This window comes from Planococcus citri, chromosome 1 (assembly GCF_950023065.1).
Source record: "Planococcus citri chromosome 1, ihPlaCitr1.1, whole genome shotgun sequence".
Classification (NCBI taxonomy): Eukaryota; Metazoa; Arthropoda; class Insecta; order Hemiptera; family Pseudococcidae; genus Planococcus; species Planococcus citri.
This window is the reverse complement of record NC_088677.1, coordinates 83,342,868-83,457,714: the sequence shown is the minus strand read 5'-3', so window position 1 is coordinate 83,457,714 and position 114,847 is coordinate 83,342,868. Positions and strand designations below refer to the sequence as shown.

The following is a 114,847-nucleotide window of genomic DNA, read 5'->3' as shown; positions in this document are numbered from 1 at the left end:
ACCAGAAACTATCTCTCAAATACCATATCATTCTCAAATCACGTGATGCCTACCTCAAACTACGTAAACTTTACCCCTTACCTGGTTGGCAAAACGGCATTTTTTAGACAGTGCATTCTGAATAGGGATATGACCACATATCAATTTTCTGACTGCCAAAACGGCAATAATATCTGACTGTGGTTCTGAGTGTGGATCTGACTCTGTGCCAATCGGGTACTGAATCGTCGTTCCACATTGTCTACATCTTGTAGTCTACTTCTTTACAAAAATTTCGTCCATAGCTCATTCATATGTGCAGCGCCAATATGGATAACAGCTTCAAAAACTAACAAACATGAGCTACAAATTATACAAAACAAAGTTCTGAGAATCATTATAAACGCACCATGGTTCCTCCGAAACAATCAGTTACATAATGAACTGCAAATAGAATCAATTGACGCATTCTCTGAAAGACTTACTGAAAAATACCTTTTCATGCTGGAATCGCTTGATGACTTTGAATTCCTACTTAGCAAAAATCTTATGAATCGTCTTAAAACACATAAAAATCCTCAAGATCTTTTTTGATGCAATAAAACAATAATTCTTTTAAGGACTTTCTGGCAGTTTTGACTGGAATGTATTGGAGAGACTGGGGAGGGGGGGGGGGTTCAAGTAAAACAGCATTATTTTTGATGCGAGAAGTCAATTTGTCTAGTCTTCAACTTTGGTTGGAGAAAGGAAATGGAAAATATTGAAAATTTGTTATTCAAGAAGTAAAAAAACCCATGGTTTGGTGATTCTTTAATCTTCCCTGTTTGCCCAACTTTTTCTGTCTGGAGGAAGGGGTGAGACCCCCACACTCCTCGTTTAGCACGCCTTTGATTTCCTTCCTTCCTTTTTCTAGTGCTACGAGTACTTCAAAAAAAAAAAAAAAAAAAACACTGGTTAAAAAAATGGACATGATAATGTATTTTTAACGGACTCTTTTTTTTCATTCACATTACAAACGAATAATAACAGTTGAAATTTGACTAATTTATCGCTGAGATGATAATCCATAGTATATATATAGGAAATTCTGGAATAAGTTTAGACGCCAACACCATCGGAATACCTATTCATACATTTACCACGGATCTCGATACCTCGAACTCGACTCTTGGCTCTTATACTCATCACCAGGATACACCGCACCTTGATCACAAACAGTCCCACGGACCACTCCATTCACCGGAGCCGATAATATTCTGAAATTAACATCGTTCGGATCTAGTCTATCGTACAAAAACCTATGCAGCCTGTTACTCAGCACCCAAACCGACTGCTCCGGCTCCAAATCGACTCTCAAATCATTAGGAAAAGACATAGTGACGTTATCTTGATACAGTACGTGTTGCGTAGACGGATCATAAGGCAGATCCGAATTCCAGCAAGCGACCGCTGCTTTGGTTAGCAAATTGTAGAACAGGATACCGTTGTTGGACATACCGCTTCCGGTGCTGTGCGATACAGATTCTCCTCGTGGTTTGCCTACGATGCGGAAAAATTTAGTCATGGCGAAACCTAAGGTTTCGTTGCGTAGCACGTGGGTAGGGACGGCGAACTCTCGGTAGCTGGATAAGGGATGGAAGTACAAGAGTCTTTGGGCTCTGGAGTCGAGAGGCGATAAAGCCATACCAAAGAGACCGTCTACCCATTGAAATTCGATACCGTCTAGTACGTAATCGGAGGCCAGCGGATCTGGATAGAAATAAGAATGGGTAACTCTCCACGATCGATTGGTTTTATAACTGTAGACGATTAATCCGTATCGAAAAACGTCGCCTAAATACGCGTAAGCGTCGACGCAGTCGTATCCGTTAACGCGATTCGCATTGTAACGCTGGTGCTGCGACTTGGCGGGGCGAGGAGGAAGGTGATTAAAATTACTAGTACTATCGCTATCACTATTTGTACTATAACTACGAGTATGGCTACGCGTATGGCTATGGCTATGACCATGGCTATGGCTATCGGTGTCGGTGTCGGTGTCGCGGTAATGCCGTCCACCGTCGCCATCATTATTGTTATGGGTATTTGGTAACACTTCCACCACTATATTCGAAAGTAAGGACGAATCCGGCGACTGATCTCGAGGCAACGTGTACCTATGCAGCAGCTTATCGGTCTCTAGATCAAAGATGAAGATTTGCGGCGGACACATTTGTCGAACGGTGTTCTCGGCGTCAACTACGCCCGAATCCAGCACCCACAGCCGATTGCAGACATCCACGTCTATTCGAAACACCGAAGTTAGACCGTCGCAAGATTGCCCATGCCAAGACCAATCCGGATACGGTTTTATGGCCGGCGAACGACCTTGACCTCGACCCACGAAACCCAACGTTACCGGTACACCTTCCTTCCATTTGGGCAAGGTGACGAAAATCTTCGACCTGAACACGTGCAACCCTAAAGGTAAATTGTTCTCGGCTACGAACCGGCCCGACTTGATGGCTGCGTCTCGAGCTTTCTTCGTAGGGTACTCGATATCGATCTGTTTCCAAGATACTACTTCTTCGAAAGTTGAAGGAAAAGAGGATGCGAGCGGTCTGGTACGTTGACGTGTTGGAGAGTCTTCCGAGTCGGCGATCCATCTGTTTGTAGGGCCTGGTTTTGCCATTGTTTGGAATCTTCGAGGCGTCGTGTCAGTATTTTCAGCAGAGTGGATGGTCAGCGATGATGGCGGAGGTGTCGTGCTGGTGGATGCTGTCGCCATTGACCACATCGATAGGAACCACGGATAGAATACACCTGTCGGACAAATACGTGGAATGATTTTAATATCGAGTGCATTGATTAGGTGCTGATTTTTTTGAGTGGCAAAAGAGGTGGATTTCAGGAGGAAACTGCATTTGATGAAAGAAGCTTGCATTTTGGTAGGTACCTATGACAAATTTTAAGGTCTAAATGAAATTTTCAAAACTGGGAGATACTCGAGTGTAGAGTGTGAAAAATTGAACTATATTTTTGCAAATCGGATTTTGAAACCAGTTGTGATAGATTAATTTGCAACCAGGTTGAACCAGTTTCAAAATTCCATCAACGAAAATGGTTCAATTTTTCACTCTAGACAACTTTTTTTTCAAGCTTTTTTCTCTATCTCCAATTTTTAGGTAATTTTAAATAACTGGTTGCAAATTGATGAACCGGTTTCAAAGTTCAATTAGCGAAAATTGTTTAATTTTTCACGCTCTACAATTGTTATTCAAAGCTTTTTGTCCATCTCCAATTTTTAGGTAATTTTTGATAACTGGTTGCAAATTAATGAACCGGTTTCAAAATTCAATTGGTGAAAATGGTTCGGTTTTCCACGCTGTAGATATACAACTTTGGTTTCAAGCTGTTTTCTCTATCTTCAATGTTCAAGAGATTGTCAAAAACTGGTTGCTAAATGCGAATCGATGACCTGGTTTTAAAATATGATTTGACAGAATTCTGTAATTTTTCATGCCCTACAACTTTTGTTTCAAGCTTTTGTTTCTATCTCCAATTTTTAAGTTATTTCCGATAACTGGTTGGAAATTAATGAACCGGTTTCAACATCTGATCAGTGAAAATAGTTCAATTATTCACCCTCTACAACTTTTATTTTGTTTCAAGTTTGTGCACTAATAAACCGGTTTCAAAATCCGATTAGCGAAAATAGTTCAATTTTTCACTCTCTACACTCTACAGCTTTTGTTTCAAGCTTTTTTCTCTATCTCAATTTCTAGATGATTTTCAATAACTAGGTGCAAATTAATGAACCGGTTTCACATTGAAATTTGGACAAATTAATCAACATCTTAGGTTACAGAAGGAACCCCCTCAAGATATTTTTAATTAATACCTTCTATATGTAGATATGCAATTGTACTGTAATCGTGAATAGTGCCACAGGCGCTGAACCGATAAATCCAATAAGCAACAACAACAACAAAATCTGATTAGCAAAAATTGTTCAAATCACGCTCTCAAACTTTTGTTTCAATCTGTTTTCTCTTTCTACAATTTTTGGGTATTTTTTGACAATACCTAGGTTGCAAATTAATGAACCGGTTTTAAAACCCGATCAACAAAAATGGTTCAATTTTTCACGCTCTACAACTTTTGTTTCAAGCTTTTTTCTCTATCTCAATTTTCGGGTAATTTTCAATAACTGGTTGCAAATTAATGAACCAGTTTCAAAATCCGATTCGCAAAACTGGTTTAAGTTTTCACGCTCTGAAACTTTTGTTTTTTAGTTTTCTTCTCTATCTCAATTTTTGGGTAATTTTCAATAACTGGTTGCAAATTAATGAACCGGTTTCAAAATCCGATCAACAGAAATGGTTCAATTTTTCACTCTCTAAAACTTTTGTTTCAATAGGTTTTCTCTTTCTACAATTTTTGGGTATTTTTTGACAACTGGTTGCAAATTAATGAACTGGTTTGAAAATCCGATCAACAAAAATTGTTCAATTTTTCACGCCCTACAACTTTTGTTTCATGCTTTCTTCTCTATCTGAATTTTTGGGTAATTTCAGTTACTGGTTGCAAATTAATGAACTGGTTTGAAAATCCTATCAACAAAAATTGTTCAATTTTTCACGCCCTACAACTTTTGTTTCGTGCTTTCTTCTCTATCTGAATTTTTGTGTAATTTCAGTAACTGGTTGCAAATTAATGAACCGGTTTCAAAATCCGACATACAAAAATGGTTCAATTTTTCACGCTCTTTAACTTTTATTTCAAGCTTTCTTCTCCATCTCAATTTTCAGGTAATTTTCAGTAACTGGTTGCAAATTACCATGAACCGGTTTCAAAATCCGACCAGCAAGAAGTATTCCATTTGTCACGCACTCAAACTTTTGTTTCAATCTGTTTTCTCTTTCTACAATTTTTGGGTATTTTTCGACAACTGGTTGCAAATTAATGAACCAGTTTTAAAATCCGATCAACAAAAGTGGTTCAGTTTTTCAGGCTCTACAACTTTTGTTTCAAGTTTTTTTTCTCCATCTTCAGTTTTTAGGTAATTTTTAATACCCGGTTGCAAATCAATGAACTAGCTGGTTTCAAAATCCGATTAAGCAAAGATATTATGTAATTCAATTTTTCACGCTCTACAACTTTTGTTGCAAGCTATTTTTCTCTAACTTCAATTTTCGAGTAATTTTTGATAAGTGGTTGCAAATTAATGAACCGGTTTCAAAATCCAACTGGCGAAAATAGTTCAATTTTTCACTCTCTGGGTATCTTCAATTTTTGGGTGATTGTCAAAAACCGATTGCTAAATGCGAAGCGATGAACCGGTTTCAAAATTGTGATGGAACAGAATTCTGTAATTTTTAATGCCCTACAACTTTTGTTTCAAGCTTTTGTCTCTATCTTCAATTTTTAAGTCATTTCTGATAATTGGTTGAAAATTAATGAACCGGTTACAAAATCTGATCAGTGAAAATAGTTCAATTATTCACCCTCTACAACTCTTATTTTGTTTCAAGTTTTTTTCTCTATCTCCAACCTCAGGTAATTTTCAATAACTGGTTGCACTAATAAACCGGTTTCAAAATCCGATTAGCGAAAATAGTTCAATTTTTCACGCTCTACAAGTTTTTGTTTCAAGCTTTTTTCTCTATATTCCCAACTTAAGGTATTTTTTGATAACTGGTTGCAAATTAATGAACCGGTTTCAAAATCTGATTGGCAATAACACTTCAATTTTTTACGATCGGCAACTTTTTGTTTCAGGCCTTTTTTCTTTATCTTCAAATTTTGAGTGATTGTCAAAAACCGGTTGCTAAATGCGAGCGGATGAACCAGTTTCAAAATGAGATTTGATAAAATTGTGTAATTTTTCATATTCTACAACTTTTGTTTCAACCTCTTTTCTCTATCTACAATTTTTGGGTATTTTCGATGATTGGTTGCAAATTAATGAACCGGTTTCAAAATCCAATCAGCAAAAATGGTTCAATTTTTCACGCTCTACAACTTTTGTTTCAATCTTTTTTCTCTATATCAATTTTTAAGTAATTTTCAATGACTGGCTGCAAATTAATGAACCGGTTTCGAAATCCGATTAGCAAAAATTGTTCAACTTTTCACGCTCTAAAACTTTTGTTTCGATCAGTTTTCTCTTCCTACAATTTTTGGGTGTTTTTTAACAACTGGTTGCAAAGTCCGATCCACAAAAATGGTTCAATTTTTCACGCTCTACAACTTTTGTTTCAAGCTTTTTTCTCAATCTCCAATTTTTAGGTAATTTTTGGGTACTGGTTGCAAATTAATGAACCGGTTCCAAAATCCGATCAGCAAAAAATTGTTCAATTTTTCACGCTCTAAATTGTTGTTTCAATCGGTTTTCTCTTTCTACAATTTTTGGTTGTTTTTTGACAACTGGTTGCAAATTGATGAACCGGTTTCAAAATCCAATCATCAAAAATGGTTCAATTTTTCACGTTGTACAATTTTTGTTTCAAGCTTTTTTCTCTATCTCCAACTTTTTGGTGATTGTCAAAAACTGGTTGCCAAATGCGAACCAATGAACCGGTTTCAAAATGTGATTAGGCAGAATTGTGTAATTGTTTACACCTCATAACTTTTGTTTAAGCTTTTTTCTCTATCTACAATTTTTGGGTATTTTTTGATTACTGGTTGCAAATTGATGAACCGGTTTCATAAAATTTATATCACGTTTTGGTCGCCTTAGTGTGTAGAATACATCGCGCCAGTAAAAACAGGTTTGAATTTTTTTGGCCAAACCGGTTTTTTAATTTATGGATACCCTGAGCATGGGCCTGAAATTTTAATAGTCGCTTTTGAAAGCCTTGTATCTTCCTTATTTCGCAATGTTGAAATTTTCCACCTCTCATCCATTAAAGCTGTTATCTCGGGTGAGAAAATAATTTCCTATTTTTAGCCAAATTTTTGTAAAAAATGATGGGTATTGTGGTAGGCCCGACTTTGGATAAAAGGGTGGGGGGGGGTCAAAAATTTTGGTTTTTCTCGACGTTTTGAGCTCTTATTTAAACCTAAAAATTCATTCACGCTTCTTTCAGTTTCATCGAATGCAATTTTTTTTCATTTACTACTCCACTAGATAGGGAAATGCTCATTCAATGTACCACAAACCGCACCACCACGCAATACACCAAAACTCTCTTATCAACATACCATTAAATATAATTTCCTCGCCGGTTTTAATCAACGACGACGATTAATCGCCTCGCGTATAATTACGCATTACTAAGTACTCACCGACGACGAGGTATTACTCAATAATACACATTATAAGTATTATAATTGGATTGCTCAAAAAAAAAATATATATAAGTAGGTAATTTACTAATAGATAGCAACTGTATCTTAGAGTTAGTACAATACGCATACGACTCTCGAGAGCCCGAGCGATGCGCTCATTAAAAAAGTGAAAATCTGTGCGCGCGACCACCGAATGTGCTACAGAAGAGGGACAAGCCACCTGTTGCAATAAGATTATAATCGTAGTTTATCTAGATGTAGGTAACAGTAACAACAAACAGCATCACTTACTGACATTGGTGACGTGCTGTCGTGGAAAGTTCGAGATTTCCGTAACTGGATACCAATTGTAATCCGCTGGCCATGCTAAAGAATGTCCCATCAAAGACTTCATCCTCTAATTCCATTCGTACTGGTTGCGTTGAATTGTTACGCGTATCTGTGTAAAAACATGTCGAGATAGTGTAATCGTCGTCGGATGAGCTGAAGATGATTTTTAAATGTTTTTTCATGATTTATGGGGCTTGTACAGCAGATGACCTGCCCGGGGGTGTGAAATTTTGACACGAATTTCGTCATCTAGACTCATTAGGTGAATCTCTCGAGTGGAATTTAAAAAACATGCGTTCAGAAGAGATTTTAGAGATTTTATATAATTTCATTTGAGATAAAAGAACTATCGTTGGCTGACATTTTTATTACCCCCCCCCCTGCACCACTTGAGACACGTATTACATACAATTTGGCAGAAATTCCGTCGAGAGCCAATATGGGCCCGAGGCAAGTATAATTTGACCCATTTCTAAGGACGAAACTAGAGGTTTTTGAGAGGAAGAGGGAGCGGGGAGGGGATTCGACTGAAATTTCATTTTCTGTTTTGGATTTCTGGGGTCCCAAGTTTGACTTTTCCTCCCAAAATTTCCAAGAAATTACGCTTTTTGCCAAATTGTTGCAAAATAGCCTCAGTTTTTTGACAAAAATTGTAAAAATGTATCACTTTTTCGCTTATATTTGTCAAAAAGTCCTGTTTTTTTGTGAAATTGCCAAAATTTCACTTGAGTTTCGTCGTAAGATTTTAATTGGAACGTTTTGTTTCAAAGTTTTTTTCTGTATCAAATTTAATCAAAAAGTTTTTTATTTTTTTGTATGATTTTTTTTCTGCATTAAAATATATACATATTTTTTACGAGTCTCAATGAAGTATACGTTTTTTTGGTTACTTTGGTTGTTACTTCTTGAGACTTTTTTAAATAGATACTAAAGTAGCTCTTTTTGGAAAAAATTTAATATGAGCCTTGCACCTATCCTGTTGAAAATTATATCGAAAAACTCTTTAAAAAAAAAAAAAAAAACGCTCCCTGCAGTCCTTCGAGCCATGTTGGTCTGCTAGTATGGAGCCGCCTTCCCCTCTTTAAGTTGTGAACCACGCCCCACCACCCCAAATGAAATAAATCAAAAGTGATCAATATTTTTGCAAAAGTTCTCAATTCTGCGTCAGACTCGAAATTCTTTCAAATAATTAACCCCTTTTTTAAGAAAAAACTTCCCCAAATCCCCAAACAGTAGTGCAAGTAGTGAAAGTATGTAGTAAAAAAGTAGTGATTTTTAAAATGGGTAGTGAAAGTAGTGAAAAAGTAGTGAAAAAGTAGTGAATTTTGTTAAAAAGGTAGTGAAAAAATGAAAGAAATTCAAATTCGTTCCTTTTTCTCGATCTTTATTCCGTAGAAAAGAACTCATTTGTCAACTTTTTTAGAGCTTGAATTACACATTTTTGAGAGCTTTTGCCTTCGCTTCGCTCGGGCTGCTTACTCTTTTACCCCGTGATTAACTATTGTTCAAATTCAAGAAATGTTCAAAGTTTGGCTCAGAAAAATAAACTCCTCCTTGCATGACATTTTTTTTTCACTTCTCAAAACATGAATTTTTGAAAGCTTCTGCCTTTGCTTCGCTCGGGCTCATTTGCTTCTTTTTCCATTTTGAATTTTTCAACAAAAGAAATCATTTGAACTTCAAAATTTTGAAGCAAAGTAATAAACTTCTTATAATTAACCAAATCACCGCACAAAAAAAGTCATCGTTTTTTACATACATGTACCTCCCTTTCGAAATCAAAAATTTGGTTTGTTAAAAAAAAGCTTTTTATTCGCTCAATTTCATTACATGAGCACGAATCTTTAACGTGAAAAAAAAAATCAAAAATTGAAATGATAAAATTATACGTATTTTCGACATCCGCTTGCTTGAAAAAAATCCTGGGATGTTGAAGACATTGGAAAACTAAAAGCGAAAAATTCTAATGTAAAATTTTGCCTTCCCCCAGCTCCTCTTTTTATAAAATCTCTAGTGTTTAAAAAATGTCCTGCAAAAGTCCTGATTTTTTATTTTGAAATTTTGTTTGACACCTTGTCTTATAACGAATGTAATAAGCTCGTTTATTTGTAGATTGTTTTTTTTTTTCAATAAATTTTCTTCCAGTTTCAATTTTTTTTTAAATTTTTATGTGAAAAATTAGACTTGATAACTTTTTGTGTTGGGGGAGAGGGGTGGTCGAGTGGATGGCATTCTGAAATGTTGCTTGAAAAAAGGTAGTGAAAAAAGTAGTGAAAAAGTAGTGATTTTTTCAAAAAAAAAAAATCCGTTAGATACCCTGGAATCCTTTTAGATTACATCTTTTTCAAAGAAAAATCTCTTAGTTTCCCAAATAATCTCAGTCTTTTTGCAGAGACCCCCAAAGTTGAGAAAAATCAAAAGGATTAAATGAAATGATGAGCCTCAAGTTTTAACCGTTAAAATTTCATTATCAAGGAACTCATGAAGATGGGTCAAATTCAATGATTATTTTTATTTTGAGATGTTTCAAGTGGAGGATCCAATTCCACTTTTCAATCATGGGGGGGGGGGAGTTGAAACTGTCGAATACCTATTACCTACTTTCCTGATGAAAATGAACCTTATTCAAGAATTGGAATGTGAGAACGTAAAAATTTAAACTTTTTTGTTTTCCAAGTTTTTTGAGAAAATGGGAAGAAGGGAACACGACTTAATTCAAAATTAGGGGATAAGTATAGGTTGAAATTTCCATGGAATTCGTAAATTTGCAGGGGTGAGGAGCATGGCACAAAGTTTTTCAATGTCAAAAAACACGAAACCCCCAATTTGATTTCTTGCAAAATTTTCACACCCTTCACCCTTCCTAAAAATTTGAACATCATTTCGAGACAATGTCTTCTCACTCAAGGTTGACGGTGTCACGAATAGGGTGAGTCATTTTTCAATTAAATGTTGGTCAAATGATCTCGATAATTTATAGAAAAAAAAAAAATCAAATTTTCAAGTGCACGTTTAATCATAATCACCTACCTTGCCCCAACAGAAGCACAGAGTTTAGAAAATTTTGAAAGTTTTCACGTGTTTTAATTATTTTAGGATGAAAAATATAATCTTTGGATGTCTTTAATTCTTGCATATCAACGCTCTTAAGCTATTACAAGAGCTCAAAGTTCATTTTTGTCAAAAAATCTCCACCCAACTTATAGAATGCTTGCAAGTGGGAGGGGCGAGGGGGTCAAACATGAACATGGACATTTGCAATTTTTCCTACGTCGTCTTGTTGAAATCATTTTGGCTATAATTTTTTTGCTAGGACCCATCAAATTACAAAAAAATTCATGTTTTTGATCTTCTGAGGGTTTTTGTTGGGGGGGGGGAGAGGGAGGGGAGATTAGTAGAAGAGAGGTCTGAGTTATTCAATATTTTACTCCGAATAAGTTCAAGTGGAAATTTCGAACAAGAAACATTACTTACGAGTAATAAATAATAATAATAAAAATCTTACCATCTTAAATCTAAAGACATTTACCTAATACTGAGAAAAAATTTGATTGAAAATCACACAATTTTATTACTCGATAGACATTTTTATCATCCATAAAGAACCTTGGAGAAAACAATTTTATATCCTTGAAAATTTTACTTTTCAAAGACTCTGCCTTCGTCGCTACGCTTCATTTGAATTACGTGAAAATGCATTTTTCACAGTTTAGCATGCCTAATAGGTACGTTTGCTTAAGGAGATGTGTAATGAAATTAAATTATTGCAAAAACCGTGAAAAGGTCTTACACACGTGTGCACTTCGTTTGGGTTTTCTTCGCTATAATTAAGTAAATGGTCTCTGTGAGTTTTTCATTGCGATTTTATTATGAATTAAATTTTTTCGATTGAGTAATTTATTATGGTCCTCGATGGATCTTTGACAACTGATCAAGTTTTGCGTAATTTTGGTGCAGGAGTTCACTAGCCTACCCTACGCAAGTCGTCGCTTGTTTTATGTTTGATTCAAAAGCTAAGAAAAGATTAGATACTTAGGTTTAGGTATTAACATTTGATTCAAAAATCATTCATGGATCAGTTTCTACGCGAACATATTTTTCTTAACTAAACCAGTGAACGTTCATTCTACTGAGTTTGTTTGTGCCCCCTCCCCACTTTTAAAACCATGCTGAATCGATCACTCTATGTAAGGGTATCATTTTGGGCTAGAAAGTTCACAGAGATTCATTCAAAGGTAGATTCGTATTTGGACCCAGCAGTTGAAAAGTGTGACTTTGGGAAAAATTCGAAAGGTTCTGAATTACCTATGTCGATTTATTCAGATAGTATCTCATGAAGTCTTTCCAGGGGTATCTAACAGGTAGCGAAAGTAGTGATTTTAAAAATGGGTAGTGAACGTAGTGAAAAAGTAGTGAATTTAGTCAAAAAGGTAACGAAAAAATAAAAAAATTCACTAATGCGTTTATTTGTATTTTTTTAAAAATAATTTTGATTGAAATTAAAGAATACTTTATAATATCTATGAGTACAAATTTTCTTCCCATTTCGAGTTTTTTTTTTTTGGAAAATTTCCCTGTAAAAAATTTGACTTCATTAGTTTTGTGTATGTGTGTGAGGAGGGAGGGGGGTCGAGTAGGGCAGTGAAAATAATAGTGATTAAAAAAAAATCCGTCATCAGATACCATGATCAACTTCTGGTAATTTTCAATTATGGAGAGGGGGGGGGTTCAGTTTGACAAATTTTATGACACTTTCTGCAATTTTGAGAATTTTCTATTAATTCTTGGTATTATTCAATAATCTAAGCGTCTGTGCAAAATTTCACCCAAATGAGACATTTTCTCAAATTTTTGTCATTTTCTGATGGTCCATCAATTTTTGATGTTTTTGAGTAATTTTCACAATCAATTTTACAATTTGTATGATACTTTATTTGTGAATATTCATTTCTGGCTCTTTATTAAACGTCGAGATCGTCAGAATTTTTACCTTTGGCCTTCGACCATTATTGTTTCATATACCTGTTGATTGATCAATAATTTTATAACTAACTAATCCACCTTAATTTTTCTTTTTGTTTCAGGTGAGTACAAATTTCCTTCCAAAAATCATAGAATATGAACTTGTGTATAAGAATAAGTAAGTATGTAATTTCATAATCCTTATGAGAAAAGTTACGTAAGCCACTTCTACACCTGCGACCTTTTATTTTCAATGGCAAATCAAAAAGAAAATATAGGTGATTCTAAAATCACGAAATTTGAAAATCAGCTGAAATAATCGTCCATCAGGTTTCAATTGAGGTGATCTGATTTTCCCAATACGAATTTGAAAACAGTGGATCAAATTTTTGAGTTCACAAACGATTTTGATTTTCAATGAATTTTCAAAAAATCAAACTTGGGTCAAAAATGAAAAAAAAAATCAAAATTTTACCAAATGGATCAAAAAAGCTGAAATTTGGTGTGTACCCTATTTTCGACCCTCCAAATCGATTGGAAACGGTTTCGAACCATTTTGAATGGTAGTTCTGGAGCATCCTAGCAGATTTTTGAAAATTGAAATTTCCACAACATTTTACCCAATTGAGTTGTTGAAATGAAATTCACTTAGTACCCCATTTTTAATATGCTGAATCGATTGGAGGTGGTTTTAGGCTGTTCTGGAGCCTTCGAGTATATTTGGGAAATTTCAGATTTTCTAAAAAGTGGTCTAAAAACTGTTCAAATCAACTTTAGCGTCATTTCAAGTGTGGAAAATATGAATCCTATAGTTTACCCCAAATTTCAAATAGATCTTGTCAAAGTACATGATAGTTAATCACTATTGAAGGTATTCAAAATTCGACGTACTTACCTAATGAAATTCTCCAGCCACGAAACATTTTACCAATCCGAACTTCGCCGAATTTCAATCGCACTATTCGCACTCATATTCGAATCACCTATACTCGTAAGATGACGCACCAGTTTCCTCGACCGTACTTCAACGACACAACACCATCACCTCGTAAAATCACCACTCTTATACCGGGATTGCGTTAACTCGTAACAATTATCAACGAAAAAAAAAAAAAAAGAAAAAAAAAATGACGAAAATTAATTTAAATATTAATTTGCGCGCGTTAAACGCGATTTAATAGGATAGAAACGTGCACGAGGCGAGCTAGGCTACTATGTACTTGATGAATTATTATACGTACTGCGAGTACAATTGCGTACGATACGGTCGCAACTGTGGCTGTGTGGCTATGTCTATGACTGCGAAACCACGCTACAAATCACAATTACATAGTTATTTTAGTGTGACTTCTCTCTTACTTACGTATACATACACCATAAATCCATTGAAGGGCTATGACTATGGCACTATGGCTATGTTATTCGCGTTAGAAAGGCCGCCAGGCGTCGCTCTCCCAATATATCTATGAATCTATGAAATATCTAATATTATGGATACGTATGAAAATAAAATAAAAAAATGATTTACTTACAGAGTGAAATGTGGATACACATAATGCGACATCGTTGTTGTTGTTGTTGTAGTCGTCGTCATGATGGATACTCAACTCACTCACACCTCGATTTGTAATCATAAATGCACCTGTGTTGTGTGTGGTGTATCCGTTTCCCGTCTTATGTGTCTGATTTTCTATTGTGGATCGAGAACTGTGGATTGTCGAATGTCGAGGGTGTCGCGACGTTATGTACAATCGCGTCGCGTCGTCTGGTTATCTCGTTGCACTTGGAAATTGCTACGAAGTGCATTGATCTATTTGATAGGTTCATTATCCGAGTATTTGTATGTAGAATGACGTCTTCCTATACGAATTGGAAATTGCAATTTAGAGTGAATATTTGTATGGATTGATGTAATAATAGGTAGGTATGGTATCTGGAGTGGTCACTTTCTAAGTAACTTTGCTATTTTTTCCTATTATTGAGTAAGATTTTTTCCCAGAAATTGCTCCAGGTCATCTTGTTTATGATTTCTGTCTGAAGTACGAGTATGTGCAGAATGGAGAGAATATCGATGCTGTATTGAGAAAAAAATGTAATGAATCTTATTGCTCATGGAATTGGAACATATGTACTTACAAGGTACAGGGTTGCTCAATACTCGTGAGTGAGATTCCATAAAAAGAAGTCTTTATTCAATAAAGCTGAGCTGTTTAATTTCTGCCAAAAGAATCTCAAAAAACAAGACCACCTGGAAAATCACATTTTGGGAAGTGTGTACCTGTACCTATTTGAAGTATTGAGCACCATTTCAACGTAAGTTGATTTTTGTGGAAACCTTGGGATTTAAATCAATTCAAACTAGAATTTTTTGAAGTCAAAATCTTTCCATCTTCAAACAGAACCAGAAGAAATGAAAGAAATCAAACAAAAAATTACAAAAGGTTGATAGAGGAAATGAAAAACACAAAAACTGGCAATTTCAGCAAAAACAAGACGGATTTTTACGTACTTTTGGGCAGAAAACGGGACTTTTTTTGTCAAGAATTGGGACTTATGACAATTTTTTTTAAAAAGTGGAATACCTACCTACACCTACTTTATTTTAACAATTTTAGCAGAAATCAGGAATTTTTTAACAATTTTTTGCTGAAAATGAAAATTTTTGACTTTTTTGGCAAAAATTAGAACATTTTTGGCAAATTTTGTCAAATTTTACGACTTTTTGCAAATTATTGCGAAAAATGCAACCTTTTTGAGAATTTTTGAAAAAAGTGAGTTCTTTTTTGCAATTTTGACAAAAAGTTGGATTATTTGACAATTTTGGAAAAAATCACACCTTTATTCTTACAATTTTGGCAAAAAATTAGAACTTTTCTGACAATCTTGGCAGAAGTTATGACTTTTGATATTTTTGGCAAAAAAGGAACAATTTTTGGAAATTTTTGGGGGAAAATAAGCTTTTTTGACAGAAATGAGAACTTCTGACAACTTTTAGAAAAATGAGGACTTTTTGTCAATTTTTGCAAAAAATTAGGACTTTGATATCTACAATTTAGGCTAAAAATGAATCTTCTTTGACAATTTTGGAGAAAATTAGAATTTTTTGCAAATTATTGCAAAAAATGTAACTTTGAAAGTAATTTTGAAAAAAAAAAGATTTTTTGACAAAAATGTGGGCTTTTTACAATTTTGACAAAAAGTTAGATTATTTGACAATTTTGGAAAAAAATCAGACATTTTTTGTATTCTAGCAAAAATGTGGAAATTTTCTTACACATTTGGCAAAGATTAAAACTTTTGACAAATTTGGGAAAAAAATATGATTTTTTGAAATTTTGGAAAAATGATATTTTTTGACAGAAATGAGGATTTTTGACAACTTTTAGAGAAATGAGGACTTTTTTACCAATTTTTGCTAAACCTCTGGACCTTTTTATTACAATTTAGGCTAAAAATTAATCTTTTTGGAAATTTTGGCTAAAATGAAGTCTTTTTGGCAATAATTTTCTCCATATTAAGGATTTTTAGACAAATTGGGCAAAACTGAGCACTTTTTCTCAATTCAGGCTAAAAATCAAATTTTTGACAATTTTGAGAGAAAATAGAACTTTTTTGCCAATTTTTGCGAAAAATCAACACTTTTATATACTTGATTAGGACTGAAATTGAAACTTTATGACAACTTTGAGAAAAGTTAGGACTTTTGACAATATTTATTTCAGAGAGAAAAAAATTATTGAAAATTTATGACTTTTTGTCAACTTTTCCAAAAAAAAAATGGGACCATTCTTCGTTACTTTTTGGAAAATTCAGATTTTTTGGCGAAAAATTAAAGCTTATTTATCTTGGCAATTTTGGCAAAATGTGAGATTTTTTGACGGTTCAACAAAACTTACAACTTTTTTACAATAATGTAAGCTAAAAGTAAACCTTTTCGACAATTTCGAAAAAAATTTCGATTTCTCGCCATTTTTGGCAGAAATGGAACTTTTTTCGGTAACTTTGGAAACATCAGACTGTTTTTTTGACAAAAATTAAGATATTTTGATAATTTTCGCAAAAGGTATTACTTTTTTAATGTACAATTGAGGCTAAAAGCGATACTTTTTAACAATTTTGAAAAAAATTCAGAACTTTTTTACAATTTTTGCTCTTTTTGATAAAAATTATGACTTTTGACAATTTTGACAATAATTAGGACTATTTTACAATTTTGGTTAAATGTGAAACTTTTGGACAATTCTGAAATAAATGTGGACATTTTGGTAGTTTTGGTAGAAGTTGGGACTTTTTTTACAATTTTGGCTGTAAAATGAAACTTTTTGACAATTCTGAGAAAAATTAGAACTGTTTTGGCAATTTTGGCAAAAGTTAGAACTTTTTGACAATGCTGGCAAAAAATATGACCTTTTTTTTAGTAATTTTGGAAAAATCAGACTTTGAAAAAAAATGGGACTTTTTTCGGTAGTATTCCAAAATTCCTATACCCAAAATCCCAGCAGCTGGATTTTTGACTCATAGTCAGTGCGAAGACTGTGCAGTATAAGCTTGGTGATTTGGCCGTTGACATGGATTTTTATTTTTATATTTTCAGCCTAAGATGGTTTTCTGTCTGTAAGCTGGTGTTGAGGGGCGAGAGGAAACCTCAACGACTTTAAAATAATACCTAAGCACACTGGCAAAATTTCGTTTTGTGATTCCAAGTTGAAAATTACAAGAGCACATAGAATTACATTAGACTGATGTATTTATTTTACTTCTATTCCGAAATTTTGAACAAAAAAGTTGTCTAACTAACCAAAATTTAAGAAATTTCAAGTTTTATCTCCTTTTTTATTTTTATTTTTTTTTTGAGAAAATGAAATTTGATTGTGATCAAAAACCCCGGCGTTATTTTAAGCAACTTTATCCGAATTATATTGCAATGCAAAAAGAAATCTGTGAGCTGTAAAAATGACTGAAAAAACTGATTGAAATTTTGTGTTTTTGTGCATTAAATTTTTCTTTTGCAAGTCTCATAAAAAATTGAGAAAAAAGGGGAAAAAATCTTGGTTTTTTACCCCGGTTCCGTCTGCATCAATCTGTAAATTTGGCTTTGTGTAAATCAACCGATTTGTTTTGGAGGAAATTAAATTTTTAAATTGAGCGATAACTCGTATTCAATTTTTTTTTTAATATCCTCATTTCACTGTTCGGTTCAACTTTTCTTATAAAAATTCGTGAAATTTATTGAAATTCTCTCAGACGCTAAAGGGTTAACCAGTAATTCTTACAAGATCGTTGGGTATAGTTGATCATAAAATTTGTTCACGGCGCTTCTTAGACTATCAATTGAACTTTCGCCGTTATATAAGTTGCATATTTTTTCTACCGAGCTATCTAGCAGCGGTGTTGTATCTTCATCTTGGTCATCGTTCCATTATTCAATTTCAATAAAAGAATAGGAAATATTTGGGATAAATTCTTCTGACAGTAGATAAATTGCAGTTGGAAAAACCTATTACCATTTCTCACCAATTTTACGATAAAAATTCTTTCAAAATTTTTAAATCATTTTTTTCTCTTTTTTTTTGAATGTGTACCTATTTAGGCTTTCGACTGATGATTCAAGAGTTAAATAAAATGAAGCGTGGTTTTCCAAAACGCATTAAGTCCCAAAAGTAAGTTCCGAGAAAAAGCATAAAACATACTCCCATTTCATTAGAGGGCTTATTTTGAGTATGCAACCAACCTAACATTGAAGTTTAGGTATAGCTTGATATGATCCAACACGCGGTGTTGAGTTGAATGTTGCACAAGAGATTCAACAAGTGTTGAAAAACATGGACTTAATGCGTTTTGGAAAACCACTAGACGTTTTATGTTGAAAAATGAGCATTCATTCAGGAAAATTATGAAGTAACTATAAGATAATTATAAAAATGAAAGTACCATCTTGTAGGAAAATCAATTTCCAACAAAATGGTTCCTACTACTTACTGTTTTTTTTCAATCGCGAGTGCACAAATTGAAGAATTAAAAAAAACACCACGCGAAAAGTACATTTTTCTGCCTTTTCTCCTTTCCAGCTTGCATATTACCATTCAATTCAAAACCTCTTATCAAAAATTATGTTTGTATTTCACTTCTGAGGAATTGTGATTTTTTGAAAGTTTTTGCCTTATATTTTCGAATTACGTTGATGATATAGATGTCGTTTTCTTGTGATTCGATACTGCTGAGCGCGAAATTCGTATGAAAAAGATTCCATGTTGTAAAAGCAGCTTAATTTTGAAAATGGTGGAAATTTAGGAGGGGGCTGAGTGAGTATCGAATCATAAGAAAACAACGAAAACGACACCAAATTCATCAAAGTACATAACTTTATTTCAAAAATGAATAGAAATTCAGGAGGGGGCTGAGGGCTTCGGAGGGGCAGTTTCAGTGTAGGAGAAAATTTGACGCCATATTCGTGCTCAGTGGTATCGAATTATAAGACAACGACACCAACGTCATCAAAGTAACTTCATTCCCAAAATAGTGAAAATTGAGGTGGGGGCTGAGGGCTCCGGAGGGGCTGTGGGGGTGTAAAACAAAATCTAACGTCATATTCGTGCTCAGCGATATCGAATCATAAGAAAACGACACCCTGCTCGTTAATAGTCATTTTCCTCAAAATTCCCATTTCACCCCCCCCCCCCCCCCCCACACACACACATTTCCCAGTTTTCTAACATGGCGCACCACCGCAAAAATTTCGAAAAAGGTATGGGGTCAAAAATACGTCCAAAAAAGGTGTTTCTAAAATGTACCTCGCAATCGTCATTGTTAAATACCATAAAATAAGTTAAAAAACTGAAAACGTCATTTTTGAGGGGTAAATATGGAGGGAGGGGGTTGGAAATTTTTGTGGCGATACTTCCTAAGGATGCACATATACAACATACTGTACAATTTTAAAAATCAGTTCGTATGGGAACAAGCGATTCTACAAGCGTTAAAAAACATGGACTTAATGCGTTTTGGAAAATCAAGCGCATTTCAACAATTGCACAAAAAGCTGGAAAGAACATGGATAAAATAGGTATTTTAGGTAGGTATGCGTCTCAGATGATGTGTCCTGATGTCACTAACCAAATGGCGCGAAAAAATCAATTTCGAAAAAAATGGACTTAATGCGTTTTGGAAAACCACGCTTCAAATATTGAAAATTTCATTAGGTCACTTTGATTGTGCCAACTCAACCCCCTCTCTCCGCCCAAATTTTGGAAAAAATTGCAAAACCATTGCCCTAATAACTGGCAGCATTCTGTTGTAATTTACTTAATCATTCGTGGATGTTGGTTTACTTTTTCAATTTCATTGTTTGCTCAATTTTTCGCCCAAAATTTATTCATTCTTCGTTGATAAAATATTTATCATCTACTCGTATTTCATTTTCTTCGTCATTCTTTCGAATGATAGGTAGGTAAGGTATTTCACCCAACTTCCTTGTTGACTGTTGAGGTAGATACTGATTATAGTGAAGGAATTTGTCTATAATAAAACAAAACACCGCTTAATTGGTTACTTTTTTTTTATTTCTTATTATTTATATGACTACTGCGTTGAACAAATAGCGAAGGACCTAAAAATGTACACAACGCGTGTATACCCGAGTAAAATCTGCAGTCGTAGGACCACCATATAGGATTCGGTTGAGGAACAACTTTATAAGATCTGGGAAACTTTGGTAATGTTGGCTCGATATTGTGACGTTGTTGTTTCCAAAAGTAGTCGTGCTTATGAGATACCTTCTTCGGTTCCCATTGTAAAGGTGAGATTTCGTCTTCGAAATTTTTCAAGTCCACGTTCCATTTGGGGTTTGTGTAGTCGATCGTCGATGTCGCGACGTGCTTTCTGCAACATTAAAATACATATTCGTATAGTAAGAAGGATGAGAGCAAAATGTTCGAAGCAAATACAGGGTGTCTACTGGCAAGGAAAACAAGGAAAACAAGGAAATAGCAAGGATTTCACTCGAGGTAGCAAGGAAGCAGGAAAATAGCAGGGATTTTGACAATTTCTGTGTAATAGCAAGGATTTTTCAAAAAATTTCAATTTTATAATGCATTTTCCATTTTTTTGTTTGTAATTTTTTTCGTTAAAAATTGTTGATTTCTCCTTTTTGAATCATAAATTTTCGAAATTTTTCGCCCTCGCTTCGCCCGGGCTGAATCATTTTATTTTTCCAGATATTTTGTTTGACAAATCTTAAATTAAACAAGTCAAAAGTGAAAAGTGAAAAAAGCATTCAAATGGAAAATATTGGTCTTATACTTCTTGAATTATGTATTATCAATTTTCAAAAGCTTCTGCCCTCACTTAGCTTTGAAATCGGAGGTTATAAAATTTCAGGGTTGTACCTCAAAAAACGCAAAATTGTATTATGCAGCACAAAATACGAGTATCTACCTAGCGAAAAGAGGTGGAGAATTTCTTTCAAAAACATCTAAAAGCACGAAAATTTAGCGTTGAAACTTATTTAAGTGATTTTACTGCTCTAAATTGTTAAAATCTTCACCCTTCTCTTCTCGTCTTAGATTCAATTTTCAAAGTTCAAAAGCTGAATAAATCACAAAAACGACGAAAAAAAATACAAATTTGGGATGGATACATTTTTAATTCCCAATCATGCCAATTTTTTTCTTCGTAATGTTTCATCAGAATTAAACTGATTGAAAAAAAGTCTAGAAATTTCCTACAAAACGAGTACCTACACACAAGGGGGCGGGGGTCGTCTTTTTAAACTCAAATTTGAAGCAAGGAAAATGGCCAGGAAAAACAAGGAAATAGCAAGGAATTTGATTCTTCAAATCCTGTAGACACCCTGAAATAATTTGAATTTTACCAATAATTTAATTCGAATTGGCAACGAAATTACAGAGGTCTCTGGATCAACTCAAGATGCGTGCAGTAGAAGCATTTTTACAAATGTACATTTTGTAACTGAGTATTCAAACTACTACATATAGTATCTAAGCAAACTTACCTGTATCATATTTTCATTTCAAGAAACATTTTATGCACATTTTTGGCAGATTTAATGCTATTTCTTTCATGCACAAGTGGAAAATTACCAACTCATATTACGAAGTTGTTGCAACATTTTTACTTGAATTGATTAAATTTGAAAAATAATTTCTGAAATATCATAAATAATGTTAAAAAATAATTTAAATGATATTTTTGGTATTTGAAGAGGTTGCTTGTAGCTTTATTTTAATGATTTTTTCGGAAATTCATTGAATTAGCCAAGTTTAATTCTTTCACGTCGTCTTCTGTAGACGATTTAAGATCAAATCTGAAAAATCTCTTCAATCTGGATTTTTTTAAAAATGAATCGTATTGTTTGAGTTGTGGCAGCCTGAATTTTTTTGATCAAATAAGAAGATGAAAATAGAATGTGTTTTTAAGATCTCACTCAATTGTTGATACATCCCTTTTACAAAATTGAATTGCACGATTATAAAATAAATTAGTTCACGCCTTCACGAATACTTATACCCAAATTATTTTGCTGCATTGAATTGTGTGGTGTGATTTTTTATAATTACGAGTATTGCAACTTTATTTCAAAGGTATGTTTCTTTTTCTTTCAAACTTTGGTTTTTTGAATTAACGGAAGGTCTTATAGTTCATATGGAAATAGTAATAATTGCACCCCCCCCCCTCCCAATCAACTGGAACAACTTTTTCTTCAAGGAGACATCCAAGACTCACACGACATTTTTTGAACTGAACAATGATAGATTGATAGAGCATGCAAAAATTCATCACCAGCTAAAATTTTAAGTGCAGAAGTGCATTTTTCGATTTGTGATGAATTTTTTAAAATCAAATTTGAGCCAAAAATGAGGAAAAAATCAAAATTTCACCTGAATGACCTAGAAAGCTGAAATTTGGGATATGCCCTATTTTTGACCTGCTGAATCGATTGGAAACGGTTTCAAACTGTTTTGAACAATTTTAAATCCTCTAAAAAATGTTTGAATTTCCACAAAATTTCATCAAATGAAGTTGGAAATCCGAAATTCACGCTGCACTTCAACTTCAGCACGTCAATAAATTGACTTCAGATGGGTTCGAGTCATTTTGGAGCCTCCAGCGACTTTTTGAAAATTCTTGGAGCTTCCAGTAGATTTTTGAAACTTGAAATTTCCATAAAATTTCACCAAATTCTTATTGAAAATTAAATTATTCAGACCAAAAATCAAAATTTTACCAAAGTGACCTAGAATTGCTGAAATTTGAGATATACCCTATTTTCGACGTGCGAAATCAATTGGAAACTGTTTCAAACTGGTTTGAGCAGTTCGTGGATTATTCTGTGAACTAATTTCAATACGTAATGATGTCGACTGCAGGTGGATTTCTAGTCGTTTTGAAGCCTCCGGCGACTTTTTGGAAATTACTGGAGTCTCCAGCAGATTTGTCAGTACTCAATTTTGGCTTTCCATTTGCATTAGATGAAATTTTGTGGAAGTTTCAAGTTCCAAAAATCTGCCCAAAACGGTTTGAAACTGTTGTGAGCTGCAGTTCTGGAGCCTCCAGCAGTTTTTTGGAACTTGAAATTGCCACAAAATTTCATCAAATAAAGTTGGAAATCAGAAATTCACGCATCACTCTAATATAAACGCGCTATTAAGTCAACTGCTGGCGAGTTTAAGTCATTTTGGAGCCTCCAGCGATTTTTTGAAAATTCTTGGAACCTCCAGTAGATTTTTGAAATTTCAAATTTCTACAAAATTTCATAAAATTGAGTTGGAAAGCCGAAATTAATTCTGTAAACTAATTTCAATTTGTAATGAAGTCGACTTAAGGAAGATTTCGAGTCGTTTTGGAGCTTCCAGCAACTTTTTGAAAATTACTGGAGCCTCCAGTAGATTTTTCAATGTTCAATTTCGGCTTCCATTTGCATTTTATGAAATTTTGTGGAAATTTCAAGTTCCAAAAATTTTCTAGCAGCGGTTGAGACTGTTGTGAGCAGTTCTGGAGCTTCCAGAAAATTTCCAAAACTTGAAATTTTCACAAAATTTCATAAAATAAAGTTGGAAATCCGAAATTCACGCTGTACTTCAACTTCAACACGTCAATAAATCGACTTCAAGCGAGTTCATGTCATTTTGGAGCCTCTTGCAGCTTTTTGAATGTTCTTGGAGCCTCCAGTAGATTTTTGAAACTAGAAATTTCCTCAAAACTTCATCAAATGCACTCTTATAAAGCCGAAATTCACTCTGCAAACTAATTTCAATACGCTGAGGATGGATTTCAAGTCATTTTGAACCTTCGAGCTACTTTTTGGACTTTCATGGCCGATATGGTACCTGTTATTTTTTTCATAATCGGTTTGAAGTAGAAATATGAAATTCAGTTTACACCGTGTTTTTGATATTATTTCAAAAGTGGATCGTAGACAATTTCAATCCGTTTTGCAGCCTCCAGCGGATTTTTAGAAACTTGTAAAATGCCACAAAATCTGCCTGAATTAACTTCAGCAAGTACTGTGGCAGAGTGAATTTTGGCTTGTTAACTTCTTTTGATGAAATTTTAAGTTTCAAAAATCTACTGGAGACTCCAGTAGTTTCCAAAAAGTCACTGCAAGCTCCAAAACGACTTGAAATCCACCTGTAGTCGATTTAATAGGGTGTTAAAATAGGATTGCTGAGTAAATTTCGGATTTCCAATTCTGTTTGGATGAAATTTTATAGAAATTTCAAGCATTTAAAATCTGCTGAAGGCTCCAGTAATTTTCAAAAAGTCACCGGAGGCTCCAAAACGACAAAATCCACCTGCAGTCGACTTCCTAACGTATTGAAATTAGTTTGCAAAATGAATTTCGGCTATACAACTTCATTTGATTAATTTTTTTTGTGGAAATTTCAACTTTCAAAAATCTTCTGGAAGCTCCAAGAATTTTCTAAAAGGTCGCTGGAGGCCCCAAAATGACTCATACTCACCAGCAGTCGACTTAATGGCGCATTTAAGTTGGATCGCAGCGTGAATTTCGGGTTTCCAATTTCATATGATGAAATATTGTGGACATTTTAAGTTTCAAAAATCTACTGGAGGCTCCATGAGCTGCTCAAAACGGCTTGGGACCGTTTCCAATCAATTTGGCAAGTCAAAAATAGGCTATGTATCTCAAATTTCACCTTTCTAGGTCAATTTGGTAAAATTTTGATTTTTTTATCACTCATTTTTGGCCTAAATGTTATTTTCAAAAATTCACCAAAAATCAAAAAATGCAAAATCTTTGATTTCGACTGACCTGTCGATCAAAATGGCCGCTATTTTATATTTTGTAGAGCCTCTTTTTTTTTTTTTTTTTGCAAGTTAGCTTTAAAATGTTCCTTAGGATGCCCCCTTTAGAAAAAATATTGTCCGGGATGAAGGGGGAGGGGATTATTCCTATTTTGGTATAACGGACTATTACGTAAGTATGTTATTGCATTTAAATTCAATTTACAAATTATTGCTGTAAGCTTTAGGCATAGAAAATTGAATACCTACTTATTGCATACGAAACTGAAAGGAGAAGCAAAGCTATTCATCATAATGTACATAAAAATGGCTAGGTCTTCTAGGTACATTTTTTTATTTCAAAAATTAATACTGTAAGTAATTAAATTTACACATATTTACAGTAAATTTCCTGCTCCTTTCTGTTAATTCGAAGTACCTATAAGTTATTTGCAATTTATTTTAATTCGGGTATATATTTACAAAGCATGCATTATGTACAATGTACATTCAATCTATAGATTATAAATATACTGTTTAAGCACTTATGCGACATTCTCGTGCAAATAAGTACATATTTTCGAGTTTATTTACATTGCATCGAGTAGGTAATTAAATTACATAAACGCAATACAGCTAACCAATATCCTGGCATGAAATTTTCAATTAGCTACGGATCATTGTTCTAAGAGAGACCTGTACACATTTTACTACGATTTTTTTTTTTGTTTTTTTTTTCGCTCGCTATTAATTAAAAATCGCTGTACTAATAGTAACGAAATATCGGCGTCGATAGCCTAAAAATTCTTCTAAAATGGCCAAAATCGTGAGCATTTCGTCGGAAAGTAGGCACAGCGGCGGCCGTTTCGTCACCGTTGTTATCGATAAAAGCGGGGAAATGCGACGACGCTACTGGAGGCGAAATGGGCGAATCAAGCTTGGCAGTGTGATCAAAGCTTTGGTGGAAAGACGAGGGAAAATGGGACGCGTACGGAAAATACTCTTCAGACCTTTGATCGCAACCGGTTCCGCGGACGAGATCGCTGACTGAGCCGACTAGGATACGGTATTTCACATCGTTGGCCCGAGTGGTACCGGCGATGAAGTTTTGAAGTTCGCTGGTCAATATGTAAATGGTGTCGCCGAAGATTTTTATACCGCTGGGGAACTGGAGTGTTTCGTTATCCTGTGCAAATAAATGGAGATTTTAGTCAGTGATGAAGATTTTTCGGGGTTGGGTGGAGGGGGGATGATTTACTTGTTGAGCTATGTGGATATTTTCCGGGGTGAATGGTGTTCGAGAGTTCCAGCAAGCTAGTGCCATTTGCGAAAGTAAACCGAAAAATAAGATGCCTGTGCTGGACATGTCTTCGCTGGCACTTTGAGATGGACGAGCTGACTCGGAGATGATGAAACGATGCCACGATGAGTCCGCATCATCGGTGAATAGACTTTGGTTACGTATCACAGATGCGGGCACTGAGCCTTCTCTTACACTGGCCAAACTGTGGAAGTACAAGCGTCTGTCTCCGTTGTGGACTGGGCCTGTGGCAAAAAGTCGAATGTGAATGATCTGATTTAAATGACGTGGAATTTGTATCGATTGAAGAGCATTTTCATCCATATTTTAGAGCAAAATTTCGAGCAGAAGTTGATTATCTGATTTTTGGTGAATTTTTGAAAATGGCGGAAGTGGAAATGTCGAGTTGAAAATTCGAAAATCGGGTTGTATTCAAAAGTTGAATTCCCTCCAAAGCGATTGTCACAATTTTCTGGTCGATCTGGAGCCTTCAGAAAAAGTTGATTTTTCTTCACAGATTTCGAATTGCTACAGAAAACTTTGTAATTAACTGATCGATGAAATAAATCGAGTTTCAATGTTCGATCAATGGATCTGTAATCATGACCGATTTTTGATCAATTTTTGGCTAAAATTTATTTTTAGTTTCTAAAATGTAAAATCATGATATTGAAAATCGTAAATAAATCGATATGTTGGATTCGATTTTCGATCACGATCGATTTTCGCTCCGGAAATACATTTTTTAGGTTGAAGTTGATTTTTCATTCCGAACATGATTAATTACACGAGATCGAAAATCGCAAATAAATCGATTAGTTGGATTCGATTATCGATTATGATCGATTTTCGCACCGGAAGTATATTTTTTGGATGCAATTGATTTCTTGTTCCAAACATGATTGATCATACCTACGAGATTAAATTTTGCGAATTCATTGATTCTTGAGTTCGATTAATCGATTTTCGATCAGAATCGATTTCTGATCGAGTGGTATGGTCTCCGTATGAGATCGATTTTTATTTTTTTTAAATTTCAAACATGTTTGATCATGAAGAATTGCCATCGAATTGATTTTTGAGGTGTCGATAAATTGATTTTTGATTATAAAGTGTATGAAATTGGTGTAGACGATCAGATATTTCAAATAAATCGATTTTCAATCACGATCAATTCTTCGATACCTATTAGGTGTATTTTTCATTTTTGAGACCAATTTGATTTTTCATTTCAAGCATGTTCGATTATAGCAGGTCAAAAATTGCAAATAAATCGATATTTGGGATTCGATAAATCGACTTTTGATTTGCAAATACGTCTGCAAGGCTAAAGTTAAGTTTTTCATTTTGAAGATGATTAATCATATAATATGAGATCGAATATCGCAAGAAATCGATTTTTGAGTATCGATTATCGATTTTTGAATAGGCGGTGTATTTTTGAGGTGAAATGGATTTTTCATTTCAAATATGATTAATCATAAATCAGATTGAGAGTCACGCTTGAATCGATGTCTAAGATTCGATTAATCGATTTTAGATCATGATCGATGTGCGAGGGTAAAGTTGAGTTTCCCATTTTGAAGATGAATAATCATGCAATATGAGATCGAATATCGCAAAATAATCGATTTTTGAGATTCGATTATCGATTTTTGAATGGATGGTGTATTTTTGAGGCGAAATGGGTGTTTCATTTCAAAGATAATTGATCATATATGAGATCGAATATCGCAAAATAATCGATTTTTGAGATTCGATTATCGATTTTTGAATGGATGGTGTATTTTTGAGGCGAAATGGGTTTTTCATTTCAAATCATATATGAGATCGAAAATATCACGTGAATTGATGTCCAAAATTCGATTAATCGATTTATTGATTTTAGATCATGATCGATTTTTGAGGCTAAAACCGAGTTTTTTATTTTGAGTATGATTGATCATAACTATCATAAGGTATCAAATATCGCTAATCAATCGATTTTTGGGATTCGATTTTTCAATTTTTGATCATGATATAGGTTCAATTGATTGATTTTTGATCATGATTAATTTTTGAGCGTGAAATTTAGTTTTCCATTTCAAAGATGACTAATCATAGCCCGATCATAGGTGGGATTGAATATCGCAAGTGAATCGATTTCTAGAGTTCGATTAATCGATTTTCAATAAATGGTCGATTTTTGATGGGTGGAGGAGGGAGAAGCGGGGTTATTTTTGAGACTACATTTGGTTTTTTGTTTCAAGATTGTTTGATTTTTTATGTAGGGTGGAAAATCGCGGATGAATCGATATTGAAGACTTGATTAATCGATTTTTGATCGCGATCAATTTCTGATTCGTAAGTTCATTTTTGAGGCCAAATTGATTTTTAATTTTCAAGATGATTGATCACATGAGATCGAAAATCACAACTGAATCGATGTTTGAGATTCGATTATATTAATCGATTTCTGATCATGGTCGATTTTTCATTTTCTAGCCCATTTTTGAGGCTAAAACGAAGTTTTTTCTTTTGAAGATGATCGATCATTATGGGGTCGAATATCGCCAATAAATCGAATTTTTGAGGTTTGATTATCGATTTTTGATCATGATTGATTTTTGATTGGGAAGTGTATTTTTCTAGCAAATTATTTTTCAATTCAAACTTATAGGATTGGAAATCGATATTGAATCGATTCTTGTGATTCGATTAATCGATTTTTGTGATTCGATTAATCGATTTTTTGTGATTCGATTAATCGATTTTTGTGATTCGATTACTCGATTTTTGATTAGCAAATCTATTTTTGAGTTGAAAATTGAGTTTTTCATTTCGAAGATGATTGATCATAAACGGAATCAAATATTTCAGATAAATCGAATTTTAGGGTTCGATTATCGATTTTCGACCAAGATCGATTTCAGATCAGAAGGTCTATTTTTGAGGATAGAGTTCATTTTTCATTTCAAACTTGTCCGATCATATAAGATCCAAAATCACACATTGATCGATGTTTGAATTGTTTGAAATTCGATAAATCGATTTTTGGCCGTGATCAATTTTTGATTTCCGATTCTATGTATTTTTGAGGCTAATAATTTCCTTATTTCCATGTTGAATGATCACAATGAGATCGAATATCGCGAATGAATCGATTTTGGGGTTCGATTAATCGATTTTCAAAAATGATTAATTTTTGATTAGAAAGTGTGTTGTTAAAGCAAAAATTGAATATTGTATGTAGATTTTTTTTTGCACACAATTTATTGCTATTGATTTCAATTGATTTTTCAGAAGTTTAACTGATTTAATTTTTCTAGAAATTTGATTTTTTCAATTTTATTTTCAAAAATTTTAGTGTTATTCATTCATTTTGTGAACCCCTTTGAAATCGTAACACCTCTTTCATTAATGAATTTTTCTGCGATTATTTCTCTTTTCGATTCCAAGTGCTCAATTTTGGGAGCTAAAATTTTGATGAATTCCCCCCCCCCCCTCCTCCTCAATAGAAAAAACATGAAAGTAGGTCTATACGAGTACATTATTCAGGTTTTAAATAAAAAATAATCGTTTGGGAATTTGACTGAAAAAGTATGTAATCCCAAAATTTTGGGTTTTCAATTGAGGTAGCTCATTTCAAAGGGATCTTTCTCCCTCCTCTCCTCATCAATACGAGTCAACCATGCCCCCTCTGCACTTACCTAGTGCCAAAGCTAAAATACCATCCATTAAATTGAACGTCGTGCCAGCAACGTTGAAATTCCCATACAAAGGAAACGGGTAAAAGTAATTGCTGCCTATTCTCCAGCTTCGATTTTTCTCCACATCGTAAACGATCAACTTGAACGCAGTTACATCGGCTATATATAAATAAGGATCGGTGCATAATGTGTCTCTGGTATCAATCGCAATGGTAACTAGTAACGAGTCTGGATCTAGAACATCTTGTGGTATTTCGTATCTTCCTGAAATGTCATCCAGAGGTATAAGTATTAACATTTATGCGAAATGTCGTAATTTTGAAATTTACATAAGCCAGCCAAGTCACAGATTGCATTAAATAGATATACCGATTAATTTATCTCCGTTGTTTAAATCGTAAGCTAGTACTTTTGGAGGACACAGCTTCCTGGGGTTTGGACTGAAGTTTTCTACTCTGCCCGAGTCTAAGATCCATAGAACTCCGCATTTGTCTACCTGCGGCAAAATGAACATAAATTACGTGAGAACATATACATAGGAAGTAAAAAGCGATCATTAGAAGGTCCGAGTTACGTCAAGTTCAAATTCGCCAGTCCTTGTTTAAATCACGAATAAATTGGCAAAAGTCGAGACTGCGGAAAGAAACAATCCATTTGCTAATGATCCTATATTCTAATAAATGACAGATTAACTCGAATCGAAACACATCACGATTCTGTGCCAAAATCTGCTTCGTCATTTCGTTAATTTACAAAAAACCAAATCGAACATCAATCAAAATGCAACCAGAAGCTGATTTTTTCACTCTCGAGAATCGTTAACAAGCTCCAGACACCTATTTAGGTACCTTGGACTCGTAATTTGTTATAAATGTACCGTCGATTGATGTATAATAAATTATGGCATATTATTTGAGCGATAGGTACCTTGGTTCTGTACACAGATGTGATTCCAGTCTCGCAGTTGTCTTCTCGTTGCGTCGACCAATTTGGAAAAGGTGCCAATAAAGTGGTATCACCTCTTTTGGTATTCGTCACTGTGGCTACGGTGACCGGTACTCCAGATTTGAATCTTGGTAACGTTACAAAAACCCTTCTTTTAGCCGGACTTTTATATATATTATTACTATTATGGCCATTGTTGTTGTTGTTGTTGTCGACGACGAATATCTTTTCACGAACTTCTGGCGGGTCTGAAAAAAACAGAAATAGAAAATGAAAGTTTTTTTTTCTTTTTTAATTTGACCAATATTGATCGTGTGCCCCTCTTCGTGATTGTATGTATAGCATAATAAGAAGTAATGATAGGTATTTGAGTTAGGTATATAGAGACAAGACCTCCAAGTATGTACTTTCACACGGTTGGATGATATTATAATAGCCGGTAGTGTAGAACTGTAGACGCGTCTTTCCTCGTGAAAACGATTAAAATTTAAATACCAGAGTAGCTAATGGCCACCTTCGAAGCGATGTTAAGTTCACAAAACACAAACTGTAAACGCAGTTCTCACACTGGCCATTTGTTCTATGTACTAATTTTATTTGCTTATCAAATTAGCTTAGTTAATCGGTTCGTAGTGAAATATATTCGCGTTAGTACGACGTAGGTACGAACGACGATTCTCTCCAGTTTACTTGCATGGATGTGAAAGTTTTTGAAAGAGGAAATGCGTGATTTGCGTGTGTTTTGAATTCGGCTGAGATTTACTCGTAGTTTTGTTTACGGATATTTTGATTGGGTTGGTGAGCATTTAGAAATGTAACAATTGACAAAATTCACACTGAGCCAGAATGGTCGTGTAAAAAAAGGTGTTACAAGTTGGTGACAGAGAAAATAGTCCAGCATATGACGATAGGAATGATCGCACCCCACCCCCCCCCCTACACGATCCCATGGGATAACTTTTTTCAGTCAAAATCGCAGATTTTGCTTTCCAATATGGGACTAGTACGAAATTTTTTGAACTGGACAAAGCTAGATTGAAAAAGCATGCAAAAATTCATCACCAGCTGAAATTTCAAGAGCTGAAGTGCATTTTTCGATTTTTGTTAAATTTTTGAAAATAAAAATTTAGGTCAAAAATGAAGAAAAAAATCAAAATCACCCCAAATTGACCTACAGAGCTAAAATTTGGGATATACTCTATTTTCAACCTGCCAAATCGATTGGAAACGGTATCAAACTGTTTTGAGCAGTTTTGGAGCTTTCAGCAGATTTTTGAAACTTGAAATTTCCACAAAATTTCATCGAATAAAGTTTGAAATCCGAAATTCACGCAGGAGTTCAACTTGAACAATTATTGAACACACTATTAAATCGAATTTTGGTGAATTTAAGAGATATTGGAGCCTCCCGCAAATTTTTGAAAACTTTTGGAGCTTTTAGCAGATTTTTGAAACTTGAAATTTCCACAAAAAATGTTATCTGATGCACTTGGAAAGCCTAAATTCATTCTGTAAACTACGAGATGAGAGTGTGAGGAGGGAGGGGGTTGTTGTCTGCAAAAAAACTGAAAAATGGGGAAGAAAAAAATTCGAGTAATCAAATTTTAGATCGAAATGTGATTTAACCCTTAAAGATATGGCCGAAAGTGTGCTCAAAATTATTGAAAAAATTGTTCAAACATTTTCCACTTTTGTAGACACTTCTTTCTCCCCCCCCCCTCCCGACATAGTAAGAAAACAAAAACGTTGTTTATTTTGTAGAAAAATATTTTGGACTTTTTTCTTCAAAGAATAATTATGTAGATGAGGGGGTGCATACAAAATTGAAAAATGGGGATGACAAAAACTCGAGAAATCAAATTTTTAGATCAAAAAGTGGTGTTTAAAGAAGCCCGAAGCTTGCTCAGAAATTGAGGAATTGTCCGAATTTTATTTCAAAAAAAAAAAAAGTTCGTCTTTTTCGAAGGAAAGGGGGAAATGAGGGAGTGTCTAAACTGTCTATAGACAGAATTGAAAAGTAGGAAGAAAAAAGTTGAAAAATCCGAATCAAATGATACTTTACTACGTATAGAAGCCGACAAGTCTACTTAAAAATCGAGAAATTGTCCAAATATCAAAGTGAATGAAATAAGAAATGACATTTGTCTGAGAGATTTAATCACAGGTATGATTTTTACCTCGAGAGAAATGAGATTTGCTTTTCTTGGAGTGGGGGGAGAGAGGAGGTAGCATCTACAAAACTGAAAAATAGGAAGAAAGAAGTTGAGAAGTAAAATTTGAGGACATTTTTCTCTGAAATCTGAATTAGTAATTTGGATGAAGTTTGATTTGATCTAAAATATTTTTCTTAGAAAGAATAAGTTACGAGAAGAATAAAATTCGAATACGAAAAGTCACGAAGAAGTGAAGACTGAAAATTGTCAAAAATCTGGGAATTATTGCAAGATTAAAAATGTGGCGATGGAACGAAATGAAAAATTATATTCGTTGGGATGATTATTGACTTTTAACAAATATTGTGAAGAAATGCCACTTTTTTACCAATAATTGCCAAAATTGCCAGTACATATACCAGTCTTGCTTTTGCAATTTGGGGCCAAATTATGCTTCTTCAAAAAAATGACTTTTCTGTAATTTTCAACTTTGACCCTCCAAACTGCAGGGGTCAATTCTAGCTCCCAAAAAAACCCCATTCCCCAAGTTTGACTTTATTTGATCGATTAGGACCGGTTCCAGGTCATAAAATGTAAAAATCACCATTGTGCTGAAACTTACGATAAATTAAAAACTGCTGGCCTACCGCAAATAGCCCATTTTTTACAAAAATTTGGCTAAAAATCCAGTTTTTTGACTCTGGAAGGAAGTCAAATGGATTTGGAAGGCTTAAACCTGCAAAAGGCACTTAGGGTACATCCTCCCAATGTACTGTGAAAATTTGGACCCTCCAGGGGCATTTGTAGGAGCTACAGGGTGTTCTAAAAGTTGAAAAAAAAAACTTGAAAATAGCTGAAAAATCCACTTTTTCACCCTGGAGAGGGGTCAAATGGGTTTGGGAGGCTGAAACCTGCAAAATGCACTTGTGGTACATCCTCCCAATGGACTGTGAAAATTTAGACCCTGTAGGTCAATTTGGAGGGGCTACAGGCTGTCTGAAAAATTGGAAAACGCGTAAAATAGCAAAAAAAATCCACCTTTTTGATCCTGGAGAGAAGTCAAATAAGGTTGGAAGGTTGAAACCTGCAAAAGGAACTTCGGATATATCCTCCCAATGTACTGTGAAAATTTGGACCCTCTAGGTCAATTTGGAGGCGCTGTAGGTTTGGCTAAACGTCAAAAAACACGCAAAAATCCACTGTTTTGACTCTGGAGAGGATTCAAATGGGATTGGAAGGTTGAACCCTGCAAAAGGCACTCAAGTGGCACCATTCCATTGTATTCTGGACATCGGGGTTCCCTAGGTGAATTTTAATAGTGATTTGGGGGTCAAAATAGGGTCAAAATCAGCTTTTTCCTCCCTTAAATCGGGTGGGAATGACCTAGAAAGCTGAAATTTGAATATGTTGTTCACAATGGAGTTACTCACCAATGGTATGAATTTGAACCATTTTCATCAATTTGAGGCCAAATTATGCTTCTCCAAAAAAATGACCTTTCTGTAATTTTCAACGTTGACCCTCCAAACTGCAGGGGTCAATTTTAGCTCCCAAACTAACCCCATTCCCCAAGTTTGACTTTATTTGATCGATTAGGATCGGTTCCAGGTCATAAAATGTAAAAATCACCATTGTGCTGAAACTTATACTTAAAGTAAAAACTGCTAGCCTACCGCAAATAGCCCATTTTTTACAAAAATTTAGCTAAAAAGTCATGCCTTTTGCTTTTTGCTGAAATTAACAGTCTTATTCTTTACCAAAAATTGAAAAAAAATTCGTTTTTTTTTGCAAAAATTATCCAAGTCTTGTATTTTAGCAACAATTGCTAAAAATGCTAATTTTAAGTATATCTACACAAAAAATAATGAATAAGTAGGTAAAAAAAAATACAAGTACGCTTTTTTGAAAAAAAAAAAATGAAATTCCTCGCTTTTAAGAAATATTAAGTAACATTTTTTCACAATTGCTAAATATTTTCCCAATTTGTAAAAAAATTATCCAAATAGCCTCGTTTTTTGCCCGATAATTTATTGGAAAAAAATGTCACTTCTTTTATCTATAATTCCCAAAGGGTACTATGCTTTTTGCTGAAATTGCTAAGTTGTACTTTTTGCTGAAAATTGTGAAAAATTCTGGCTTTTCAACAAAATTGCTAAGAATTGTACGATAAATCAACAAACGTCGATAAATCTGACTCAATATTGAAATGCATCAACCAATTCGACTGACTAAAAACATAACGACTTAAATAAAATAAATGAAAATATTTATTTTAACAGGTCGTTGACCTAAATCAACAGACCAAACAAATACGCAAAAAGAGCAAACGCTCGATGACTTTCTTATACGATGAACAAATCAATATTAACGCGAACGAACTTATTAACTAACGAAAACGACGAAAAAACAACGATAATTTAACAGCCAACAGTTTACGCGATTTTACGAAAAGAACAAAATTTCATTAAAAACATAACCAGCGATATTTAGAATTCGCGAAACGATTTTTATTTTTTATTTAAAAATAAAAACTAAAAATTACCGAGCATAAACGTTACGGTTACGGTACCAATTTTGCCAACACCCCACCATAAAAATATTTTCACTAACACGCGTACCATTTAAATAAACGTAAAACTTGTTGCTTCTTATCAATACCGGTGTTTTGTAAACACTACGATCAAAATATTTTTACAGCAAAATTTCAGTTAAACTATACTTATAATATATAAAAATCTACTCGAAAACTTAATTTAAGCGATGAATAATGACTCACAGAGTCTGTCGAATACGGTACGTGTCGTGGCTTTGGTTAAAATATCGGCAAGTTGATCCGCCGAAGATATCTTTTGCAAGTAAATGATCTGTTTGGTGACTAAATCACGTATATGATGATAACAGACATCTATATGTCTGGTACGTTTTGATTCGACCGTATTCGCAACGGCAATCGCTGCATTCGAATCGCAATACACCGGTACGGTATCAATACGAACTTCTAATTCGACAAACAGATTTCGCCAAGACAAGACTTCCTTTCCAGCTGTACTTAACGCGACATATTCAGCCTCACACGACGAAAGACTTACACAATTTTGTTTCTTGACTACCCAGTCAATTACGTTACCGTAATGTAACACAAAAATTCCAGACGTTGACTTCCTATCTAAACAATCACCAGCGAAGTCCGAATCTACGTATACTCGTACAGAGTATTTATCGACTACTTCAGGTATTACGTAGGTAAGTTTCACGTCTAACGTACTACGTAAATACCTTAAGATACGCTTACTGTATTCGAATAGCTCCTTATTTGCCAAGTGCTGGTATCTGCTTAGAAAGTTTACAGCAAAAGCAATGTCAGGACGTGTTCCTCTTGCAATGTAGCTCAAACTTCCTAAGAGACCACGCACTTTGGTTTCGTAGCTTTTATCGAGCTTGAGATTTGTAATCTTCAAGTTCGGTTCCATAGGAGTTGAAATACTATTCGAATTAGACAGCCCGTAATCATTGACTAACTGCTCGATATATGAATTTTGATGAATTTCTAACTTTTCCTTACTACGATTAATTTCCATTCCAATGAACTTCTTACATTGTTGCAGATCTCTTATTCCAAAACGCTCATTCAAACACTTGACCAACCACTCAATAAGACGATCGTCGCAACCTGTAATTAGAAAATCGTCTACGTAAACGACAAACACACAACGAAGAGGATTTTTTTTCGTCGAAATATACACACGGATCAACTTTGCTCCTTACGAAACCGAGCGAAAGTAAGTACTCGTTCAATTTTGCGTTCCACGATTTGGGACTTGTTTTTAAACCGTATAACGAACGTTTGAGAATATATACGACACCTTTCTCTTCATTTGTCCCTTTCGGTGGGTTGAACATAATACCTCGATTTATATCTCCATTGAGAAATGCCGTACTCACATCTAGCTGTCTCAACTGCCACTTGTTGACCATAGCTAGATTGAGCATCGAGCGTATTATCGGTTGATTAGGTGTTGGCGCGTAAATTTCATCCAATTCATAGAAATGATTGTCTTTGAAACCACGCAACACCAATCTAGCCTTAAATTTCACCCCACCATTCGAGTTGATTTTTTTCTTTAAAACCCACTTACTGTCTACTTTCAAATAATTCTCTTTATTTACGCTTTTTTCAGATGCTGAGTACCAAACGTCCTTGATCTCCATCGCCTTTAACTCTTCATCTATCGCTACACGCCAAAATTTCGACTCAGGACCGTTTAAAGCTTCTTCATACGTAAGGTCATCGACCCCAGCAAGTGCAAAACAAGCAAAATCGTCGGATCGATCGTCGGTAGCTGAAGTATCAATCATACTACGATCAACGTGTATTTCACCGCTACGTTCGGCTTCGCTTAACTCATCTGGGTTTACCCAAGATGAGCACCCAGGAGCTGGCTCTACCGAACTACGTACATCTTGTTGATTCGTAGGTATGATATCTACGTCATTTATACTTACAGTTACAGACGTTTTGATCAAATGATCGTTGATGATATCGTGTATCTTACGCGTTTCATCGACTTCTACACAACTCGAATTCGTGAATTTATTTCGTAAAACATCGTACAAAACATAACCTGTCTCAGTAAAACCGAGTAAAACCATATCGATCGACTTCTCATCAGTTTTCTTTCTCTTTTCAGGTGGTACCAGTACTCGTGCAACGCTTCCAAACAATCTCACTCTCGATAAATCCGGCTTTCTACGATTCCACAGCTCGTACGGTGACAGATCGTTCAAGGCAGAATGCGGTAAACGATTGTACACGTAGTTTGCCGTGTAAGCAGCGTAAAGCCAGAATTTATTCGTTAAACCGCCTTCGTATAACAAAGCTCGCATTTTTCCTTGGATGGTTCGGAAAAAACGCTCGACGGTACCGTTATGCTGCTTCTCGTACGGCTCACTGTTCTGCATAGATATGCCCTTTTCGTCGACAAACTCTTTAAAGGTACCTCCGATAAACTCACTAGCGTTGTCGCACCTTATACGCTTTACCTTCGTATTCCATAACGTTTCACTAATATTTACATATTTTTTTAGGTAGGCACCTACTTCGCTTTTACTTCTCATTCCGAACGTTACTCCCCATCTCGTACAGTCATCTACGAAGCCAATCAAATATCGCTCGCCTTCTAGTCCTTCTGTAATAGGACCCATTACGTCAATATGGACAAGATCGAGCGGATTCGGATACCTATACCTACTTGAATCGTAGGTATGTTTCTTTTGTTTTGCTTTACAGCAAATTTGACACTGATTGAAAGGTGGACAATCACATCCACGTAACTCAGGAATCTTATCTAGTACTGTCTTGCTCGTATGAGCCAACCTACGATGCCAGATGTCACCTTCACCTTTCAACTTATTAATCTGTTTTTTATTTTTCAGATTTACATCACTGTCACTAATCGTACCGGTATTTCCTATACCTACACTAGAAACGTTCGAAACTACAACTCCAGAATCATTACCTATCGTCGTCGAAGTATTACCTACATTTGTCGAGTCGCTATTATCGTTTGTAATCAACGCAGATGAATAAGAACAACTTGAATACAACATGGGAGGTATGTTTATTAGGAATTGAATCGTATACAATCCATTGTCATTTAAAACTAATTTTGACACTAAATTTCCCGCAGGATCGACCAAACGAGGATCTTCATCGAAGAAGAAACGATAACCATTCGCTACGATTTTCGACACGGACAGAAGACTAAAAGAAAGACTAGGTACGTAGTATACCTCGTTCAACCAATAGACGTTTCCGTCATCGGCTAAGACTCTCAATTTACCTACTCCCTCTTTCATCAGAGAGACCTCACAATGAGCGGATTGCAAACTCTCGTTTACTTTCCTCTCATCGATCAGGACTCCGGGATGTTTAAGAAAATGCGAAGTCGCACCACTGTCGACGACAAACGTGATGAAATCGACGCCGTCGTCGTCGTTTGTCTCGACATACGCGTTTTCTTCACCGAGGTTTAAAGCAGTCGAGTCACCTAAAAAATAGTTCGACCCGATATTTACGTTACGCGAATTTCCGAAATTAGATATCGCGACACTGTCACCGAAACTACTACGACCGAACCTATCTTTCACGAATTCATCTACGATATTACACCTACGACTATCTTCTAACGAGAATTTTTCTTTTTTCTCCGTAGGCGACGAATACAGACCTAACGCGATAGACGGACGAGGACCTGACGAACCGGACGAACCAGATGGACCAGACGTACCCGACGTACCACTCGACGAACCGTTACCACCGTTATTACGCGACGATTCACCGTTCTGTGGGCAGTTTCGACCGATATGCCCAGTCTGATTGCAACGATAGCAAACGATACTTCCCCGAGGGTTGGTATCGTTTCTATAATTCCCTCCGGCGGATCGACAAGACTTGGCCATATGGCCACGTTTGTGACACTTATAACAGGTACGATCTTTGGCTTGAACGAAGCCATTACTACCACTACGATCACCGTTACCGTTCGACGAATTACCGGACGAGTTCGAACTACGATTACGCGATTTATTACGATTACGATTACGATTATTTTTACTATTACCGGATTGATCGGACGCGGCCATCGCGGACCCAGTACTTGTCGAACTCTTCGAGGTCGAGGGGTTCTTCGAAGCATCTTCTAAACTCAACAATAATGATGAGATCACTTTTGGATTCGGATCTCCGGTCGAAACGTGTATTAAACCCCGAGCAGTCATACGCACTGACTCATACTTGGGCGAATTGCCCAAAGCATTTATCAGATACGTATACGTTTCCGAAGCGGTCAACTTTACATCGAGACTTTCCATATCGTTGACCAACGTGTAAAATGCTTCGAGGAACTCCTTCGGACCTTTGTACATATCGATGACAATCTTCGAAATACGAGTTCGACAATCGATTATCGCTGCTTGGTTTTCTGCTTGGTACAAGGAGTTGAGCTCCGTCCAAAAGACGTACGGGTCCTCGGTCTCCTTGACCAATCGGAAAACGTTCTCAGCTACGTGCCTAATTAAAATTTCTAAAGCTTTCGCTTTTTTACGCGGCGATAACGAATTTACTTCAAGAATCGCGGTCTGAAGTCCTTTGGCTGCCAAAATAACCTTTATTTTTCTCTTCCAGGACACGAAGCCCGTACCGCGAAAAACCATTGACTCCATTACACGATTGTCGCCGGCACCGAACATACTTTCACTCGACGAATTACTCGAAATAGAACTTCTACGCGAATCACCGGAACGCTCGTCGTCGTCGCTACTATCGTTACCAGACTCGTCGTCGGACGGACCAGGAGGTGGAGGAGGTGGAGGACCGGAAGGTGGATTAGACGGAGGAGGAACGGGATCAACTGGGATCGACGGATCGTTGGAAATATCACCGGAACCCGACGAACTTGGACCAGCTTCGGTATCACCTGCTGACTCAGATACGTCTACGTTTACTTTACTCTTACTTTTCGACTTCGGTATACTTTGTTCTGGCTTTTCTTTTACAGAAAAACCACGAAACTCAGCGCTCGATTTACGCTTATCCACACTACTATCGTCGTCGTCTACGTTGACCGATTTTCCTGACCGCAAGTAGGACAGGACTGTCGACATTTACTCGTCGAACACTACACGTACCAATACGCTGAAGCTACACAAGCCAGAAAATTTCCACACAGGACGTCGAATTGCGAAAACAGAGCTTTCACGAACTACGCTCTACGCTACCATGTACGATAAATCAACAAACGTCGATAAATCTGACTCAATATTGAAATGCATCAACCAATTCGACTGACTAAAAACATAACGACTTAAATAAAATAAATGAAAATATTTATTTTAACAGGTCGTTGACCTAAATCAACAGACCAAACAAATACGCAAAAAGAGCAAACGCTCGATGACTTTCTTATACGATGAACAAATCAATATTAACGCGAACGAACTTATTAACTAACGAAAACGACGAAAAAACAACGATAATTTAACAGCCAACAGTTTACGCGATTTTACGAAAAGAACAAAATTTCATTAAAAACATAACCAGCGATATTTAGAATTCGCGAAACGATTTTTATTTTTTATTTAAAAATAAAAACTAAAAATTACCGAGCATAAACGTTACGGTTACGGTACCAATTTTGCCAACAAGAATTATTGTTGAAAAAAAAATTCCAAAGAGTCTCATTTTTTCAAAAAGTTTTCAAAAGTTTTGCTTTTTTTTACCAGAAATTGCAAAAGCCCTTCCTTGTACCTATTAAAATTTTCAAAGTCTTGTTTTATTTTGCTAAAAATTATTCTTTTTTTTTGCCAGAAATTGCAAAAATATTCTCACTTTGTTGACAAAAGTTTCAAACAGTCTTGCCTTTTTATCAAAAAGTTTCAAAGTAGTACAACATTTTTTAAATTAAGGACCAGAACATTCAATTTATAAAGTTCTGCGTTTTTTTTGTGTGATTTTTTTTCAATAAAATATTTTGATTATGTTTGTCTCAATGTCTCTTTTTTGGTCACTTTTCGAGCTTTTTTGGTTACTAAAGTTACTTTTTTTTGGAAGAGGTCTGAGAAACCAGTTTCAACTGAAGAAGTATTTTTATTAGAAAAGTCGAGAATTCTGCTCAAAAATTGAGGAAATATCTGACGTAAATAAATATTAAATGAAAGTAAATTGTAAAATATTTTTGCCTTTTTGTGTGGGAAGGAGAAAAGGAAGCTGCCTACATACGAGTAATTAAAAATTGAGGAAGAAAAGAAGTCAAAAAATCAATTTAGAACATGTTTTTCAAGTTGAGAGATCTGCTCAAAAATTGAGAAAATATCCAAGTAGGTAAAAAAAAAACATAACAAAGAAAATTAACGAATAATATTTTTTCTTGAGTTGTTGGGAGGGGGGGGGGGAAATAGTAAAGTAAACCAAAACACTACTTACTTTGCCAAACGTCCACATCCAAAATGAGACAATTTTCTGGAATATATTTGCCAGTGCGTAGAGCAGTATCCCTCGCTTGCAGGCTGGGAAACGTGAAATCCGCCACTTTCCATTGGTGTAAAAGGTGTAATTTGGAATGCGCTGACGGCGGCGGTGGAGGTAATTGAGCAAGTACGCCGCTGATGTTCCTTTGTAGCAGTATGTACAAAATTTGCAACACCAACAACAAACGATGATATTTTAATATCACATAATATGGCACCATTTGGAATCTGCAAACAAACAAAAATTCCAAAAAAAATCAAACTTAACGTCAATATACTTGTCCATTAATTATTGTTATAAATTTTCCCAGTGGAGGGGGCATCTTCATCAGTACGAGTAATGATTTTTCACACCCACTGAATTGAAAACCAATCATTTTTAGTATATTGAAAATTCTTCAGTAAAAAATCACGATAATATTCGTTCTGACATTTTTATATCAGTGAATTGATCTAAATTTCAATGATTATTGGACACTTTATGAGTAATCTAAGCCTTCAGTTCTTGCCATGGGCAATTTGTTCGACTGATCTGTGTTGATTTACACGAATTTCTGACTTTAAATAATATGTGTAAGGATTAATGTTTATTTCACGTTCCACTCGGCATAATAATGGTTTTATTAGCGTAACGTGCTCACTGCTCAGGCACACACTACACAGGTAGTCAGCTAGCAGGTATCTAGCTTTACGTTAGGATAAGTAAGATATTTAGATGCTTGGCTAACTTACCGTGCCATTAATGATGAATAGGTAGTCGTTATATTAAGCTAAATATAGGTTTATATACGAGGCTTTGACCACTGCACAGCTCACAATCATGTATGCTCGCTCAGATTAGAGATTCGTTTCCTTTTTTTATATTTTATTTTTATTTTTTTTTCAAAAACTAATCATCGGTCAATTAAACATGTTAAATACGATATCTCGCACTGTCAAATACGCGCCAAAAATTCGAAACAGTCAATGCTAGACGAATACAATATAGATAAATAAATATTTAATCAGAAATAATATCGAAATTAAAAGAATAAAAATCCAAAAAAAAATCTCGTAAAAGTACGTTAAAACAATAAAATCGATGTACGAGTAGTTCGTATAAAGGTGTATAAAAATAATAGGTAGAGCTTAATTCAGGCGAATGCGAAATGAAGAAGGTGTTAACAGCGATACATTGTTTATTGATAAGACGTTACACTTTTTCGCGGGGTTGTCGCGAAATGCTCGCTGGCTTAATTTCGCGTTTTAATTTATCGTTTAAAATTTCCGCCTCTCGTGCACAAAACTTACGAGTAAACTACCCATGAAAAAATTTGTAAGCTGCCGAAAAGTACTACAGCTGAATTAGATAAGCAGCTAATTACATTATAAAACAAGACGACGATTAACTAGTCAATAATTAAGGTTAAACGTTAATTGTTTGGTCAAATGGTATAAGCGACGACGTCTTCACCTACCTCGTCGTATAATTGATTGGCTAGGTAGCTTCTTTCTTTGTATCTCGAGAGACTTTCGTGTAACATCGCCGTAATACCTATTCGTAGCGGTATTTAGATACCTATATTTTTAAAAGGTATTTTAAAAGTAATTACTCGACGATTATAGATACTATCCGCAAATGGTACCGCAAAAATTATATCAATTTTATTGCTCGATCCTCTCTCTTCGCTCCCCTAATAATAAGACTGCCGTCATTCTATAGCGTTCACCTGTCGATAGTTTTTATTTAACCGAGGCGCAATTTTATAATGGGGTAATGATCTGGATTGGGAATTGGGAATTGAGATAATGATTAATCGAGCGTTAAATTACACATGTTTTAGTCGCTATTAAACTGATAGTGTGGCGTATCGATTTAAGCAGGTATTTACCTATAGGTACCTACGTGCTGCAGTGCTCGGGTGTGCATTCCACATGGAGGAGTTTATTATGGCCAAGTGCATGGTGCATGTTTGATTTGTGCATGTAATGTATATGTGGGCACGAGTCCGATTGGTTCGTAATTGGATTACAATGTGTGTCGAGGAAAGAATTTTACGGGTGGGGAAGGAGGATTACGAGAAATTGTGTACGGTTTTAGAAAACAGAATTTGTTCAAAGTGATGTAGGTACAGGTCTTCTTTAAATGTCCTTTTTCAAACTTAGAAAATTGTCCATTTTTACCTTGAGCAATCATTATTTTTTCATCCAAATTTTTCAAAATATAAAATCATCTTTTCAATTTTTTTATTTTTTTAGTGTAGAATTGCCTTTTTATTTCAAAAACTGGCATTATCATCAAAATTTCACATTTTTTCAAGTTGGAAATTTTCGTTTTTGGTCAATAATATTCACATTTCTACCAAAAATTTTTCATTATCTCTGTTTTGAATCTATACTTGCCATTTTTTTCAGAATTCTCCAATTATTTGTACTATTTCCCAAATTGTCATTTGTCATCAAAAATTTCCAATTTTCTGATAAAAAAAAGCATCGTCTTTAACTTGAAAGTTGATTTATCAAAAATTTATGTTCTTTTGAATGTTTGTTTCTCACTTTTTTATCAACAATTTGCCATTTTGTAACAAAAATTTGCATTTTTTTCAAAAACTGTCTTGTTTTTTATCAAAAATTCTTATATTTATATTTTTATAAAACAATTCCAATTTTTAATTACAAAATTCCACAACTTTCATCATAAATTCCCATTTTTAATCAAAAAGTTGCTACTCTTCAATTGGAAAATGTCTTGTTTTTGAATTGAAAATTGAACGTTTGAAAATTTTTACCAAAAGTTGTCATTTTTTTCAAAACTTGCTTTATTTTGATCAAAAGTTCTCAATGTTGACATTGTGTAAGTGGCCCGCATCGGCAAAGGTGATGCTTATGTTAAGGCACCACTTAGGGGGATGCTTATTTTACTTACCCCTTATAATATTGGAAACGTGTGTATATATTTTAAAAGAGTTAAGAAAGTACAAGTACTAATGTACTTGTACGTACGTGATGTCAGAAGTAGCAGAACCCTTTTTATTTTCAATAATATTTATTTGACAGGGTTGTGCTACCCCCGTGACTTTTATGGTCCGAGATAGGGAAAAAAGGCAATTAATTATGAAAATTTATTGCAAAGAATGCTCGCTTATTGACAGCTCACGGCTTCTCTTTGATATTTAGCGGCTTGTCTTTGATATTTAACGGCTTCTCTTTGATATTTAGTGGCATTGCGAGCATCTACATCCCTTTTTTACCATATGACCTTAAGGGAGGTGCTTATTTCACCCTTTTTTCTATACAAAGAGAACTTTTAGCGCCAAAAATCACTTGGCTCCTGAACCTGCAGTAATAAGGTACCTCATCTCGAATGTCCGTACTGTCCTGATTTTAATCATATAATTTCTTACCTTAAGTGAATAAATTGTCAGTTTATGATGATCAAAATCATGATCTACCCTTTTAATTTATGCCACCCTAGTGTGTGGTTAATTCGTTTTTAATAATTTGATCATGGATCAGATGATCAATAATTTGTGTCTTTTTGATAATTCACCCTGAACTGGTCAGGTACGAATTATGCAAAGAATTAAAATGTGCCTCGTTTAGTTATAGTTTTTGCGCTGGTCGCGAAAAACTATATTGTTTTCACTTTTTGTCAGTTCTTCAAACACATGAAAATCGTGAATTTTAAACTTTTTGCCGAAAGCCAATAACCAATTAGCGTACAGTATTTGAAAATATAACCAATCAGAGAATAGCGTTTCTATAAAACCAATCAACGATTAGTATTCGTAGAAACCGATTGCGAGACTGAATTTATAAACTGAAATAAATTACATTATTTTTCATATTTATTTTTTGTGTAGTTTAAATGAAATAACACAATGAAAGTTGAAACACAGAATTGTTGTCAAAGTTATTTCTTATTTCTTTTATTAAATTTTAGCAATTTGTAAAGGTCCCTTTTAGTTTTTTTTTTCATATGCCAATTGCCAAACTGGCCAAACGACAAGATACAAAACGGTGAAGTTGAAAACAAAAAATTCCCTTCTCATGATGTATTATTCAACCAGGGAGTAAAAGTGATTTTCGACGAATTTTCAGGTTTATTTCCCTCGTTTCGCTCGGACAATTCACAATACACCTCAAAATTCGTCGAAAATCACTTTTACTCCCTGGTTGAGTTGAATAAATTACGATTTCTCATGAAAAAAAACGCAATCGCAAAAACTATCTTCGATCAGCGGACCCGCTGATCCCTTGTTAAGTTCCATCGATGCTTTTAGTATTCATGAAGCCCAGGAAAGTGATGGAAAAAGTGTATAGTTTGGTAAGTAAGTTCTAGTAACTTACTCATTTCTAATTAATTGAGGAGGTTGGTTACAAAGTTAGACAAACGCCACTTCTACAAAAATCGAGTTAGATATTGATTCTTATAGGATTTTTAACGCTCTTTTCATTGTCAAGGTCTGTTATTTTCAGCATAGTACATAAAAGGGTAAAAAAACGCGCTCAAAGTTTTGCCTTAGTTTCAAACACAGACATGTGCAAATTGTCATAGTTTAAAAAACAGACATATCCAGGATACGTTTGTTGGACCTCAGAAATGGAAAGAGGGTTAAAAATCCTATAGGTACGTATCAAAACCTAACTGATCTAGACAGCTTCAATCTCAAAATTATCTTCATCTTAGTTTCAAAATCAGACAAGTGCATTTTCAGGTTATTTTTATTAGTGGTGGGGGTGATGGTGGAAGGATATTTTTTGTATTTTTGTTACTCAGTATCATCACTACAATTTGTCAAATATCCCCCACCTTTACAATGCTGTATATTTTTGTAACAAAAAACATATACTTATTTTCTCAAAATCAACCCTGTGGCGTTTGTCTAACTTTGTAACTATAAGCTCCTCAATTTAACTTTAGCAATTAATTAGAGTAGATGGACAAGTAACCAATAACTTGAGGGCATGGGTGCTTGTTCAATTAATTTGTTATATCATTCGAATGGATTCGAATGGAGTTAGACAAAATTACACCTTGTTCTTTTTAATGTATTTGATTTACTCATCGGAGAGCTGCACTTTGGTATCTATAGCTTTGATGTTAACAATTGCTGCATAATTGTACCTTGATGTAAAATTATTCTATATAAAAGGATTAGATGCTGTCTTTGTAAATTACGTTTTAATAAATACTTCTTATCTTAATTATTGTTGTAATGTCTGAATTGAGTTCTTTCTTTACTTCATAACTTTTGCATAATACTCAAATAGCATAATGTTTAAAAAGCCTCTTCAGTGAGCTAGCCAGGCAATAGTAGGTACTTTTATTCTACCCTTAGGGAATAAAAGGAAAAATCTCACCACTATAGGAAGGAATTCTAACCAACCTCCCTATTCCAGTTATGCATATTTGAACTAGGTACATATATCAATGTTCTATCCTTTTTTATGTTTTTTTTAAGTTTTTTTTTATATACGTATATTGTTTAAATTGTCACATGGTATTAGATACATAAGTCATTGGCGTATCTTTGAGAGTTAAGATAAGACAATTTCGCTTCATTGTAACTGCAGAATTTTTCTGTTTTAATTCAAAGAATCTCATTTTGATCTTTGAAGAATCTGCAATCTACATAATTTAGATCAGCTGGGATGATGTTCAGTACAGTTGATGCATTGAGAAGGTTTTTCACATTTAGACTCGTGTTTTGGTTCTCCATAGTTGCCACAAACATATATATTCAATTTGCAGAATTTTGCTACATGACCAAATTTGAAACAGCGACAGCATTGTAATGGATTTGGGATTGACAAACAAACGGGAATATTCAAGTATCCTAGTTTTACTTTGGTCAGAGGCCTGGACAAACTGAATTCAAGTTCATAAATATGTTGGTGGATGTTGATTTGCTGTTGATATTTTTTTTCGATTCGTCTGATAGATACAATGTCGTTATCTTTGTGGAATTCAGAGAGTTCCTCTGTATCGAGATCTTGAAGGTCGGTACTATAAAGTGTGTCTTTTGATTTAATGAAATGTTCATGTTTAGCTATTAAAATTTTCACATCTCCACATAACGTTTTTCTTCAAATTGCTGCTTTTTGACATACCAGAGATTTCATTAAATAAGTTTCTTTGCGGAGTTTCTCGATTGTTATTATATGTAGAAGGGTCAATGCCACTAAAGAATTTGAACAATGCGATCAGGCTGGGTTTTTTGCCCTCAACTTTCATTACTAGGAAAACGAATGGCCCAGATGAGCCTTCACTTCAGGGTACACCATAGGTAGATTGCTATGCAAAATAATTTTCAGACAGTACCTAGGTACTTAAGAGATGTGTACAGCTCAACATCTAAAGGCGGAATGTTATGCTTTTTGATCACCAAATTTCGCCAATTTCTAACAATAATTCTACTGTTTGATCCAAAACTTTCAATTTTCTTACATCCAAAATTTTCCCTTTTTTATACAAGATTGTCATTATTTTGTTATCAAAAATTCTCAATTTTCAATTTTAAAAAAATGCATTGCCTTAGGATTCAAAAATGAATTTTTTCAAAATCAAAATTCATTTTCTATTGAATTTTTTTTGCTTTTAATATGAATTTATCAATCTAAGTATTTCAAAAATCGTCTCTTTTTTCAAAAACTGCATTTTGTTAATCTTTTTAGAGTTTTTGCGCGGAGCGCGAAAAAACTCTATTGTAACCACTTTTTTACAGTCGTCAACGTCGTCATTTCAATTTCTAATCACAAAATTCCACAATTTTCACAATAAATTCTCACTTAGTTAGAAAACTTTCAAATATCCAATCGAAAACAGCATTGTCCTTAAATGAAAAATTCTATTGAAAGTTTCTCACTTTCTATCAAAAAGTGTGATTTGTTATCAAAAACTGCTTATTTTTATCGAAAATTTCCATTTTTTAAAGCCAAAAACTTCCATTTTTATAAAGTAGAGTTTTGCACCATCTTATCACAATTTTTCAAAATTTTGTTATTTTTAATCAAAAATTATTATTTTGTTAATGTCGAAAACTGTCATCTTTCAACAAAAATTTCCACTTTTTTAAAAATAAATTTTTCCTTATTTTCCATCAAAAAATTTTTTTTTTGTTGGGTGTTGTATTTTTAATTCAAAAATAGCCATTTCTTATGTCTACACAATCGCAATTTCTTTTTAAAAACTTTAATTTTCCATCAAGCTAAAAATTCAACTCTCGTCGAAATCGGGACACCTGACACTTTGACTGGTTCCCTTGAAAATCATAAAAATTGAGTAGGTACATATTTGGCAATGCATTTTGAAAAATATTTTCAACATTTTGCTGATTATTCGGAATTTTTGTGTTTTCGTAGAAAACCATTAGGTACTTTAATAGCAGATGGGAGGCTATCTATAATCATTTTGTAGCATATGCACTTAACTTTTTACATTACCACAATGGAATTCAAAGTAACGTGTACTATAGTTGAATCCGAATAATCCAAAATTTTACCAAATCCTCGATAATTTTTTCAAACGTTTTAAAACTTTGTTGTAAGTAATTTAGAACTTTTTTTCATTAGCATTTCTTCCTTAAAAATTTGTGTTTCTTCGAGTGTTACTTACCTGAAATCAATTCGGAAAGATTACTTATTCTTGTATTTAAAAGCGTTTATTGAATCAAGTTGTCATCATGAAATATTTTTTCGTTTTAATTGTGATTCTTTATTATATTTCTGGTGCGGCGAGTTATGTATGTATTCCTCCAGGTGAACCAAATCCAAAGGGAATCATTTATTGTCCGAAAAACCCGGTAAGTTGTTTTGGTAGTGATTTGAGAAAATGAATTATTGTACCATTTTTTTGATCCTTTTCCGATATTTTTTTCAGTGTGGTCATAATCCACCCGGTGTAAAATGCCACTAGACCGAACGTATGACTTCATTCATAGAAAATTATTAATTACAAATCCTGCAATTTGTTATTCAACCTCATAGATGTACAATAAAATATAAAAATTGCAGCCCTTCATGGTGAACTTATTGTTGAAATGATGGACGATTTCTTTTTAATGTGTACCTCCTGCTCTGCGTACATTTCTTTGGATAGGAAACTTTATTCCAATTTTGAAGAATTCTGACAAAGTCCTGCATTTTGATTTAGACATTTATCGAGCACTTTGCCAGCTATTTATTTTTACATAGGTATCTATCAAGAATTTCGAAAATTTATCCAGACAATTGAAACCCTTTTGGAAACAACAAATCGATCAGAAATGATCTATTTCGAATTTAGAGGGTTGATATTGTATGTACCAGTGAAAGACCTTTTCATCCACTGTTTTCATCTGTGATCTGTCAGATGAAGAATATTGGCCAAGTTGACAACTTTCAGTATTTCGACGTTCTTCAAAATTTTCATTTTGCATGAAATAGGTAAGAATTTTTATGGAGATGAATTTTCAAAAAAAAAAAGTTGAAAATACTTATAAAAAGAAATCCAAGCATCGAGCTTTTAAAATGTGCTGTTTCTAAAAACTCATCTTTCGTTGAAATCGCCGAAATCAGAGTCGGACACCCCGAACTGGTTCTCTTGAAAATCATAAAAAGTGCCTATCTGAAGCTTACGTACATGGTAATGTACTTTGAAAAACATTTCAAAAGAATTTTAGGTTTTTCGTAGAAAACCATTACTTTAATCACAGAAGACAAGCTATACGTATCTACCATGTTTTTTTTGTAGAATGCAGGAGTATGTAGGTAGCTAATAGGTATTAGGTTAGGTACGAGTACTTATTATATTACCAGGAACGATATGCAATTGCATGTAAAATAACGTATACAAATAGTTGAATCCAGATAATCCGCAATTTTACCGGACGTACCTACTCGATAAGCTTTTTTACAAGGTTCAAAATTTCGTTGATGATTCAGAATTTTTTTGGTGAAAATTTTTTCTTAGAAAACATGCATATTACTTTGTATTATGTAAGCGCATTTAGATAGTCTTGGTCGCATTCATTCGCTTTTGCAAACTATAAGTAACGAGTCATATTGACTAAATTCGTATTTTTTGTCAATGCTTTTTTTTCTCGATTGAATATTTCCTAAAATCAATCTTAAGAAAGTCACGCTGAAAGAAGTTGGAAAACATGAAGTTTTTTTTAATTGCCTTCGTCGTTTTAATTCTGATTGTGTATTACGTTTGTGGTGCTGGGGATTATGTATGTAGTCCTCCAGGCCAACCAAATCCAAATAATCTTCCTGTGTGTCCGGATCCACCAGTAAGTAGTTTTGGTAGTCAAGTGGTTCGAAAAAATGAATTCTGAAATATGTACTGTCAATCCTAAATATTCTAGCATTTTTCTTGTGCAACTTTGTTAATTTTACTTTTTTCTAGTGTGGTAATGCGAAAATTGGTACGGTATGTCTCTAGCCCTAACATATGACTTCATTCAAGAAACTTGCTAGTTCGTTAAATTTGTCATTCAATGCCATCGAGACAAGCTGAATTGTGAATTGAGTTGAGTTGAGGACGTTTCAAGTATCTATCGAATTACAAAATAATCAGAAAACCAATCAAATGTAAAAACTGCACCTCATTTGGAACATAAACTTGACGAACTTTGTGAAATATTTAGATTTAATTGATTTCTTCATGTAACTAATACATTTTCCTTGATAAATTACGAGTATGATAAATTTGACAAATGCTTGGAAGCTGCATGCAATGGTCTTCCGGATGGAGTCTGTCCATCAGTTTTCTGCTCAACACTAAATTTCCCATTTTTTCCCAGAAATTCTCATCTGTAATCGAAAAATCCATTTTTTTCTAATTGAAAATTGAGCGTCATTTAATTTTTTTTTTTTTAATTTTTGTTTACAATATTCGCCAATTTGTAATAAAAACTCTTTTTTGATCAAAAACGTTCAATTTTCTTACTAAAAAATGTATTTTTTAAAAACTGAAACCCAATCTTTTTTAGTACTTAAAAACATTAAAATTGCCACTTTTTCGTCCAAAATTACCATTTTCTGTCTAAAGTTTCTCACATTTCATCGAAAATTCTCCATTTTCTATACAAGATTGTTGTTTGTTAACGGAAACTTCCAATTTTTAATTTAAAAAATGCATCGACTTTGAATTGAAGAAATATGAACTTTTTAAAGACAAAATCAAAAATTTATTTTCTATCAAATTTTTCTCGCTTTTTGTAAAAAATTTGCCAATAGTGTTGGCAAAATTGGTACCGTAACCGTAACGTTTATGCTCGGTAATTTTTAGTTTTTATTTTTAAATAAAAATAAAAATCGTTTCGCGAATTCTAAATATCGCTGGTTATGTTTTTAATGTAATTTTGTTCTTTTCGTAAAATCGCGTAAACTGTTGGCTGTTAAATTATCGTTGTTTTTTCGTTGTTTTCGTTAGTTAATAAGTTCGTTCGCGTTAATATTGATTTGTTCATCGTATAAGAAAGTCATTGAGCGTTTGCTCTTTTTGTGTAATCGTTTGGTCTGTTGATTTAGGTCAACGACCTGTTAAAATAAATATTTTCATTTATTTTATTAAAGTCGTTATGTTTTTAGTCAGTCGAATTGGTTGATGCATTTCAATATTGAGTCAGATTTATCGACGTTTGTTGATTTATCGTACATGGTAGCGTAGAGCGTAGTTCGAGAAAGCTCTGTTTTCGCAATTCGACGTCCTGTGTGGAAATTTTCTGGCTTGTGTAGCTTCAGCGTATTGGTACGTGTAGTGTTCGACGAGTAAATGTCGACAGTCCTGTCCTACTTGCGGTCAGGAAAATCGGTCAACGTAGACGACGACGATAGTAGTGTGGATAAGCGTAAATCGAGCGCCGAGTTTCGTGGCTTTTCTGAAAAGGAAAAACCAGAACAAAGTATTTCGAAGTCGAAAAGTAAGAGTAAAGTAAACGTAGACGTATCTGAGTCAGCAGGTGATACCGAAGCTGGTACGAGTTCCGCGGGTTCCGGTGATATTTCCAACGTTCCGTCGATCCCAGTTGATCCCGTTCCTCCTCCGTCTAATCCACCTTCCGGTCCTCCACCTCCTCCACCTCCTGGTCCATCCGACGACGAGTCTGGTAACGATAGTAGCGACGACGACGAGCGTTCCGGTGATTCGCGTAGAAGTTCTATTTCGAGTAATTCGTCGAGTGAAAGTATGTTCGGTGCCGGCGACAATCGTGTAATGGAGTCAATGGTTTTTCGCGGTACGGGCTTCGTGTCCTGGAAGAGAAAAATAAAGGTTATTTTGGCAGCCAAAGGACTTCAGACCGCGATTCTTGAAGTAAATTCGTTATCGCCGCGTAAAAAAGCGAAAGCTTTAGAAATTTTAATTAGGCACGTAGCTGAGAACGTTTTCCGATTGGTCAAGGAGACCGAGGACCCGTACGTCTTTTGGACGGAGCTCAACTCCTTGTACCAAGCAGAAAACCAAGCAGCGATAATCGATTGTCGAACTCGTATCTCGAAGATTGTCATCGATATGTACAAAGGTCCGAAGGAGTTCCTCGAAGCATTTTACACGTTGGTCAACGATATGGAAAGTCTCGATGTAAAGTTGACCGCTTCGGAAACGTATACGTATCTGATAAATGCTTTGGGCAATTCGCCCAAGTATGAGTCAGTGCGTATGACTGCTCGGGGTTTAATACACGTTTCGACCGGAGATCCGAATCCAAAAGTGATCTCATCGTTATTGTTGAGTTTAGAAGATGCTTCGAAGAACCCCTCGACCTCGAAGAGTTCGACAAGTACTGGGTCCGCGATGGCCGCGTCCGATCAATCCGGTAATAGTAAAAATAATCGTAATCGTAATCGTAATAAATCGCGTAATCGTAGTTCGAACTCGTCCGGTAATTCGTCGAACGGTAACGGTGATCGTAGTGGTAGTAATGGCTTCGTTCAAGCCAAAGATCGTACCTGTTATAAGTGTCACAAACGTGGCCATATGGCCAAGTCTTGTCGATCCGCCGGAGGGAATTATAGAAACGATACCAACCCTCGGGGAAGTATCGTTTGCTATCGATGCAATCAGACAGGGCATATCGGCCGGAACTGCCCTCAAAACGGTGATTCGTCGCGTAATAACGGTGGTAATGGTTCGTCGAGTGGTACGTCGGGTACGTCTGGTCCGTCTGGTTCGTCCGGTTTGTCAGGTCCTCGTCCTTCAATCGCGTTAGGTCTTTTTCCGTCGACATCTGGAAAAAAAGAAAATTTTTCGTTAGATGAAGGTCGTAGGTGTAATATCGTAGATGAATTCGTTAAAACTCAGTTCGGTCGTAGTAATTTCGGTGACAGTGTCGCGATATCTAATTTCGGAAACTCGCGTAACGTGAATATAGGGTCGAATTATTTTTTAGGTGACTCGACTGCTTTAAACCTCGGTGAAGAAAACGCGTATGTCGAGACAAACGACGACGACGGCGTCGATTTCATCACGTTTGTCGTCGACAGTGGTGCGACTTCGCATTTTCTTAAACATCCCGGAGTCCTGATCGATGAGAGGAAAGTAAACGAGAGTTTGCAATCCGCTCATTGTGAGGTCTCTCTGATGAAAGAGGGAGTAGGTAAATTGAGAGTCTTAGCCGATGACGGAAACGTCTATTGGTTGAACGAGGTATACTACGTACCTAGTCTTTCTTTTAGTCTTCTGTCCGTGTCGAAAATCGTAGCGAATGGTTATCGTTTCTTCTTCGATGAAGATCCTCGTTTGGTCGATCCTGCGGGAAATTTAGTGTCAAAATTAGTTTTAAATGACAATGGATTGTATACGATTCAATTCCTAATAAACATACCTCCCATGTTGTATTCAAGTTGTTCTTATTCATCTGCGTTGATTACAAACGATAATAGTGACTCGACAAATGTAGGTAATACTTCGACGACGATAGGTAATGATTCTGGAGTTGTAGTTTCGAACGTTTCAAGTGTAGGTATAGGAAATACCGGTACGATTAGTGACAGTGATGTAAATCTGAAAAATAAAAAACAGATTAATAAGTTGAAAGGTGAAGGTGACATCTGGCATCGTAGGTTGGCTCATACGAGCAAGACGGTACTAGATAAGATTCCTGAGTTACGTGGATGTGATTGTCCACCTTTTAATCAATGTCAAATTTGCTGTAAAGCAAAACAAAAGAAACATACCTACGATTCAAGTAGGTATAGGTATCCGAATCCGCTCGATCTTGTCCATATTGACGTAATGGGTCCTATTACAGAAGGACTAGAAGGCGAGCGATATTTGATTGGCTTCGTAGATGACTGTACGAGATGGGGAGTAACGTTCGGAATGAGAAGTAAAAGCGAAGTAGGTACCTACCTAAAAAAGTTTGTAAATATTAGTGAAACGTTATGGAATACGAAAGTGAAGCGTATAAGGTGCGACAACGCTAGTGAGTTTATCGGAGGTACCTTTAAAGAGTTTGTCGACGAAAAGGGCATATCTATGCAGAACAGTGAGCCGTACGAGAAGCAGCATAACGGTACCGTCGAGCGTTTTTTCCGAACCATCCAAGAAAAAATGCGAGCTTTGTTATACGAAGGCGGTTTAACGAATAAATTCTGGCTTTACGCTGCTTACACGGCAAACTACGTGTACAATCGTTTACCGCATTCTGCCTTGAACGATCTGTCACCGTACGAGCTGTGGAATCGTAGAAAGCCGGATTTATCGAGAGTAAGATTGTTTGGAAGCGTTGCACGAGTACTGGTACCACCTGAAAAGAGAAAGAAAACTGATGAGAAGTCGATCGATATGGTTTTACTCGGTTTTACAGAGACAGGTTATGTTTTGTACGATGTTTTACGAAATAAATTCACGAATTCGAGTTGCGTAGAAGTCGATGAAACGCGTAAGATACACGATATCATCAACGATCATTTGATCAAAACGTCTGTAACTGTAAGTATAAATGACGTAGATATCATACCTACGAATCAACAAGATGTATGTAGTTCGGTAGAGCCAGCTCCTGGGTGCTCATCTTGGGTAAACCCAGATGAGTTAAGCGAAGCCGAACGTAGCGGTGAAATACACGTTGATCGTAGTATGATTGATACTTCAGCTACCGACGATCGATCCGACGATTTTGCTTGTTTTGCACTCGCTGGGGTCGATGACCTTACGTATGAAGAAGCTTTAAACGGTCCCGAATCGAAATTTTGGCGTGTAGCGATAGATGAAGAGTTAAAGGCGATGGAGATCAAGGACGTTTGGTACTCAGCATCTGAAAAAAACGTAAATAAAGAGAATTATTCGAAAGTAGACAGTAAGTGGGTTCTAAAGAAAAAAATCAACTCGAATGGTGGGGTGAAATTTAAGGCAAGATTGGTGTTGCGTGGTTTCAAAGACAATCATTTCTATGAATTGGATGAAATTTACGCGCCAACACCTAATCAACCGATAATACACTCGATGCTCAATCTAGCTATGGTCAACAAGTGGCAGTTGAGACAGCTAGATGTGAGTACGGCATTTCTCAATGGAGATATAAATCGAGGTATTATGTTCAACCCACCGAAAGGGACAAATGAAGAAAAAGGTGTCGTGTATATTCTCAAACGTTCGTTGTACGGGTTAAAAACTAGTCCCAAATCGTGGAACGCAAAATTGAACGAGTACTTACTTTCGCTCGGTTTCGTAAGGAGCAAAGTTGATCCGTGTGTATATTTCGACGAAAAAAATCCTCTTCGTTGTGTGTTTGTCGTTTACGTAGACGATTTTCTAATTACAGGTTGCGACGATCGTCTTATTGAGTGGTTGGTCAAGTGTTTGAATGAGCGTTTTGGAATAAGAGATCTGCAACAATGTAAGAAATTCATTGGAATGGAAATTAATCGTAGTAAGGAAAAGTTAGAAATTCATCAAAATTCATATATCGAGCAGTTAGTCAATGATTACAGGCTGTCTAATTCGAATAGTATTTCAACTCCTATGGAACCGAACTTGAAGATTACAAATCTCAAGCTCGATAAAAGCTACGAAACCAAAGTGCGTGGTCTCTTAGGAAGTTTGAGCTACATTGCAAGAGGAACACGTCCTGACATTGCTTTTGCTGTAAACTTTCTAAGCAGATACCAGCACTTGGCAAATAAGGAGCTATTCGAATACAGTAAGCGTATCTTAAGGTATTTACGTAGTACGTTAGACGTGAAACTTACCTACATAATACCTGAAGTAGTCGATAAATACTCTGTACGAGTATACGTAGATTCGGACTTCGCTGGTGATTGTTTAGATAGGAAGTCAACGTCTGGAATTTTTGTGTTACATTACGGTAACGTAATTGACTGGGTAGTCAAGAAACAAAATTGTGTAAGTCTTTCGTCGTGTGAGGCTGAATATGTTGCGTTAAGTACAGCTGGAAAGGAAGTCTTGTCTTGGCGAAATCTGTTTGTCGAATTAGAAGTTCGTATTGACACCGTACCGGTGTATTGCGATTCGAATGCAGCGATTGCCGTTGCGAATACGGTCGAATCAAAACGTACCAGACATATAGATGTCTGTTATCATCATATACGCGATTTAGTCACCAAACAGATCATTTACTTGCAAAAAATATCTTTGGCGGATCAACTTGCCGATATTTTGACCAAAGCCACGACACGTACCGTATTCGACAGACTCTGTGAGTCATTATTCAACGCTTAAATTAAGTTTTCGAGTAGATTTTTATATAATATAAGTTTAAGTTTAACTGAAATTTTGCTATAAAAATATTTTGATCGTAGTGTTTACAAAACACCGGTATTGATAAGAAGCAACAAGTTTTACGTTTATTTAAGTGGTACGCGTGTTAGTGAAAATATTTTTATGGTGGGGTGTTGGCAAAATTGGTACCGTAACCGTAACGTTTATGCTCGGTAATTTTTAGTTTTTATTTTTAAATAAAAATAAAAATCGTTTCGCGAATTCTAAATATCGCTGGTTATGTTTTTAATGTAATTTTGTTCTTTTCGTAAAATCGCGTAAACTGTTGGCTGTTAAATTATCGTTGTTTTTTCGTTGTTTTCGTTAGTTAATAAGTTCGTTCGCGTTAATATTGATTTGTTCATCGTATAAGAAAGTCATTGAGCGTTTGCTCTTTTTGTGTAATCGTTTGGTCTGTTGATTTAGGTCAACGACCTGTTAAAATAAATATTTTCATTTATTTTATTAAAGTCGTTATGTTTTTAGTCAGTCGAATTGGTTGATGCATTTCAATATTGAGTCAGATTTATCGACGTTTGTTGATTTATCGTACAAATAGGTGTCAAAAGTCGTATCTTTTTCTCATAAAAGTTGACATTTTATTTTTTCAAAAATTTCAATTTTTATCATTTAAAATTTTTAATATCTAACAAAACTTTACAATTTTCATCATAAATTCCTATTTTTGGTCAAATCTTTCAAGTTTCCATTCAAAAAAATAGTTTTTGAATACAATATTGAACTTTTTAAAAATCAAAAGCTGACGTTTTTCATTTATAAAATTCTCAATTTTTTGACAAAAAATTGATATTGTTTTTAAAAATTTTTATGTGTATTTAACAAGTTTAATTTTTAACCTCAAAATTCCATAATTTTTATCGGAAATTCTCAGTTAGTCAAAAACTTTCAACTCTGCAATCGAAAAATTCATTGTCTTTGAATTAAAAATCGAACTCTTTCTAAAATCAAAAGCTACCTTTTTTCATCTAAAATTCTCAATTTCAGCTGTAAAATTATAATTTTTTAAATCAAGAATTTTCTTTCGTATCAAACATTATCAATTTGTATTCACAAAATACCTACTTAATAAATTCGCATTTAATAGAAAACTTTCAATTCTCCAACCAAAAAATATACTTACCCAGGTATTGTCTTCAAATTATTATTTTTTTAAAACTCAAACGTGTCATTTTTTAATCCATAAATTACTAGTATGTATTTTCTATCCTAAGTTTTTCACGTGAAATTTTGATTATTGGGATTTGAAAACGTGAATTTTGCTAAAAATTCAACTCTCGAAATCAGTACCTACCTTCAGACATTTCGAGTGATTCCCTTGAAAATCATTAAAAGTGAGTACCTACATAGTTATACATATCTGGCAATGCATTTTGAAAAATATTTCAACGTTTTGCTGATTATTCGGAATTTTTGTCTTTTCATAGAAAACCAGTACCAACTTTAATAGCAGAAGGCAGGCAATCTACAATTTTTTTGTAGAGTGTACTTACCAATTACATATTACATTACCACGATGGAATTTTAAATAACGTGTATAAATAGTTGAATCCGAGTAATCCAAAATTTTACCAAATCCTCTATAATTCGTTTAAACGTTTCAAAATTTTGTTGTACAATTTTTTTTGTCACTATTCCTTCCCTAGAAAAATTTTCTTGTTTGAGTGCTTTCTAAAATCAATTCGTAAAGATTACTTATTTTTGTTTTAAAAACGTGCATTTGAAACAAATTGTCAACATGAAATATTTTCTCGTTTTTATTCTGATTCTTTACTACGTTTCTGGCGGGTGAACCAAATCCAAATGGAATTATTTATTGCCCGAAAAGACCGGTAAGTTGTTGTGGCAGTGATTTGAGAAAACTAATTTTGAAATAGGTAGTGAAAATCTTACCATTTTTTGACCCGTTTTCGATACTTTTTTCTAGTGTGATACCCCGAAACCTGGTACGAAATGCATCTTGCCCTAACGTATGGCTTCATTCAGAAAATTTATTACAAATCCTTCAATTTGTCAATTGAGTCGAAGGCATTTCAAGTATTGAAACAAGTGAATAGATGTACGTATGTACATACTACATAAATGGGTATTATTTAGAAAAACAATAAAATGTAAAACTTGCAGCCTTTGGTGGTGAAATTATTGAAATGATAGATAGAAAAAATTGTTTTTTTCTTACCTCTCCAAGTACGAATTTTTAAAATCTTTTGCCCTCGCTTTGCTCGAATCGTTGGGTCAATTTCTATCTCTTTTTTAAACCAAAAAATTTGGCAAAACTGTCATTTCATCTTTTATTTCACTTTGAAAACTGGTCATTTTAGGTACAATTTAGCAAAATTGGTATTTTTTTCTCATGGCAAATTTTTAGTATCCTCTCTCCTCCCCTCAAACCTCCTCTAGTTTTGTTCCTGTCAGATTGAATGATTTTTGTGAAACTGAATAAAAAGAGAAAGAAAAAAGTAATTGCACAACTTACATTCAAGTATCCAAACCCAAAAGGTTCTTGAGGGGGGGGGGGGTATCTACATTTTTGAGGGCCCTATTCGGTGCATCCGCGAGGGCCAGGTCCCCTCCAACCGACCCAGTCCGCACCTGGGACAATTGGTCAATTTAACGACTTTCAATATTTCGACGTACTTCAAAATTTTTATTTTGGATGAAATAAGAATTTCTATAAACGTAGTTTTCAAAAAAGAAAAAAAAAGAAATCGTCTGTCAAAACGTTATTATGGCTGGTTTCCTATCTGGTGAATTAAAGGAGCTACCACGTGCTCCACAAATTCAAAATTTATCAATTTTGAAAAAATCATCAAAAACAAGAAAATTTTTGAATCATTTAATCGCCGAAATCAGAACCGGACTCCTCAAACTAGTTCTTTTGAAAATCATAAAAAGTACATTCCTAATACGTATCTGGCAATGTACAATGTACATACTTTGAAAAACATTTCAACCGAATTTTTATTTTTTCTTCGAAAACCATTGCTTTAATCACAGACGACAGGCTAATCTACCACGTTTTTTGTAGACTGAAGACGTAAGTAGTTAGGTACCTACCTACTTATTATATTTCCAGGGACGATAAGCTATGGCATGTAAATTGTAAAATAACGTATACAAATAGTTGAATCCAGATAATCCACAATTTTTACGAGTAGGTACCTTACCTACTCGATAAGTTTTTTACATGGTTCAAAGTTTCGTTGATGATTCAGAATTTTTTCCGTGGACATTTTTTCTTGGAAATCCATTACTTCGTATTACGTAAGCGTATTTTTAAATTGTCTTGGTCGTGTTCGCTCGCTTTTGCAAACTATGTATAAGTAACGAGCGATATCACCAAAATTCGTATTTTTTGTCAATCCTTTTTTTTCCTCGTTTGAATATTTCCTAAAATCAATTCGAGGAGTGTATTTGTTTTAAAAACTCATTGCTGAAAGAAATTTGGAATCATGAAGTTTTTTTTAACTGCCTTCGTGGTTTTAACTCTGATTGTGTATTACGTTTGTGGTGATGTTAATTATGCGTGTAATCCTCCAAATGATCCAAATCCAAACCCCTTACTTGGTACCTGCCCGGATCCACCAGTAAGTAGTTTTGGTTGTGATTTTAGAAAATGAATTCTGAAATACTGTCAATTCTAAATATTCTAGCATTTTGCTGATGCGGTTTTGTTAACCTTACTTTTTTCTAGTGTGGTAATCCAAAACTTGGTACGGTATGTTACTAGCCCTAACATGTTACTTCATTCAAGAAACTTGCTAGTTATTCAATTTGTCATTCAACGCCATCGAGACAAGCTGAATTGTGAATTGAATTGAGTTGAGGACGTTTCAAGTACCAATAAACCGGGGTAACTTTGATCAAAAAACCCATGTTTTTTTTGTTTTTTTATGGTTTTCATCCACTAAAATTCGAGTTGGATTTTTTTTAAATTTTTTTTCTGAAAGTCCCATCTTTCCTCTACATTTTGACGGTGGAACGAGTTCTGTAGCCCAAAGTGGTCAGACGTGGGAATTTTTTGAAAATTTGCCAAAAAAATTTTAAAAACGGGGTAACTTTGACAGCTTTTTTTTATGACGTATTTGCACTGGAACAAATCAGTCAAAAAAATGAAATAACCACCTGAGGTAACTTAGATATAGACAAATAAGTACACGATGCATAATTTACCATTCATTTTTCAAAATCAATGACAAAAATCTACAAAAAATGAAATTCGAGTTTTAAAAAAAATGAAAAAATCCAGAAAAACCGGAAAAATTGAAAATTATCGAAATTTGCTGCGGTTTTTTCTTCTGCATTTTTTTCCCGCGATTTTATCGATTTTTGGAGCGGAGGGGGGCTGGTTTTGCGGCGATTTTTCCTTCTCTTTTTCTTTTTGCCACGCTTTTGTCGATTTTTGGTTTTCAAAAAGTCGTGATCAATGTTACCCCGCTTTTTTTGACTCGTTACTGTGGCGGCGCGGTGTGATAAAAAAAAATGTTGTATGAGAATTAGGGTTACTTACACTTATTACTGCACGGTAGGTACAGTCAACAGATCCAAAACTATTTTCTACCTTGATTTACCCGGAGGTTTTTGTAAAATCAAAAAATTGAGAAGAAACCGTCACATTTTTTCAAAACACGAAAACGTCAACTAATAATACACAAACATCAACGATCTACACATATTCTGATAGCCTGGACATTTCTCTTTCCAACGAGCACCCGGTGACCGCGGTAGGTTCATAATTACGTCCCCTAGGGGGCCCTAAGTGTTGAAAAACGTTGCCGATCAAAGTTACCCCGCACGGGACAAAGTTACCCCGGTTTATTGGTATCGAATTACAAAATATTCAGAAAACCAATCGAATGTACATTAAAAACTGCACCTCATTTGGAACATAAACTTGACGAACTTTTTGAAATATGTATTTAGATTTAATTAATTTCTTTATAATATGTACAGTTTACATACTTGATAAATTATGATAAATTTACTACAGTATTCTTCGAACATAAGAGTATTCATTTGAATAGAAAACATCTCAAGTAGAGCTGGCAAATAGCGGTTTTAAAAAGGAAAAAATTGGTAAATAATTTTTTCTTTGGGATTTGGGAATGTGTTCAGATGGACTCTTTGAACTACCAGAAAAAAACGGACCCTCCTACCCCCAGAGCTAATTTTTTCAGGGGGCTAAAATCGGTTCCGATTCACGTTTTTTTGCGATCAACTCAGCAAATATTGTACCTATGTACTTATGTATGTACCTATTTTTACGAGAAAAACTTATCTAAAAATGTTCCCCTTCAAATTCTCGATAATTTGATTCTACGCTCGATACCCACTAATATCATTGGTTTTCGCTCAAATTTTTCTTACAAAGTCTACTCACCCAACTTTTAATCAAACCATCATTGATTGGTCTTCAACCCTTTCTGGGGGTTGGCGGGAGGGGGGGAGCTTGATTTTTCAAGTAACATACAACTGAATCATAAGTACATTTAAAAAACGAATCTGGATGTGCGATGTATCAAATAGTACATATGTTTTCCGAGATGGCTGAATACGTATATGAGGGTAATTCTCAAAAAAGGTAAAAATCGTGTACATGGCAAATTTCTCAAAGGTTTTAGCATGAAATTTTTTATTTTTTTTTTTGGTCCATTCAAGGATCATCCCCCACATATTTCACATATGGTATTGAGATTTTTAGCCCCTCCTTTCATTGATGTACATTCGATTTTATACCCCAAATGTCCTTCGACTTGGCTGTCACACACCATGTTTTTGAAAATGAATGTTATAAAGTGTCATGAACTTCATTTTTTTGGGAAAAAATTGACACATTCTCATTATCATAGAACACAAAGGTCCATTATCGTGCAAATTGCAATTGGAATAAGTCCATAGGAAGCTCACATTTCACATTTGAAAACTGTCACACACTTTTTGCGCAAATTTTAGAGCAATTTCCAATTATTTTTGGTAGCTTCCCAATCCAACATTTTTTTCTGGCGAGTGGCTGCACTGGTTTACTGTCCTCATAAAAATGTTACCCCGCAATGTTATTCTCATAACCTACGCAATGGCTCGTTCTGATCGTACTTGTCTCTGAAAATATGATATTTCGCAAAATCGGTGTCCTTCGGCTTGCCTTTTTATTTACCCTGATGAACCCGCCAAAAACAATAATTGAGAAAGGGAAGTTAATATTCTACATGATAAGTACACATTTATTACGTGTTAAAAATCGAATAATGTCCAGTAGGTAAGGCTAGAAACGAAAAAACGTTGAGATTGTCCTTCGGCTTGTCCAGCGCCCATTTGTCCTTCGACTTGGCCAAATTTCAGACAGCTGTACTTTTATCGCGCTAGTCGACATATTACACGATAATACAAGAAAAATTTGACATTTTTTCCCTCCCCACACCTCACCTCTACCCCTACCAAAAAAATAAGTCCAGTTTCGAACTTTGCGGCCTGAAAAACATAAATCGACATGTTACACGATAATATAAGCAAAATTTGACATTTTCCCCCTCCCCACGCCTCGCCTTCCACCTCTACATAAAAAACAACTCCAGATTCGAATTCTATGTACGACCTCGAAAACATATCAATCGACATATTACACATCTATGAGGGTCGAATCCTAATTATCGCCGTTTCAGGGGGGCCGGGGTCCACAGTGGGGGGATTGAATTGAGGCCAACACTAGAACAGGGATCTGGGACACCTATACAAATGATTCCCACTTGAAATTTTCCAAAAAAATGATCTTTATTTTTCAAAATTATGCACATCAAAATTGACCTTTTTTTTGAGAATTACCCATGAACTAATTTTTGGGGCCCAACCCCCCAAAGCTAGTGCCTGCCCCAAAAAGGTCGAAATTTTGAAAAATCGTGAAAAGTCGTGTGATATATCGAATGGTATGTTTTCGAGGTCGCTGAGTACGAATATGAACTTATTTTCTGGATTCGACTCATCAAAGCCTCTCTGTGCTCCAAAAAGGGGGTCAAAATTTTGAAAAATCGTTAAAAGTCGAGTGATATATCAAATGGTATGTTTTCTAGGTCGCTGAGTACGAATATGAAGTTATTTTTTGGGTCCAATACCGCAAAGGTCCTAAATGAGTAAACGTCCCGAAAAAGGGTCAACATTTTGAAAAATGTGAAAAGTCGAGTGATATATTGAATGATATGTTTTCGAGTTCGCTGAGTACGAATATGAACTTATTTTTTGGGCCCAGCCCGCAATGCCCCCTCTGTTCTCCAAAAAGGGGCCATAATTTAGAAAAATTTTGAAAATTCGTGTGATATATTGAATGGTATGCTTTCGAGGACACTGAACCCGAATATGAACTTTTTTCTGCCTACGATTCCTCCCCCTTACGCCCCTCATATAAATAGAATAAAATTTTGCAAAAAAAATTTTGATGTACGAGTACAGTTACCTTTATTTTATTCCTATTTTTTCGCAGATAATCCTCCACAAAAAATTATCTATCTCCTTTTCCCCTTAAAAATCATTTGATGGTGTCTCTATTCGAACTTACGAAGCTATACTTCAAAAACCCTGTTCACGTTATTGCAATTTAAAATGTCACCGAACTATCGAAATTAGTGTCGTTGTTCAATGTTTTTGAATAGTTTTAGAAGTCGTTTTATTACATACAGATAACAGGTATCTTTCAACAAGAAAGCTTCTATAGCTTTACTTTTTTTTTAAAAAATGTTAATCAGAATATACGAGTACCTTACCTTCGTATATTCTTTTTGTCACATTTCATAAGCATTGTTTAAAGTTGATGAAAAAAACTTATTATGAAAATTTCAACCATTTTGTTCGTTCTTATGATACTGTTGGTTCATTTCTTTGTTGGAGGAGAATCGTACGCATGTCGTAAACGACGTAACCGGAAGGCGAACAAACTTCTTCCTATTTGTCCGAAAAAACCAGTAAGTTTATTGAGACAGATGATACAATTTTGTAAATGTTCAACAATTCGGGGTTTAATGAGATTTTATATATTTTTTTAGTGTGGCATACCGGGTATAGCCGTGTGTTATTGATGAAGAATGATTTTTTATTTGGAAAATTTCCACTTTATCAGATTGACATTTTGATTCTATATTAAAATAAAGTTGAATTTTTAATTTATAATGTGTTACAGTGTTAGTATTGCGCATAATCATTATTTATAAATTCTCAAGAATGAAAAATGAACTAATGGATAATTTGAGGTTGAAAATTCCTTCATGTAACGTTGAAACAAGACTTGATGGGTGAGAACTGACACCATAAGCGATTTCATGCCAGACACAAACCGAAAAAAAATCGATAGAGGACCAAAAATAAAAATGATCAACTGTTGATGTGGATTCTTCCTCGTGATCAAAATTTGAGACATTTCAAATTCCGCTTCCTTCCTCCCTCCATCTCAACGCACCTTATTGACGAATGTCCCTTCTGCATTTTACCCATTTCATTTTTTTAGTTGAAAAAATAATCGAATCAGGCGAATTTTCTTCGTTTTTAGACATTTTAATGTGCACAGATCCTCTCAATGGAGACTTCCATGAGAACAAAATTATTCTTTGAAGTTATTTTTATTTTTTGAGTTGAAAAAATCTATACAAATTCAAAATATTCAGAAAATTACTGAAATAATAATTTTCAGAATTTAAAGGGAATTAGAAAAAATACCAATAGGGACATGGCAAAAGATGGCTGCGAGCCTGCCACTTTATATTGTTATCAATTTTTTGTAACTTGTCGCCAATGATATTTAAGCGTTCACATGACGTCAGCTTCATTCAGCCAATCAAACGTTTGCTTTTGGTTTCTCACCTCCAAATTGATAAGGGAGCCAGGGCGCGGACATCTTTTGCCATGTCCCTATACCCTACTCTGTCTCACATACATACATAAAATTCGAACTTGAATACAATGAACTATTTTACATTCCAAAAGTATAATTGAATTTCAGAAAATAATCACGGTGCAGAATGTAATTATCGATGTAGAAGTTATGGAACACTAAAAATCTGCGAGCTCAGGATTTATGCAACGTACTGTTATTTGATCCTACTTAATTGTTCTTGCGTTTAATTATTACTGTTAAAATAATTATGGTTTGTATTCGGTATATACATATGTATAACTCTCGGGTCGAAGTTATTTGTAATGTACCTAAAACATTAAATAGTTTGGTCGACGTTCATTTTTGAAGTACCTAATTACGTTTGAGTTGATTATTTTTCTAATTCGCGTCAACTTACCTAGTGTTTGCTTTTTAAAAACTCTTCAACACCAGCTTAAGAAAAAAAGATGAAGAACTTGATGATACTCGTTTTCATCTTGGCCATTTATTTCGTTATTGGTGCATATTCGTTTGTATGTCGTTCACCAAACGATAAAAAAGCCGATCCAAAACTTCCCATATGTCCTGCTGTTCCTCCGGTGAGTTCTTCGTTCGATGTTTGCTGAAGAAAGCAAATGTACAAATACTTACAAATACGAATAATTCCAATTCTCTAATTTTATTCGTTATTTTTCTTTCAGCATCCTCCATTTCAACGCTTTTCCCGTAATAAACATTAATGAAATGATGAGAGGGGTGGGAGGATGGGCTAAGTCAATCAAGGATGCATCGAATTTAAAACATAATGAATGAAAATTAGTTTTATAAGATGTATCATTTATTGTAAGAGATAGGTTATCAATAATGAAATTTTTAAATAATAGTGTTTCTAGAATAAGTACCTAACTTTTATTCAAGGATGAAAAATAAAGGCCCGAGTGCTCTAAAAATCAAATTTGACTGGAATTTTATCTGCCCAAAAAATTCAATTTGGCGTTTTGCGGATGTGAATTCAGAATGTCAGAAAAGACGGAAGTAGGTACATATTTTGGATTTTCTCAGGTGCAGTTTTCTGAAGAAGTTTGAGCACACGGGGAGGGGGGGGGGAATCATGATTTTTGGATTTTTGATAAAGTATCATGCGATCTATCAAAATATGTAGGTTTAAATTTCGTGAAAAACTCAAATATATTTCAACTGGAATGTTTTTTGATTATCATCGAGCAATTATTTTGATTCAAAAATAGGGGGGGGGGGTGTTCATGATTTTTGGATTCTCGAAGACGTGTCATGCGACCTATCAAAATAGGTTGAAATTTCGCGAGGAATTTTAATATCTCGACGGAAATGTATTTTAAGCATTTCTGAAGAAGTTTGAGGTCACAATGAGAGGGGGGAAGTCATGATTTTTGAAGAAGTGTCACGTGACCTTTCAAAATATGTTAAAATTTCGCAAGTAATTCAAATATTTCGACGAAAATGTTTCTCGAGCATTTTTGAATAATTTTGATCCAAAAATGAGGAGGGGAGGAGACGTTTTATGATTTTTGGATTTTCGAAACAGTTTCATTGTAACCTATCAAAATGGGTTACAATTTCGTGAGAAATGAAAATGCATTTTGATCATTAGACTTTTAATTGGTCGCACTAAATTAAACTCGTAATTATATTTTGAAAAAAATTAATCCATCTTTATGTTGTAATTGTAATGTAAGTTTTGGTAACAACCATTTTTAATTGCTTGCCACCTTTTAATTTTCGAAAAAATATTTCAAGTGCTTTATAAAACCAAAACTATTGTGTTGGAATCACTTTCAAAATACATGTCTATGTCTATTTTTGAAGAAATTTTAGCCCAAAATTGGGTCATGTATCCCAGAATTTTAGGAATTTTCGAAAAAGTGTCGTACGACCTTTCAAAATGAGTTATAATGTCGCGAGAAATTCAAATATTCGACGAAAATGTTTTTTGTTGAGCGTTTCTGAAGATGGTTGAGTCCACAATGGGAGGGGGGGTGTCATAATTTTTGATTTTTGATAAAGTATCGTGCGATCTGTTTAAATAGGTTTAAACCTCGTTAGAAACTAAAATATTTCTAATGAAATGTTTTTTGAGCATTTTTAAACAATGTTAATACAGAAATGGGGGGGGGGGTCATAGTTTTTGGATTTCCGGAAAACTGTCATGCGACCTATCAACATAGATTGAAATTTCGCGAGAAATTGAAATATTCGGACGAAAATATATTTTGAGCATTTTTGAGGGATTTTGTAGTACTCAAAATTGGGTCATGAATCGTATACTTTTTTGAATTTTTGAAAAAGTATCATTTGACTTCTCAAAATGGGTCAAAAGTTCGCGAGAAATTCAAATATTTTGAGGAAAATGTTTTTGAGCATTTCTCGAGAATTTTGAGCACACGATGAGGGGGAAAGGGGAGGGTCAAGATTTTTGGATTGTTGATAATGATAAAGTGTCATGCGATGTATCAAATATAGGTTTTTTATGAGAAACTCAAATATTTTGACTGAAATGTTTTTAGAGCGTTTTGGAACAATATCGACCCAAAAGGTTGGGGGGGGGGTGAGAGGGTCATGATTTTTGGATTTTCGAAAAAGGTGTCATGCGACCTTTCAAATTAGGTTAAAATTTCGCGAGAAACTCAAATATTTCGACGAAAATTTGTTTTGAGCATTTTTGAAGAATTTTGAGCCAAAAACGAGAGGAAGGTCAAGGGTGAGAGGGTCATGATTTTAGGATTTTCGAAAAAGGTGTCATGCGACCTGTCAAATTAGGTTAAAATTTCTCAAAAAACTCAAATATTTCGACGAAAATGTATTTTGAGCATTTTTGACGAATTTTGAGCCAAAAAAGTGGGGGTCGTGAAGGTCATGATTTTTGGATTTTCGAAAAAGGTGTCATGCGACCTATCAAAATAGGTTAAAATTTTGCGAGAAACTCAAATATTTCGACGAAAATTTGTTTTGAGCAGTTTTGAAGAATTTTGAGTCAAAAACAGGAGGGAGAAGGAGGGTGGGAGGGTCATGATTTTTGGATTTTCGAAGAAGTGTCATGCGACCTATCAAAATGGATTAAAATTTCGCGAGAATCTCAAATCTTTGGACGAAAATGTATTTTGAGCATTTTTGAAGAATTTTGAGCCAAAAAAGTGGGGGTCGTGAATGTCATGATTTTTGGATTTTCGAAAAAGGTGTCATGCGACCTGTCAAAATAGGTTAAAATTTTGCGAGAAATTCAAATATTTGGTTGAATAATTTTGAGCCAAAAAAGAGAATGGTGATTTCTCGATTTTCGAAAAAGTGTCTTTCGACCTATCAAAATGAGTTGGAATTTCGCGAGAAATGCAAAAATTTCGACGAAAATGTTTTTTGAACATTTTTGTAAAATTTTCTGGCCAAATATATCGGGTCATGATATTTGTTTTCGTTTGAAAAAGTGCCATATTACCCATAAAAGTGGGCTAAAATTTGACAAGAGATTAAAATATTTCATTTTTGAAAAATAAATGTGGTTGATTTTTGGAAACAATCGACGAAGTGATTCGTGATTCGTAATCCTGGTGTAAAAAAATCTCTACCTCATTGTTTCAACTTCCCATTCTTTATCAAACCCTCTCCTCCTCTCCTTCTTCCGCCTCAATTTCTCCAAAAAGTTTCAATATACATAATTCGATATTCGCCTATCTAGGAAAGAAATCACGTAGGTGCCCAAATAAGAATTACGAGATGCAAACTTTCTGTATTATGACTAAATGTGGATTCGGGCGAGTTACGATGATGTAATAATAGTGCAATGAAGATGAAGGAAAAACAACGAACGAACGCTCCTATTTGTACTTCTCTTTACTGTAGAGTCGAGATAGATACTCTGAGAGAACTTGGAGTGAGATGCACTGCAAAAATATTATAAGTACGTGTGCTGAGGATAGGAAAATTTTTAATTTAAGAAGACGAATAAGTTTAAAGAGTGGAAAAAAGCGGCTCGCGATCACACAAAGTAGGTACCTAACTCATAATATAAAGTATGTACATTACAGTACAGACATCAGACACCATATTCTCGTGTGGCTGTGTGTTAAAAAGGTACCAGCTCATTGTTATTATACATAATTGACCTGGAAATAATTGGAGCACACAATCTTTAACGAGCTCCGGAAACAGACTTTACCTTGAGTGAAAACGTATAACACACGTACACATAGTACCTAGGTACTTATAATTTAGCATTTGGTACAATTGTTTAGACGTGCTGCTGCGGTATATTGAGACATTTTATTTTTCAGTATGATCGACTACTCTATACTACATAGATCAGCATTCGATCGATTACGTTTTCGAGTAAATATTTATCTAGCTGAATTAAAAAGAGCGGTGCGCAGAAGCACGTATTTCTCGCCTTATTTCAATAGACTCGCTCATTTTTTTTTTCTTCATTGGTACTATACTCATTTCTCGTATTGTGTAATAAGTGTTTATGTACACCCTACTCATTCCATGTGTCAATATATATACAATCGGCCTCTCTCAATAATAATGGATGTGCGTAAATAACTATTAATATGTTTCGAACATACGAATATAAATTGTTACCGTGAGATTGATATGCAATAAGATCGAGATTCGGTGATATATTCATGTGTTATGTATTCCTTATTTGTTCATAATCATAAGTATGGCAGAATATCGGAGATTTTTTTACTGCATGGATGTGAATAGGAAGATGATTCGAGTGACGATGGATGCTGTTAATTTGAAGGCAAAGCTTGGGATTCATGATTCATAAGGTGTTCAGAAAATTATTAAATGAGGATATTTTTGAAAGTGAAGGGGTGTGTTTTTTGTACCTTCGTTTTTGGGTAGAAAGTTTGGAGTAAGATGGTCTTACCATTTTTACTTAATTCATCCAAATGGACACGAGACTTACATGTAAAATTTTTCATGCTACATTTGTTTGAAGTTAATTGGCTCCCTGCTGCGTCTTTGTTAGGTCAGCATCGCTCGTAAACTATATTAAGACGCTAATTCAATTTTACACTCATCTTTATATGTAGTTTTGTTATGTTATGTTTGAGAAATAATATTCCATAATTAAAGGCAATTATTATTTAATTTTAATGCGTATTTTATTCGTAATTTTATTACGAATCCTTTAACGTGTGTCCAGCCTTTAATTGCTCGTCTTGTTAAAGTGAAGTTTTATCGTTTCTAATATTTTATGTTCTTTTTTTTTTTCTTTATCTCATCAACAGGTATGCTGGAAAAATTGCACGATCCTGTAGCATCGATACATCTGACTGATCTTCCCTCTATAATCACTCAGTTGACTATAAGATATTTTTAATGTTCGTTTTATTCGTTTCGGGTTGAAATAAGACCTCCTCCTTCAGCAAGGACACATTCAAAATATAGGTAAGTGTCGTATGAATACGTATTATGTGAATTGGTGATGGTGCATGTCAAGTATAGATACAATACGAGTATATAAGTACCTATGAGTAATTATGGTTCGTCGAAACGAAACGACAGAACAGGAAGGGGGAGAGGTAGATTGAAATTTTCATAGAGCAGTGTTCTGACGAGACACTATTTAGAAGCGGTATTAGCCTGGTTTACCCTAATTTTCATTTTACAAACTACAAAAGAGATGCCTTCATTGGGAAATATTGGGATACGATTTCAAAATACTCGAATTTATGGCATGAATTTTGCTAAAAACAGAATCGGAATCCATATTGAAATTTTTTAAAACTATTGCCCCTTCAACTCTGAAACCAGTTTGCAGGATTTCAAATCCGATAGATTCGAAATTCAAAATTTATGATCAGAATCGGAAAGCTTCTAGTTGACCTTTTGCCATGAAAGCCCAACTTTTTTTGTTCGCCTTTGAAGCTCATCTCTGAATCCATATCAAAAATTTTTAGAACTATTGCACCTTCAACTCTGAAACCAGTTTGCAGGATTTCAAAGACAATAGATTCGAAATTCAAAATTTATGATCAGAATCAAAAAGCTCCAAGTTGACCTTTTGTCATGAAACTTCAACTTTTTGTGAGTGCAAAAGCTGAAGGCTGCTGTTTAATAGTATTTTAGCATGGTAATTTTCAAAATGAGATCTCACCAGCTTTGAGGGTAATGAGGCTCACAATTCTGATCGAAATGCCAAAAAAAAGTTTGGGATCAAAGTGGCATATTCATTTACCACAAATTCGAAGGTGCTGTGAATTCAAATATTCACTTATTCATTTTCTGGATAGGCCCCCAATACTTCTCGTTCTCCTCCTCAACTTTGAAAAATAAAATACAAAAGACAAAAATCTGTATGAAGCCTTCCATTTGAAAAAAAAATATACAAATATATGTAAAAAATAATTAGTCTGTAAAAACTGTAACTGTTGAGAACTATTATTTCTAGTCAAGAGTCCTTTTGAATAACCTCTTTTTTCAAAAAAATCTCCTTCTGAAAAGTTCAAAAAAATGCGGGAGGGCCAAGGGAGATTTTTTGACTAGAAATAGAGATCAACGCTCTCTTATTCCTCATTTCTTGAAATTGAGTTTATATTAGTTTTTTGTTACTTTTTCTATAAAATCTTATTTTAATGCGCACAGTTGGATTGTAAAAATGGAAAATTTTGGATAAATTGGATTATTTTTTCTGGAAACCAAGAACATGAAACCTCATTGTACAGACCTCATCAGCATATTGCCAACTCTTATCCAAAATAAAATCTTTAAAAAACTAATTTTACTAAGTCTATGGCCAATTCTGGAAAAGAAAAAGCTGATTCCAAACCACCAATTCGGATTTTATTCAAAACACAATACTATTCAGCAAGTACATATGTTACCGTTAATGTGTTTACTCCAGGTAATGCTAGTTATTTCATATATTAACGAAAAAGCACTTAATGCAAGTAAATTGTTCATAGTTTATCTAGGTAACGTATGAAGAATCTAGTTAGGTATTCTATGAAATAGCGAGGTGTGATCAGTTAAATCATGAAATGAACTGTCAAAAATTGAGTTTTGTTAGGCTTATTGATAGCAAATTTCACATAGAATTTTTTGATGTGGCCAACAACTGCTTCAGATCTTTAAATGAGACTAAAAAAATGAAATGTTTGAATTTTTCCAAGTTTTTGTTCAGCATTGAAAGTGGTGAAACTTTTTTACAAATTGAGATGGAGAGGCAGGGGGTTTGCAGTACCAAAAATGTCACACTTTTTCAATTCAAGGCAACTGATGAAAAAAATATGTCATGAGGAGATTTTTTTTAGGTTTTTTACGAAAACAAAAAAAATGTCAATTTTTGAACATGTTTTTCCAGTTATTTTGCTTGGTACAACTCTTCTTATTTATCTGGCGCAGTCATTGGCCATATCAAAAAATTCTACGTTGAATTTGCTATCGAGCCCCACAAACCTCAACACTCTACCCATCATGGTTGCTCAATGGTATAACGTTGAAACTTGAAAGTAAAGTACAAGATGAAAAAAACTTTTTTTTGAGTGGCCAAAAATCTGCCCCTGGAGCTTGGAGGTTATTCTGTGATGGGACACCCTGTTTTAGCTTTGAATCAAACTTCATCTCTTACTTTATCACAGTTAATTCATTGATTTCATACTTTAACAATGCATACCTCATGTATGTATGTACATGAAATAACTAGGTAAAGTGTAGAAAAAAATTCAATTTCACACTTTCTCAGGTAATGTATGGAATAACTAGTTATTTCATACATTACCTGGAGTAAACACATTAACGGTAACACATACATTATCTGGTCAAAAAAAATCATAACTCTCTCAAAGATAAAAAATTTGCGCTACAGCTTTTCTTGATGTACAAGTAAACCAAGCTTTTGATTGCATATGGCATGCTGGTCTCTTAATGAAATTTGAAAACCATCTTCCAGATGTATGTACTATACATACAATCTTCTGGCTCACTATCTAAGTAATAGAAAATTCAGAGTCAAATATGACGCGATGCTTTCTCCAACTTCAGAACAATCTGAGCAGGAGTACCACAAGGAAGCCTATTGAGCCTAATATTATATGTATCTTCTCTGTATGGGTGACACCCCTTTGGCAAGTGACATTACAATGATGACTTTTGCTGATGACACTGCAATTACCACACAAGATTTTGATCCGGATGTTGCAATGGACAAATTACACTACAAATAACAACTTAAACGTAATAAACTAATGGTGTCAAACTTGGAGAATCGAAATCAATGATGAAAAATTAAGATAAGTCCTTTTTACCATAAGAAAAGTCCAAACAACTCGCTCACTAATCATTACCTTAATGCCAAATCCGTGTGTGTCCATACAAAAAAGTACGATTTTACGCATCACTGATAAGGTTCGGATATGCTTGGAGCTCGGAACGGTTCATTAAGTTCTGATTGAACATTGGTCAGCTTTGTGCATCTTCCATGGTGCACTTTTACTGCACTCAGATGCAAAATTTTCAATTCAGGGCATCCCAGAATCTTATCAGTTACGCAAAAATACGATTTTTTTTTTTGATGGACATACACAGATTTGGCATTAAGGTAATGTATGTTTAGTAATGATGAAATACTTCGAACAAACGTCGTCAAATATCTGGGATTACACCTTGATAACCATCTCACATGGAGAGATCACATTCTGAAGAAGGGAACTCAACTTGACAAAAAACTCAAATCACTTTATTGGCTTCTTGGAACTAATATGCTGAATCAACAAAACAAGATCTTAATATACAAGTCTTTATTCATACCAATTTGATCATTTATGGTATTGAACTATGGGGTTCGGCAAGTGAATGCAATATCAGCTCCTGATTATCAGAAGGTTCCAGAACAAAATTCTAAGAAAACTTATAAACACGCCGTGGTATGTGAAGAACAACACAATTCTCAAAGATTTGGAAATACCTAGTGTGAAATCAACGATATCCATAAGAAGTAACATCTATCAAGAAAAAATTTCTAACGAAGATAATGTATTAGTGAAAAATCTTTTGAATCCTGATGAAGAAATATACCATCTGCATAGATGTCATACATTGGACCTACCAGTGAGATTTCAATCTTAATCACATGCAAGCTAAATGTTACTATTTTGTAACAGATTTGCTTTTCTTTTATTGTTCTTTCAAATAAATGAATAAATAAATAAATAATTTTTTCAGTGGGTGAGAACAGGCTCCCGGCACAACTTTTTTATAACTGGGTGAAAAATCAAAAAAGTAGGGAATTACTCTATCATAAAATTCAACAACTTCGGAGAGTATGAACGCACAAAATTTGAAGAGTAACTAGTCCAAGAATCCGCAAAATGCTCAAAAATAGATGAGTTTTCCCGCATGGAAAAACTCCGAATTTCCAACTGGATGGAAGGTCAGGTTTATTGCCTTTGTAGAAAGCACTTTTTTTTGGTCAAACTTTTCAGGAATCTTAAAAAGTCCTTAGTATGTACTTTACTTACATACTGTTTTATCTAAATCGCCCCCCCCCCCCCCCCACAAAAAAACTGTCATTTGTCAGATTTATAAAAATGACTGTTCTTTTTGATCAAAATTATCAAGAGTTTTGTTTTTTGACAAAATTGAATAAAACACTTTTGTTTGGTCAAAATTTATAGAAAATTTCGCTTTTTTGTTGCAAAAAATCTGTTTTTCCGCAAAAAGTCTGCTTTTTAGTGTGCGTAGCACACTATTGGTTTCGCTTTGAGAAATTGACATTTCAATTGCAATGAATGTTCTCTTAAGCTATCCAACCATTTTTTGTACCTATTGGACACCATTTGAGAATCATTAAGGCGGAGGGTATAGATTTATTTTCATTCAATTCGGATGGGTAATTGCTGAGTAATTGCAATTTTAGTTCATTATTTTAATGCATTAAATCCTAAAAAAGGGAAAAGGGGACTTGTAGAACACCTGCCGCTCATTGTACCCTGCTATACCCCCAGTCTATTCCATCACCAGCTGTGTTTCATTGTACCCTGTTACACCCCCGGTCTGTTAGCTGTAAATTCCAAGTGGGAGTGGTTTGGTGGGGCGTTTACCAAACAAATATATTATTTTAATGCCCAAACCCTCGTAGTGAAGTGGTGGCTGAGTGGATAGGGCATGTAGGTAGGAATAGGAAATTTAGGGACCCAGGTTCGAATCCCCGTGAGGTAAGTAGGTAGGTGACAGATTTTTCGTAGGAAAATTGGATAGGTAAATGCTTTGGAGTTACTACCTATGTAGTACATGATAATGGGGCAAAAATAATGCTGAAATTGAGTTATGAATTATATTATTTGCTAAATAATGCTGAAATTGAGTTATGAATTATGATATCATTTGCTAACTAAAAATTCATTTCATTAATTTTTATTACCTTGACATGAATAATTTTCAACTTTTTACTTATAATTTAAAAATTACTTCAAAATGAGTAATTAAACTAATTTTTGTACAATTGAAACATGTAATTTTTATTATCATGATTTAGTAAAAATTATTAAAACAAAATGATTTTTACTATTGGTACCTATAGCAAAATTTATTAAAATGATAATTTTTACTATACGATTACAGTAAAAATTATTGAATGGGATCTGGTACTTAATTGTGCTAAATACCAGTATTTAGTTAAATTTTTTGTAAAAATTACCCATAGGTATTTTTTTCGTGTAATTTAGAGGCAATTCAAATTCTTAACATATTTTATAAGATTTAATTCTTAATTTAGAATAAAAAGCAAGTTCTGAAAGTTGGTTTGAAAATTTATAAATTTGAAGACAATGGAAATTCTAAAAAAAATAATATGAAAATTTGTATTCAGAGACGCTGAGAATTCCAAAAATTGATTAAAAGTTCTGTAAGTTGCAGATAATGTGAACTTGAAAATTATATGAAATAAGTATTGTAATATTTATGAACAAGATGAGAATTCTGAAAAATTGGAGGCAATGTAAATTCCAAAAATTGAGTTAACGTTTTACAATTTGTGGACAATATGAACTTGAAAATTGAATTTGAAATTTTTTAATTTAAAGACAATAAGAATTCTGAAAAATTATTCAAAATTTGACTATTTAGAAGCAATGTGAATTCTAAAAATTGATTGCAAATTTCCTAACTCAGCAGCAATGCAAAATTCTGAAAATTTATTGAAAACTTTATGAAATTGTAGCGATGGGGAATTCGGGAAATTGATTTGAAATTTTGTAAATTTTAAAACAATGCAAACTATGAAAAACAACTAGAAATTTCTTAATTTAGAAGCAATACAAGCTTATAAATTATTCTGAAATACCTATTGTAATTTGGAAAATATGAAAACACTGAAAAACAATTATTATTTTGAAGCAGTGAGAGTTTCAAAAATTCTCATTACTGTGACATGGTTGATTCACTTATGCACTACCTAGATGTAATAATGGTTATAGCTGTAGAAAAGGCAGCTAGCTACGCACACTTTGCAGCTAAGCTTTGCTTAGCTGTCTAGTTTTTGGTCAAAATTGCAAAAAAAAACGCAATTATTCTGTATCAAACCTACCGCAAAGAAATTTACATTTTTCCAAAATTGCAAAACGTTTCAACTTTTTGGTAAAATATGTGAAAAAGCGCATTTTTTGTTCAAAATGCCAAAAAGTTTTTTTTTGCCAAAATTGTCATTTCTGTCTTGTCATTGTTTTGAAAATAGGAAGCAATTTGTATTTTGAAAATACATGTAGATCATTTTTCAACATTTTCATAACCGGTTGTGCACTCTCCAAACAATTTTTAAAACGACCATTGACCAACTCCTAGAATTTGCTTTCAGATGTGTTTCAGTTACTTGGAAAAAGTTGAATGCTCCTCTTTGGTTTGAATTTTTCATGGCCTATTGGTACATTACTCAATATTTTTGCGACATATAAAAATATATACTCCATTTACTCGTAGTTACGTATGTACATTGTACACACTGTACTTGTGTACTTTCCTCAACGTACATACATTTGCATATGTAATTACATATTACCGGTTCCAACTGGTATCAAATTTTACCAATAATAATTATACACCGTAGCAGCTAAGTCGTCTGGTCTGGGTATCTCGTATCAGGCCATAGAGAGACGAGCCTCTCCTTTAGAACAACTCTGATTGGTTATTGAAGAAATTCTTATCATACCTATCTATTACATCTTCATCTCCTCATCTGCGAGATAGTATTACCTAAACGATCGTAATATGACGAGACGCGCAGCATAACTTAGCGCCGCGACGAGCGACGTGACTGTGTCGCGACAACGACGACGCCTTCAGGCTCAACAAAAACGCAGAAACTGACCACGACCTGTCCCCATACATATCTAGTTTTACGACGAGTATATTAAATCGTCGAATTGGCCATCATGCTGCTTATACTTTATCGTGTTCGCTGGTCTGGGTATGTACGTATTACTAAAATACCCGATAACCCCCGCAGCGAGACAAATTTCGGCGAAATATGTATTACGTTACCATACGTATTAGCTTGGTCGACTTTCGAGCTGTTTACACTTTGACGAATGTTCAAATTACATTTTTTTTCTATTAATCCAAGTCCAAAGGCGGTTTCAAAGTATACAGCTATGTACGTAATAGGAGGCGTGTATGGGTATTGTGTCGACAAATGAATTATCCACTGTGATCAGAAATAGGAAATGTGGGAAGGTGAGATGACCTTTTTTGTACCTTCGAGTATATAATATTAAAATTGATAATATTTTAGATTGGTGAAATACTCAGCCAGATTATGATGACCTCAATACGCACTTTTTTTCAAATCGAAAGTCGAAACGTTCCGAAGCTTGCTTACTCGTATGTTATTCTGTACCTACAGATTTGCCAATTTTAGATATTTTTTCGTCTGTTTGCGTGTGTTTTTTATTTTATTTTTTCATTTGGTTTTTACGTAATTTTGTCCTTATATAGTTCGGCATAGGACAATGGTAATAATTGCACCCTCCCCTCGACGATCCTCTGGAACAACTTTTTTCTCAAAGGGGACATTCTAAGGAACATTTTAAAGCAAACTTGCTAAAAAAAAGTTTGCCTCACGAACAAAATGGCGGCCATTTTGATTGACACACCATTCGAAATCCCAGATTTTGCCTTCCAACATGGAACTCGCACAAAATTTTTTGAACTGGACGAAACAAGATCGAAAGAGCATGCGAAAATTCATCACCAGCCCAAATTTCAAGTGCGATAGTGCATTTTTCGATTTTTGGTGAATTTTTAAAAATTAAAATGACAAAAATGAGAAAAAAATCAAAATTTTATCAAATTGACCTAGAAAGCTGAAATTTGGGTTATAGTCTATTTTTGACTTGCCAAATCAATTGGAAACAGTTTTAAACCATTTTGAGCAGATTCTGGAGCCTCCAGCAGATTTTTGAAATTTGAAATTTCCCCAAATTATCATCGAAATGAAGTTGGAAATCTGAAATTCACGCTGGAGGGCATTTTAAATACGCTATTAAGTTGACTGCCGGCGAGTTTAAGGCATTTTGGAGCCTCTGGCGACTTTTTCAAAGTTTTTGGAGCCTCCAGCAGATTTTTGAAACTTGAAATTTTCACAAAATTTCATTAGTGCAGTCGGAAAGCTGAAATTAATTCTGTAAACTAATTTTAATTCGCTTTGAAGTCAACTGCAGGTAGATTTCAAGTCATTTTGGAGCCTCCAGCGACTTTTTGACAATTTCTGGAGCCTCCAGCAGATTTTTGAAACTTGATATATCATCAAATGCGGTTAGAAAGTCAAAATTAATTCTGTTAACTAATTTCAATACTCTATGAAGTTGTTTTGGAGCCTTCAGTAACTTTTTGGAAATTACTGGAGCCTCCAGCAAATTTTTCAACTCTCGAAATATCCATAATATTTTACGAAACAGATTTAGAAATTCAAAATTCACTCTACACTCCAATTTCAACACACCTTAAGTCAACTGCAGGTGGGTTCAAGTCATTTTGGAGCCTCCAGTGACTTTTTGAAAATTCCTGGAGTTCCCATCAGAATTTTGAAACTTGAAATTTTCCCAAATTTTCATCAGATGGAGTTGGAAACCCGAAATTCCGTCTGCAAAATAATTTCAATACGCTATTAAGTCGACTTCCGGTGAGTTTGAGTCATTTTGGAGCCTCCAGCAACTTTTTGAAGATTCATGGAGCTTTCAGCAGATTTTTGAGACTTGAAATTTCATCAAATGCGGTTAGATAGTCAAAATTAATTCTGTTAACTAATTTAAATACTCTATGAAGTTGTTTTGGAGACTTCAGCAACTTTTTGGAAATTACTGGAGTCTCCAGCAGATTTTTAAACTCTTGAAATATCCATAAAATTTTACGAAACAGATTTAGAAATTCAAAATTCACTCTACACTCCAATTTCAATACGCCTCAAGTCAACTGCAGGTGGGTTTAAGTCATTTTGGAGCCTCCAGCAACTTTTTGAAAATTCCTAGAGTCTCCAGCAGAATTTTGAAACTTGAAATTTTCACAAAACTTCATCAGATGGAGTTAGAAACCCGAAATTCAGTCTGCAAACTAATTTCAATACGCTTTGAAGTTGACTGCAGGAGGTTTCAAGTCTTTTTGAAGCATCCAGCCACTTTATTGGACCTTCGTGGCCAATGTGTTCCAGTCTAAAAATTATTTTTATGACCAGTGGTTTCATACTTTTTTGAAAATTTGAAAAATCACTCTTTCCGCCTTCGTTTGTGGTAGAAAGATGCAATTCAGTATATACCCTACTTTTGACATCAATTCCAAGATGGATTGCAGGCAGTTTCAATTTGTAGAAACTTCAAGTTGAAAAAAATTATTGGAAGCTCCAGTAATTTCCAATAAGTCGCAAGAGGCTCCAAAACGACTTGAAATCTACTCGCAGTCGATTTCATGAAGCATTCAAATTAGTTTACATTTTACAGAGTGAGTTTTGGCTTTCCAATTGAATTTGAGGAAATTTTGTGGCAATTTCAAGTTTCAAAAATCTGCTGGAAGCTCTAGAAATTTTGAAAAAGTTGCTGGAGGCGCCAAAATAACTTGAACTCGCAAGCGTAAAATTCGGATTTTCAACTTCTCATTTGCTGTAATTTTTTTTTTGGGGGGGGGGGACTTTTAGATCCGAAAACTTTGTTGGAGTCTCTCAGAACTGCTCAAAACGGTTTGAAAAAGTTTTCAATCAATTTGGCAGGTTGTTTCAGCTTTCTATGTTTGTCTATTAATTGGTAAAGTTTTGATTTTTTCCTCATTATTTTCAAAAGTTCACCAAAAACCTGTTAATCAAAATGACCGCCATTTTGTATGTAAGATCAATTTTTTTTGAACAAGGTGTACCAGAGGGTCACCGGAATGGTGCATTTATTCCTGTCCTATTGACAAATCCCCGACTACGATTTTTGGGCAATTTTTAACCTGTATGAACCAAAACACAGGTTATTTGTTTGTTTTCTCCCCCTTGTTCCTATAATTCAGCTGACCTTAATCGGTTTCGTGATGAATTAATGAATAAAATTCGAAAAACAACGATTCGAAAATGTCGATTTATTGCTCCAAAGAACATACCGAATCTAACCAAGAAGATTTTACTCCAAGATAAATACACTTCACGATAGATTCTACCCAGTACACCTGTGAAAACCAGTGTAAACTTGTACAGTCACATATTCAGGTTCATGTTCAGTCGTTCACGTGCTCGTCAGAAATTACGTATACGTACCTAGTACCTACATAGCACAGCTGATCGTGAAAGCATCAAGCGCATTATTAAAGTGTTTATTGCCTATGGTGTTCATTTAGGCGCGATAGATTACTGTAAGTACATAAAAATTAATTATAACGTGGCCAGGACTGCCTCACAGCGGCCTATGTTGAAAGAGAAAATTTGTTCTAGATCATGGATAAGGTAATACTGTTGTTTTAGTTCGTATAATACGAGTATCTATTCATAAAGTCGCGTCGGCTACACGTATTATTTTTCTCTTCTGTGTATACGAGTATTATAAACTCGTAGGTAATATTATATCAATGAAGTTACACCTACTTGAGTAATTGAATAAGACGTGTGCGCTGTGCAGGTACGTACTCGTCGTATATTCAACGACCTTCTGTAAATTGGCAGTCATGTGGCATACTTGGAGGTCTTCCCTCTTTTACCCTCGTTTATACACCTACCCCCAGCCACGGCCCTTATTGATTAGATCAAGGATATCGGATGAAATTTGATGGTCGAGGTGTTGCCTCGTCAGCAGTCGTCAGAGGTGCGGTGGGTGTGGATTGTGGATCTCGTATAACAGATCAATTTGTTTCGGAGAAATGTGGCAAGATTTAGGAATTTTTATACCCAAGAGGGAGAGTGTTGATCTACATGTCGAAGAAAGTGAAATACACATTTATTTGAAGATATTACGGAGAGGGATCGACCTTGGGTTTAAATTTTACCAAATACTGGTATCAAAAGTTGAAATGTGTATGCTCCTCCTTAATGGTTTCCAGGTATCAGAATTTTATTTATCTAATTTAGTTTCAAGTAGATTCATTCCTGTTTTTTTCACAAGAAAATTTGCTTTCATCAACGAGAAAGAACCAGATTTTGCCACAGTAGAGCAAGTTTATTGATTTTCACCCCCCCCCCCCGTGTCTTGGATCAAACAAAGGAAGAGGAGTTGAAAACCTCAAAATGTTGAAAATCAGAATTTTTTCTATGGTGTTTGAAAATGAATGAAATGCTGATTTTAGACATTTCAACCAACTTTTCCCTCCCTCCCAATCCACCGTGGGTTCCAAATATCTCTCCTGATTCAGAATTTCCAATCCCTGGAAAATGTAGAAACCAGGCAAAAGTGAGGAAATTTTGCACTTCTGCAAATCTCAGAGAATACATGAAAAAAATTTAAAATTGTCACACAGAAATCAGGTATTTAATTTGAAAAAATAAAATGTGAATCTCTGATTGGTAATTCTGTGATAATTAAAACCAATTTTTCTCAATTTTTAAAACATTTGCCCTTCCTTTACTGGAGGATTTTTGTCAATTTTTTTCGGAGGGCAGTCGAGAGATCGATTTTTAGATCAAAAAATTTCAAGTGAGTCAAGAAAATAGCTTCAAAACAACATTTAGCAATAACTGACGAAATTCCTTTAAAATCACCCAAAGCTGAAGACATTTCATCAACATTTTTGTTACATTAAACATAACGTGTTGAAGTGGCATAAAAACATTTCAAAAGTGTTTTAAAAAGTATTAAAAACTCGTGAAATTTTATCGAAAGTATAAAATCACATTAAAATGTTTTTAAAAACATTAAAATCATCTAAAGACACCAAAAAACTGATGAAATTTCATCAAAATTTGACACGACTCACTGAAATTTGCTTAGAACGTCGTTCTAACATAGTAGAATCTGTAGAAATGGCATAAAAATGCCAGAATCTGATGAAATTTTAGTAAATTTAAGGGAAAATTGGTCAAAACATGAGTAAAAAGCTGTGAAAATGTCATAAAAATCTACAAAAATTGTTGTAAAAATCGTCGAGAATCACAAAAATTCAAAATGGCAAAAAAAATACAATCAAACATTACAAAGATATGTCCAAAAGAAGACAAATTTAGCAAACATTGCAAAAGAGACGACGTTAGACCATTTTGATAATGGCGTAAAAATACTTTAAAAGCAATAATGCCAATAAAATTTGCAAAAAATATAATAAAACCATGTCAGAAATGACGTAAAAATATAATTTTTTAAAAACAATAAAATCATTAAAAATTATAAAAAACTGATTAAATTTTGGTTGTCAGAATATCATTAAAACGACTAGTCTTGTTTTAAGTATATCAAAATTGCCAAAAAGTCTTGTTTTTTGCCAAAACTGCAGGATAAAATCATCATCTTTGGTTAAAATTTCCAACAAGTTTTTTTTCCAAAATTGCAAAAAAAATCATGGTTTTTATCAAAGTTATCAAAAAACCTTATTTTTTTTACTAAAATTGCAAAAAATGTCTTAATTTTCAGCCAAAATTATAAAAAATTGCGAAAAAAAACTCTTAATTTTGTGCCAAAATTGCAAAATCCTAATTTTTTGACAAAACAGCAAAATTCTAATTTTGTGTCAAAATAGCAAAAATCCTAATTTTGTGCCAAAATTGCAAAATCCCAATTTTTGCCAAAACTGCAATAATTCCTACTTAATTTTGTGTCAACATTGCAAAAAAACCTAGTTTTATGCCAAAATTGCACAAATTTTAATGTTGTACCGCAAAATCTTAATTTTGTGTCAAAATTGCAAAATTCTTATCAAGTGCCAAAATTGCAAAATTCTACTTTTGTGTAAAAATGACAAAAATTCCGATTTGGTGCCAAAATTGCAAAATTCCAATTTTTTGACAAAACTGCAAAATTCTAATGTCATGTCAAAATGGCAAAAACCTAATTTTGTGTCAAAATTGCAAAATTCTAATTTTGTGCCAAAATTGCAAAATTCCAATTTTGTGCCAAAATTACAAAATTCCAATTTTGTGCCAAAATTACAAAATTTTAATTTTGTGCCAAAATTGCAAAATTTCAATTTTGTGCCAAAATTGCAAAATTTCAATTTTGTGCCAAAATTGCAAAATTTTAATTTTGTGCCAAAATTGCAAAATTATAATTTTGTGCCAAAATTGCAAAGTCTCAATTTTTGCCAAAACTGCAAAAATTTCTGCTTAATTTTGTGTCAACATTGCGAAAACCTCCAGTTTTATTCCAAAATTGCACAAATTTTAATGTTGTACCAAATTTGCAAAATTCTTATCAAGTGCCAAAATTGCAAAACTCTAATTTTATGCCAAAGTAGCAAAATCCTGATTTTGTGCCATAATTGCAAAACTCTAATTTTATGCCAAAGTAGCAAAATCCTGATTTTGTGTCAAAAGTAGCAAAAATCTTAATTCTGTGTTAAATTTACAAAAATTACAATTTTGTGCCAAAATCGCGAAATTCCAATTTTTTGACAAAACTGCAAAATTCTTATATTATGTTGAAATGGCAAAAATCCTAAATTTGTGCCAAAATTGCAAAAAAATCCTAATTTTGTGCCAAAATTGCACAAATTTTAATGTTGTACCGCAAAATCTTAATTTTGTGTCAAAATTGCAAAATTCTTATCAAGTGCCAAAATTGCAAAATTCTAATTTTGTGTAAAAATGACAAAAATTCCGATTTGGTGCCAAAATTGCAAAATTCCAATTTTTTGACAAAACTGCAAAATTCTAATGTCATGTCAAAATGGCAAAAACCTAATTTTGTGTCAAAATTGCAAAATTCTAATTTTGTGCCAAAATTGCAAAATTCCAATTTTGTGCCAAAATTACAAAATTCCAATTTTGTGCCAAAATTACAAAATTCCAATTTTGTGCCAAAATTACAAAATTTTAATTTTGTGCCAAAATTGCAAAATTTCAATTTTGTGCCAAAATTGCAAAATTTCAATTTTGTGCCAAAATTGCAAAATTTTAATTTTGTGCCAAAATTGCAAAATTATAATTTTGTGCCAAAATTGCAAAGTCTCAATTTTTGCCAAAACTGCAAAAATTTCTGCTTAATTTTGTGTCAACATTGCGAAAACCTCCAGTTTTATTCCAAAATTGCACAAATTTTAATGTTGTACCAAATTTGCAAAATCTTAAATTTGTGTCAAAATTGCAAAATTCTTATCAAGTGCCAAAATTGCAAAACTCTAATTTTATGCCAAAGTAGCAAAATCCTGATTTTGTGCCATAATTGCAAAACTCTAATTTTATGCCAAAGTAGCAAAATCCTGATTTTGTGTCAAAGTAGCAAAAATCTTAATTCTGTGTTAAATTTACAAAAATTACAATTTTGTGCCAAAATCGCGAAATTCCAATTTTTTGACAAAACTGCAAAATTCTTATATTATGTTGAAATGGCAAAAATCCTAAATTTGTGCCAAAATTGCAAAAAAATCCTAATTTTGTGCCAAAATTGCAAAAAAATCCTAATTTAGTGTCAAAATTGCAAAATTTGAATCTTGTGCCAAAATTGCAAAATCCCGATTTTTTTCCAAAACTGCAAAAAATCCCAATTTTGTGTCATAATTCCAAAAAAAAAACTAGTTTCATGCCAAAATTGCACAAATCTTAATGCTATACCAAATTTGCAAAATCCTAATTTTGTGACAAAATTTCAAGATTCTTATTTTGTGCCAAAATTGGAATCTTGTGCCAAAATTGCAAAATTTTAATTTTATGCCAAAGCTGCAAAAATCTTAACCTTGTGCCAAAATTGCAAAAATCCTGTTTTATGCCAAAACTGCAAAAAATTTTAATCTAATTCCAAAATTGCAAAAAAAAAAACTCTATTTTTATGCCAGAATTGCACAAATCTTAATGTTATACCAAAGCAAAATCCTAATTTTGTGTCAAAATTTCAAAATTCTTATTTTGTGCCAAAATTGCAAAAGTCTAATTTTATGCCAAAGTAACAAAAATTTTAATTTTGTGCCAAAATTGCACGAATCCTGTTTTTTGCCAAAACTGCAAAGCTTCCTAATTTAATGTCAAAATTGAAAAAAAAACTTGATGTTTTGCCAAAATCTGCAAAAAATCTCAATTTTGGGCTTAAGTTGCAAAATACTTAATTTTTTTCCAAAATTGCAAGAAATCCTGATTTTTATCATAAACATATAAAAAAAACTCACGTTTTGTCAAAGTTCCCAAAAAAGCTTGTTTTTTTTGTCAAAATTGTCAAAAAGTCTAGTTTTTTTCGTCCAAAATATCAAAAAAACTGGTTTTTAGTCATAATTTGCTTACAGTCTCACTTTTTGTTTATAAAAATTCTACTTCTTTATCAAAATTGTCGAGAAGACGGGCTTCTTGTCGAAATTGCCTGAAAGTGTTTTTTTTTTTATTTTACTGAAATTGGAAGAAATTCTTACATCAGGAAATCAACGTTCAGAAAAAAATATAATAGGTAAAATTATCATTTGTTGCTTCCCTTCCCTCCAAATAGAAAAACATTTCAGAAAAGGGGTACGAAAAACTAATTATGGGATCTATTTCATCATACACTTGATGAAAATTTGAATTTTTTCTCACATTTCATCTACTAAACGGATGAAGTACGATCCTTACCTGTCATTTCTTGAGAATTAATGATCGATGCTGGATCACATATTGATTCTAGTGTCTTCTATTAGCCGGACAATACGGTAATTCCTCGGCAAAATACACAATTAAATCGCTGGTTGCCGAAAGGCTTCCAAGCATCGCACTATCCGGATCCGCAACACTCACAACGTGATTACGCGCACACCTTCGGTAAAAGTCCACTACACCAAAACTTCAAGTAGATAAAAATTTCACGTAAAATTTGAATCAAACACAACGACGCATCGAAAAACCAACAGATGAGAGCACACTTGAGAGACGATGGACGATGGTAAAAAAAAAAAACTATCGGCTAGTGCACTACGAGGAGTTAAGAGTCTGTCGAGCTGTATGGACGCGGACGGTTCCAGTCGTGTAGTCGTAATTAGCGCGACGAAATGTGGTGGGCTGCAGAGTTGTGTACGAAAGTAAGAGTGTAACGTGAGATAGAGAAAGATGTACATGGAAAAGGCCAACGAGTTTGCGAGAGAGAGATAGAGTGAGAAGGCGTGCGAAAGATTAGACCACCGAGATATATTAATAAAAATAATAATGAAAATGGAAGAAAAAAAGAAATATAGGAAAGAAAGTACCTAGCAGTGTAATCGAAGCAAGGTTATATACAGGATTGTTTTTTGAATAATAGTTTTTTTTTCTCTCTTGGTGTGGTACCTACACGAGTATAGGTAAAGGTAAAACATGAATAAAGAATACCGGAGAGTAATTATTATTAGGTGCTGTAGATCTATTTGTATTGCTATGTGTTCTATAATACACATGTTACATCATAGGGCTTTTGTGTGCGATTAACGCTGCAGGTGAGCTGTAACATGGACGACGGTTTGTAAAGATTTGGTGTTTTTTTCAATTTGCCAAGTCCGGCCGATGAATGGTCAACAGTAGTCTGACCAGAGTAAATAACAACATTCGCAGTAGGTCATTAATTTTCGTCTTTGAATCGCGAGATGTAATAATGGCTTAGGGGCTCTCTAAATAACCGTTTTGCTCCCAAAAAAAACACCTACCCAGACTAAGAGTGAAAAAAAAAATGATGAAACTTGGGAGGAGTTGGACAGTCGTATAAAATTGAGAGAAAATTATGCATGAGAAATGATCGTATCATTTAACACTACCAGGTTATAAAAAAAAATTGCTCCTCGATGAAAGTAATAAAGTCATGGATAATCTGTTATTTTTCAAGAGTTATCCGGTACCTATAGGAAAGCGACAACTATAGCAGGGCTGGAGGAGAGCAGGGTGACTGGTGTAATCGTAACTCGTAAGAATTAGCCGAATCATTGCGGTCGCGTCGTCGTCGTTGTCTTCGATAAATGAATGAATAGTACAAGTAGATGAAAAAAAACCGCGTTAAATATTTATCTTCTATGGCCTAACGGAAGCTGCAAGTAAGAGTGGACTAATAAATATCTACCTATTGGAATATTCTTTTAGTCGTCTCTCATCTCATGGACGGTCTCGCTTACAATTAAGATTAGATAGGTATTCTTATAAAAATATTCTTATCTATGTAACCAGAGCAGATTTGTAGGTATTTGATGACTTTTTTTTTTTTGCGAAAGAATTTTTATGGATATGAATACGAATACGAATACGAATACGAATATTATGTTGAATAATACTTATATTTAGGGAGTTAAGTAGTCTTGTTATCTACCTGTACCTACTACCTACGTAATATGTCGCGGTATTTATTTCCAGCTCGAGATGGTTTCGGAGAGATGATTTTTATGCATGTAGTGAAGACATAATTTTTTTTCGACGATGTCGATCTGATCATTTATGCGCAGTTTTTCGATAGTTGCTGATGGGAAAATTGGGTCATTTGTGAAAATTTATGTAAACGTTCGAATTTCTCGATTGTAGATAGGTAGTGGTTCTAAGTTGTAGGTTGGAGGGTATCTTATTTCGCAAAGTTGAAATTTTCCCCCTCTCACTCCACAAAGTTGTTACCTCGGATGAGATAATAATTCCCTAATTTTTAATTTGCCCTCAATTTGTAAAAAAAACTGATGCCAGTAGCCCACCTCCCCTCAGTTAAAAAAAATCGAAAAAATTAAATTTATTAATATTATGTTTTATTTCTGCCTTAGAATTTTCCTAAATAATTCCCTTTTCGATCGCATAGTAAGGAGTTCCCGAAATTATCCATATATTCTCGTAAATTAGTGATCCTTCCCACCCCCCCCCCCCCCCAGAAAAACGTACAGAGGCGTTTTTGCACTTATTTTTGCGAATACAATTTTTTTGGAAAACGAAATGACGGCTAAAATTTGGGATGTACTTTATTTTTTAGCCATTTGGTTGAAGCTATCCTGGAGCCGAGGATTTTCGGACTTTCCAATTTTTTAGGTAATTCTGTTGATACGGATCAAAATGGAATTTAGCACTTGGGTCATTCCACGTCAATTAGACCAAGAAGTGGTAGGGGGGTTCGGCAATTTTTTTGAGATTTTTCCTGTGAAAAGACCTTCCGAAGGGATGGCCAATGGCGCAAATCACAGCCCTCTAGCCCATTTTTAAAGGCAGCCAAGGGGTATCAAAGTTTTCAGTGATCCTAAAATATCATCCACTTCAGCAGTGGATTACTCAATAACCGCGGTACCTACCAAAATGGAACTTTTTCTCATAGTTAGGGGTTTTGAAAGGCTTTTTGATTATATCATAAAAATCAGTGTTGCCACTTTTTTTCGTACAAAAAATTAGCTCAAAAACTTTCAAAACGTAGTTTTCAGATCGTTCCGACTCTCAAAAATTCTGAAAAGAATATATTATGGACAGCTTTTCATGCTGAACAACACATTAAAAATTGGAATGGTAACATGTTGCAAAGTCGATTTTAAAAAATTTTATGTTTGCGAAAAAATGTAATTTCTTGATTTAAAACTTGAAAAAAAGTTTTGATTGGTGAAGTTGGCTCATTTGACTCCTATTTTTACGTATCTGTCAAAAAAGTTGAGTGTTATTATTCAATTTAAATAAAGTCACGAAAAGCAGAGTCTTGTTCATTATTTAATATGTAAAAACGAATTCATCAAATTCTAAAAGTACAAAACGAGATGATAAAGGCATGGTGAATTAAAACAATGTTGCCACACATACCGATAGAGCTTAAATCTAGTTAAATTTCGATGGCAGTGTTGCACATTTCCAACACTCCCTTACAACACAACAATCAAAAGTTCAGGAATACGTAATATTCTAAAAATAAAATCAAAAAATAGCACCTAGTTATAAACACTAGAACAACATCACAAAGTGAACAAAATTTGGATAGACAAACACATGTCAAAAAACACTTAATTCTAAAAAGAGTAGATAATATGTTTAAAAATACAAAGAACACAAAAATGAACAACATTTTAACAAGCAAGTGTTACCTTTTCCTTTTCTTTTTTTACCTTGCAATTTTTTGAATAGTGGCCCTTATCACCACAGGAATGGCACACTGCATTATTTCTTTTCATCAATTCAGGGCAGGAATCCACAAGGTGACCTTTCGTTTTACAATACTTGCAGGATTGGGATTGATCTTCGGAAGTAGTAGTATTGGATGGAGGAGTTGATGAGGTTGCTATCAGGGCTGCTGCTGTTTTCATAACCACAGGTTCGTTTTTCGGATCTGGTTCTTTCTTATCAACAACTTTCAATTTACGTAGACGAATATCCTCGGAAACCAATGATGAAATTAAATCTTTTAGCTTAATTTTCTTGTTCAGGTTAGCCGCTGATACAATTGCATCAAAACATTTAGGTAGAGATGACAAAATTCTTGTTTTAAAAGCGGAATCGGAAATGTTATCACCTAAGTTGATTATCTTTTGGCGCAATATTTCAAGTTTACTCACATTTTCTTACATGGATTTTTTACTGTCATACTCGAAATTGAAAAATTCTAGTTGGAGTTCATCGAGATCTTCTTCTTTTGGACCGTAGAGTTGTTCAATTTTTTCCAACATTGCAGTTGAAGTGGTACAATGCAAAATGTGACTGGTCACGTGTTCACTAATTGTACCTGCGATCAAGAGCTTGAGTTTCAATTCTAAACTTTCTTGTTTTGATTTTTTCGTGGTATGAAGCACTTCCAAGTCATGTAAGTTTGTTACTTGCTGCATAGCTAAGTTCAATCGAAAACGCCATTCAGGATAGTTCTGTGAACCTTGTAGTTTGGAGATGCCATTTGAGATGCTGATTATTAGGTTGTCCATGTTGACTGAGTTCGAAGATTGAGTGGTTGTTCTGTTCGAGTGCGAGATCCAATGATCGAGTTCTAGTTTTTGTTCAATGTTCAAGGAGTTCGAGGCCAAATATGCCGAGTTCAAAGAGTGCGAGGCCAACAATGCCAGTAATACAAAGTACATTAGTTGAAAAATACCATAGTTCGAGTTCGAATTCTGTTTGCGCACAGTTAGGCAAGGGACTGGGCCCATAACCTGTTATTATTCAATTTAAATAAAGTCACGAAAAGCAGAGTCTTGTTCATTATTTGATATGTAAAAACGAATTCATCAAATTCTAAAAGTACAAAACAAGATGATAAAGGCATGGTGAATGAAAACAATGTTGCCACACATACTGATAGAGCTTAAATCTGGTTAAATTTTGATGGCAGTGTTGTAAGGGAGTGTTGGAAATGTGCAACACTGCCATCAAAATTTAACTAGATTTAAGCTCTATCGGTATGTGTGGCAACATTGTTTTAATTCACCATGCCTTTATCATCTCGTTTTGTACTTTTAGAATTTGATGAATTCGTTTTTACATATTAAATAATGAACAAGACTCTGCTTTTCGTGACTTTATTTAAATTGAATAATAACAGGTTATGGGCACAGTCCCTTAAACCCCTTTAACTCGATGAAATGAACTCCTCACAAAAAATCAAAATTTAAAAAGATTCAAAAAATGAACAAATTTTTATTTTTTTTGTTGTGAGTGTAATTTTTATCAACTTCTTCATGAAATACGCCAGAAAGAGATCAAAATAAGACAACTGAATAAACGTAAACTTTTTTTGATAATTGAAATTGAAAATTGAATTTTTTCGAAGTCGAAAAAGTAAATTTCGTGCTACAGCAAAAAACAGTTGAGATATTGAGAAATGTCAATTTTCAGGTTACACTGAAAACTTGTTCTAGATACTGTTGGCTATCATCTAGCATAAAAATTACCTCTGAAAGAAATATTTTTCCCTATTAAATACCTGAACGAAGTTAAAAAAGAAAAGGTACCCGAAGTCGTCGTGTTGTTTCCCCCCGCTTACGCTACCATTTCCATTCCGCTTGCTACTACCCAATCAAAGTTCTTCTGTTCTTTCCTGTTAGTTATGTCAAATTCACAATAAAATTAGTTGTATACCATTAGAAAACATTTGTTACATATCTTCCTTGGTGGCTTGATGCCTGGAGAGCAGACCATCACGCCGGAGGTCGTGGGTTCAAGTACTTCACCCTGAAAAAAAATTTTTATAATTTTTTTCGCTTATTTCTTTTTAAAGTCGTGAGTTTCTGTAAAATTTTCATTTTTTACGCATTTTAATGTTTTTTTTTCAAATTTTCTGTACAAAAAATGTGTTTCCCTAAACATGATTCAACAAATAGTCAACAAATGTTGACACAATTTTTAAAATTTGATTGTCTATAATTTTGAAGAATCATATCAAAATTTCAGCCAATTTAGTGCAGTAGAAGTCGAGAAATAATTTTTTTCAAAATTTTGAAAGAAAAACTTTAAACTTTGATTTTATTAAAATTTTCTTTTTTTAAGCAGTAACTTCAACTGTTTATTGCTCAGCCACAAAAAGGACTAGACTTAATATCTTTTTTTTAAAAAAAAGCTGACATTTTAAGCTTTCAAATGACAATAAAAACGAAAAAAATTTTCCGACTTTGGGTACCCTATCCCAGATTGCATCACTTATGCTTTTTTTTAAAAAGAAGTACGTACTTGATCAATAAAAATGGTCGAAATAAGGCCCAAAACTAATATTAATTACCCAAATCCAGATTTCACCATTTCCAGCTATTCTGGGGCCTCCAGCTCGATTTGTCAATTTCTCAAGAATTTTGAATTTGCTCCAGAAGGCGTGAATATGCAGTTGGGCAGCTAAAAATCGAGTTTTGTATCATACGCGACCTGTTTAACAAGTTTATCTACATTTGAGACTGTGGAAATTTTCGAAATTCACCCGAATCGCTGTATTTTGTCCAAAACTAACCCCCCAAATCCAAATTTCACAATTTCCAGCCATTGTGGAGCCTCCAGCGTAATTTTTAATTTCTCCAGAATTTTAAATTCGCTCCAGAAGGCGTGAATATGAAGTTGGGCAGCTAAAAATCGAGTTGTGTATTATACTCAACCTGTTTAACGAGTTTATCCACATTTGAGCTAATTTTGAGAGTGACACCTCAAAAGTGGTTTTTTGACCAGCTTTTTTCAAAATTAAAAAATCCAAAAAATCAAAATACAACCGTTTATGAGGAAATGTTTTAAATTTGCGCGAATCGCTGTATTTCTTCAAGAACTAACCCCCAGAACGCAAATTCTACAAATTTTCTGGATTTTAAAATTATAGAATTTCGAATGATGTTTTTTTAAAGGAAGTTAATTTTGAAAAAGAAAACAGAACAGGCCCAAGTGAGGGCGAAAGCTCTTGAAAATTTGCATTTCGAAAGGCATGAAAACGATGTTTTTTCGTGTGAGGATGAAAAGTTTATTTTTTGGTTTTAAAACTATTTCCATCTTTACCCTGAAAAGGGAAAGAAAACAAGCCCGAGCGAAGCGAGAACAAAAGCTTTTAAGAATTTCTTTTCGAGAATTAAAAAACAATGTTTTTCATTCATCACGGGCTCTTATCCGAAATTTTGTCGAATTTCCGAATGAAATTTAGCTGGGAGGGAGAGGGGATATTCATTCAGACCCCCTTTTTCATTTTGTAAGCCACAAAAAATCCTCGTTTGAGTTTTGAACCAGTAAAAAATGTGGTCGATTCAAGTACAAGGAATTTCTTTGTTCCAAAAAATCTCATGTTGTCTAAACAGATCCTCGAATATAACAATTCATGTGAAAGAAATAAGAGATCAATTCAATTTACAAGAAAAATTTCCATCTTGTTGAAGAAACTCTAGAGTTGATGTCCTAAGTCGTTCGTTTCTTTGTCATTATAATAATTATGCTCGTTGGGCATTATGCTTCGTTTTCTAAATTGCCGATCTACTCGTTCTCAAATCAACTCTTTTACCCAGACCCAGGTAATGGTATACTTCTATGGAAAATACGAACTGCCTTATTTTAGAGCTGGATAGGCAAAACATAAATCACGCAAATTTACCTACGTACTCGTGTTTGTTATCAGAATGGCAAATTACAAAAAAAAAAAAAAAAAAAAAAAAACAGAATTTCAACGATGCAAAAATAATATCATGAAAACGCCATAAAAATAAAATAGAAAAGTATGAAAAATAATTCGCAAGAATCAGAATAGCAACATCAAGAAATAACAATATGGGCAATAATCATACAAAAGTGTGGCCATATTCTACCAATCACAACACTCAGGATTTGAGCCTGGTGACCCTTCAACTGAACCATCAGGATTTGAGCCTGGTGACCCTTCAACTGAACCATCAGGATTTAAGCACGGCGACCCTTTGAGTAATTTGTGCACATCGTCGATGGTAATTATACGATACTTGACATCAGGACCGTTCGAACGACCTACAGCATAATTCTGCAATCTACAAGTGGTGATAATCAATTCTGTATCATTCTTCAGTTTCATCCCGCTGATGAATTGTAAATTTTCTTCGTTCTGTAGAAAGCAAAAAAGCAAAAATATCAGCGAGAAGTTTTCAGTGCTACGAGTAAATCTACTCGATGCCACGAGTAGAGAAAAAAAGTGTCATACTTTATAAATATCGTGTAAATTTCCTTTTACAAACGGAGTATTTGAATTCCAACACTTGATTGATAATCCTGGTATATCGGCGAATAAAAGTATTCCATCGTTGGTCATCACTTCGACAGTGGACTGCCCAGTACGAGCTTCATCGCTTATTTCAATTTTCTTTCTGATTTCATCTGGATTTTGAGTAATAGCAGTATTTTTCAGATCGCTGACCCGAGCCCATGATTCTCGAAAACTGGCGTAGCTGTGAAAGTATAATTTTCGCGTATTCGAGTCTCCGGGACCTGAGGAAAGTACAAACCATATAGGTACTTTGTATGAGCTAAACATGAGAGATGATAATAGGGTGTTGTACATGTATGATTTTGGTGAAGCTTTACCTAAAGTTAAACCGAATATTCCATCCATTATATCTAACGTTATTCCTACAATAGTCGCTGTACCGGCGGTTTGCGTTGGATAAAAATAATTGTGGCTTACTCTCCAACTCGCTTTATTTTGCAAATCAAATACAATTAGTCCGTAGCCAACAACATCTGCGATATAAGCGATACTATCTGAGCAATCTTCTTTGTACGATTCAGTCACTAAAGTGATTGGAAGACTGCCTGAGATTATGACACCGTCGGGAAATTCGTAGCTGACTGCATAAGTTTGAAATTTAAATGCTTATTTTGTGATACTAGTAGATGGGTTAATTGGTAAACAGTTCTCGTAAATATTGATGTATCACTTACGTAACAAACTATCGTGATTTTTCAAATCGTATATCAGTAATTTTGGTCGACAAACCCTCGTGGTATTAACAAACACATTCACTCGTCCCGAGTCCAGCACCCATAATAAGCCACATTTGTCCACCTGCCAGCATCGTATATGTAACATGTTGAATTGTTTAAAGATTAATTATTCTGATACCTCAGAATTAGTTTCAAGTGCTAAGGTAGGAAGGTATTACAAAAAGTTTCCGGCAAAATTCTACAAAATGTAATGGATCCTAACTATTGTTCCTGCAGTGTTATGCTTTGTGGACTACAAAAGACCATTCAATTGAATGCAGTGGCAGATGTTATGGCAGATTCTGCTGGAGAAGGATGACTGATCAAACTGTATGAGAAGAAATAAGCCAATGTCCAGGCAAAAGTACAACATCAGAAATTTCAGAAAAATTCCACCCAGAATAGGGAGTTGGCCAAGGTTGCATTTACTTATTGTCTCCTCCTTTATTCAACATCTACAGAGAATACATCATCTGGGATACTCTGCAAAAGATCATAGATGACTCAGACAGAGCTAATGAATGGCGAGGAGGTGTCCTGATTGGTGGCTGATGGATCACTAACCTCTGATATGCTGATGGCAGTGATGACACATTTTTGGTAGCCTCAAGTGTGGAGTACACCCCTGCACTGCTTCAGTGCCTGCAAGGGCCTGCCCAAAACAAGCTCGAACGCAACTCTATGTTGCGAGTGGCTGGGTGATCACTACATTTATGTCAGGGTCGGGCTTGGTTTTTTCAGCACCCGATACAAATTAATGTAGTGATATCTGATATGCTGATGACAGTGAAGACACAAGTTTAGTAGCTTCAAGTTTGGAGTACATCCATGTGCTGCTCTAGTGCCTGGTAGTGGTCTGCATGGACCAGCCCAAAATGAGCCCAAATGCAACGCTATGCTGCAAGTGGCTGGTGTGATAGTTACATTCATGTTGGGTGAGGCTCGGTTTCTTCAGCACCTGACACAAATGTAGTGATATCTGATATGCTGATGACAGTGAATACACAAGTTTGGTAGCTTCAAGTATGGAGTACATCCCTGTGCTGCTGTAGTGCCTGGTAGTGGTCTGCATGGGCCAGCCCAAAATGAGCCCGAATGCAACGCTATGCTGCAAGTGGCTGGTGTGGTCACTACATTCATGTCGGGTCAGGCTCAGTTTTTTCAGCACCCAATACAATTAATGTAGTGATATCTGATATGCTGATGACAGTGAAGACACATGTTTGGTAGCCGCAAGTGTAGAGTACATCCCTGTGCTGTTCTAGTGCATGGTAATGGTCTGCATGGGCCAGCCCAAAATGAGCTGGAATGCAACGCTATGCTGCAAGTGGCTGGTGTGATCACTACATTCATGTTGGGTCAGGCTCAGTTTTTTCAGCACCAGAGACAAATGTAGTGATCACACAAGTCACTTGCAGCGTAGCGGTGCATTCATACTTGTTTCAGCCTTTTGGGCAGGCCTGTGGAGACCACTACTGCTTGGAGGATGTTGAAACCACCACCGATGGGCTGAAAAAGATGCCAAAGCGAGCAGGTTTATTGACATATTCTGAATATACGCATGAAAAAGCGCTGTTCAGAAGGCGGATTGATGCACCAAAAAAATATACAATGAGAACATTTTGTAGTGTATTGTTCTTACATAAGGCCACTGCGCCACAGCGCTTTCCAATTAAGTGGCGTGTTTCTTTGTGCCGGAAAAAACCAACTACAAAATACACTACTAGCCTGATTTTTGGCATATTCTTTCTCGTAAAATGTGGTACTTTATGCAAATGTTTTAGCATGGTATAGAAATATTTGCATTCATTTTATCAAATGCCCCGGTGCTTAGGTAAATAGAAAAGTCAATTTTCTTTCTAATTTCATCTGGATTTTGAATAATAAAGGTATTTTTCAGATCGCTGACCCGAGCCCAGGATTCTCAAAAACTGGCATAGCTGTGAAAGCATAATTTTTGTGTATTTGAGTCTCTGGGACCTGAGGAAAGTACAAACCATATAGGTACTTTGTATGAGCTAAACATGAGAGATGATAATGGGGTGTTGTATGATCCACTGGGTCGACGATCATCCTCTGGCTCTGGCTCCTTCTACTCCGCCTTGCACAAAAATTGTCTCCATGGCATCCGCTCTTGTCAGCTGTCCAAAGTACTCAAGTATCCGACCAAGGACCACTGCCAATAGCTTCATGACTTTGATTCCATCGACTTCCTGTAATCCTGACAAATTGTTGGTTGACCTGTAAATTATCATCTTTGTTTTTGTCCTGTTGATCAGTAGGCTGTAGTGTATATCTTAAACTGACTTCCTCCAGGCACTTGAGGGGAATGGACATGTACTCCACTCTTGAGAGGTCACCTAAGCTATGTCATGTCATCAGCATATTGGAGGTTGGTGATCCATAGACCACCTTTCAGGACACCTCCTTGCCATTCATCACCACTACCTGATTCATCTATGATCTTTTGCAGCATTTTATAGAACAGGCAGGCTTTGTGCTGGGAAGAGGCACAAGTGAACAAATCCTAAATGTATGCCAAGTGATTGAAAAGGCAAGAGAATTCAACAAGCCAGTATACATGTGCTTCATTGACTATGAGAAGGCATTTGACAATGTGAAGTGGAAGATCCTCTGGCAAAACCTCAAAAAGCTTGGAGTACTAGGGCACCTTGTCAGTCTTATGGAGAGTCTGAATGAGGACAACGTGGCACAGGTGAGAGTTGAAGGAGAGCTTACCAATCATTTCCATACAGCAAAGGGAGTAAGACAGGGATGCATACTAAGCCCAATTCTCTTCAATGCATACGGAGAATGGGTAATGAAAACTGCCCTAGAGGATTGGGAAAAGGGAGTCAGAATTGGAGGAAAGACATAGTCAAACTTGAGATATGCTGATAACACAACCCTGCTCACAGAGACACCAGATGAGATGAAGGAAATGCTCAGGAAAATTGAAGAAGACAGAAAAACGAAAATAATGATAATCAATAGGGAGCAAAAGAACAGACCTGAAATGTTGGAGATTGATGGTATAGAGGATGTACAGAACCTCGTGTACCTTGGTTCATTAATAACAAATCAGGGAAGCTTGGCCGGAGAAATCAGCAGAAGGTCGGCTATAGCAAAGGTAGCAAAGGGAAAGCTCAACCGGATATGGAAAAGCCACAACATTACACAGGCCACAAAACTGAGAATAGTATAAATGCTAGTCTTCTCCATCTTCCTGTATGCATCAGAGTGCTGGACAATACACAAGGCAGACTAAGATAAAATTAATGCATTCGAAATGTACCGCTACAGACGCATGCTAAGGATATCATGGGTCCAGAAAAGAACAAATGCGTCAATACTTCAACAACTGGGCGTAAAGAAAAGGCTAAGCACAGTCATCAGGAGACGAATACTGCACTACTTCGGACACATCGTGATTCGTGAGACAGGACAACTTGGAAAAATTGACAGTCCAAGGCCACATAGAAGGCAAGAGAGGAAGGGGAAGATCACCCACCCATATGCACAGACTTGATCAAGAAAGCTGCCAAAATGTCACTGGGAGAATGCACGAGAAAGGCCGAGGACAGAGATAGCTGGAGGGAACTGGTTGAGGGGATTTTGTAGTTGCAATGTCCGGATACGGGCAAGCGAGGAAGAAGAATATTCTCCATAGATGTTAAATAGAAGAGGAGACAATATGTTCATATGCAACCTTAACAAGCTTCTTTTTCTGGGTGGAATTTTCCTGATATTGTCTTGTTGACCCAGACATTAGCTGGTCCGTTCTCATTAGAGATGTAAGGCATTTTACTCCTGCATAATTATGGCCATATTGTACGTGTATATTTAGTACAATTTTACATGTACAATAATGATAATTGTATTTTATGCTCATTTGATGAGTTTTTTTTTGTTTTGTGGAAACAATAATTCAGTGTAAAATTCTCATTTCAGAGTAAATTACCTACCTAAAAATAAAATACCGCTATTTTGACATCCCTGCTTCTCACACAGTTATTTGATCAGCCACACTAAATGCTTTGGAGCACCCATCCCTATAGCAGCATCCGCCATAACATCTACCACTGAACACAATCGAATGCTTTTTTGAAGTCCATAAAGCATAAAAATATAGGACAGGTGTTTCAGATCATCCTGTATGATTATTTCATCTACTCACATGTACTCGAAAAACAGATTTTGCAAATTCACAAGTCGCAGGATCAGCGCTAGCACCAGCAGCCTTATCGAATCCTGGAAACGGTTTCAAAAATGGTTCCCCTTGGCTATCGAGTTCCGTTGTAACTTCCGAAATGGTGTATGGTATTCCATCTTTGAGTTGAGGTGTTGTGACGAAGACCCGTTTTGGAGATTTTTCATCTTCTGCAAATTATACATACGTAAATTGTGCACTTGTGAAAGTGTGCTGGTTGACCATTGGCTCCGTCGATAAAGGCCACATTTTTCGAAAAAATACATAGTAACGGAACATGATTGCACTTACGTGAATAATAATCTGAATCTATAATGGCCACATTCTCCTGTATGTAGAGATGTTTTTGCTCCGCTTCTTCTCGAGCTTTCGCATCGGGATACTGAAACTGGGCAAAAGTCCATTTGTAGTCAACTTTTATCGCTGCATCGGTTTCTGCTTGATGGGTATCGTAGAAGATTGAAAACAGGTTCAAAATGCAGTAAAACAGGAGGTTCATTATGTACTAGAAAAACAGTTCGACTTCTACCTACTCAACAGTTGGATTATGAGACTGTGTATGTTTTCTCTACAATAAGTATTTACATAACTCTGAAAAACAATATGATTTGCTCACTCGATACTGTGTGTAGGTATCCATTTATGAGAAATAATGATTGATTGTTTCGTGTTGTGAAAAGAAAATGTTTCGCAGTGTTTTGGTATGTAGGTACCGTGTGGAATACCTTTGCTCTTGAGGAGGAATTTTAAATCGAATTCATTATAAAATAAATAAATTATGTTCGGCGGTCTCTCAATAAGTCGATTGGCAGTGAGTTGAAGCCGTTCTGGAACCTCCAATCGATTTTTAGTGTGCGTAGCACACTATTGGTTTCGCTTTGAGAAATTGAAATTTCAATTGCAATGAATGTTCTCTTAAGCTATCCAACCGTTTTTTGTACCTATTGGACACCATTTGAGAATCATTAAGGCGGAGGGTATAGATTTATTTTCATTCAATTCGGATGGGTAATTGCTGAGTAATTGCAATTTTAGTTCATTATTTTAATGCATAAATTCCTAAAAAAGGAGAAAGGGGACTTGTAAACCACCTGCCGCTCATTGTACCCTGCTATACCCCCAGCCTTATCCCTTCATCATTTTATAAACAGCTGCGTTGCATTGTACCCTGTTACACCCCCAGTCTGCCAGCTGTGTATTTCAAGTGGGAGTGGCTTGGTGGGGTGTTTACCAAACAAATATATTATTTTAATGCCTTAACCCTCGTAGTGAAGTGGTGGCTGAGTGGATAGGGCATGTAGGTAGGAATAGGAAATTTAGGGACCCAGGTTCGAATCCCCGAGAGGTAAGTAGGTAGGTGACAGATTTTTCATAGGAAAATCGGATAGGTAAATGCTTTGGAGTTACTACCTACGTAGTACATGATAATGGGGCAAAAATAATGCTGAAATTGAGTTATGAATTATGATATCATTTGCTAACTAAAAATTCATTTCATTAATTTTCTGTCTACCTATAGCCATAAGTATAGTAAGAATTACCTTGACATGAATAATTTTTAACTTTTTACTTATAATTTAAAAATTACTTCAAAATGAGTAATTAAACTAATTTTTGTACAATTGAAACATGAAATTTTTATTATCATGATTTAGTAAAAATTATTAAAACAAAATGATTTTTACTATTGGTACCTATAGCAAAATTTATTAAAATGATAATTTTTACTAAATGATTACAGTAAAAATTATTAAATGGGATCTGGTACTTAATTGTGCTAAATACCAGTATTTAGTTAAATTTTTTTGTAAAAATTACCCATATTTTTTTTTCGTGTAATTTAGAGGCAATTCAAATTCTTAACATATTTTATAAGATTTAATTCTTAATTTAGAATAAAAAGCAAGTTCTGAAAGTTGGTTTGAAAATTTATAAATTTGAAGACAATGGAAATTCTAAAAAAATAGTATGAAAATTTGTATTTAGAGACGCTGAGAATTCCAAAAATTGATTAAAAGTTCTGTAAGTTGCAGATAATGTGAACTTGAAAATTATAAAAAATAAGTATTGTAATATTTATGAACAAGATGAAAATTCTGAAAAATTGGAGGCAATGTAAATTCCAAAAATTGAGTAAACGTTTTACAATTTGTGAACAATATGAACTTGAAAATTGAATTTGAAATTTTTTAATTTAAAGACAATAAGAATTCTGAAAAATTATTCAAAATTTGACTATTTAGAGGCAATGTGAATTCTAAAAATTGATTGCAAATTTCCTAACTCAGCAGCAATGCAAAATTCTGAAAATTTATTGAAAACTTTATGAAATTGTAGCAATGGGGAATTCGGGAAATTGATTTGAAATTTTGTAAATTTTAAAACAATGCAAACTATGAAAAACAACTAGAAATTTCTTAATTTAGAAGCAATACAAGCTTATAAATTATTCTGAAATACCTATTGTAATTTGGAAAATATGAAAACACCGAAAAACAATTATTATTTTGAAGCAGTGAGAGTTTCATAAATTCTCATTACTGTGACATGGTTGATTCACTTATGCACTACCTAGATGTAATAATGGTTATAGCTGTAGAAAAGGCAGCTAGCTACGCACGCTTTGCAGCTAAGCTTTGCTTAGCTGTCTAGTTTAATTCTAGTCCAGTCATTTTAGATGAAATGAGAGGATTTATTCGGACTAAATCCTACAAAAGGTTTTTTTGCGGGATACTGTAGTGGAAGGGGTCCTATTTAACATACTAAAAGTCCCACCCCGTACCCCGCGTGCGTCGCGTGCTAGAGCGTGAAAAGTGTCCCGCCGCGGCGTTTTTTGCGATTTTCTCGCGAGGGTTTGATTTTACGTCGAAAATGGCTTTATTTTTGTGTTCTACGTCAAATTTCCGATCTATTGATATATCAACTGCCCTTCTACGGGGGTGGGGCCAGAACCATTCAAATGAGAGGGGTTTTCTAAAAAAAACAAAAAAGCTATCGGCGCATATGGGGGATGAAATGGTCCCGGAGAGTGTTCGAGTTGATACCAGCATGGAAGGTGGGTACCATCGAGAAACTTCCGCGTGAAAAATTTCAAATCCACGCCCCCTCCCCTTTTTGGGGAGCCCCCCTTTTCTGAAATTTCAATAACACTTTTCTCAGCCCCATTTCAACCGATTTTGAAAATTTTTCAGTATGTTATGTATATCCTTAGTAAGTATCCCCACAAAAATTTTCAACCCCCTCCCCTCATATTTACCTCTCAAAATGGCGTTTTTTTATATTTTTTATGCCTATTAACAATCAATATTGCGAGGTAAAATTTTGGAAACACGTTTTTTGGATGTATTTTCGGCCCCCAAACATCATATACTGTTTTAGAAATTTTTGCTTTGGTGCGCCGTGGTGAAAAATTGGATGAATGTGTTTTAGGGGGGTAGGGGGTGAAATGGGAATTTTGAAAAAAATAACTATTAACGAGTAGGGTGTCGTTTTCATATGATTCGATACCGCTGAGAACGAATATGACTTCAGATTTTCTGCTACGCTCACCTAGCCCCCTCCAGAACCCCTCAGCCCCCCTCAATTTTCACTATTTTGGAAATAAAGTTATTTTGATGAAATTGGTGTCGTTTTCATATGATTCGATACCACCGAGCACGAATATGACTTCGAATTTTCTGCTACACTCTCCTAGCCCACTCCAGAGCCCCTCAGCCCCCTCAATTTTCATTATTTTGGAAATAAAGTCATTTTCATATTTGGATTATCTCGCGAAATATCGCGTTTTTCGACAAAGTTGTTAGGTATACAAAATATGTCGCCGATGCCTAAAATTTTAAATATTGAGATTAATGTAACTTGGAATTGAAGACGTCATAACAAAAAGGGGTATATATGACACGTATGTCCTTTTTGAGACGAATCCATATTGTTATTCTTCAGACCTTCCTCTATCAAATGAGACCACCCCCACTTCACAAAGTCGAAATACAGTGAGATATTGCCATTTTAAAACTGCAAAGTCGATTAAAAATTTACTTTTTCAGAGATAATGGGTTACTCATGGTCGATTTTGTGTTGTCAACCATTATTTTCCTGGTTTAAATCCAAAAATTTGCTCAAAAACATTTTTAAATCAATAAAAAAAAATTGGCCAAAAAAACTTGTCTTTTTTGTTTTTTTTTTTTACTCAACATATCGATTTTTTTTCAGAGATAATGGGTTACTCATGGTCGATTTTGTGTTATCAACCATTATTTACCTGGTTTAAATCCAAAAATTTGCTCAAAAACATTTTTGAATCAAAAAAAAAATTGGCCAATTTTTCGCTTCAAAGCTTCAAAAAGGACATATAATTCGAAATGTTTGAGCGCTTACCGCTAACACACAGTTTCCTCCAGACTGATGGTACATAGCATTTCATATAGTTAGATAGTGGGAAAATAAGATAAACTCGTCACCATGTTCAAACATGCACATTTCTAAACTTCACAAACACTCAAACTTTCAAACAGTTTTTTCTCAAAATACAACTTTCACACATATGTCCTTTTTGCTATGACGTCTTCAATTTTTTTGATTTCATTATTATACACACTTATTCTACAGGTTTCATTTAATTGTAACATCCTTCTAGTGAGTGTGACCTTGAAAAACTTCACTCTGATGTAACTATTTTAAAGATAGTGAAAATTGAGGTCGGGCTGAGGGCTGTGGAGAGAGCTAGGTGAGTGCAGCAGAAAATGTGAAGCCATATTCGTGCTCAGATACATCGAATCATATGAAAACGACACCAAAATAACTTTATTTCCAAAATAGTGAAAATTGAGGGGGACTGAGGGGCTCTGGAGGGGGCTAGGTGAGTGTAGCAGAAAATCTGAAGTCATATTCGTTCTCAACGGTATCGAATCATATGAAAACGACACCATACTCGTTATTAGTTATTTTTTTCAAAATTCCCATTTCACCCCCTACCCCCCTAAAACACATTCATCCAATTTTTCACCACGGCGCACCAAAGCAAAAATTTCTAAAACAGTATATGATGTTTGGGGGCCGAAAATACATCCAAAAAACGTGTTTCCAAAATTTTACCTCGCAATATTGATTGTTAATAGGCATAAAAAATATAAAAAAACGCCATTTTGAGAGGTAAATATGAGGGGAGGGGGTTGAAAATTTTTGTGGGGATATTTACTAAGGATATACATAACATACTGAAAAATTTTCAAAATCGGTTGAAATGGGACTGAGAAAAGTGTTATTGAAATTTCAGAAAAGGGGGGCTCCCCAAAAAGGGGAGGGGGCGTGGATTTGAAATTTTTCACGCGGAAGTTTCTCGATGGTACCCACCTTCCATGCTGGTATCAACTCGAACACTCTCCGGGACCATTTCATCCCCCATATGCGCCGATAGCTTTTTTGTTTTTTTTAGAAAACCCCTCTCATTTGAATGGTTCTGGCCCCACCCCCGTAGAAGGGCAGTTGATATATCAATAGATCGGAAATTTGACGTAGAATACAAAAATAAAGCCATTTTCGACGTAAAATCAAACCCTCGCGAGAAAATCGCAAAAAACGCCGCGGCGGGACACTTTTCACGCTCTAGCACGCGACGCACGCGGGGTACGGGGTGGGACTTTTAGTATGTTAAATAGGACCCCTTCCACTACAGTATCCCGCAAAAAACCTTTTGTAGGATTTAGTCCGAATAAAAAATTTAAAATGACTGGACTATTCGCCTGTTTTCCAAAAAAAAATGTTATAGATTCGATTGAAAATGAAATTCGGCTTCTTAAACCTCGTTTTGATCGCCTTTGAGACTATTTCAATCGAATTAAATGCATGTTTTCAAAATTCATTTGTGCCGGTTCGAATTCAAAATTTTCTCCAAGCGATTATTTTTGAGGGGAAAAAATGATAGTTTCACTGATACACTCGCTCATAAATCAATTCTTTTACCATATATTTCTGTTGAAAGTACGAACTGCCTTATTTTAGAGCAGGATAGGCAAAACATAAATCACGCAAATTTACTCATAAAAAACAAAACAAAATTAAAAAATTATGCAACAAATGATTTACAATTAAAAACGCAAAGTATGACGATGAATGGTGATGCCTTTTACTCTTGAATGGGTACTTGAGAACTTCAGAATGGTAAACTTGTCTTTGAATTTTCACGATCACTTAGGATTCAGGCACGGTGATCCTTTGAGTAATTTGTGCACATCGTCGATGGTAATTATACGATACTTGACATCAGGACCGTTCGAACGACCTACCGCATAATTCTGCAATCTAGAAGTGGTGATTATTAATTCTTTATCATTCTTTAGTTTCATCCCGCTGATAAATTGTAAATTTTCTTCGTTCTGTAGAAGGAAAAAAATCAAAAATATTAGCCAGAAGTTTTCAATGCTACCAGCACATTTGGGTAAATATATATATGTGAAAGAAAGTGCCATACTTTATAAATATCGTGTAAATTTTCTTTTACAAATGGAGTATTCGAATTCCAACACTTGACCGATAATCCTGGTATATCGGCGAACAAAAGTATCCCATCGCTGGTCATCACTTCGACAGTGGATTGCCCAGTTCGAGCTTCATCGCTTATTTCGATTTTCTTTCTGATTTCATCCGGTTTTTGGGTAACAGCGGTATCTTTTAGAACGCTGACCAGAGCCCAGGATTCTCGAAAACTCGCGTAACTGTGGAAGTATAATTTTCGTGTGTTGGCGTCTCCAGGTCCTATTGAAATTATTCGTGAAATAGTAGGTTCGACGACTTGAATAATGAGCTACATATTTAGCATGAGTTTGGTCAATTTTTACCCAAAGCTAGACCGAATACTCCGTCCATAAGATCAAATGTGGTTCCAGCGACGGTCGCAGTACCGGCGGTTTGAGTTGGATAAAAGTAATTGTGGTTTACTCTCCAACTGGTTTTCTTTTGCAAATCAAATACAATAAGTCCGAAAGCAGCTACATCTGCGATATACGCGATACTATCCGAGCAATCTTCTTTGTACGATTCGGTCACTAAAGTGATTGGAAGGCTGCCTTCGATTATGACACCGTCGGGAAATTCGTGTCTTACTGCAAAAGTGTGGAATTAAAATGATTATTTTGTGATATCTAGATGAGTTGCTCGGTGAGCAGTTCTTTTAAATATTGGTGTACTTAATCACTTACGTAATAAATTATCGTGATTTTTCAAATCGTATATCAGTAATTTTGGTCGACAAACCCTTGTGGTATTAACAAATACATTCACTCGTCCTGAGTCCAGCACCCATAGTAAGCCACATTTGTCCACCTGCCAGAATAATTGTACATATGTAACATGGTCAATTGTTCGAATAAATTAATTCAGAGTTCTCAAAATCAGTTTCAAGTGCTATTACAGAAATATTGATACAAAATTCGACAACATGTAATTTTTACTTGCACAATCCATTATTTTCAAGATTTTTTTTTCAATTTTTTTCATTACGTAATTTGAATTTTTTTTGATTTTTCAATTATTACCTGTTAGTTGACCTGTTTTTTGAATTTTCAAAATTTATTCTCATTTTTTTTCATTTTAGGTAAGTACATCATGTTTTTATGTTTTTCTATGCTATTTTCAAAAAGTTGTGATTTTATCTATTTTTAATTTTTTTTTTGTACAATTTTTCATTTTAATTTTTTTTTTCTTGTTTTATTATTATTTCCTTGAGTGCGTTTTCTTTCCAGTTCTTCTTTCGTTTTTAAATTTTATTCTTTCTAGTTTCACATTTTTTATTTCTCTATATTTCTTTATAAAATAATTTAATGGAGTAGGACCCGACTTTTTAAAAAAAAATTGTTCGGCATCAACGCCATTCAATTCTTGCTGACTTCAAACCGTTCTTTTCTTAATTCTTTCTGCAGGTTTCGTTTTAATCAGTTTTTTCAATTTGATGAACTTTTAAGTTTAAAAAATCTACAGAAAGTTCCAAGAGTTCTCATAAAATAGCTGAGGCTAAAAAACGACTTGAAATTCATCTGCAGTCGACTTTATTGCGTAGATATTGAAATTAGTTTGCAGAATGAATTTCAGTTTTCCAACTACACTTGATGAAATTTTGTGGTAATTTCAAGTTTCAAAAATCTGCTGGAGGATCTAGGAAATTACAGAAATTCGCCGGAGGCTCCAAAATAACTTGAACCCATCTCAGTCGACTTCATAGCCCACTGAAAATGGAGTCGAGAGTCAAATTTGGATTTTCAATTCCGTTTGATAAGATTTTATGGAAATTTTGAGGATTTAAAAATCTGCTGGAGGCTCCAGTAATTTCCAAAAAGTCGCTGGAGACTCCAAAACGACTTGAAATTTACATGCAGTCGACTTTATAGCGTATTGAAATTAGTTTAGAGAATGAATTTCGGGTTTCCAACTACACTTCATTAAATTTTGTGGAAATTTCAAGTCTCAAAAATTTGCTGGAGGCTCCAAAATGACTTGAACTCACCTCAGTCGACTTCATAGCCTACTGAAATTGGAGTCGAGAGTCAAATTTGGATTTTCAATTCCGTTTGATAAAATTTTATGGAAATTTCGACCTTTGAAAAATCTGCTGGAGACTCCAGTAATTTCCAAAAAGTCGTTGGAGGCTCCAAAACAACTTAAAATTTATCTGTAGTCGACTTTATAGCGTATTGAAATTATTTTACAGAATAAGTTTCGGTTTTCCAACTGCACTTGAAGAATTTTTGTGGTAATATCAAGTTTCAAAATCTACATGGAAGCGCCGAAAATTCTCATGAAGTCGCTGGAGGCTCCAAAATGACTTAAACTTACCAGCAGTCGACTTAATAGCGTAAATTTCTGATTTCCAACGTCATTTGATGACATTTTATAGAATTTTCAAGTTTCAAAAATCTGCTGGAGGCTCCAGTAATTTCCAAAAAGTCGCTGGAGGCTCCAAAACGACTTGAAATTTGCCTGTAATCGACTTCATAGCGTATTGAAATTAGTTTACAGAATGAATTTCGGGTTTTCAACTACACGTCTTGATGACATTTTGTGGAAATATCAAGTTTCAAAGTCTACATGGAAGCGCCGAAAATTCTCATGAATTCGCTGGAGGCTCCAAAATGACTTAAACTTACCAGCAGTCGACTTAATAGCGTAAATTTCTGATTTCCAACGTCATTTGATGACATTTTATGGAATTTTCAAGTTTCAAAAATCTGCTGGAAGGCCCAGAGCTGCTCAAAACGGTTTGAAACAGATTTCAATCGATTTGGCAGGTCGAAAATAGGGTATATGCCAAATTTCAGCTTTCTAGGTCAATTTGGTAAAATTTCGATTTTTATTCTCATTTTTGACCTAAATTTGATTTTTAAAAACTCATCAAAAAATCTAAAAATACACAAAAATACACTTAAGCTTTTGAATTTTAGCCAAATGTTCCTTAGGATGTTCCTTTCGATGTCCTAGAGGATCGGGAGGGAGGGGGTGTAATATTATTCTTAGGTACTTATTGTCATATTCCGGATTAGTACGAGTATACCCATGTTGACATTTTTCACCATGTAAACCCATTTCCACCAACTTCTAAAAATTTGGACATTCAAATCCAACTCCAAACGAAGCCCAAGTACATATCTAATTTGAACGAATTTATTTTCCTCATGTTTTCTTCATGTTTCAACCAAATTTTGAAAAATTTTGAAAAATGTAGCTGGAATTTTTATCAGTTTTTGGCCATTTTGGATGACTTTAGTGTTTTTCAACACTGTTTTTCTGCCATTTTGATGAGTTTTTAATAATATTTTATCTACATTTGTCTGAATTTTGACATACCTACTTTGCTAATTTCTTAAACTGTGATAATTTTCATATTGTGTTTATCGCTTTTTACGTGTTTTTATCAAATCGAACTTATTTTAACGAGGGAGTAATCAAACTCAGTTCGTATCTTCAATCGTATGTCTACACCTACCTAATTTTGAAGAATGTTTCCCCTTCAGTTTCAAGGACTGACAACTCAACGTATAACTCGAATCAAGAAAAATATTAGACACTTGTCCCATGAACACTCAGTATATTAAGTATTCGATCTACTCACATGTACTCGAAAAACAGATTTTGCGAATTCGCAAGTCTTAGGATCATCGCTAGCGCCTCCGGCGGTTTTATCAAAGGCTGGAAACGGTTTCAAATAAGGTTCCCCTTTATAATCGAGTTCCGTTACAACTTCCGAAATTGTGAATGGTGTTCCATCTTTGAGTTGAGGTGTTGTGACGAAGACCCTTTTTGGAGATTTTTCATCTTCTGCAAATTATAAAATTGTGCACTTGAACAAGTAGAAGAGGTTTTTAAAAAACATTTCGTCTGCCGGTTGACCAATGACAATGCCCCAATTTGAATTAGAAATCGATAAAGGCTGAATTTTGGGGAGAAGTTGTAAGTAATGCTGAACAGATTGCACTTACGAGTATAATAATCGGAATCTATAATGGCCACATTCTCCTTTATGTAGAGATGTTTTTTCTCCGCTTCTTCTCGAGCTTTCGCATCGGGATATTGAAACTGCACAAAAGTCCATTTGTAGTCAACTTTTATCGCTGCGTCGGTTTCTGCTTGATGAGTATCGTAGAATATTGAAAACAGGTTCAAAATGCAGTACAACAGGAGGTTCATCACGTAGGAAAACAGTCTGACTTCTTGTGTAGGTTTAGGTACCTATTTCTTAATTGGAGAATTTGAGTTGCGTTTAATCTGCAAAATTAGCGTTTCAAAGTCATATTCAAGGATTAGAGAAAAAAACTCATCGATTGAGATATGTATACCTACTTAATTTACTATTGGCTTCCTTCCGAGTACCATTAAAATGAAATAATAACTGCTACTTACCAATTTGTACGATAGTAATGAGACTCTATCTTCGTACGACTGAATTGAATCGACAAAATTTTTCACATAAGTGGTTAATGAATGGCAGGTACCTAGGTTAAAATAAAATTGCAATGTCATTCGTACTGTACTGACGTCGCAAATTTGTACCTAGTGTACCTACTCAATAGCTATACATACGTACATGAGACAGTGCATGTTTTCTGTTCTGTAATGTGAGTTATAGGTAGGTGCTGCTATTTGCATAACTCTGAAAAACAATATGATCTACGAGTTCGATACTGTGTGTGTGTGTGTATCCACATGGGAAATAAAATGATTGATTGTTTCGTGTTGTGGAAAAAAAACGTTTCGTAGTCTTTATGTACATAAACGTGCGAATATGCACTCGATGAAGAATTGTTAATCGAATTCGTAATAAAACGAGTACGTATTCTGTACATGTACGTGTACGAATGAAGTGATGAAAATTCCAAAAAATATTTTACTAAAATTGAAGAAGGCCTTGAGTTGGATTTTTCCCAGAGATGACTCAAAAATCGCCACACTCTAGCCCATTTTTATAAAAGTTTGCTCGTTTCAAATCTGTCACCTTCAAAGTTCAAATCACCTCTAAAAAATTATTAAGTACAGGGTGTCCAGAAATATCGAGCACCCCTAAAAAAGATTTCTACTAAAATACTTCGATTGGTCACAGTGAATTATAATAATGATAGCACATGATTGGTTGTTGGACTGGAGAGATAACATTCCACCAATCATATCCATCTATTTCACGTTGCCAACCTATATTTTTAATGAAAAACTTTCTTAGGGGTGCTCGATATTTCTCGGCACCCTGTACATAGTAGGTACCTACCTACTTATCAAATTTTGGAAAAAATTAATGAATTCTAAAATTTGAAAATGATGATGTGCTCATCGAAACTTTTAAGCGGTCTGGAAATTATTCAGATGGAAGGATTTTTCAACGAAAATTATTTAAACAGAAGTCAAAGAATTAAATTTCCCATTTCCATCCATTCGTTTTTTCTTGGGTGGCTTCATTTGAGAAATATTAAATTACAAAACACTGTCGATGTCGGCTCTTTTCCGTAGGAACTTGACTTACCTATTTCATCTTAAAAACTGAAAATGAGCATCAAAAGTAATCAGTATCCAATTTTAATAATTTTTTTACATTTTTATTGAAGATTCTGGTGCATTGAAAATATTTTCTTTGAATTTTCACCTCTTTTTGAATTCAGAAAAATACGCACCTTCTCAGAAATTTCACTATTTTAAAAATGAAAAGCAGAATGGAACGAGCTAAAAAGTAAAACAATATTATTATTTTTATGATGTGAGACCATTTTCTATTCTATACATTTTTTGACCTGATTTTCATTTTTTCAAATAAAGGTACAAATTAAACTTCTGGTAATTTTAAATTATTCGCAAAGGAGGGTCATTCAATTTTGAGAATTTCCGATTGCCTAATTCTCGGTATTTTCCATTACCCAAATGAGAAATTTTCTCAAATTTTAGTTGTTTTCTGATGGTCCATCAATTTTTGATATATTTTTTAGTTATTTTCACAATTAATTTTACAATTTTTATGATACTTTATTTGCAAATAGGTATTCATTTCTAGCTCTTTATTAAACGTCGAGATTGTCAGAATTTTAATTTTGGCCTTCGACCATTATTATTTTATATGCGAGCTGTTGATTGATCAATAATTTTATAATTAACTAATCCAACTTAATTTTTCTTTGTTTCAGGTGAGTACAAATTTCCTTCCAAAAATGACTCGCGTACGAGAATAAGTGAGTAATTTTATTATAATCCTTATGAGAAAAGTTACGTGAATCACTTCTACGCCTGTGACTTTTTATTTTCAACTCATACAACATATGGTATGAAAGAAATTGTATCAGCAAGGATGAGATTGAAAAAAGACTTTCTTACAATAATCGGAGTATATGCACCGGAAGAGGGAAGAGAGGAACAAAGCGAAGAGTTCTACGAGCAACTACAGAGGGCAGTACGCAAGCAGTAAATCCAGAAGATAAATTGGTAATAGCAGGAGACTTGAATGCTCAGGTAGGAGATAAGCGGGTAAAGACAGTAACTGGTATGTATGGAACAGAAGGAATGAATACAAATGGGAAGAGACTGATAGATTTTTGCACTTTCAACGGACTAAGAATCATGAATACATTCTACCAACACAAGAAAGATCACAAGATGACATGGAGCAATACAAGAGGACAAAGCTCAATGATCGACCATTTTATAGCCAATGAAAATGCCGCAAAGAAATTCTTGGATGTAAGAACATACAGAGGTCTATGAAATAGGCACTGACCATCATTTTGTTCAAGGAGTAATGAGAATGGAAACAACAAGAATACCAGCCAGGAAAAATGAAAAGAAGATCAACACAAGAGCCCTGGATGACCCAACCAACCAATGGCTGTACCAAAGATGGATGAACATCATTAGTCAAGAGATACCAACAAGCCAGGACATAGAAGAAGAATGGAAAAATATCAAATCCATTGTGACAAAAGCGGCAAAAGAAAGCTTAGGAATGGTTCCTTGCAGAATTGGGGCGAAAAGAATGAAGAATTGGGACAACGAAATCCAAGAACTCATACAAAAGAAAAGACAGGCATTTAGAAAATTCATGAGCACAAAAAGCGAGGTTGATGGTGAAGAATATCAAAACAGTCGGCAAAAGTCAAGAGAAAGTCTAGGAAATTACAGAGAGAGAGCTGGGAAAATTTCATCACATTCCTGGAGCATGACACATACAAGTTACGGCCAAAGGTGTACAAGATCATAAGGAGAATTGACACAAATTTCAACGAAAGAGTGGGTTTGCCAAAGATTAAGATCAATGATGCAAAGGAATATTTTGAAGAACTCTGGAGTGATGAAAATGCACAAGCTACAAAGATAGAAGATGAAATTAGAGAAACAGAGGACAGAATTTCATTTAAAGAGCTACAAGAAGCTTTGAAAACGGCAAAAAATGCAAAAGCTCCAGGAGAAGATGGCATACCAACAGAATTGTACAAATATGCAAGTGGCGAATTTAAAAGAAGACTACTGGAATTCCTAAATAGGATGTACCAAGAAGAAAAGGTACCTGAAGATTTCAAAACAGCAATTGTAATACCACTGTTCAAGAAAGGCGATATGTCAAACCTGAAAAACTACCAAGGAATAAGTCTACTCAACACCTGCTACAAGATATATGCGAAAACACTGGCAAAACGACTGGCAGAGCATGCAGAGGAAAAGCTGTCAGAAAGTCAAAACGGATTTAGAAAAGGAAGATCATGCACTGACGCAAGTTATACAGTAAAACTACTGATGGAAAAAAGGATTGAATACAACC

The 114,847-nt window shown here is 34.7% G+C and overlaps 5 protein-coding genes and 2 long non-coding RNA genes across 8 annotated transcripts; 3 read left to right on the top strand and 4 right to left on the bottom strand.

Moving 5' to 3' along the window:
* Nucleotides 1–933: 933 nt before the first annotated feature.
* Nucleotides 934–13,882, bottom strand: LOC135838336 (protein yellow-like). Its single transcript, XM_065353918.1, has 3 exons — nucleotides 13,439–13,882; nucleotides 7,543–7,690; nucleotides 934–2,781 (listed from the first exon to the last, which is right to left on the bottom strand). The coding sequence occupies exons 2-3, from the start codon at nucleotides 7,643–7,645 to the stop codon at nucleotides 1,115–1,117; spliced, it is 1,770 nt and encodes a 589-aa protein (XP_065209990.1). The 5' UTR covers nucleotides 7,646–7,690; nucleotides 13,439–13,882; the 3' UTR covers nucleotides 934–1,114.
* A 6,216-nt stretch (nucleotides 13,883–20,098) lies between these two features.
* On the bottom strand, nucleotides 20,099–88,218 carry LOC135838159 (protein yellow-like). 2 transcript variants are annotated; one of them, XM_065353778.1, is made up of 8 exons: nucleotides 87,645–88,218; nucleotides 41,872–42,143; nucleotides 30,721–30,986; nucleotides 30,163–30,289; nucleotides 29,794–30,057; nucleotides 26,063–26,349; nucleotides 25,815–25,990; nucleotides 20,099–20,421 (listed from the first exon to the last, which is right to left on the bottom strand). In XM_065353778.1, exons 2-8 carry the CDS (start codon nucleotides 42,134–42,136, stop codon nucleotides 20,100–20,102), a joined length of 1,707 nt encoding a protein of 568 aa, XP_065209850.1. In that variant the 5' UTR covers nucleotides 42,137–42,143; nucleotides 87,645–88,218; the 3' UTR covers nucleotide 20,099. The 2 variants fall into 2 exon arrangements, with proteins under 2 accessions (XP_065209850.1, XP_065209841.1); XM_065353769.1 differs by lacking the exon at nucleotides 87,645–88,218 and adding an exon at nucleotides 42,648–43,193.
* On the top strand, nucleotides 49,305–49,915 carry LOC135842825 (uncharacterized). Its single transcript, XR_010558192.1, has 2 exons — nucleotides 49,305–49,699; nucleotides 49,777–49,915. It is a non-coding gene; the product is annotated as an uncharacterized LOC135842825 (long non-coding RNA).
* Nucleotides 50,590–58,106, top strand: LOC135843165 (uncharacterized). The gene is made up of 6 exons (XM_065360948.1): nucleotides 50,590–51,169; nucleotides 51,286–55,069; nucleotides 55,334–55,696; nucleotides 55,751–56,182; nucleotides 56,648–57,541; nucleotides 58,030–58,106. Exons 2-6 carry the CDS (start codon nucleotides 52,657–52,659, stop codon nucleotides 58,104–58,106), a joined length of 4,179 nt encoding a protein of 1,392 aa, XP_065217020.1. The 5' UTR covers nucleotides 50,590–51,169; nucleotides 51,286–52,656.
* On the top strand, nucleotides 64,959–71,606 carry LOC135838119 (uncharacterized). The gene is made up of 3 exons (XR_010557326.1): nucleotides 64,959–65,570; nucleotides 65,652–67,074; nucleotides 67,177–71,606. It is a non-coding gene; the product is annotated as an uncharacterized LOC135838119 (long non-coding RNA).
* Nucleotides 88,219–95,074: 6,856 nt separating the features above from the next.
* On the bottom strand, nucleotides 95,075–101,161 carry LOC135838218 (protein yellow-like). Its single transcript, XM_065353847.1, has 6 exons — nucleotides 100,864–101,161; nucleotides 100,540–100,742; nucleotides 96,321–96,444; nucleotides 95,964–96,227; nucleotides 95,584–95,867; nucleotides 95,075–95,487 (listed from the first exon to the last, which is right to left on the bottom strand). Exons 1-6 carry the CDS (start codon nucleotides 101,069–101,071, stop codon nucleotides 95,215–95,217), a joined length of 1,356 nt encoding a protein of 451 aa, XP_065209919.1. The 5' UTR covers nucleotides 101,072–101,161; the 3' UTR covers nucleotides 95,075–95,214.
* Nucleotides 101,162–106,588: 5,427 nt separating this feature from the next.
* Nucleotides 106,589–111,615, bottom strand: LOC135838253 (protein yellow-like). Its single transcript, XM_065353875.1, has 7 exons — nucleotides 111,460–111,615; nucleotides 111,039–111,324; nucleotides 110,672–110,877; nucleotides 107,769–107,892; nucleotides 107,409–107,672; nucleotides 107,042–107,325; nucleotides 106,589–106,946 (listed from the first exon to the last, which is right to left on the bottom strand). The coding sequence occupies exons 2-7, from the start codon at nucleotides 111,244–111,246 to the stop codon at nucleotides 106,758–106,760; spliced, it is 1,275 nt and encodes a 424-aa protein (XP_065209947.1). The 5' UTR covers nucleotides 111,247–111,324; nucleotides 111,460–111,615; the 3' UTR covers nucleotides 106,589–106,757.
* Between the last annotated feature and the right edge of the window lie 3,232 nt (nucleotides 111,616–114,847).

What these genes read in the sequence shown, in the direction of transcription:
- LOC135838336 (XM_065353918.1), bottom strand. Translation starts at nt 7,645, where the DNA reads ATGAAGTCTTTGATGGGACATTCTTTAGCATGGCCAGCGGATTACAAT. An exon ending in ACAGCACGTCACCAATGTCA is followed by an intron (nt 2,782 to 7,542) that starts GTAAGTGATGCT and finishes TTTGTCCGACAG; the next exon opens with GTGTATTCTATCCGTGGTTC.
- LOC135838159 (XM_065353769.1), bottom strand. An exon ending in CAACGGAGATAAATTAATCG is followed by an intron (nt 30,058 to 30,162) that starts GTATATCTATTT and finishes ATGACATTTCAG; the next exon opens with GAAGATACGAAATACCACAA. An exon ending in ATATCCACATAGCTCAACAA is followed by an intron (nt 25,991 to 26,062) that starts GTAAATCATCCC and finishes TTATTTGCACAG; the next exon opens with GATAACGAAACACTCCAGTT.
- LOC135843165 (XM_065360948.1), top strand. Translation starts at nt 52,657, where the DNA reads ATGTCGACAGTCCTGTCCTACTTGCGGTCAGGAAAATCGGTCAACGTA. An exon ending in GAAACATACCTACGATTCAA is followed by an intron (nt 55,070 to 55,333) that starts GTAGGTATAGGT and finishes GTACCTTTAAAG; the next exon opens with AGTTTGTCGACGAAAAGGGC. An exon ending in ACTCGGTTTTACAGAGACAG is followed by an intron (nt 55,697 to 55,750) that starts GTTATGTTTTGT and finishes CGAGTTGCGTAG; the next exon opens with AAGTCGATGAAACGCGTAAG.
- LOC135838218 (XM_065353847.1), bottom strand. Translation starts at nt 101,071, where the DNA reads ATGAACCTCCTGTTTTACTGCATTTTGAACCTGTTTTCAATCTTCTAC. An exon ending in AAATCACGATAGTTTGTTAC is followed by an intron (nt 96,228 to 96,320) that starts GTAAGTGATACA and finishes AAACTTATGCAG; the next exon opens with TCAGCTACGAATTTCCCGAC. An exon ending in AATATTCGGTTTAACTTTAG is followed by an intron (nt 95,868 to 95,963) that starts GTAAAGCTTCAC and finishes TACTTTCCTCAG; the next exon opens with GTCCCGGAGACTCGAATACG.
- LOC135838253 (XM_065353875.1), bottom strand. Translation starts at nt 111,246, where the DNA reads ATGAACCTCCTGTTGTACTGCATTTTGAACCTGTTTTCAATATTCTAC. An exon ending in AGATTCCGATTATTATACTC is followed by an intron (nt 110,878 to 111,038) that starts GTAAGTGCAATC and finishes TATAATTTGCAG; the next exon opens with AAGATGAAAAATCTCCAAAA. An exon ending in AATCTGTTTTTCGAGTACAT is followed by an intron (nt 107,893 to 110,671) that starts GTGAGTAGATCG and finishes TTATTCTGGCAG; the next exon opens with GTGGACAAATGTGGCTTACT.